This window comes from Ascaphus truei, chromosome 3 (assembly GCF_040206685.1).
Source record: "Ascaphus truei isolate aAscTru1 chromosome 3, aAscTru1.hap1, whole genome shotgun sequence".
Taxonomy (NCBI): Eukaryota; Metazoa; Chordata; class Amphibia; order Anura; family Ascaphidae; genus Ascaphus; species Ascaphus truei.
This window is the reverse complement of record NC_134485.1, coordinates 397491398-397635576: the sequence shown is the minus strand read 5'-3', so window position 1 is coordinate 397635576 and position 144179 is coordinate 397491398. Positions and strand designations below refer to the sequence as shown.

The window sequence follows — 144179 nt, the reverse complement described above, 5'->3', positions numbered from 1 at the left end:
CGAGCCAGGGTGCAGGGGGGAGAGCGAGCCGGGAACCTGGAGGGAGGGAGAGCGAGCCGGATACCGGAGGGAGGGAGAGTGAGCCGGGTACCGGAGGGAGGGAGAGCGAGCCGGGTACCGGAGGGAGAGCGAGCCAGATACCGGAGTGAGGGAGAGCAAGCTGGGTACCAGAGGGAGAGCGAGCCGGGTAGCGGAGGGAGGGAGAGCCGGGTACCGGAGGGAGGGAGAGCCAGAGGGAGGGCCAGAGTGTTAGGGGAGGGAAAGCCCTGGAGAGCCAAAGCCCCACCCCCCGCATCCTCCACCAATCCCCTGCGGGCCCGGCATGTTCAGCCCTGGTATGCTGAAAATACTTACCGGCCGGGCTGCCACATACTCCTCCTTGCTGCCGCCACCGCGCACTGCCCCCACGCGCCGCCCCCACGCACCGCCACAGAGTGCAGAGACATAAAAAGCAGGAGCCAAGAGAAAATCTGGGACATTTCCGGGACGGACCGGCAACCGGGACAGGACCGAAAAAAACGGGACTGTCCCGGCAAAACCGGGACAATTGGTCACCCTACTTCTGGCTCCGCTGCAGTCTGTGTGGAGAGATGTATTGGGAGTAAGGCCTGTCATATCTGGGACTGCCTTCGAGCTTTGCTGAAGCCCCCTATGTCTGGAGGCGCTGTCACCAAGAAGGAAAGAACCAGAGGAATCCCCAAAAATCTGCCCTGGTCCCCCACAACATCGCAGGGATTCTGTTTCTTTGTGTGCAATGAAATTAATGAATTGTAATGTGTACAGTACTGTGCTACTGTGTTAATTTCAGGTGTTTAAAAACCAGAATACTAAAATGCCATTTTCTGCACACGTCTGCACTCACGTCTTAAGGCGGTACGGTTGGAAGAAATCACCCCCCATCAATCATGGTATTCCGAGGTATACAACGCGTGAAGTGTTCGCATAACGGCCGCTGCATTTGTAGAACTACTATTAGTAAATATCAATTCTCAGTGTAATATCATTTATTACAACCATACTGTTAACAAAAACACATTTTGTTAACCAATATAATTAAAAATTCACAGTGTCAAATACATTTTTGGTTAATATATACTGTGGCAACCTAATTCTGTGCTAACAATATAAACAGACTTTATAGGATTTACGCCAGGTTCAACTTGGTGGATGATTTCGACGCATACTCAACTATTTTTATATTGTGCACAAATGCAAGTTTTTTTAGCACATACTATTTACATCTGTGAGTCATGCACATCCCATTTGTGTGCGCCAACATACTTTGCTATAAACATATTGAGGAATAAAAACGCTAAATTATTTATGATGTCTGTGCATCAATTTTACACCAAACATTTGCGACGCTTAGTACACAGGCCCCTCTGATTTCAATATTTATATATAATATATGATGGGAGATATCTTTATCAGGAACTGAATTTTGGTGCACTGCATTATTCCAGAGTTGTGTTTTTCAACCAGGGTTGCTAGGAGCCCTTGGGTTCCCTGCACATCCCTAAAAGGTTCCCTGTAATTTTCAGGTCATTTTAAAATTGTACCAAACACAGAATAATTTGCAATGCATCTGATCTCAGACTCTCTATTAGAGAGTGTTGGGGTTCCTTACAAAGCATCTGATCTTAGATGCGCTATTAGAGAGGATTGGGGTTCCTTACAGTGCATCTGATCTCAGACTCACTATTAGAGAGGATTGGGGTTCCTTACAAAGCATCTGATCTTAGACGCGCTATTAGAGAAGCTTGGGGTTCCTTACAAAGCATCTGATCTCAGACTCACTATTAGTGAGGGTTGGGGTTCCTCAGTATTTCACATAGGGTTCCTTAACCAAAAGAAGGTTGGGGACCACTGTTCCAGAGGTTAATGCTATTTAAGCAATGCTCATGCAGGCCACAAATTATGATACATCAGGTCGTCACTGAATAATAACATGAAATTAACCTGAATAATTAATGACACAATATTTCTCCCACCCTGTATGCCTGGGCAGATGCCACTGTGGATAACAGGAGACATTACTTGTTAACTCTTTTTCTGCCATTCAAGTCAGTGGGCTGCAACGTGTCTTCCAGCTCTAGGTATCTTATGGCAGAAGACTGCTTACAATGTTATTGTCCTCCCTCCCACATTGTACTGCACTGCGGAATATGTTGGTGCCATACAAAGTAAACATAGACTTATTTATCTATCCCAAGTAATGGCCAGAACAGCTCATGAAAGATGTGTATTTCTTTCCCATTTTGGGCAAGACAAGATGAAAAACAGTTTCTACAAACACACCGGCCTAACATTTATTCAACTACACACTTACTGTTAAGCATACATATTGCCCATCCTAGTCTTATCTACTGTAAATTACAGCTACAGTAAAGCATGAGAAGGATGGGTTGAGATTACGGGCATGTTATAAATAGCTTCATTCTAACTCCACCCTTGCAGACACAGTACTGTACATGTAGCAAAATATGCTATTTTACCATACTGTGCTCATTTGCTTAAAACATAACATCTGTAGCCTTTGAAACGTAAATGTTTTCTAAACTATAAAATAAGAATTCTCCACATGTACATTTGTCTATAAAATAATGAAACACAGGTATAGGGCTTTCCTTTCTACGCTTTGATTATTCTGTATTTGTGTGTCATAATACATAAATATAAACACATGAATACAGCATTCTATCCAAAGTAACACAGATTTTATTGTGAAATGTCCATACAAAGATAACAAAAGATAAGAAAAATAGCATTAATGACTAAGCATAAAACTTATCAGATCAACAACCCAAAGGCTTAACACTACTATACAACACATTGATGCTTAAATGTGTGTTCCTCTCATATCTGTCCATTAGCAATTACATTTATTTACAGGTTTACAAAAATGACAAAATAATGAAGTTTAAAATATACTTATGCATGAAATCACTATATTTAAGTATTATACACTTCAAAATCATACAGTAAGTCATGAGTATTGGACTTAAAGGTCAACTTAATGACACCACAAAATAAAATCTGTACAACAAGTTGCATTTGTCACCACCCCACCAGCATCCCTGCATCCTTACAGACAGCTTGCACTTACTTTGATAAAAATGCTGAATAAAGCATACTGCGATCAACACTGCAGATGCTTTGGCGTCTCTCCAGTCTCTGAGAATCTTCATGAGAAAGAAGAATTCTGATCATTCATCCCAGGATTCCTTATGTCTGGTGTAGTAGCAGAGCATGGTGAAGATGATGCATTTAAATCCGTATGCATGGACAGGAAGAATGGAACCAGCCATCCAGCTCCTGAAAACCTTCTATATAAACACAACACTTGCAGTGCACATTACCTTTGCCTTCCAGCGCTTTATATTTGAGGCTCTGGTTCAACCAGTTTTCATAGGCACATCCCTCTAGAAGAAACAGAAAGAGCCATCCGTGCTGGTTACAGCACATGCTCTGATATTGATTGATGATTTCATTGGCTGAAGTACACCGAGATCTAGAAACAGCTGAATAGATGCCAGTAGTGAGGTCTGAGGAAGTAGTTAATGGATTTAGACAGGGTTTACAGCAATTACAGGAGGATGGTGCCTTGAAGTAGAGTAGACAGTAAAACAAACAGTCAGGTATTCCAGAAGACACAAGACCATTAATGTGTCTTCTGTAATATCAGTGTTCCTAATTTAGGTTTCACCTATATCTTACAACCTTTTCCCACATCTGTTTGTACCTGCATTTCCTACAACCTCTTTTCTCATGTATATTCTGTATTGTTTACATGATGTATATCTGTAAATCCTTATGCTGCTATTGAAGTTGGTGTTAGCTGTACAACACAGTAGTTGAGATGTAAGACTTAAATATACAAAGGTATTACATTATTTTACAACATTATCTTGGTCAAACATATCCTGATTTTTTAACTGACCCAACTGTATTTGGGCAAATGTCACTACTGAAGAAATATACTGCACATGTTTCATAATAAAATTACTGTGAGTGTCTGCAAATGATTTACATAATGGCCATAGAAACGGTTATATGTTAGTGTGTACATATAAATAATATTTGTTGTGTGCGTATGTAGATAATGGATAGGTAATCATAAGTAACACATTGTTAAAGGCTGGTAAAGAATGATAGGGTTAGGAACTTTGTCTTAATTACGTTGACATACAAAGTGCAGGGCTGAGGGTAAGAGGCCGACACCAAGGAAAAGGGAGTATGAAAAGAAGGGGAAGGATGCTGCATTTTGAGTGTACTGCTAGCAAAGGAGTCTGGGAAGTGTCTGATATCTAAAGGCAAAACTCATCTGGGATTAATTAATCAGCCTCCTGCAGAGAGGGAAATGAAAATCCAGGATGGTTGCTACACACGCACACAACAAATACGGGCTATGCCTTCCACAAGATCAAGATCGATTGATCAATTGATCTCTCTCTCTCTCTCTCTGAAATAGGCACAGTAGTTAGAATGAATACAAGGATTTATTTAACACATCAATGTTTCAGTCCTATGCATATTCTATTGAGAATGGTCCTGGATTAGGAGTGAGACATTGATGTGTTAAATAACTTCCTTTAATCATTCTAAGTACGTGTGAGTGGCTATCTCAACTTTATATTGATTATCAATTCTCTATCAGTGCACCCAGGCAAGTTACTGGATTGTTACTTGAGTGTTGCCTTATATATGCTATATATATATATATATATATATATATATATATATATATATATATATATATATATGTATGTATGTATGTATGTATGTATGTATGTATGTATGTATGTATGTATGTATATATATATATATATGTATATGTATATGTATATGTATATGTATATATATATATATATATATATATATATATGTATACGTATATATATACATACACACACACACACGTTGATAAATCACCCAAAAATCTACTCGCCGAAACAAAAAATCTACTCGCCACCTAGTCCCACCCCCAATCCCGCCCTGCTTGGGCGACCATGAGGAGGTCGCCACGGGGTCAAATCCAGTCGCCACGGGCCTGTAGGTGAATGGATTTGTCGAAAACTGTATATATATATATATATATATATATATATATATATATATATATATATATTTATATAGGCAATACGATACCGCATCAAGATGAAATATCAGAGGTAGCACTCCAAATGGTAATCAAAATATTGTATTGAATCAACAAGACATCATTCCAACGTTTCGGTCCACAAACGGGACCTTTATCAAGGGGACCTTGATAAAGGTCCCGTTTGTGGACCGAAACGTTGGAATGATGTCTTGTTGATTCAATACAATATTTTGATTACCATTTGGAGTGCTGCCTCTGATATTTCATCTTGATGCGGTATCGTATTGCCTAAATTATTTTATAGGATTTGCACCCAGTATTTTGTTGATTCAGACGGAGTGCTTCTGGTTCTTTCAAACTGCTATATAGATATATAGCGTATAGGGCTATATATATATATATATAGCGTATATAAGGCTATATATATATATACATATATATAGATCAAGGTAGATAGATAGATAGATGTATGCACTGTTCTTTATAAATGCAGGGTATCTGATCTCTGCACTAGAAGACCTCTGTCATTTCTACCTTTGTAAAAGCAGGGTTATATTTTAGCTAGTTGACACTTCTTTACTACTCACAACACTGTTGATTATCATTGTTGAGGTTACCACGACTTAGAAGACAATTGCCCTGGAAACATACTGTACAAATGCTAAAATTTGCATGAACTAGATAATTGCCCAGGAAACATACAAATGCTAAAATATCGATACACTACTAAAATGAAACAATGGTAGCTCCAGGCAAACACACAATAGGATAAGATGGTGATTCTCTCATTCCTCTCCTCGTGTAACCTATTCACACCTGAATGACCAAGGAAGTAATAAACATTATTATTATTATTATGAAATAGCTTCATAAGGTCAAAATGTAGAGTAGACTCACTTTTATCCCACGTAGAATACACTCGGATATCAGACTGAAGAAGAGGGTTTAGATATGTGAGGAGGACAGTTTAGATCATGGCTTTTCAACAAGTTCTCCAGAGGGGCCAAATCAGAAAATATAATGTCATTTTAGATACATTTAAAGACTTAAAGATTGCCATATTTCTCCATTTTGCAAGCATTTATAAGATCGGACCAGTATATATGTATATTCCCTTATCTTACAGGTGAGTTTCAGAGTCCAAAACTGCACGTATGAAATTAACAGGAGCAGAGAGGCTCATGGGACGCATTTAGCTCAGGGGTCGTTAGCTGAAAAGCCCTGGTTTATATATATGAAAATTAGTCTTGAAAGCACTTTGATCAATTGAACATGCCACAAGTGGGAAAGAATCTTCTAATCCACCAACTTTTCTTAATGGTTTGATTTAGGATCCAAAGGTTACATCAGATATACAAGTGAAATAATGGTGATATCAAAAATGGCACTCAAACCAAACAAAGTGCAAATTTTTAAATAAGTGTAAACCTGTTCACTCCCCCCCCCCCCTCTGGGAGATCCACTGCTGTTACTGTTGTAACGGGTTTCCCCCCCCCCCCCCAATCGCAGATACAGTGTGGGGGTGCAGGAAACATATAGTGTTACTCAGTGTTGTGCATTACCTGTTGGCTCACAGGAGGGCTGAGCTTCCGCCACGGGGAACCTGGGGCAATTATACTAGGGGTATTCACTTACGATGCAGCGCCTCCACCTGCGATGGCTCCCACCAGAGGGGGAGTGGTTCCTCGCAGGACAAACACAATAATTACATAGACAGCATGTATATTAACTAATGACTTTACTAACATGCATAACAACTCATCACATTCATAATGGGAGGGGGGTCTCCAGGACCTGATGGGGCCCAGGGCTACACTGTTACTAATGTTAGTGTGGTACTGAGGCATACTTGCTGTTTCAGGAGAGCTGAGTATAGCCACAATGATAAGGGGCAACAGGACAGGCTTTTGGGTGGTCTCTGGGTTCTTGCTCATTGGTTCAGCGCCTCCAGCTGGGATGGGCTCCTGGGAAGCAGGATGTCAGCCCCCACCACAACACTCCTTTCCCCTCCTGCCCAGGAAATGACGCCCAAGCAGAGGTATAGTGAACAGACAGATTTATTGGACATGCTGCAGCAGCTCTTTGCACAGCACAGTTGTTAAGATCCAACGTCCCAGGATTTCAGGATGGTGCTGCCCTGATAGTATGGGGCCTTGAGTCTTGGTGGTCCTTAAAGGGGTACAATCCAGCTGGAGGCCCTTCCTAAGGCAACCGCCTACGGATCAGCGAAGCAGAGGATCCGGGAGATTGCGGTGCGGGACCACGTAGCGGATCCATGGAGTCCATTACTTGTTGACCTGGTCTGGACTGAGATCAAGGGGGGGTATTAGTCACGTGGAACAACGGCCAAACTCACTGTGGGTAGCGCTATCCCACACATGCTCTTTGGGGAGGGACTTGTCTGTGGACACCAAGGGGTTAAGTGCCCAGGTACTCCAGTACTTTGAGGGTTCCACCCGGCAGGTGTTACTGTGTGGGTGCGGCCTTGCAGGGCCTTGTTATTCCTGTGTTGTGGATTACATGTCAGTAAATAATGTTGATATATACCCGTGTGTAATTACTGTGTGTATTGGTTCCTGTGAGGGGCTCCTCCCACTATGCTGGGATCCCTCACAGGTGGAGGCGTTGCACTGAGGTGAACAAACGATACCCCAGGATCCCAGTAGCAGAGGCTCAGGCCTTCTGGTAGCCAAACAGGTGACGGCAGTAGCGTTGTCTCTTTAGTCAGGGGGAAAGAAAAGCTACAATATATTTTAATTTATTAGAGTAATGTCTAGCTAATAGTGTTGAGCTTACTAGCATATACAAGGGACCTTGTGTCCCATTGCAATCCTCTACCTTTCTGAATAAAAGAAAGGTTAATAGTTACCTCTGCTGATAGGATTAGTGCATCAGAGCCACTAGTGATCCTCCATATACTATCTTGGGACCCAGGTTCATTCTCCTGAGTTGATTTGTTGCTACAATTTACCATCTAAATATATGAGCACGCATTTACATCTCCGCCCTATACCATCAGAACAGGGATACAATCTAGCCCTGCGATATGTATCAACATAATTACTAACGGCAGCTAGGTAATCAATTGAGATATTTTGTGTATCTGTATATATTCAGGACTCATACCTATTTTTGACATAGAGTCAGTGTACCAGAGATATTATTGATCCTACTGTTAGATACAGGATCACACAGGCTAGTAGTTTTGTACATACTCACAGAGGTCTACTAATTTTGTTTAAAGTTTAGACGGGTATATTTATTACCATACCCAGTTCTAAACGCACAGTCTACCTCAAACGATTTTCGCTCACACTATCGTTTTTACGAGTTTTCTCTTAAAGTTTTCTCACTTCATCTATTGCACTTGGATGCCTATTATTTTATATATTATTCGAAATAAAGTTTTTTTAAATTCAGTCATAACACATATATACTGTGCTGCCGGGACCCACATATCCAGTGCTGGATTCTAAGCCAATAGTATACATATATTGTGGTTCGCCAAGATTACTATGGATGGATTCAAACTGGATTGTTTACACTTACTTTGATGTGCATTTACCCATCAGTGACTACTCACATGCTTTGTTCAGCTCTGTTGTTGGGAGGTTTCCTCCACCTGTTTCTACAAAACTGTATCTACTGTATCTTTGAATTAATGTGGTCCCAATATTTATTTCACAAAAAAACTTCTGGTTTCTGATAAATCAAAAAACTCTGCCACACTAACATAGGTCATCCCTATAAGCGTACAGCCATCATTACAAGACTGCAGTGAGCAGTGCACAGGACAATCCAAGGGGAGATTACTAAAAAAAAAAACACTGCTGGAGTAAAAACACACACATCTTGTGTAAGAAATAGCCGTAATCTCAGAACCAGATTTACAAAACCTTAATCGACTCTCCAAATATATCAGTGTTTGAAAATCTCCAGTAAGGTGCTGTATCTACACAGAACGTACTAGTACGCTACCATTTTTCTTTTTTTCACAAAGTACATCTATATACTGTATATAAGTCTCAAATAATGTTTGCGTGTGTATGTCTGGTGGACAGCTCAGGAGCCAGGCAGGGAGAAGAGACACACACGCACACACTCCTCACACCGTGACCACGTGCGCCTCTGACCAACACACACACACACACACACCACCCTCTCTGTGGCCGTCACTCTCCCCCGTCAGCCGGACAGGCCCCGCACCTTCCCCCCTCCCGGTGGCCGTCACTCTCCCCCCTCAGCCGGACAGGCCCCGCACCTTCCCTGCTGCACGTTTCCCGGTGGCTCGCGCTCACAGGTGCAGAGAGGGGGCGCGTGAGCAGCGCTCCATGGACGGGAGGAGGGAGAGCAGAGAAGGGCTAGGCACGCGACAATCGGAGGAGCGCGGGAGAGAGGAGCGGTGCTGTGACTCCTGTAACACGGGAGGGGGCTTTGTGTGTGTGTGTGGGGGGGGGGGGGGGGGAGAGGGGACAGTGTGTGTGGGACACAGTGTGTGTGTGGGGGGGAGGGGGGGACAGTGTGGGGGGGGACAGTGTGTGTGGGAGGGACACAGTGTGTGTGTGGTGGCGGGGGACACAGTGTGTGTGTGGGGGGACAGTGTGTGTGTGTGTGTGGGGGGGGGACAGTGTGTGTGGGAGGGACAGTTTGTGTGGGGGGGGACAGTGTGTGTGTGGAGGGACAGTGTGTGTGGGGGGGACAGTGTGTGTGTGTGGGGGGGCAGTGTGTGTGTGGGGGGGACAGTGTGTGTGTGGGGGGGCAGTGTGTGTGTGGGGGGGGACAGTGTGTGTGTGTGTGTGGGGGGGGGGAGGCACAGTGTGTGTGTGGGGGACGACGACAGTGTGTGTGTGGGGGGGAGGGGGACAGTGTGTGTGGGAGGGACACAGTGTGTGTGGTGGCAGGGACACAGTGTTTGTGTGGGGGGACAGTGTGTGTGTGTGGGGGGGGACAGTGTGTGTGGGAGGGACAGTGTGTGTGGGGGGGGACAGTGTGTGTGTGGGGGGACAGTGTGTGTGTGGGGGGGACAGTGTGTGTGTGGGGGGGACAGTGTGTGTGTGGGGGGGACAGTGTGTGTGTGTGTGGGGGGGGGGCAGTGTGTGTGTGGGGGGGCGGTGTGTGTGTGTGTGTGTGGGGGGGGCACAGTGTGTGTGTGGGGGGGGGCACAGTGTGTGTGTGGGGGAGGCACAGTGTGTGTGTGGGGGACGACGACAGTGTGTGTGTGGAACACTGTAGAGGGGGGGAAGGAGCTGCGCAGGGGAGGGGGAACACAAACAGAGAGGGGGGAGCGGAGAAACAGACAGGGGGAGTGGATAGAGAGGGGGGAGTGGGAAATTGTACTCCCGGGCAACAACGGGTCTCTCAGCTAGTTGTCAATGAAACAAACAACATTGCACCACAAATAAACATTCAGAATCTTAAAACAAGAACAGGTTAAATAAAAGGCGTACGTAGAATGGAAAATTCTCCAACTTTTACACTTCTGCACTAAAAATAATGTAATGGACCTATGGAATATATACATTGTCGATAGCTGATGAACAGGTACTATAGGATTGTTTGTTTTTATGTGTTATGGGACACCAAGTGGTATAACTTGTTGATGTACAGTAGGAAGTTAAATACACAGATTCCCAACAAGCTCTGAGAAACCCCAGCCATTACCACATAATATATATATGCATATAAGTGTCAAAAGGAGTGCTAGTGGGCGTGGCTAAATGTATACAACAAAAAACAAAAATGCCCAAAGCTACTTCCATTGTGACAAAAATACACAGTGCAATACTATATATATATCTCTTGTAAAAAGGGTCATTTAGTTTAACCCGCATGACCGAAAGCAGGTCCTAACACTCACATGGGTTAAAATTCTTATTTACCTGTATAATTAAACTACTACTAAGGGTTAAACTAAGTGACACTTTTTACAAGAGATATATAGGTATTGCACTGCGTATTTTTGTCACAATGGAAGTAGCTTTGGGCATATCAGATGCTGCTACCTTCTCTAGACCCAACCCTGGTCCTTCCCTAGGTTTAACCCAATCCAAAGCCTTCTAGTGAATGGGCCCCTGGTACTTGGTGTTGACTGCAACTCTGACCATGTGAACTGTTCCTGTGTTGTATTTATTTTTTAAATAAAGAACCCCCCAAGAAAGTGGTCTGTGTATGTGTCGATTAAAATAACTGCAGATGGAGAAAGTCCAGTTACATGGCTCATTTACATTAAGTTAGTCATGGGGGCCTGTGCCTTAAAAATATGTATGTACAGTACTAACTACATAGAGTTTATATATAAAAAATAAATAGAATTATTTATACTTAATACAGTTTAAAACAGGTAACTCTATGCCATCTTTAGCTACTAGTCTGCCCTACTCCTGTCAGGAAGCCCTGGTAAAACCAGACCTACCAGTAGTCAATATTGGTTAGCTCCACTCACTGGTGCTGCACTTGAGTGACAGGGGGAGGCGGTGACATCAGGTCTGAGCATGTCCAATCATGGGACAGACCTGATGCCCTCTTCCTTGGTGGTGCCGCCCCAAATTTAGCAGTGCCTCTACCCCTTGAGAGAGGCAGGTCACACAGCCAGGAGCCTGACTATTATGCTTTCTATGGTCCTCTTCCCTCCGGGGAAGGTGAGTGTGGACCATACCTCTGCCTCTGCTAGAGGGGCAGGGAAGAGCTGGGACTGCTGCGGGTGCCCTTGGCCTGTAGTGAAGGTCCAGGGACCATCCTTCAGTGGGTAGCTGAGAGTGAGACAGCATTGGGCAGAAGATTGCCGTGTACTGCTGTTAGTGTACAGAAAATAAACCGTTCCTGTTATTATACCTCCAGCCTGGTGTGTGATCTTTCTGGAGGGAGATGTCATAGGTTCTACCGTGGGAGATCACCTTCAGTTCCCTGGAGCCTACGGCAGATGGAGGCATTGCACTGCTAGATATATGTATGAACCCCAGAATCCTAGTCCTGTGTCCCCACAACCATCAGTGGACGACTCAGCCCTCCTGTTACCAGCAGGTATCATGCACCACATGTCCAGTAATGGTAGAATCTACCAGGGGGTGGGGGAACCACCGTTACATCTAAAAAAAAAGCAACAATATTAAAACGTTCCTATATTTTCTAAAATGTCTAAGTATGGAAGTATGTCATGTAAAGTTACTCTATATTGCTGAATACCGTCACATTTCAACTTTTGGCGGTGAACCAAAATGCTGATATAGTATAAGGCTGGAGAGTATAACCTTGTGAAATAAAACTACCCAGCTTGTGAATCAGAGCCAAAGATTCAATTAGAACTCAGGATTTTAGAATCCAGAGGGAGCTGGAGAAGTTAGTGATACAGGGAATAAAAATTTTAAGTAGATGTTAATGGTTTACCCAGCACAACTCATATAAATGCAGAAAACATCCATCATTTTTAATAATTTTAATTGCCCATCAATGTGTCCAAATGCAGAAAACAAAATATTTATTCTCATTTATTACACTTCATTGGGTCAATGAAAAAAAATGGTGATTATATCACTGTTCTTTATATACCCCCCAGACTTATATTGATTTTTCTAAGACAAAATAAATGTATCAACACAAAGAAAATGTTTGCTTTGGTGCAAACCACCAATATCTGCTTTTGGCTATGTCAAATATAAATATAAAGAAAGAGCTTCTTTGTTTGCCTGAGTAGTTAAAACAACCCTGGACACTAGTTAACATTAAATAATTATGCGCAGTGTCACAAAATTTGATATGTCCTATTATATAATATGAATTATATGTGTGCCATGTAACTCTTCTGTGATAGACCACGTTTCCCTGAACACCAGATTTGGAACCACGCACTGGCAGGTATCATGTGGTCCCTGACCTTGGGAAAATGCTGTGTTCATTCCATTATTTTGTTGTAGGTCTTTTCAAAGTACAGTGGCAGCAGACAATCGAATTCGCAGTCCACGTTTTCTTGTTCTTTCCACAATTTCTGTGTGCTCTAAGAAGACACATGGGGGAGTATATACATTTCCCCATTGAGATGACAGCATGGCGGGAGCTGAAACAAGGTTTCTATAGGATAGTTGGTTTCCCAGATGTGATGGGTGCAATAGACTGCACGCATGTAGCATTAACGCCACATAGATGGCGAGAACATGAATACCTCAAACAAATGCATTTCCATTCCCTCAATGTGCTGGGGGTATGTGATGCTATCTTGTCCACTCTGAATGTGTTTGCCAGCTCTCCTGGCTCCTGCCACAAAGCCCATGTCCCGTATCACTTATCCCTTGCTCACCATTTCAAGTCAGATATGGAGATGGATGACTGATGGTTGTGTAAATATTAGAATTATGAATGACTTCATAAGGGAAAGGTATTTGTGGCATAGTTTTCTGGCCATTTTTCTCCAACTTTTGCTGCTCACACTTTGAGAAACTTTTAAAAACGTTTGCTATCTTTTTGCCGGTCCCTTATTAAAGTCATGTGACCTACTCTCTATAAATATAGCTGTGGGGGAGGACATGACTTAAAGTCACAGTGATGGGTAACCACGCTCCCTGGTATCTTGCCATCAGAGTACCCCAACACTGGTGGAAAGGGGAAGGATTCAGGGAACTTTGTTTCTCCCTGGCAATGGCCTCAGGGAAAGTCTCCCCCCTTCCCCGCACAGTCTATGTGCTAGGTGCCCAGGGGCTCCTCAGAGTGCATGGTGAGGTTTACCCCTGGCTCTGTCTTAATCTCAGCAGCGCCTCAAATGTAACAGTGTTTCACCCACCCAATCGCAGATAGGGGCCATGTCAGGCACAGGCGGCGCAAGAGAAGGCAGCGGAACTTCCGGACGTCGTCCTGGAAGAAGAGATCCCGCATGGGGATCCATCTCAAGATGGCGGAGTTTCCGGTTCCGGTGATGACATCACTTCCGGCGGAGGTAGCGGAACGACCGGAGAGATGACAACGATGCCTCGGCGATCGGGCAGTGCTTCCCGATCACCTGTGACAACGAAGAGCTGGCAGGCTGTGAGGAGAGTCGAGAAGGGTGAGGCGCAGCCAGCGGAGAGTCCTCGCAGTGATCCTGGACACTATAGGGAGAGAGAGCGGGTCGGAACCCCGCGGATACCCATTGCCCGTCCATATGCCCAACCCCATGCCCTAGATAAAGCCCCTGTCCCAGTCACCTTTTCCCGTGGGTCCTTGTCCAGTTTGGGAATGTCGGGAGGGTCCCAGGGAACCTATGAGGAATGGACTGGGGAGAGACTGGCGAGTTTTACGTCCGATGATGGGTCGGTGGGTGGAGGCTATTCAGGGGAGGCATCCATGTCTAGTTGGAGGCCTAGCGTGGCTATCGTGAAGTTAGAGGAAAGGCCAAAGCGTGTGGGGTGGCCTAAGTCCCGATCTACTCGGACATCGGGGGTGTCTTCCTGGGGAGACACAGAGGAGGGAGACTCCCTAGAATCAGAGCCCGAGAAGGTTAGGGAGACCCGGTGGTGGGCCCCATTATTTGAGGGTTATGTGGGATGGATGGACCGCACTCGGTTTCTACTAATCAGGGAGGATGTAGTAGATTACAGGTGGGCTAAGGGAGAATTTATGGCAGAGAAGCGGAAAGGGAGATGCAGGAGCGGTGGTTTCAGATCTGCCACGGCAATATAGAGCCCATGGGTCCCAGTATATTGACAGATCCCGTGGACCCAGATGAGCCCCTGTCATGGGTGTTGCCAGGAAGGGCAGGGAATGCTAATTTTACTCAGTGCAGCCGGGCTGAGAGGGCTATTACCGCCAAGTACAAGTATTCCCATGGCTTGGAATATCCCTACGTTCCGGAACCCCTCATGCAGGAGATCGAGGACAATAGGGACAGGTGGTTGCGAAAGACCATAGAAGAGTATATGGTAAATAAGGGGGGTGCTATTAAAGGCAGCAAAGCTGAGGAAAGGATAGCACACCTTATGCGGGTGTGGAGTATAGGCAGGAATGTCTATAAGCATAAAGTGGTGTATCGACCTGAAAGGGGGTTGCCACGTGATTACAGTGTGACAGTCCTGGACATGGGGGGTCGGGAAGTTAAGAAACCCGATCCTCGTCACTATTATTAGGGGGAACAGGATGGCTGTTGCGTAAGTTAGTGGCTGCTGGTCAGGGCTTGCTTGATGCAATGTTTTGTGAATCTGTCAATGTTGTGACTAATTATGTATGTCATTCATTTTACAGTGCTTTCTGAAGAAAGGTACTTCAAATTTAGGTCCCAGCCGGGCCGGTGGGATTCACCAGGGGGAGAATGTAACCTTGCTGTAAAATGGACTACAGTCATCTCTCCTGCTGACAGTAAGGCCTGGTAAGTTATGGGCATGCCAGCAGTAATTATGGAGGTTTGCCCTCGCACCCTGGTGAGGTGCCCTATGTATGGATGGGAGTGGCCACATACTCTGAATCCATAATTAGTGATGTCAGAGTTGTGCCTGCCTCCAGAGGATACATAAGGCACAGCATGGCTCAAAAGTGAGAGTTCAGTAGAGTTGGTTGTGGATGTTGAAGCAAGGAGCAAGTCTGAGTACAGACTTGGGAGGAGGCGGCTCACTAGACTGTGACCAGGGACCTGGCACAGGGAATATCTCCCTGAGGGGAGATAGGGAATCCACCAGATTGGGAAGAGATACCTTTCAAAGGGAAGTGCGGTGAGCATGAACGGCTGAGCACAACCGCTGTGAGGGGCAGCTGGCCCACCTCACCTCAATAAAGATGATCTTGTTCAATCATGCCCTCGTGTGTAAGTGTGGAGTGATTACACAGAGGGGTGCACCACAGAGGAGTTCCTCACCAGGGCCATCCACAAGCGTACGCTGGGATCCTGATGAGGTGGAGGCGCTGCACTGGATATAGGTAGGACTCAAGTACACTACCTCAGCTACCTGTCTGGGTTGGCAATCCCCACACAACATCATGCGGGAGACTCAGGAGTCCTGTTGCCAACAGGTGCACCACCAGACACTACACTGTAATGGGGACTGGTTAGACCACAGGGGCCAATGTGAGATTGGGTGGGTCAGGCTAGGCCAAAAAATCAGTTACATATATATTTTACAGTGTTCGACAAACCTATACATTTGCTCGCCCCGGGCGAGTGGATTTAACCCCCGGGCGAGTAAATATTGGCCCAAGCAGCATACGTTTGGTACTAGGTGGCGAGTAGATTTATTTGTGTAGCGAGTAGATTTTTTGGTGATTTGTCAACCACTATATATATATATATATATATATATATATATATATATATATATATAGCAAATGGAAATGTAACTGTATGCTCATTTGCATGTCTTAGGCAGGTCTGCAACCCCGCCTTTCACCATTATCACCCAGCACACAGCACTTCCACTGCAGCAAGGGATTCTGGGAAATTACATGCAAATGAGCATATATATATAACACCAATATACAAATAAATGTTAAAGGATTACATAGACATGCATAAATAAAAACATGAAATCTTAATCTCAAAATCAGCACATTGCATAATAAAATTAAACCAGCAGCACATTGCATCTTAAAATTAAACCAGCAGCACTTTAAAAAAGAAATTATATCTCCTCTCCCAGCAAAGCAGCACCTAGACAAATATATATCAAATGTCAAACAATTGCATTTCAGTGTGTACTGTACATGATGCAATTAATCTGTGCATCATGTAACACTATGCAAAATCAATGTTCAAAATAAAATAAACTATGAACAACAACATACAATGCCATACACAAAATCAAATACAAACTAAGCAAGTAAACATAAATAAATTTACCATCAATCAATGAATCAATTTCCAAAATCAATTACAATACAATACAAATCAATTATATAATTCACTATTCAATTCCTAAATCCAAACCATTGAGAAAAAGATTCAACTTCAAAGTAACCACCATCATACAAATCGAACTATCAAAAATAAGCCATTATTAAAAAGCAAGCCCCTGAAATAAACTATAGTAAAATCATGATATACTACAAGTAAATAAATATCAATTACATGACACACAACAATTCCTAACCAAAGCTTCCAAATACATGTTAAAAACATAATTAAACATTTGCAATACAATCATTTATTATCCCTGTATGTTTACCAAATATAGCTAAACATTACATACAGGGGCAATAAATGAGCATAAAAAACAATGACATTACATAAAAAAATACATTACAATACAGCCATTCAGTGTCCCTGTATTTATGTATGTATGTATGTACTGTATATCCATAGGGACATACATAAAGTCAGGGGCATTAAATGGACATAAAAAAAAAACACATGAATAAAAAATCAAAAAAACTTGTAAAAGTAAAATAATATATATTTTTCTTTACTTACCATTAGATGGCCGACACAGCGAAATCAAGCGTAAGCACTTGAACCAATCCACAGGTAACCATAAAATAATAAACCCTTACAATCCAACTGTGTCTTCTTTCTTCTATTTGTAATCCATTTCTTCAAAGGGGGTCTTCATCTGTATTCTTCTTTCTTCTTCCGGTCTCTTCCGGGGTCTTCTTCTCTTCTAGTGCCACGCCCTGGTCCTCTTCTTCCTTGAGAAGGTTCTTCCTCCTCGGCGACTGGCTTCAAAATGAGACGACATAGCTTTTATAGGCCTATGACGTCACATTTTCGTCAAATGGTTCACACGGCCCTGATTGGGCCATGTAAACCATGTGATTTAATAAAAAATAAAATGATGACGTCATTTAAAGGGAATGAAGCCAGCCAATAAGAATGGCTCAGCTTCATTTGCCTATAAGATGACATCATCAAAACAAAGATGGCCGGCGACACATGTTACGGTAGCCAATCAGAGCGTGGGAACGAAATCCCAACTCTGATTGGCTCTAGTAGACCATGTGACAGAGGCTTTGCTTCAGCCAATCAGAGTTGGGATATCGTTCCCACGCGCTGATTGGCTACCGTACCATGTGTCGCCGGCCATCTTTGTTTTGATGACGTCATCTTAAAGGCAAATGAAGCTCAGCCATTCTTATTGGCTGGCTTCATTCCCTTTAAATGACGTCATCATCATTTTTTTTTATTTACTAAATCACAAGGTTTTCACGGCCCAATCAGGGCCATGTGAACCATTTGACGAAAATGTGACGTCATAGGCCTATAAAAGCCTATGTCATCTCATTTTGAAGCCAGTCGCCGAGGAGAAAGGACCTCCTCGAGGAAGAAGAGGACCAGGGCGTGGTGCTTGAAGAGAAGAAGACCCCGGAATCCGGAATTATTAACTGCTAAAGTGATTAAGAGGTTAACTGGCATTTGAAAATATTTGCAATGTTTTTTTTTGCCAACGGAGCCCGTTTCATGACCGGACTGCCCATCTCATTGCCAGGGGGTAAGTAGAACTCTATTTATTTACTTTATTTACGCTGTTTTATGTGTTTAATAATGGGCAAATCATCTATTATCCATAACTGGATAATAGTTATTTTGCACATTACTGTACTGTATGTGTTTGGGGGGGGGGGTTTATTTATTTCAATGTGTAGGACAGGTTTATTTTTTTTACATACAGGGTTGGTTCCTTTTGTCTGCGGGGACCTCTGGAGACCACCTGAGGTCTCCTCGGATTTCCCACGGGTACAAGGCTGCCGGGTCCACGGGGGACACCTGCAGGGAAGAACCGGTGGCCCCATATCTGTGGGGGCACCGCAGACCCCCAGACCTCTGTGGGAACCACCCGAGGACCCTCAGACACCTGTGGGGCTGACCCGTGGCCCCCAGACACCCGTGGGCCTACGCGTGGAGACCCCATTTGGGGCCCACAGTGACTGACCCACGGAGACCACCTGGTGGACCACGGCACCTGGCGGGGACCACCCATAGGCCTCAAGACCCTGTGTGAAACCCTTTGCTGGGCCACTGTGGGGCCTGTAGACACCCGTCAGGACGACCGGGGACTCCCGTGGGCTTAGGTTATTAACCCTGTATATAAAAGAATAAATCAGGTATTTATGGGGGGGGGGGGCACATGGGGTGGGTTATGTATTGTTTATTAAATATAGTGATGTTTATTGTGGTTAATGGGGGTGGGGGAAGTGGGTATTGTCCCCAAGCCAGGGTGGGTAGGCCTCCCTGTGGGTAGTGGGTGGTTAGGCCTCACGGGCTGGGTAGTGGGGGAGGGTGTATAGGCCTCCCGAGTTGTGGGTGAGGGTGGGTTAACCCCTTAATGACTTTAGCGGTTAATGACCGCTAAGGTGATTAAGGGGTTAGGGGACATTATATTGGCTATTTTGATTCTTGGGTATGTTTTGCAGCATCGGAGGGACATGGGCAGGATGAAGATGAGGATAAAGACGGCCTTCATCGTGAGTGCCTGGAAAAGGTAAGTGTAATATGTATTTACTGTATTTATTGTGATTAATGGATTTAAAATGGGCAAATGCATTATTATCCATATGTGGTGAATAGCAATTTTGCCCATTCCTGTATTGTATGTGTTAGGGCGCAGGGGGAGGGGGGTGTATTTAGTTAGAAATATTGATTATTTTTTTGAAGCACACCATTGGTACCGCAGGCCTGCGGGGACCCACGGACGCCCGCGGGGACCCAGGAACGCCCGCGGGGATCACCCGTGGGGTCAGCCAGGGACACCTGCCGGCCTGTTGTATGGATTGTGTGCCTGCAAAAATGTAAACAAAGTCATTTTTCTAAGTCCTGATCCTTTTGCGCCTGCCTTGGGCTGGCGTGTTTTTTTCGGTGCATTTTTAAAGAACGATCTCGTAGCGTAGCTTAGAGAATCGCGTAGAAGGGCAGAAATCAGCATATTTAAAGTGTTTTGTGGGACTTAGAAAAATTTCTGGAAAAAAGCCAGTTTAAGAGCGTAAAGTGCCTGTTAGCTCTGCTCTGTGAATCACGCTGAGCACAATATCACGTTCTAAAAGCACTTTGCGCTCTTAAAGCCACTTAACGGAGCTTAGTGCATAGCCCCTACGTATGCATGTTATTTATGTGTAGTTTATGGTTATTTATTTGATTATTGATGTGTTATGTTGTAGAACAAAACCCCACTCTCGAATTGGAGGCATATGAGTAAGTCAAGGGAGGCCCTGAGGCCTTAGCTGAAGGGGTAGCAAGTATGCTGCCAAGGGGGTGAGGGAAGGACAAGGATAGGTTGCGTTTGGTGTGAGTAAGTGGGTGGGGTGGATATATAGGAGGGGGCCAGAGGGTGCTTCTACCTCTTCATCATCCAGACAAATAAGAAGCTCCCCGTCCCCCACCCCTCCCTGTTTTGAGAATGGGATGATTTCAAGTTTGCTTGTTGTAGTGTGGCAGTAAAGTGTTAGATGGGTTGGGGACCCGGTTAAAGTTTTCTCTATATAAGGTATGAGATACTGTTGAATTGTTGGTTTTAGGGAAGGCGGTGTCATGTCTGGTTTGGGCAGCCGCTATGGTGGTGACCTTTCAGTGGTAGTGTGTGTGTTTTGGACCAAGTGACCTGGGTGTCTGTTGGTATATAGAAACAAGCTGGGAATATCTCTTGGGCTTTATGTTGTTGTGGGCTGAGCAACTTAGATGGGTACCCACTAGTTTGGGTTACATTTTTTATTTATAAATAAAGCTGTGACATACAGTATTTCTTCCAATATATTATATGATGTTATTGATGTGTTATTTATGTTATTATTGTTGTGTTACAGTATGTTAAAGAACAGAACCCCATCCCAAATTTGAGGCTGGGTATGTCATAAAAATGAGACCTTGCATCAGACAACTATTCTTCCTGCAGCATCTTCTCCCACAACCTGGTGGAAGTCGGGATTGAAAGACTGTACGACTGAATCCTGGACAAAATACAGCGGAGACATTTCTGAAGAAAATGGAACTGTGCCGTTAGTAATCATATCATTGGGCTTTTCCTTATTTGCCATTACATGGACTTAATGAATCCCTGCAGCTGAAAGTTTATTTTCAGAACCAGAAGGCTGAAAAAATACCTTGTTGATATCACTTATCATACTTGCATGCTACAAACCATGTATTTAGTGTACATTTCATGTCCATTTATTTGGTTCATGGGATTCTTGTGTTGACAATAGTGTATTTTGACAAGCAGCAGTCTCCACATTGTGCACCTTATAACTAACTCTGAAAAGCCATGGCAGTATCAGGAGCAAACATTACTTCAACAACAGTGCCGGACAGACCAGTTCATGGAACACCAAAGCGGGTATTGGTAGGCAGTGGTTGAAGTGTAATAGTATTATGGTATACAGATGTAGCCAGGTCCCCCTCGTGCACTCGCCCCCTCCTTTGTTCCCCCCCCTCGCGCACTCGCCTCCTCCTTCACCGTTGCGAGCGCGCGGTGTTGCTGTGCGGCCGGTTGTTAGGGAAGCGGGTCGGGCGGTTGCCGGGGACGCGAGCGGCGAGCAGGCCGGTTGCCGGGGACGCGATCGGGCCGTCGCTAAGGCCGCGATCGCGTTGCCACCGGCCCGGCGGCTAGCGGAGCAGGGCGCCGCCATGACAGTTAGCTCGCGCATGCGCAGGATGCCAGCTAGCGCGGGAGGCCCCAGATAGCTCGCGCATGCGCGAGGATAGACGGCCAGCCCCCAGGGTGCATAGGGGCAGAGACACCTGACGCCAGGGAGCCAATAGGGCTGAGGGATTTGCCCGGGAAAGGGGAGATACTTTTCGCGGGGTTTTGCAGTGACACAGGCAGTCAGGATCCGGACCAGCTAGGGGTAAGAGGTGGATGCAGCTGTCAGTGACCCTCTGCATTAGGCCAGCAGCCCCCAGGCCCCCAGTTAGGTCCTGAGCCACTTAATAGCTTGTGGAGTATAGGGACAGGCCCTAGATAGGGACACTGACCCATTTATTGGTAGCTTAGTCAGGGACACAGTGCTAAAGCCGTGCGGCCCTGCGAGGTGGGTTCTGGGCTCAGAACACTATCAAAGACCCTGGGACTAAGGTGATATTATCCGCTCTGGAATTCACCCAACGCGGTGTGGAGGACAACGTCGGATCGGGCGGCACTCCGGTGATATCGCGGTACCCGTGGCTGGAGCCCGGGCAGGTAACCTGCAACTCACGTGCACCAACCAGGCCTATCATCAGACATAGTGGCTGCGCAGTCACACATACATATGCAGACATTGGTATATGATTTTTGGAGTGCAAGACATTTGGGTGGGGGTTACTGGACACAGGGTGGGGTCACTCTGCGGGAGGTTAGCGTCCGCCGTGACGCCTAGAGGTGGTAGCGTCCGCCGTGACGCCTAGAGGTGGTAGCGTCCGCCGTGACGCCTAGAGGTGGTAGCGTCCGCCGTGACGCCTAGAGTGGTTAGCGTCCGCTGTGGCGCATGTGTTGAGATGTAATGTGATAAGTTGCTGCATGTAGTAAAGTCAATAGTTATATAGAGCTGTCTGTGTGGTCATTGTGTATTGTCCTGCGAGGAACTACTCCCCCTCTGGTGGGAGCCATCGCAGGTGGAGGCGCTGCATCATTAGTATTGTAATACATTGCCCCCGGTTCCCTTAGCGGATGCTCAGCCTTCTGTGAGCCAACAGGTATTGCACCACGCACCCCCTTGGTAACATTGCATGTTCCCTCCACGCACGCGGTATATGCGATTGGGTGGGGTGATATGACCGTTACACAGTATATGGAGTATGACTACTTTATTTACATACACACAACCATACAGTGCAACTTTTTTATTTACACACCTACTCGTCCAAAGAACTTTGCCCCACTTTTTAATACGTGTCGACCTTTTAACAATCAGACCCAGAACGGCAGCTTTTTTTTAAGCCACATTGACAATTGTAGGTAGTTAATTGAGCGATGGCCTTTTATCTTAATGCTTTGCCATCGTTAATTGATTTGAGTCCGTAGTAACATGATTGATATAGTCATTTTTTTTTGTGTACGATGATTGTACACAGAGGAAGAGAATAAAGAAAGAGATAACACAAATCAGAATATACTGTAAGTACTGGGCATTTTTTGCTCAGGCGACATGGTGATGAAAATAAATGAATATAAAGCAACTTTCTGTAAATGAATTATTTTCTGCCTAAGCTCTTGTTAGTTTTGGTAAAGGGCCAGGCAACCAGTGCCAGGACGATTTAAGAATTTCCTGAATGTCATGTTGATCTCATTTGTGAACGGGTTATAGACTGCCCTCCAACAAAGGCCTCTTATCCTGTTTGCTCCTCTTTTCACGGACACTCTGGCACAACAAAGGACAGAAAAGCACATCTTTAGTGGCGGCCCGAACACAAAGTTGCAGCTTCTAAATACCATGGTTTGTATATACTTTAAGAGTATAATCCTTGAATCTGTATTATTCAAACCAACAGCACTGTCTTAATGTAATAATAATTTCATGGCTTTATAGAAACATTTTCTACCATTTGAAAGCTACTATTCTTTGAATCTATTATCATGCTGGACATGTCAGGGTGAGTTTAGGTGAATGCAAATAAAGTTTTTTTTCACAAGGAAATCCATGTTTAAACCGTTTCAAATGTCTTTTGAGCTTTATTTCACATTATATGAATATGAGCAGATTGTTCTTTTATTTATCTGCATAACCTGCTCAATATTGACACAAACATACACACATTGTGTTAGTTTAACCTCTGCACCACTTGCCACAGATAAATAATACTCTTGACATCACTCAGAACAAAAATCTTTAGAGGTGCACCACAGAAAGTAATGACAGGGGATGCGGTGGGGTGTCTAGTCTCACTTGTTGAAGTGAAACTTCTATGCTGGCACCTACCAAATGAAAATTTCCCTTGGAGTAAATTGACTTGTTGGAGACGGAAGTGCACTCCCGGATGTGATGTCACTGCTGGCAGAAGAGGCTGTTATGGCAGCTGGCGCGGATTCGGAGGCCTCCCACGCTTGGTGCTCATGCACAGTAGGCGCTATTCAGTCATGCCTGCGCAGTAGCCCCTGCACCATGTGCACGCACCACAGACGCTACACACACACACACACACACACACACAGACATACACACAGACACACAGACACAGACATACACACACACACAGAGACACATACACACAGAGACGCACACGCACATACACACAGAGACACACACAGAGACACACACAGAGACACGCACACACAGAGATGCACAGACACACACACAGAGACGCCTGCGCAGTAGCTACCAGCACACACAGACGCACACAGAGACACACAGACAAGCATACACACGCACGGACGCACATACACACACAGAGGCACAGAGAGAGATACACACACAAAGACACACACACAGACATACGCGCACACACAGAGAGACACACACACAGAGACGCACACACACAGAGACGCACACACAGAGACGCACACAGGCACACACACACACACACGCACACAGAGACACATGCACACACAAAGACACACAAACACACACAGACAACCTGCGCAGTAGCCGCCGGCTCACACACAGATTGCGCATTAGCTGCGGCACACACACACACAGATACAGAGAGATGCACGCAGACATACACACGGACACCGACACACACATACAGAGACGCACAGAGACACACACAGAGACACACACACACACATACATACACACACACAGAGACACACAGGCACAGAGACACACACACACAGAGACACACATGCAGACCTAGAGATGCAAACACACACACAGACACACACACACAGGCATACACACACAGTGACGCACGCACAGAGAGACACACAGAGACGCCTCAAAAGTAGCCGCCGGCACACACACACACACAGAGACACACACACAGAGAGACACACACACAGAGAGACACACACACACACACACCGAAACACACACACACCAAGACGCACACACACACAACACACAGACACACACAGTCACACACACATACATGCACACACACACAAACACACACAGGCACACAGAGAGACACACACAGAGGCCCGTCGCCGTGGGACAGTGATAGAGGCCTGCATCTGAGAGAGAGTCAGGGCCCGGCCGGGAGTGGATAGGCAGTCGAGCCTGGCCAGAGGTCGGGCCCAAATTGCGCCTCTGGCCCCCCACCGCCACCGGGCCTGGGACACCTCTACCTTCTGTCACTGCCTGTCGGCGACCCTGACTATACATATAGAAGTAGAAAAAGGTAAAACGGGGTGTGTGCGCCGTACACGCGTTCTAAGTCAAACTTCTTTGCGTTTTGGCACTGAAATTGTGTTTTGATTTTTAATTAAAAACATCACCATCACAAATACAATTTCTGCGACAAAATAGTGACAAAACACAAAGAAGTTTCACTTAAAATGTGCGTGCTTGGCCCACACACACTTTTCTGTCCTATCTCACCACAACATGATTATGTGAAGATGACATGATACAGTATGTGAATTTCTCTCTTTTATTCCCAGTTTGCTAGGGGTTCAAAGGGTTAATTATTAGAATGTATGGAATCCACTATGTAGTAACAAAGGAGAGAGTATGAGTAGGTGGTATGATACCTTTTATTGAACCAACAAGTAATTGATATATTTGAAGCTTTGGAACCAGTTAGGGTCCATAATCGGGTCCTACTCCCTCTCCCTCTTTTGAAACTACATGGAAGAAAGGACCAACATAGCTTCCCACCCTTCTTTGCCTGGAATCTGTTATGATAGTTTTCTTTGTACATAAATACCAAAACAAACTAAATTCATATTTTCACTGTACAAAGCTCAAAACAGCACTTGTTGATATTCAACACAAAATATTTTTTCTTCTTACGGCTATCAGAATCTGGGGGATATTCTCGAGTCCGACCATCATGGTTTTACCTTCTGGAACTGGTCTGTTTAGTAAATATTTTTTTTTGGCCTGGAATGCTTGGGCTGAAAGTGAATAGGACAACTAAAAATGTCACTTCTGAAAAGCTGCTAAATATGGACACTTTTTTTTTTAACGCTCTTAAGGAACACATATGGGGTCAATTATATGGGTGCTCCATAACAACTGTCCTTAATAATTGGCTTCTCCAGCATTAACGGTTTTGGTGGCACTTTTTTCTTTAAAAAAATGTTGGGACAGAAAACTTACAATATCAGTTGGGGCATTCCCAGATGAACGAAGTTATATTCTGGAATACCCTACTGTTTAGTTAAGGTAACAAAATATATACTTCAAGAATTACTGCACCTTCCCCCTCCTTGTATCATATACAATCTGAAGCCACATAATGCACATTGCAGTTCGGTTATGGGTATTCTAATCTCCAGTAATCTTTAGTGTTTGACTCTAAATGAAAGAATGTTAGTCATTTAAGTTATTTCAGTTAAAGAATGTTAGTTATTTAGAATTTACAGGTTAATAAATCTCTTGGGGATTTGCTCTGGATGACACTTCTGGTATATCTGGAACACACACACATTCCCAGCAAGCTCAAACCCCAACACCCACCTCATCATATATAAACAGTTGAACCCCGTTATAACGTGGTGCTCGGGTACACATAATGAGACCGCATTATAAACGGGATCACGAAATGGCTGCCGCGTGAGGACTTATCCGGCATCTGCTGCTCTCTCCTCTCTGCAGCTCTCTCCTTTCTCCCTGCTTCATTAGACTGCGTCCACGTGCACGGCGCACATCTCCAGGGTTTTTTTTTTTATAGCATTCAATGCTTTACTGCCTTTCAGTACTAAAATTATTAGTGTAGTAGCCTTGCGGACCAAACCTCGGGTTACGCGACAATCATGCGAGGGTGTTCTGGTGGGGTTGAGGAGGCTTCGTTGGTGCCATCTGCTCCCTCGGCTTTTTGTGCTGGGCAGGGATAGGGGGATGCCGCAGATCCTGCTCATTCACGCGGGAGGGAAAGGTTTGGCAGCGGTTCGGCCAGTTGACCTAATAGAGTCCATTAAGAAGGACTTGGTACAGTTGTTTGCTCGTCAAGCGGTACAGGTAATATGGTCGGACATTGTTTTTTGGCAGGCCCGGTGGGGTGCTAGGGTGCCGCGCACAGTAGACAGGGCACAGAAGAAGGTGAATTTGGCAGTAGGCAAGTTCATGGCGCAGTATGGGGGCTGGGAAATCAGGCATCCGGATTTCGATTCTAACTCAGGGGGTTTACTCAGGGCGGATGGGGTCCACATGTCAGATATTGGGTTAGACCTGTTTAACAACAGTTTGCAGGAGGGTTTGGAGAGGGCATTGGCGTGGTGTAATGCCTGTATGCCCGCAGACCTGGCCAGTCCCCAGTACTGAGGTGGGAAGGGTTTTACCACACACCCACAGCTGTGAGGGCGTGCCCGGAGTGTGGTATGGCGTTGCCGGGCCTGTAGAGAGATGGTTAGTTATACTTGGAATGCCTTTGGGATTCAGAGTAAGGATAGTGATGTCCGTGTGCCAGAGTCCAGGGGTACAGAGAGCAGGATCGTAATGTTCGTAAGCCAGAGTCCAGGGATAACAGAAGTCAGCAAAGTCGTAAGCAGGGTTCAAGGGCAGTAGAGAGCAGGGTAATCCAGTACAAGCAGAGGTCAAGCCAGGGAAATCCAGGGGTAAGCAGGAACAGAAGCTGGAAAACACAGGAGAGCCAAGCATAGGACTGCACACACAGAGGTTACAAAGAACTATGCAGAGCAATGAGAGAGAGGGCAGACAGGGGTTATAAAGGAGGGAACACCAATGGGAGAGAGAGAAAGAGGAGAGGGTGAAGTGGAAGACAGCAGGGATAGGTGAGGAGGAGAAGAGGAGGAGACAGGTGAGCCAGTGAGGGAGATAGCCTGTAGAGTGTGAGAGGAGGAGCCAGGGGTCTGGGAAAGCCTACAAGAGGAGCGTGTGCGCGCGCCCTCTGTAAGGTTAGAGTGCGTGCGCACAGGCTGCGTCATGAGGCACACAGAGTGCCACGCCACAGGGGCGCCTGCCGAGGGAGGAGGAAGGCCAGGAGGAGAGACTGCAGGGTGTAAGGGAACCGGAACGGGAGCCGAGAGGGGCCATGAGCGGGGAGCACTGCAACGGGGAATGGGAGACCGAGAAGGCATGCGTGTCTTGCGGGGAGCGCGCGCAGACGCCGGGAGCGCGTCAGAGGCTGCCGCAGAGGAACAGATGCAGGAGGAGGAAGGGAGAATAGCAGGCGAAGGCAAGGAAGGGATATGAGAGGCAGGAAGGAGCAGAGCGCCAGGGACACATGGAGAGGAAGGAATCCCCTGAACCGTCACAGTATTCCCACCTTGAGGATCGATCTCCGGATGATCCAGCCATGGTTTCTGGGGAAATTTCAGATGTTACTGCCGGAGAAGTTTGGGAGCATGGATGTGACGTGCTGGAACCCATGAACGCTCCACTGGGCCATACCCCTTGCAGTGGACGAGGAACTGGAGCTTGTTTCTTGACCAACGAGAGTCGATTAAAGAATGAATTTCGTACTCCTGTTGTCCTAAGGTAGTCACTGGGTTGTGTTTACGGGAAGGATCCAGGAAGTGCGAGCTCTGGATAAAAGGCTTGAGTAGGGACACATGAAATACGTAAGGGATCCGCATGGTGGGAGGCAGTGCTAGACGGTAGGCAACTGGATTGATTTTTTCGGTTATCTTGAAAGGGCCCAGAAATCTTGGGGCCAACTTTGGAGATGGAGTTTTGAGCCTGATGTTCTTTGAGGACAACCACTCTCTGTCACCTGGTTAAATGAAGGACCTGGTTGACGACGTCGATCTGCTTTAATCTTTTGTTTAGTCTGTAGGGACTTAAGGATCCTTCTCCAAAAATTCTGAAGGGTTGTAACATGGGAGTCTGCTGTGGGAACGCCAGAAAGGGGGACTAGAGGGGAAGACTACTATGGTGAAAACCAAAATTGATGAAAAAAGGAGTCTCTTGTGTAGACTCATTCTTAAGAGAGTTGATAGCAAATTCGGCCCACGGTAACAGGTCCACCCAGTTGTCTTGTAACTCAGAGACGAAGCATCTGAGATACTGCTCTAGTGTTTGATTCATCCTTTCAGTCTGACCATTGGTCTGAGGGTGGTATCCGGAAGAAAAAAGAAGAGAAATTCCGACTCTCTGGGAAAACGCTCGCCAAAACTTAGAGATGAATTTAGACCATCTGTCAGAGACAATTGAAATGGGGACACCATGTAATCTGAAAATTTCCTTGGAAAAAATATCGGCCAAAGTAGCAGAATTAGGAAGACCCTTGAGGGGAATAAAGTGTGAGTGTTTAGAAAATCTGTCTACCACGACAAGAATGGTATTCATTCCTTTGGAATTGGGAAGTTTGGCAATAAAATTTATAGATATGTGTTTCCAGGATTGTTCCGGGATGGGAAGAGGCATGAGAAGGCCAGAAGGTTTGTGATGGGCAGCTTTACTCTGGGCACAAACCGGACAAGCACTAGTGAAATAAAAAATGTCTTTGTTCATCTTTGGCCACCACAATGTCCGTTTAATAAGATCTGCTGTCCTCTTAAAGCCTGGATGCCCGGCTGATCTAGAAGAATGTCCCCAAAGTAAAATCTTGAAGGGTTTTAACATGGGAATGTCCCCAAAGTAAATTCTGAAGGGTTGTAACATGGGAGTCTGCTGCTGGAACGCCAGAAGGGGGGACTAGAGGGGAAGACTACTATGGTGAAAACCGAAATTGATGAAAAAAGGAGTGTCTTGTGTAGACTCATTCTTAAGAGAGTTGATAGCAAATTCGGCCCACGGTTACAGATCCACCCAGTTGTCTTGTGACTCAGAGACAAAGCATCTGAGATACTGCTCTAGTGTTTGATTCATCCTTTCAGTCTGACCATTGGTCTGAGGGTGGTATCCGGAAGAAAAAAGAAGAGAAATTCCGAGTCTCTGGGAAAACGCTCGCCAAAACTTAGAGATGAATTGAGACCCTCTGTCAGAGACAATTGAAATGGGGACACCATGTAATCTGAAAATTTCCTTGGAAAAAATATCGGCCAGTAGCAGAATTAGGAAGACCCTTGAGGGGAATAAAGTGTGAGTGTTTAGAAAATCTGTCTACCACGACAAGAATGGTATTCATTCCTTTGGAATTGGGAAGTTCGGCAATAAAATTTATAGATATGTGTTTCCAGGATTGTTCCGGGATGGGAAGAGGCATGAGAAGGCCAGAAGGTTTGTGATGGGCAGCTTTACTCTGGGCACAAACCGGACAAGCACTAGTGAAATAAAAAATGTCTTTGTTCATCTTTGGCCACCACAATGTCCGTTTAATAAGATCTGCTGTGTTCTTAAAGCCTGGATGCCCGGCTGATCTAGAAGAATGTCCCCAAAGTAAAATCTTGTGGCGAAACCGTGGAGCTGCGCATAAGCGTCCCTCTGGTACCTCGAACCTGCTGGGAATGTGAACCTGGGCTTTGTTGATTTCATCCAACACATCAAAATTATTGGCAGAGATTATGCACTTGGCAGGAAGAATGGGTTCTGTGGATTCATTAGATTCGTTCTCCATGGCGAACTGGCGAGAGAGAGCATCCGCTTTGATATTTTCGGTACCAGGAATATACGAAATGGTATAGTTAAAACGGGGGGAAAAAGTGATCAACGAGCCTGATGGGATCCTAACCGTCGAGCCCCCTCGATATACAGCAAATTTTTGTGGTCGGTGAAGATGGCAATAGGTTCTTTGGTGCCTTCTGAAAGATGCCTTCACTCCTGAAGAGCCAATTTAATGGCCAAAAGCTCACGATTTTCAACATCATAATTTCTTTCGGCAGACGAGAATTTCCGAGAAAAAAAACCACAGGGATGGAGTTTTTCTTGGGGAGAGGATCTCTGAGAAAGAACTGCAGCAGCTCCCACATCCGAAGCGTCAACCTCCAATGTGAAGGGAAGAGAGGTATCCGGGTGTCGTAGGATGGGTGCAGAAACTAAGGCTTTTTTGAGAAACTCGAATGCCTCAATGGCTTCAGGAGACCAAGACATGGGGTCGGCACACTTTTTGGTCAAGGCAGTGATGGGAACAGCAATGGAAGAAAAATTACGGATGAATTTCCTGTAATAATTGGCAAAGCCGAGAAAACGCTGTACGGCTTTGAGGGAATTTGGCAGCGCCCAGTCGAGAACAGACTTCAGTTTCTCTGGGTCCATAGAAAAACCTTGGTTAGAGATAATATAGCCTAGGAAGGCAGTAGAAGTCTGGTGGAACAAACATTTCTCCATCTTGGCGTATAGGCGGTTAGTACGGAGCCTAGACAGCTCCAGTTTGGTATGGTGAATGTGTTCATCTAAGTTTTTAGAAAAAATGAGAATGTCATCCAAGTAAACAATAACAAATGTTCCCAATACATCCCGGAAGATGTCGTTCATGAACTCTTGAAAGACGACAGGAGCATTGCATAAACCGAAGGGCATTACTAGATACTCATAATGTCCAGATCGTGTATTAAACGCGGTTTTCCATGCGTCCCCCTCTCTTATGCAAATGAGATTATAGGCCCCTCTTAAATCGAGCTTGGAGAAGATAGAGGCTCCCTGGAGATGATCGAACAGTTCAGAGATTAAGGGAAGGGGGTACCGATTCTTTACCATAATTTAGTTGAGTTTGCGAAAGTCGATACATGGCCTTAGCGATCCATCCTTCTTCTTCACGAAGAAGAAGCCTGCCCCAGCAGGGGAGGTAGAATTGCGGATGAATCCTTTCTCCAAGTTTTCTTGGATGTAAGACATCATGGCCTTAGTTTCAGGAACGGACAAAGGGTAAGACTTCGACTTCGGGAGGATGGTCCCTGGAATTAAATCGATAGGACAATCGTACGGACGATGGGGAGGACGAACCTCAGCTTGTACCTTGTTGAACACATCCAGGAACTCATGATACACGGTCGGAAGAATCGAGAGATTGGAAGGAACGTAATCCAGGCCGGCAAGCACCGCAACAGGAGGAGCCGTGGAAGCAGACTCAGTGGAAGAAGGCCACTGGATAGGCATGGTGCCAGTCCAATCAATGCGCGGATTGTGGAGTTGAAGCCAAGGCAATCTAAAATAAGTTGAACAGTAGGAGAATGGAAGATATCAAAAACTATTACCTCTTTTTGACCATCGGCCAAGGTCAGCGTGAGAGGAATGGACTCCCAGATGATAAATGCTGGCTGGAGTGGGTGACCGTCAATGGCCTCGAAACCAATAGGTGCTTTTCTCTTAACCATAGGAATTTGGTTCTCGGAGGCGAAGGTTTGATCCAGGAAGTTACCGCCAGATCCAGAGTCGATGAAAGCCTTTACTTCCAGACAGGGCCCTCCAGAGTAACAGGAAGCATAAACTTCTTCGGGAGATCCTCAGGGAGAGAGGGGCAAGAAGAAACAGTACCCAGTAGAAGCCCCTCTACCTTTACTGGGTGTTCCCGTTTTCCCGGCTTAAGGGAACAGTTCTGGAGGCAATGTTCCGAAGAACCACAGTAGAAACAGAGTCCCTTCTGACGGCGACGCATTCTCTCCGCGGCCCGAAGTTGTTGGCTACCGATTTGCATCGGCTCTGGGGCGTCCGATGCCAGGAGAGGCGAAGAGGGTGACCTGTGAGAGACAACAGGGGAAGAAAGAGAACGGGAACAGTGTCTCTCATGCCGTCGTTCATTGGGTGTTCTGGTCCATGCGCACACTGAGTGTAATCAGCTCCTCCAGGGAGGAAGGCCGGGCATGGGTAGCAAGATCATCTTCAAGGTGTCAGAGAGACCGTGGCAGTATGCCATTCCATTGAGTCTCAACGGCGAGGGTACGGATCTCGATCGTGTACTTGGCAGCAGATCTTCGAGCCTGTGAAATATGAAAGAGAGAGAATGCGGCCGTCTCCTGTCGTGCGGAGTGTCAAACACTTGCTGGAATTCATGCCTAAACTTAGGGTAATCTTGGGTTAGTCTTATGTTCCCAGAGGGGAGAGGCCCAAGCGAGGGCGTCACCGGTGAGCAAGGCATAAATGTATGCCACCTTAGAGCAGCCGGTAGGAAGCTGAGAGGGAGACATTTCGAATTGCACCTCGCATTGGTTTAGGACCCCGCGGCAAGCGAGGGGGTCCCCATCATACCGGTTGGGCGGTGGAATACGGGGTCCAGCATTACCATGGGTCATAGCAGCAGGAGGTGACAGAGCCACTGGAGTTTCCTGGACAGGGAGGTTAGCCAGTTGCTGGCAAATAGTGATCAGCTGGTTGCTCACAAGTTGTAAATGCTCCAAAGTAACAGCTGTACCCACCTCAGGGGGGTCTGCATTTGTTTGGCTCTGCATAATGTAACGCCTGTATGCCCGCAGACCTGGCCAGTCCCCAGTACTGAGGTGGGAAGGGTTTTACCACGCACCCACAGCAGTGAGGGCATGCCTGGAGTGTGGTATGGCGTTGCCGGGCCTTTAGAGAGATGGTTAGTTATACTTGCAACGCCTTTGGGATTCAGAGTAAGGATAGTGATGTTCGTGTGCCAGAGTCCAGGGATACAGAGAGCAGGATCGTAATGTTCGTAAGCCAGAGTCCAGGGATAACAGAAGTCAGCAAAGTCGTGTCCGTAAGCAGGGTTCAAGGGCAGTAGAGAGCAGGATAATCCAGTACAAGCAGAGGTCAAGCCAGGGAAATCCAGGGGTAAACAGGAGCAGGAGCAGAAGCTGGAAAACACAGGAGAGCCAAGCATAGGACTGCACACACAGAGGTTACAAAGAACTATGCAGAGCAATGAGAGAGAGGACAGACAGGGGTTATAAAGGAGGGAACACCAATGGGAGAGAGAAGAGGAGCAGAGGGTGAAGTGGAAGACAGCAGGGATAGGTGAGGAGGAGAAGAGGAGGAGACAGGTGAGCCAGTGAGGAGATAGCCTATAGAGTGTGAGAGGAGGAGCCAGGGGTCTGGGAAAGCCTACAAGAGGAGCGTGTGCGCGCGCCCTCTGTAAGGTTAGAGTGCGTGCGCACAGGCTGCGTCACGAGGTGCGTGGAGCGCCGCACCGTGGGGGCGCCTACCGAGAGAGGAGGAAGGACAGGAAGAGAGACTGCAAGAGGTAAGGGGACCGGAATGGGAGCCGAGGGGGGCCGTGAGTGGGGAGCACCGCAACGGGGAACGGGAGACCGAGAAGGCATGCGTGTCTTGCGGGGAGCGCGCGCAGACGCCGGGAGCACGTCAGAGGCTGCCGCAGAGGAACAGATGTGGGAGGAGGAAGGGAGAATAGCAAGGGAAGGAAAGGAAGGGATATGAGAGGCAGGAAGGAGCGGAGCGCCAGGTACACATGGAGGGGAAGGAATCCCCTGAACCATCACACTTGGTTGGCGGTACGGGCCTAGTTTAAGGGGGGTTAAATAGGCCCGTCGGTGGCGGCTATAGGGGGGTAGGTGCTTGTTCTTGCCAGACTGGGAGCTGGGCCATTTGAGCCCGGGGAGAAGTGGGCAAGGACAGTTATCTATGACCTCGAGAGCCCGCTCATGTAGGGGACACGAGGTCAGTGGTCCGAGGGCCAGCTGACCGTCCCTTCCCCCCCTGTCAAAGGAGCACTCTGGCAGGGAGTGGTATTTACCCCTCTTAGGTATTAAGGTATAAATAAATAGCCGCGGCCATTTACCTCCACTTCCCATTTCCTATCTTTATTCATATGTTACATGTGGGTACAGGGCGGGGGGAGAGGGAAACTACCTGGCAGCCTTCCTAGTCAAGGTTTATCAAATCAAGTGTCCAGAAATAACAGCGTAAATGATCTGACCATACCTTCAACGATCCAGAAATAGAAGGGGCACTATGTAGTCATAAAGGACTCACTTTAAAAGGGCAGCATCCTGACGTGATCCCCTGTGTCCTCAAAGGTGACACCGTCGTTTTTTGCACACTCAGGAGTTTACTGTTCCAGCTTAATTTACCTTTGGACTGTTCCTGTGTATTCTGGCTACAAGTCTACTTCAGTGGGTCATTAACCTTGTAGCACCATAATTTGCCAGTTATACTCCTTAACCATCACTGTGTTTACAGGCACTCCTGTATGAGATTTGTGCTTCCCACTTTACCTGTATTTTGCTCGGAGAACTAGCAGTAGCTCTTTATATATCTTTGGTATTCCACTGTTTCATTTAGCTTTGAGATCTAGTGTCAGTGTGTCACTGTGTATTTCAGGGACCTAGTCACAGGGTAAGGGAAGTACCAGGTGACTTCGGTCTACCTGGGAACAGGCCAGAAGAAGGGGTCTGTACCCCGAAACGTTAAGTTGCCCCCCTTGCCCTGCACTTTTTATTTCCCATGTTTTTTTCTTCCTCTCCTTCCCTCTCTTTCCTTCCCCATCCCTGTCTTTGTCCCTGTTCCCTTATACACACGTTGTCCCTTTGTTGCTGTTTCACGTTATATGCATCGTACATGTATAATTAAATTTGATTTTTGGCTGATCCTTTATTAGTTCATTTTTCCTTGGTGTGCTGGGAACATTTATGTTCTATTGATTGTTTGAGAGGAACGAGGGTCCTCTCTGTTCCCGTCTGCACCCGTTATTGCTACACAGACTTTCTTAGTGTGTGCTGTCTGTACTTACTTTGTGAAAAAACAATATGTTTAACAGTATCAACAGAAAACTCTACCCCTCCTTTCCTCTCACATCTGAATGAAGCTACACGTCGAGGGAATACAGCCAAACACCTCCCATGCTGCAAGTTGTTGTTGGAAAGAGAAGAAAAGTGTTATAGAAGAACAGGTGGTCTACCAGCAGGACAGATCCAGCAGTTCTGGAATTTAACGTGACCCAATTTATATCAACTGGGCATTCGCTTGAAAAATGCAAAGCTTTTCTAATTGCAGGACTTTCCAGCATATATAACATGCTTCCTACAATTCACATAGACTAGAAACAAAACTTTCTCGTGACGCTGGCTGAAAATGGCTCTAAATGTTCCGGGTTTGATTGCGGTGATCATCTTTTATTCAATTACCTTAGCAACTGGCCTTTGGGCTGCTTGGAAAGCCAAAAAGAGTGAGAAGAACAAAACGCAAACAGAGATTGCTATAGTTGGAGGTAGAAACTTGAATATATTTGTTGGATTGTTCACCACTACTGGTAAGGTACTTTGTTTTTTAAAAAAAAAAATACTTATTCAGAAAAGGAATTTAGATTTCTACCAAAAGTGCAGCTTGCTTACTTAGTAACTAAATGATGAAAATGTTATAAGGAAGGTTGCATTTATTCATTAGGATTTTAAATGTGTTTCTTCCCATGGAAACTGATCAAGTGGCTTCCACTCTTGACACCAAATGATCTTGTTACTAAAATGAATGATAATAATTCTGATAATATATGCATGATACAGGATTCAATGACCGATCAGAAAAGATTGGTAGTCTCCCCACCGTCTCCTAAATTACATTTTGAGTTTCTTTTGACATTTCTCATCTATTTATCACAGGATCACAATGAGGAAATAGTCATCTTGATTGCTGATCAATTATGTAAATAATTAAAATGTGTTGCCAGCTTTTTGAGGAAACGCTCCTACTCAAACCCAGAGTCATTTTGGCACAAGGGCAAAACTGGAATAATGCTTATATAACTTCTGTTATGTTTCTCAATCTAGTTATGGGCTTCTATTCTTCAACTAATATATTCAGATTAAAGGCATAAAAACGAAATTGATCTTTGAAAGTCACCCCACGTATCTTTCAGAAGCGCGTGTATGAGCGGGTTACCATAGAGATGTATATAAGTATATCTTTATTTATATAGCGTCTTTACAAAAGAGACAATACAAGGAATTATAATACAATAAGTGCAACAAGCAAAATCAGACAATAGGAAAGGAAATCAATCTAAGCTACTAAAATACTGTAAAGATAACAGGGTATATATATATTTGACTTACACATTAAGATCTGTAAATAGGAGTTAAAGGTGCTAGATCAATAGATTCGCCAGATAAATCAGAAATCTCTGTCATATCAATAGGCCATTGGTGTAGTCCTGTATGTTTAATCTAAAAGTTGTTTTAAAATGGGGCACACATAAATATTGAAATCTATATTTGATAGTTTAACCTGGTTGACTGTGTGTTTTACTGCCCTTGTATCGGCCTTATCTCTCACTGTGCTTTTCCTAATTGACCATCATAATATAGAATGAGTGTCCAGAAATTGACTTATTTTTGTCGCAGGCAAACAGGGTTTACAAAGAATCGCCCTCCCCTCACCCCCTGTGTTATAAGTGGGGAAAAAACAACACATTGCCAGAAAGGTTTTAAAACAACTCGTGCCTTCCTTATTTTTTAGGTGTCAAACACATATGTTTAACCCATTGAACCTAGGTAGCATTCTGCCATTACTGCAATCACTGCCAACACTGGTCCTAATTGTGAATAGAAGTATAGAAAAGATCGGGGCACTCACATGCTATCCACGGATTGACTGAAGAAAACAAAACCAATAGGTTAACCAGGTGTTCCGGAACTGAAAAAATGCTAATTTTCTGTGATTGGTGTTTTTCAGCAGCACTGGGGTTTTGGGCTATATATATGTACTCTGCACTGCATTCATTGCACCACCTTGAGAAAGGTCCCACTGGGGGACCGAAACGTCGGTTTATGTGTCTTTTTCAATACAAAAACTTGTGATCAAACTTACCAGAGTGCTGTCTCCTGATCTCGTGCTTCAAACGGTATTGTATGGTATATATATATATATATATATATATATATATATATATATATATATATATATATATATATATATATATATATATATATATATATATATATATATATATATATATATATATATATATATATAACACACACACTTAATGATCAAGAAACCACCTCAGACACAGCTGATTCCAGTATAATAGTGTAATTACATTTTAATCAATTAAAAAATTTAAAAATAAGTATAAAAGTAACACATAATGAGATCAAATAATAAAAAACATTATAAGACAATTATTCCTGATTGCCATAACAAAAATATAATTCTCATACTGAATCCAAGAACCTTAAGTCCATTGATATGATTTGTATAGCTGGCAATCAGTAAGTCAGTCTAAGTTGAATGCACCAATATATAATTGTATGTTTACACTAATATGCAAATAGAATAATGGATATGTTGAAAAATCATGATCCATCAATTCACCAAACACAGAGCATAAAGAACCCAGTATGTGTTGCAAAAGATGAAGCATAATCATAAGTGCTACAAAATGTTACATTGAAACACAAAACATGCATCGGTTAAGACATTGGGGGTTATGCACAAAGCAGTGATAAGTGTTTTTAAGTGAGATAAATACCTTTATTTCTCAATATTGCGTGCAGCGCGATTCACAAAGCAGTGATACCACTGCAGAATCGCGCTTAAAAGGCTTTTTATCATCAAAACATTGCTCCATAAATTGTGCCAAAAAGCATTTATCTCACTTAAAAACACTTATCACTGCTTTGTGCATAACCCCCTGTGAGCGCCAAAAGGAACATTCACCATCAACATTTCCTAAGTGTCCAATGTAGATAAATCTACATCGTAGTAGCATGAATGGAAATTTCAAATATTCATCCAAAACATAGGTACAGATATGTAGCATAAACATTCCAGATTCAAATATATAAATCTTGAAATAAGGATACTTTGGATTTTTTTTATGTGTTGATGGTTATATATAAACCAGCAGTGGAACACAATAACTACTTATAAAATCTCATGTAAACCAAACTTAAAGATGGATTATTATATAAAATAAAACAGCCCAGATCCCAGTCTGAGTTGAGACCATCGGGTTGAAGCGTTCCCAGCGTAAATATCCAGAATGCTTCTCTTTGATTCAATAATCTGGTTCTATTCCCTCCTCTATTAGGAATGGGAATATGTTCCAATGCTATACATCTTGTTGGAGAATTAATTTTACGTGCTCCAAGACACGTATTTTGGGCAATCTTGTAGTTAATCCCACATATTGTTTGTGGCAACCCACAGATAAGGAGATAAACCACATTGTTTGTCTGGCATGTAATACAAGATTTAATGATATATTTATGTCTTTTCCTTATTTTCAACGTTAATGTTTTCTGAATAGAAGGGCAGATTGTACAGTGTCCACATTTATGTGAACCTTGAAGTTAAGGAAAAAATCCCCTATTTTTCATTTTCCTATTACTTTGAAACAGACTAGGTGATATATAATTACCTATGGTTTGAGATTTAGAAAATACTATTTTGGGGTCAAAGGATACAATATTGCATAGACGAGGATCTAAACATAGAACTGGCCAGTGTTTTCTAATAATAGCAGATATGGCCGTAGCCTGACTGCTATATTGAGTGATGAAGTAAGGCACTTCATGGGCAGCACTATGTGAAACCTTAGTCTCCTTATCAGATTTGGTATTAGTCATTGAAATGAGATCAGTCCTATTCATTGACAGCGTGCACTCAAATGCTTCCTCTAAGTCACAACTCTTGTAACCCCTCTCTAAAAACGTTTTTTTTTTACGATCAATATGGAGCCGCAGAAATTGTATAGTTTACTGTAAAATGTTAAATTGTAAAGTATTTTGCATTTGAGAAGTGGTACTCAATGCCATATGAGCATATTCCATACAGGGAATGAACTTGCTAGCTGAGATCTCTGCAAAACATAGAACAGTACAAAAAAACAAATACATACTTGTCATATATCTTGTTCAGCTCTTTAATGCATGTATTCACTTCTAAATAAGTACATATGTAGGATGGACCATCGCTTCCCTCGATAACACACCATATCCCAAAATAACTCAGAATATCACAGTGTTTACAGTACATACCCTGTACTGTAGGCTTCAATAGCAATGTTGGCACAGAATATCCAACATATCCCAACAGAGAGATGTTCTAGGAGCCATATTGATCCTGTAGAAATGTAGATTTGTTGTATGTCCTGATACCTTTTAAAGAACCAACATTGGGGTTCTTCATAGATTAAATGATGGTGTCCAAAGCTTTTGAAACTTGGTAGGTTTCTTCTTCAAGAGGCAGTACCTTAAAAACACAACCTATGAAAAATCAATATCAGAGAGAGTAATAATAAAGCCAGCTACAGGTGCAGTCACGAGTATTCCAACACTTACCTTGGAAAATCTGGGGCAATCTCCCAGTAATGCTGCAACATTTCTGCAACATTTCTGCAGGCAGACAAATGGCTCATCTGATTAGCACAGCGGGCTCCATGTCAGTCTCATTCAAACTGACCAGGGATCCCTGCGGTGTTAATCCGATGGCCATTAGTATTTCTGCAGAAATGTCAGAGAAATGTTGCAGCATTACTGGGAGAATGCCCCAGATTTTTCAAAGCAATGTTCGGATACTCATAGCTGCATCTGTACATGTAAGGTAGAAAAGCCGTCTGTGTAGCTCTAAGGTAAACAGCCCAGTGGCTATGAGCCAAATAATGTCTGGATGGAGAGTATAAGGAGTGGATAAAAGGGGAGAGAGAGTTGGTGAGATGCACTGCTAGCAATTGTGGTGCGTTGAGATGCCCAGTTGCAAAAGTACAGTGTAATGGGATCGGTGTGGAGTAGCCTGTTACTCACAATCAGTGCCATCCTTCACTGCTCTCTATCCCGGTGTCATGTGTCCATGAGAAGATGGTGACATCACTCCCCGGCGCGGGCCGATCCAAGGAACAATAGAAAAAATAGTAGATCGATGCGGCAACCACTCAAAGGGACTGGGACTCGCCAGAAATGGATTAAAAACAGGAAAAATTTATTGAACTACATAAAGGGAGCACTCAGGACAAAAGAAAATGGGGAAACCTCCTCCCACGCGTTTTGGGCATAGACTGCCCCTTCTCAAGATTAGTTCCCTGCGAGTCTTCGTTAGTTCCCTGTGTGTGTAGATTAGTTCCAAGTGAGTCTTCGTTGGTTCCCTTTGTGTGTAGATTAGTTCCCTGTGTATCTACATTAGTTCCCTATTAGCGCCCTCTCTTATACGTACATCTTTCCAAACAATCCTCATGTGATTGGTGCAGACTATTTCTTCCTTTTGTCTTCTTAGCAACATGGGTCGGAGGCGCATACATCAACGGAATAGCAGAAATAGTGTATCTTCCGTCCAGAGGACTAGCTTGGGTTCATGCCCCTTTAGGATTCGCAGCAACGTTTATTATTGGTAAGCAGAACTTGTACCCTTCTATCACTATTTATGAGAAATACATATCATTGCTTTGTGTTCCTTTAATAGTGGTTCAAGACAGAATAAATGCTTAACATCACCAACCAATGGGGTGCAAAACGAATCATTGTCAAAGCAGCATTAGAAGTAAAACGCTAATTGAAAAAAGAAAAAATTAAAAAAAACATTCTTTCAAACTGATAATGAACATCCTGCATTGTACTAATGTACTGATTTATTTTCAACCCAGAGAGCCGGTTCTTATTAAAACATGACTTATGGTAAAACATTTTATAAATAAATAAATGATAGCAGCAATTTCACATAAATCATTGCTCTGCCTTCTATGTTGAATTTGTGAAATGTCCATTCCCACTGACAGTAATAACCAATAATATAGCATTTTCACTGGGTTGTATAGATGTTTAAAGTTAGTTAGACATTAGTGACAGAGTAGCTGCAATTACTGTCAGTGCATTAATAGTGTTATCATTGGCTTGTGTTCTAAGGAGAAGAAAATATAGAAAGTGTAGTCATACACCGTGTATTTATTGCAGCATGTTGATTTCCAATGAGCATTCAAGAATAAATTGCCGTTTTAATGGCAAATTATATCACATAACCAGAAGACTCTGTTACAAAAGGTCTTGAATGGATAACATTTTAAAAGCATTTCAAATTGTCAATTTCTACTGTACAATGTAAATTAAAATGCACATTTCCAATGATAGTATTGTAAGAGGTATCAAGAACAGAAATAGAATGATCAGGAACAAAACATTCAGGCAAAAGGAAGACCAATGTCCTGGTACCAAACCAAAGTGAAGAAGAATATACTGTACTGTGCACTGCTAACAAATACCCTGAGAGACAAGTGTCCAAAAATAATATGAGTTTAAGAGCTGCCAATAATTATTTCATATCAGTCCTTTTATCTAGCAACAGGACAGCCAAATGTGTTACGTCATTGGGAACACAGCTCAACTCCGTTATAACGCGATCCGTTACAACGCGAATCCGCTTATAACGCGATGCAAGGGTGGCGCCCAATTTTTGCATTTATGGATACTTTACAGCACGATTATTGATATCTTAAATACTTTATTGTACAATACACACAATTGTACATTATTTCTAATACGATCCGCTTATAGCACGATGTGATTCTTTGGACCCCAAACACAGCGTTATAAGGGGGTTGAGCTGTACTTGTTGCTGCGTCTGTAAGAGATGAAAAAAAGTCAGTGCACTGCCTGTAATAAATGCAGGAGGCTAATGGTAGCAAAAACAACCTTTTAATAAATAAAAGGATCAAACATCAGCCCTGGGTCATCCAGAAAACGCTCACCTACGCGCACGGCCCGAAACGCGTAGGTGAGCGTTTTCTGGATGACCCAGGGGTGATGTTTGATCCTTTTATTTATTAAAAGGTTGTTTTTGCTACCATTAGCCTCCTCCATTTATTACAGACAGTGCACTGCCTTTTTTTCATCTGTTCATCTTCCCCTGCTTGGTGAATTGCACGCTGTTCAGGATACCTGATGGGACTGCTCCTCTGGAACTAAAAGTGAGTTTTTTCTTACATACTATGCCTAGTTATTATGGTTGGGACAATCTTTGTACTGTTATTGTGCTGGTTAGCACTAGGTACTAGTCCCTTGCCCTATTAGGGTATGTTTCCATTTCTCACCATCATTTTGGAGTTTTCCCTACGGAATAATTATTACAATATTATTGGGACTCATATGCTTTGATGCACCGGTTACCGACTTTTTGCGTCTATAAGAGAACTTCTCTGCATCAGACAACATGTAATGAATACGTGCAACTGATAGGTATCCACGGCGCAAACTAGGTGAATAGTGACCCAGGGCAATGTCTACAGTGTCCACAGTATTAGCGCAAAAGCGCCGTACGGCAACCAGGGAGGCACAGAGTGAACCCCCCCCCCCCACATGCTGCAGCTGCCCCCAGAAACTCAGTCGCTTAATGTATTTACTTATTATTGTTTTATTTTATTGTATTTTATATTGTGTAAAGGTTCTGTTTCTCTTAATTAACACTGTATGTGCATGTATCTTTAATGAGCTTTGAGCTGTACCTCTATTGATTGGTGCAGCAATATGACACCTTATTTCTGATTGGGCGTTTGATGTATAAAAGTGTACACTTCCCCAGTTGCATTTACTCCCTGAAGAAGTAACTGTGTGTTACGAAACGCGTTGGAGTGTGTTTCAGCTCATTTCTTAACTATATTTTATAGTTTATTATCTTTTATCCACCCCTCCCTGTCCCTTGTGTCAGTCATCCCTGCCTGATTCACTCTGTGCCTCCCTGGTTGCCGTACGGCGCTTTGCGCTAATACTGTGGACACTGTAGACATTGCCCTGGGCTCTGCACTGAAAGAGCAACCAGTGACGTCATCAGCGGACGTCCCGCGAGGCGCAACGGCGTGCTGTCGGCGTGTAGCAGTGGAAGGCAACAGCAGAGCAGACTGCACTTGTTCTTGGGACTTGTGTGTATAGCCACACTGCGGATTTAACATCTCAGCATCCAGGAACGGAGTGAGTGCCCTCCACGGATCCAGAGGACCCCCCTACCTGGTCGGATGATCGTTGGTCTCCGGTTCCTCTCCTGATAGTGGATGAAGCCTGACGAGTCCAGCTGTTCCCCTGTATGGTAACCCCACTTATCAAATGCTTGATTTTATACACTTTGATGTACGCAGAACTTATTATCTTCTAGTAAAATTAACTTTTTAAACTGTATTTCACTATGTGCGTTGTGCGCCTTGTCTTTTCTCTGTTTCTCTAGTCCCAGGGGTGTCGAGCCACCCCCCAAGAAAGGCTGCAGACGCAATATTTGTGAATTTACACCTACAAGGTCATCACTATTGTTTATTATACTCTGTATTCACAATTGTGTATTCTATCATATTATCACGTTATTAGCTGCGCACTATCACTCTTTTTTTATACTAGCCCATGCTCCACCTGGGAGTGTGAGAGTCAAGGAGAGATTCTTAGGGCCTCAAGCTCCAGAGGTTGGCTCCAGGGACCACAGAAGCAGAGTGTGCTGTATGATGCCAGTGTGCTGTATGATGCCAGTGTGCTGTATGATGCCAGTGTGCTGTATGATGCCAGTGTGCTGTATGATGCCAGTGTGCTGTATGATGCCAGTGTGCTGTATGATGCCAGTGTGCTGTATGATGCCAGTGTGCTGTATGATGCCAGTGTGCTGTATGATGCCAGTGTGCTGTATGATGCCAGTGTGCTGTATGATGCCAGTGTGCTGTATGATGCCAGTGTGCTGTATGATGCCAGTGTGCTGTATGATGTCAGTGTGCTGTATGATGCCAGTGTGCTGTATGATGTCAGTGTGCTGTATGATGCCAGTGTGCTGTATGATGCCAGTGTGCTGTATGATGTCAGTGTGCTGTATGATGCCAGTGTGCTGTATGATGCCAGTGTGCTGTATGATGCCAGTGTGCTGTATGATGCCAGTGTGCTGTATGATGTCAGTGTGCTGTATGATGCCAGTGTGCTGTATGATGCCAGTGTGCTGTATGATGCCAGTGTGCTGTATGATGTCAGTGTGCTGTATGATGCCAGTGTGCTGTATGATGCCAGTGTGCTGTATGATGCCAGTGTGCTGTATGATGCCAGTGTGCTGTATGATGCCAGTGTGCTGTATGATGCCAGTGTGCTGTATGATGTCAGTGTGCTGTATGCGATGCTGTACAGAATACAGACCCAAGTTATGTTTTACTCCTGCCTGAGGCTGCAGTCTTTCAGGAGAGGGAAAGAGGTTTTCTGGCAGGGACTGCAGCTATCTCTGATAGGCCCTGTTGGAATAGAGACACTGCACCAAAGATGAGAGCTACAGATCGAAAAGCCCGTCCGGCGGACACTCAGTATCCTGTAAGCCTAACAGGTAAGCAGCACTACACCGGTAACCAGAACGATATCTCTCTTGGGGTGGGGGGAAAGGGGTTACACTTCTATATCAGTAAATTTTGTTAATATTTTTTTCGCAGTCTGATTGTACTGTACAGCAGAATCTGCACCTTATACTGTAAATATATGATCATAACATTAGGAATAATGAACTTTGCCTTATTACCTCTGAAGGAGAGCCGCAAGACAATACCTGTCAACTAATGGCAAGGTGTCAGGTAAATCTGGTCCAAGTTACCACTAATCATTCTGGGATTTGTGCATCATAGTATATGATGAGAGATAAAGGACTACAATTCCCAGAATGCTTAGATGTTTGAGTTCCTAAACTAAGATTAACTCAAATTCTGAATGACTGGAGTAAGATGTTTCTGAGATATCTGCTAGCGCCCTTGCTAACACAGTGAAGCTCGTAATGGCTAGATTTGGGAGGGAAATGAAGGAGCTCTCTTCAGTGTCTTGCATTGTCTAATAGCAGATAATCGGAAGGTCCCACTGTTTAGGGTTTGTTTGTGTTGCCCTTCACGCATTACATGTTGTCTGATGCGGAGAAGTTCTATTGTTATACAGAAGCAGCAACAAGTATCCCCTATGACGCAACACATTTGGCTGTCCTGTCGCTAGATAAAAGGACTGATATGGAATAATTATTGGCAGCTCTTATTCTCTTATATTATTTTTGGACACTTGTCTCTCAGGGTAATTTTTAGCAGTGCACAGTACAGTATATTCTTCTGATCATTCACTTTGGTTTGGTACCAGGACATTGGTCTGCCTTTTGCCCGAATGTTTAGTTCCTGATCATTCTATTTCTTTGTCATGGTCTTGCATTGAGGGGTTTGTTTCAGGAAGAAAGTACAACAATGATACCTCATATTCCTAAAAAACAAAAAACCTTCAAATAAAGAAGCAGAGTTGGCTAGAATGCTTCGCAAGGATGATGTTGAAGGTCAAGCAGAGCCTTCTGGAGCCATTGTCACAGCCTTTTGCTTCTCCTTTCCTACACTACAGTGTTGCAGCTAATTTTGGGATTTGGTTGCCAGATGTGGTCCTAGCACTATGGGGCAGATTCATCAAATTCTGCAATTGACTTGAATAGCAGTAATTGCCAGATTGGGTGCGTTACCCCACATCGGAGCTTGATTAATCCTGGGTTATGCCTTCACGTAGTGTTCTGGTGTTGAAAGCAGAATGAGACAGTTAAGTACGTGTACAATGTTAATTGCATTATTATAATAGAATATACATGCCACTCATTTGCTATAAACTATATTTTATTCAAGCAATACTTTAACACATACATTTAGAGGGTAATTTGGAGTATCAGTTCCTTATATTCATTTAAATAAAAAAATATATGACAAGCTGAAATGCCTCAAATCAGGCATGTTAACACTATGTTAGCAAGTGTGATTGCCTCACGTGTGGCTGTCATGATTGTTGACACAGTACAGATGTAGACAGACTTAGTTTTCTCGGAGCCACATAAAAGGCAAAACGCTGCGGTTCTGGGGAAAGTAAAAGAAGTGGCTGCTTTCTGAATGGGACCCTCCACAGAGAGATTTCCCACTGCTTGGTGATGCCACGGTCAGGATTCCACAGTTTCCCAGGGAAGCGGGTCCAGTGAGTCTGGCTACATCTCTACAACGTGGCAAGTGGATCATCAGGAAGCGCATACTATGTGGGAACACATAAAAAGAAAAATGCTTTTGGTGCAGTATTGTGCAAACAGTGATGGAGTAAAGTTGCTAGCACAGAATGTGTACACAGAATACTCACAAACGTGAGGTAGGATGAAGGCACATAAAGGTATCTTTAAGAGCTGGTGTCAATCTGTGGAGTATGGTGTTGCCAGAATACTGTGGTTCCCAGCTGACCTTTAGGGCAGGAAAACCCTGGACATAGCGTAGACCGTAAAACAATTTAATAAACGAAGTAGTTATAATCCAATCTACTCACATGTTGCAAGATTAAAAACAGCATTTTAGATCTCAATGATCTCTGCAAATATCGCTCGATGCTGCCACCGGATGGGGCCTCTCTCTCTGGTCTCCCTCCTTCTCTGCTGTGCGTGTCACGAGTGCGTGTCAGCAACCGGAAGTGACGTCATCGGCATCCAAGGGTTCCGGTGGGTAGAGACAGCGTCACTCTACGCGTTTCACCTTACTTGGCGTCCTCAGGAGTGACGTTGTGAGAGGTATAACTGATATATATACACCCTCCAATTAGTTGTTAATTGATTTACTGGGAGATACTGGTAGACAATTATCTCTAGGATTACAATTGCCTAGATAGCTGCTCTGGTGTATAGCAGGGGTAATTGGGCACACAGTCTTGCAGGGCAGTCAGTAAGACTTAACCACTAAATGCCTGTCCATTGATGTATTGGACATATATATTCTGCAGACAGTGATTGCCCAACGGCACCCGCTATATCAAACATGTAGATGTGTTGCTTGCATATAAATAGAGCCATATTATTAAACACCAGAGTATGTAAGGGATAGCTAAATCACTTATAGATGCATAAACATTTACATATATCTGATCTCCAAATACATCCTAACTAAATAATCTGATTTATCCTACTGATACAAAATCTAATGTACAAAATAGCATGATGATATATATATTGTACAAAATAGCATGATGATATATATTGTTAGCCTAAGCTGGCATCAGAATGAGGGTAATAAGTTGCCACATGTAATGGGCAATCTTAAAGGCAGATACATACAATTTATTATTCCTCTGTATCATACATATGCAGAGTTCAAAAAGTGTTAAAACTAATCTATAGTGATCTCATGCTCTAACTAAATAGAAATTAATAAAATACAGTATAAAATGTCGTGGGGGGAATAGAAACGAAAAGTTATTGCAGGAAACATAAGAATATAAAACTTATAAAAATTCTTATCAAAGTCATATAAAAATCTTATAAAAACTTATAAAAAAGGTTTAATGTCAAATTCTAAGTTAAGGCCCGAGGGGGACATAGTACTGAGTTCAAACATCCAGAAGGATTCTCTCTTTAAAAGAGCTGAATGTCTGTTGCCACCCCTCCAATGTGGCATAACCTGTTCTATGGCCTTAAAAGTTAACCCTATTGGGTCCGAGTTGTGCATTAACAAGAAATGATTGGAAACACTATGAGTAGTGAGTTTTTTCCTAATGTTTCCAATATGTTCTAGTATGCGTGTCTTCAAAGGACGAATTGTTTTTCCAATGTATTGAAGACCGCAACTGCACTCAATGAGATATATTACAAAATGTGACCTGCAATTGAGATGCTGTTTTATATTGTACATTTTCTTGGTAGCATAGGACGTGAAACTGTTGGTAACTTTAGAACTAAAATTACAAGCTGTACACATTTTACAGCCGTAAAAACCTTGTGTCGGATTCAGCCAGCCAGAATGATTAGCAATGTTTTTTTCCCTGAGGGCGCTAGGGGCCACAATGTTTTTAATGTTCGGGGCTTTCCTATAAATCATTTTCACTTTGTCCGGTAGATGTTTCCCAATGATTGGATCATTTTTTAATATGGACCAATGTGAATTGATAATGTTATTGACTTTAAATGCGTCCTTGTTGTATTGTGTGATAAATGGCACGTGAATGCTCGTACAGGGGTGATCTTTTGGTTTGGGTACTAACATGGATTCTCTTGGTGTATTGGCAGTTCTTTCTAAAGCACTGTAGATGACATCCTCTCTATATTTTCTTTCTCTGAACTTCCTCGACAGGACCACCGATTGTTCCTGAAATACATTGTTATCAGAACAATTGCGCTTCAAACGTCTATATTGCCCATATGGGATGTTGGTAATCCATCTATTTAGATGGCAGCTTGACCGTAAGATATAGTTGTTTGCGTCAACATCCTTAAAATAATTTTTTGTTTTAATGGTGTTGTTTTCTAGATAAATGGTGAGGTCGAGGAAGTTCACCGAGGAGACACTGGAAATGGAGGTAAATTTTAGATTAAAATCATTATTATCTAGATTTTTGAGGAATGTATCTAGATCTCCCTGTGGACCCTTCCACACGAAGAGGATGTCATCTATATATCTGCGCCATGTGACCAAATTTGCGCCCAGACCCGCCCATGACCATATGTATTGATCTTCCCACATGGCTATGAGGAGGTTCGCGTAGCTGGGCGCAAATTTGGTCCCCATGGCGGTTCCACATAATTGGAGGAAAAATTCATCGCAGAACCAGAAGAAGTTCCTACTGAGGACAAATTCAATGCATTTAATTAGAAATTCTATTTGAATAGTGGGAATATTTCCCTCTTTTTCCAAAAACAGCTTAGCGGCTCTGCACCCATCTCCATGTCTGATGGATGTGTACAGAGCCGTCACGTCTGTAGTGACCAATATGAAGTTCTTTTCCCATTGGATATCCCTCAGCAGTAGGATCACATCGGTGGTATCTTTCAAATAAGATTTTTGTTTTTTTACAATCTCTTGTAGATAGTGATCTATGTATTCCGATAAATTTGCTGTTAGGGATCCTATACCAGAGATTATTGGTCTCCCTGGGGGTTGCATAAGGTTCTTATGGATCTTTGGTAGGAAATAGAAGACGGGGAACATCGGATCCTGTACATTAAGAAACACGAATTCCTGTTTCTTAATTTACAGGATCCAATGTTCCCCGTCTTCTATTTCCTACCAAAGATCCATAAGAACCTTATGCAACCCCCAGGGAGACCAATAATCATTCTGATAACAATGTTTTTCAGGAACAATCGGTGGTCCTGTCGAGGAAGTTCAGAGAAAGGAAATATAGAGAGGATGTCAACCACAGTGCTTTAGAAAGAACTGCCAATACACCAAGAGAATCCATGTTAGTACCCAAACCAAAAGATCACCCCTTTACGAGCATTCACGTGCCATTTATCACACAATACAACAAGGACGCATTTAAAGTCAATAACATTATCAATTCACATTGGTCCATATTAAAAAATGATCCAATCATTGGGAAACATCTACCGGACAAAGTGAAAATGATTTATAGGAAAGCCCCGAACATTAAAAACATTGTGGCCCCTAGCGCCCTCAGGGAAAAAAACATTGCTAATCATTCTGGCTGGCTGAATCCGACACAAGGTTTTTACGGCTGTAAAATGTGTACAGCTTGTAATTTTAGTTCTAAAGTTACCAACAGTTTCACGTCCTATGCTACCAAGAAAATGTACAATATAAAACAGCATCTCAATTGCAGGTCACATTTTGTAATATATCTCATTGAGTGCAGTTGCGGTCTTCAATACATTGGAAAAACAATTCGTCCTTTGAAGACACGCATACTAGAACATATTGGAAACATTAGGAAAAAACTCACTACTCATAGTGTTTCCAATCATTTCTTGTTAATGCACAACTCGGACCCAATAGGGTTAACTTTTAAGGCCATAGAACAGGTTATGCCACATTGGAGGGGTGGCAACAGACATTCAGCTCTTTTAAAGAGAGAATCCTTCTGGATGTTTGAACTCAGTACTATGTCCCCCTCGGGCCTTAACTTAGAATTTGACATTAAACCTTTTTTATAAGTTTTTATAAGATTTTTATATGACTTTGATAAGAATTTTTATAAGTTTTATATTCTTATGTTTCCTGCAATAACTTTTCGTTTCTATTCCCCCCACGACATTTTATACTGTATTTTATTAATTTCTATTTAGTTAGAGCATGAGATCACTATAGATTAGTTTTAACACTTTTTGAACTCTGCATATGTATGATACAGAGGAATAATAAATTGTATGTATCTGCCTTTAAGATTGCCCATTACATGTGGCAACTTATTACCCCCATTCTGATGCCAGCTTAGGCTAGCAATATATATCATCATGCTATTTTGTACAATATATATATCATCATGCTATTTTGTACATTAGATTTTGTATCAGTAGGATAAATCAGATTATTTAGTTAGGATGTATTTGGAGATCAGATATATGTAAATGTTTATGCATCTATAAGTGATTTAGCTATCCCTTACATACTCTGGTGTTTAATAATATGGCTCTATTTATATGCAAGCAACACATCTACATGTTTGATATAGCGGGTGCCGTTGGGCAATCACTGTCTGCAGAATATATATGTCCAATACATCAATGGACAGGCATTTAGTGGTTAAGTCTTACTGACTGCCCTGCAAGACTGTGTGCCCAATTACCCCTGCTATACACCAGAGCAGCCATCTAGGCAATTGTAATCCTAGAGATAATTGTCTACCAGTATCTCCCAGTAAATCAATTAACAACTAATTGGAGGGTGTATATATATCAGTTATACCTCTCACAACGTCACTCCTGAGGACGCCAAGTAAGGTGAAACGCGTAGAGTGACGCTGTCTCTACCCACCGGAACCCTTGGATGCCGATGACGTCACTTCCGGTTGCTGACACGCACTCGTGACACGCACAGCAGAGAAGGAGGGAGACCAGAGAGAGAGGCCCCATCCGGTGGCAGCATCGAGCGATATTTGCAGAGATCATTGAGATCTAAAATGCTGTTTTTAATCTTGCAACATGTGAGTAGATTGGATTATAACTACTTCGTTTATTAAATTGTTTTACGGTCTACGCTATGTCCAGTGTTTTCCTGCCCTAAAGGTCAGCTGGGAACCACAGTATTCTGGCAACACCATACTCCACAGATTGACACCAGCTCTTAAAGATACCTTTATGTGCCTTCATCCTACCTCACGTTTGTGAGTATTCTGTGTACACATTCTGTGCTAGCAACTTTACTCCATCACTGTTTGCACAATACTGCACCAAAAGCATTTTTCTTTTTATGTGTTCCCACATAGTATGCGCTTCCTGATGATCCACTTGCCACTTTCTATGAGGATTGAGAAAGAAATCCTACACCAGGTCACAACTGCAATCAACCATTGTGTTTGTCTAAGTATCACCATTATCACTATTATATTGATTATATCACTGTTATTGTAAATGTATATGAGCGCCAAATTTGGTTAAACATTCCACACACACTACATCTCTACAACGTCTGATTTGCTGTCCGAGGGACCAGCGGTGCATTCTTGTGCAATGTGTTGTTGGCCCCTCTCTCAGCAAATGGGTTACATTATTTCAACTTGAGATATCCCAAATAAACTAGACAAGTGTGAAATGAAGGGATTATAGAAGTGATTCCCAACAGGGGGGACGGGAAGCCCATAGGGGTTTGTGAGATGTCTCAAAGTTGTTTGACCCCAAAAATAGGTCATGGCGAATCCCAGGCAGTATAGAGGGTTTCTGAGCCTGTGTGGGAACTGTGCACTTACAGATGCAGCCACCAGTATTAGATCACTTGCCTTGGAAAATCTGGGGCAACCTAACCTCATTGTAAATGCCTCAACATTTATGTGAGATTCCTAATGGCCCATCGGATTAACACAGCAGGGGGTCCCTGCAGTCCCATTCAAACTGAATGGGACTGCAGGGACCCCTGCTGTGTTCATATGATGGGCCATTAGGAATCTCACAGAAATGTTGAGGCATTTACTGTGAGATGCCTTAGTTTTTACCCAGGCAAGTGATCGGATACTGGTGGCTGCATCTGTAGTAAGACCCCACAATGATTTGCATTCACAGTAGCAGGGCATTGTGTGGCGTGACTTTGGAAGCTCCTGCAGTAATTGACAGCTATTCCACCCATGCTGTCTGCATACACTAGGGTGCAGTTTAGAGCCTTATTAAGCATGTGTTCTCCGCACGTGTTCAGTACAATATATTGCCTGGGATTGGTCAAACAGTTTGTTAGCAACATTCTTTTTTATTAGGGATTCACTGAACAAATATTTTCTAGCATGGGGTGCTCAATGTAAAGCAGGTTGGGGACCGCTGGCTTAGATCATTTGGTTTGTAAAGAATTTGAGTTTTTAAGCTTAATTTGTAAGAAGTATTTTAGGTCACGTTTTACAGCTGCTTTGTAGCGAACCTCTTGCAGTTTCATTAAAGTTTTATTTGCGAAAATGTTATACTAGTTGAGATTCTCACGAAAGTTGCAATTTAGACAATGTGTGGATATTACAGGGCAGGCCAGAAATGGAGAGAGATTTTTAATGTCCAGCGAATTTTGGCAAATATTGACATAATATCAAATTTTTGCAAGAGGTGAACAAAAGAGAATAACAGTTTAATTCAGTCAAAAACAAATTAAATATATGACCCGCCCAATCCCCCCCCCATTTATATATATATATATATATATATATATATATATATATATATAAAGAAAAAACAAACAAATTGGAGAAGCGCTTAAGTATACTATACTAAATATATAACTTATAAAATTAGCTGTGTTGGATAGAGTATGGCAATAGGCTATACGACCTATAAATCCCTAAAGGCGAATATAGCAGCTATATAAAATAGACATATAAGTATTACTGAAAACATATATATAAAAAAAATATATATAAAAAATATTGGACAATTAAAAAATATATGTAATAAAAAATTAAAAAAATATATATATATATGACCAGTCCACAAATATGAGTCCATGAATGTAATTAGTCCCTGGAGATTTGCAGCCCGAATATATGGATCACCAAATCCCATAGATATCTGAAAAAACAAGAAAAAAAAAAGAAAAAACAGGCGCACTCCTAGTGTAATAAAGTACAAAAAATATTTTATAGGACTAAAACCATATAAAAAGCGCACTCACAAACAGAGCATATAATCAAGCATTTATGAGATATATTCAATCGCCATAGACTGCAGGGTTCCACGCCAGCCGTACCTTAGGTGCCTCCTTTGCTGTAACCGATCACTCTTCAAGAGGATGATGCCATCACTCAGCGTCTCGTTGAAGGCTCCCTCCGGCAACAACACTCTCCGCTGGCAATAGCCAACATGAAAAACTGCACACACCGCAGCTAGGGGGGAATCGGCAATCCAAAAGCAGTCCCCAATAATCACACAGGTAGTCTCTCTGCTCGTGAGTACTAGCTAGCGTGCGCGCTACTTTAGGAAACGCCCTTCGCGTTTCGTCACTAATGACTTCGTCAGGGGATGATTCTGTTGGTCACTGTGGTACATTTATATTCAGACAGACGTTGTGATTAACCAATAAGAGTGTTGAGAGGATTCCCTACATCACACGTAGTTTAACCCTATCTCATTGCCGGACAGCAGTGTTAGCCATTCTATAGCATAAAGAAGAATTGTTTACTATGTAAATAAAATATTATATTGAAACATTACGAACAATATATACAATATAATATAAACACTACAAACTTAGTATTTAGAGCGATACAATATACATCAGTATACCAACGACCAACTCGCTAGGATAGACAAAAGATGTATATATATACAATCACTTTAATAATGATAACAACATAGCAGATAATCATTAAATCTCCAACGAGATAGCAATAAACGTGATTTCTTGACTAATAGGAAAAAAACCTGAGTTATATTAACAGAACATTTTCATATACAATTAAATCCCAAAAACAATGGGATCATGAATCAGAGGAACAGAAGGGAAGAAACAAGGACAGAAGAGATGGACGGGTCCACAACCCTATATCAATATTGGCATTTCTATATTGAATGCATATGTATATGCACATATACTTTTTATATTACCATGAATTTATTTATATGTGTATCAAAAATGAAAAAAAATTTTTATATAAAAAAATATATAATAGAAAATAAATGTACCACTGTGACCAATAGAATCATCCCGTGACGAAGTCATTAGTGATGAAACGCGTAGGGTGTTTCCTAAAGTAGCGAGCACGCTAGCTAGTACTGACGAGCAGAGAGACTACCTGTGTGATTATTGGGGACTGCTTTTGGATTGCCGATTCCCCCCTAGCTGCGGTGTGTGCAGTTTTTCATGTTGGCTATTGCCAGCGGAGAGTGTTGTTGCCGGAGGGAACCTTCAACGAGACGCTGAGTGATGACATCATCCTCTTGAAGAGTAATCGGTTACAGCAGAGGAGGCACCTAAGGAACGGCTGGCGTGGAACCCTGCAGACTATGGCGATTGAGTATATCTCATAAATGCTTGATTATATGCTCTGTTTGTGAGTGCGCTTTTTATATGGTTTTAGTCCTATAAAATATTTTTTGTACTTTATTACACTAGGAGTGCGCCTGTTTTTTTCTTGTTTTTTCATATATATGTAATGGGTATTCCCCCCCCAATCGCAGATATAGTGTGGGGTGCAAGGGAACATACGATGTTACCATAGGTGTGGTGCATTACCTGTTGGTTCACAGGAGGGCTGAGCTTCCGCCACGGGGAACCTGGGGCAATACAATACTAGGGACAACCACTTACTCGATACAGCGCCTCCACCTGCGATGGCTCCCACCAGAGGGGGAGTGGTTCCTCGCAGGACAATCAATAATAACATACACGGTGAGGTATAATAACTAAGGACTTTACTAACATGCAAACAATGTATCACGGCAATACCACAATATAACCTGTGTCCCTCACTAGAGGAGAAACCTACTGCGTCGCGCAGGATGCTTCCCCAACACCAGGTGATCCCACCCAGTGTCCAAAGAACCCCACCCAATGTCCCGCACTCTTGGAGAGAACGTGGGTGACTGCGCAGTCACAGTTACACTAAGGGCCCGTTGGTGCACTTATGACTGTATGGTACCTGCCGAGCACTCCGGTACTCGGATCAGCAACTGGCTTCGCAAAGGGTCAGACGTGTGATAAATCCGTCTGATCCTCCAACCGAATTCCTTTGTACGCGGACCGCCAGGGCGGTCTCACTCTGGAATAGTCTCTGCGGACCCCAACGTGGGTCCGAACCGCTTCACAGGAACCGCAGCGTCCGCTGAGTCCCTAACTAACACTTGGCTCTAACGTGACAGGAACCCTAACCTAGGGCCTGTCCCTGTAGCACTAAATGACACGCTCTATGCTATAGGCCGTCCCTATAGCACAGCAACCTGAAGTGGCTTTGGGGAAACTCCTAGGGGCCTACCGGGGTTAAAGACCTGTCCCACTCCCCTAACTACCCTAGTCCCCTCAGCCTCACTAACACCTAACAAGTCCCAGTGCCTACAGCAGCAAGCTGTAGCTCACTGGATGCTGCAGCCCACGTGCTGCGCAACAAGGTGCCTGCCTGTCACACCTCACAGCACTAACTCGCAGCACGTGACTCTGACAAGGCAGCACTCTACACTAAGGGCAGCGTCCCTATCTTGGGCCTCCCTAAGCATTTACCCACTAAACTAGTGGGGAGTTGGGGCCTACCTTGGGTGTAGGTACCTATATGGGGCAGGAGCTGCACTCGCTCCCCGCACCCTTCCTTCCCTCACAGCTCCCTAACTCCAACTCTCTGTAACCTTTCTTTCCCAGCTCCCACTAATGTAAGTGGCAGGGTCCCTAACCTGAGGGCTGTCCCTGGCAACACTCACCTTACTGGGGAGCTGAGCTATCTTGGGCCCTGGGGGTGCTGGCCTAGTACAGGGAGTCCCTGACTCCTGTACCCTACCTCCTTCCCTGGGCTGCTCCGGTCTCTGACTGCCCACGCAGCTGCAAGCCCGCGAAACTGTATCCACTTGTCTCTCAGACTCTTGGCCCTCATTGGCCACACTGTAGCACCTGGTGTGCTTGGCCCTAAGCCTCATGGGAATTGTAGTCCCGTGGAGGCTGTACTTACATTGGGGCCGCGTGCGCACCTTCCCTGCGCCTGCACTAACCCCTAATGGCCACCACAACATCTCCCTCTCTATCCCTACTCTCGCGCGACTCTCCTGGCCTGTTCCTACACTAGCGCGATGTCTACCTGACTCGCGGGGCTCCCTGGCGCATGCGCGATCACTGCGCATGCGCGAGTGGCTGAGTAATGGCGGCGCCCTCTTCGCCGGCCGCCGGGACCTTAGAGACGCGACCGCGGCCTTAGCGACGGCCCGATCGCGTCCCCGGCAACCGGCCCCCTCACGGAGAAGAGGCGCTGCTCCCTCCTCAGCCCCACCCTCCGGAATGGCCGTCGGATCTGCCGCTGGTCTCCGGCAGTACCCGACATCGGTCCTGGCCATGGAGGCTCCCTGGGAGGTCGCAGGGGGCCAAGGGTGACCTGGCTACATATATATAATATATATATATATATATATATAATTTATATAACACTCTTATCCAGGACGCTGTACATTAGTTAGTAAAACAATCGTGTGATTATATATGGAAATTTCATGCGATGAGCATAGAGCAATTTTTAAGATGTCTTTGTGGTGGGCAGGGGTGGGCACCTTATGTTTAGGTTATGGTTAGATGCATTGAGAGCTTGGTTGGTGGGCAAGTGTTGTGGTCAGGTCTCTGGATTTAGTCTGGTTGATGGCATTCTGAGGAGTTCGACAGTGGGGACAGTGGAGGTAATTGGATCAGTGAGGTGGCTGACTTTGGAGGTTTTGGAGGGACGTTAAGAAAGTCTAGGAAGAGCTAAGAGTAGGGAAGATCATGGACGTTGGGGAGGGTGGGATGAGGGAGAGGTTGGGATAGAAGGAGGTTAACGGGGGATCATGAAATGTGATGGAGAAGAGATGAGTTTTGAGTTGACTTCTGAAGATAGTTAGGCAGGGGGAAGATTGGATGTGGTGGGGGAGCTTGTTCCAGTGGAAGGGGGAAAGTAAGTCAAATGATCAGATTCAAGAAGAGACTCAGGAGGTTGGGGAGGGGGGGAAGTTAGGGTTGTGGCAGTCAGGGAGCGCAGAGGATGGGTAGAGGTATAGCAAGAGATGAGTGCTGCAAAGTAAGGGGAAGCAAGTCCATGAAGAGATTTGTATACCAGGGTGAGACATTTGAATAGAGAATGTTGTTGGATGGGTAGCCAGAGGAGTTGAGAGAGGAGAGCAGTGGCGTGGGCAAAGCAGAGGAGATTGAGAAGTGTTCGGGCTGCAGCATTTTGTATTTGCTGCAGGAGTATAGAAGATGAGAGGGGGTGACTAAGGAGGAGGGAGTTACAGTAGTCGAGACAGGTGAAGAAACGGGATGGGAAGCAATAGTCCCAGGAGCTAAAATGTGCTATTTCAGATGCTTACCACTGAAGCTAGCATTGGTACCAATCCCCTTCAAGGGAAATGGAGGTTTAAATCTCCCGTGTCACATGGACCAATAGAAAGCCGCAACGTCATCTGTCACTGCTTCCTTCCTATTGACCTGTGAGATGTGGGGAATTTAAACACAAGAATGGCACCGTTCCGGGAAAGTATCTCAGGAACAAAGGAGTCCCCCCCGGAGCTAAAATGAAAGCAGTTCAGCTCCAGGGACACTCTGCTTCATATCTACTTATAAGAAATGGGGGTTGGGGTGGGGGGGGGGGGCACAGGGGGGGAATTGCTCTTTTAAGTACATGAGAACCCCCTTTGTTAGGTTTTTTTTTAATGTGTTGCAAGCCTCTCTTGCAGTGAAGACGTTAAGGACATCTTCTTGTTTAAGCTTTCAGTAAAACCTAAATTACATTTCAAATTGTTACCTTATGATGTGAATTCACCACAAAAAGGTCAAGTATTTCTGTTATTATTATACCGAGAGGGAACAGAGTGTGCTTGTTTTCTCTGCAAACTCCTCTGCTCTCATGCTGTGCCGCTGGAATCGCGAGGCATTCCGCTACCACACACTGGTAGGAACACTTAAGAAAGCTGAAATCATTAGGCTTCAATTAGTGAAGCTCCGTGACGGAAATGGGCTTCATGTTTAGCTGCCAAATAAATGAAGTGCAGCTTTTATACACCTACATTTTCCAGCGGAAGTGCCCACAACTAATGGGATTCAACTTCTTAAAGATTCAGATCACAAATAGAACTTTAGTCCACCAATCACAAGAAAATGAAGGATACGTAGTCCAAGCTGAAGACACTTTTCTAGAAAGGAAATATGTGAAGAAAGAATACTTTCTGTCTTCTGTTGGTATATAAAGGCTATAGATATAGTAATGCTCATTTGCTCATTTGCTCATTTGCCTGTCATTTCCCAGAATCCCTTGCTGCAGTGGAAGCACTATATGCTAAGAGATTATGGAGAAAAGCAGGGTTGCAGACGTGTCTGAGACATGTGAATGTGCTCACAAGTGGTATTTTTATTTGCTATTGTAGCCAGGGCTTCCCTTGACCCTTACCTCGACTGCAGCGGGTGACATGGGGGGAGGGGGGTTGTGAGCCAGCGATGGGTTCGCCGGAGGCTCTGACATCTCCTGGTAAAGGGCGCTGCCATGTTGGAAGTGCGTGCGCACGCGCGGAGGTTCGCACATGCGCAGAGGGAGCCCGGCAGCCATTACCCCCTAGCGCATGCGCAGTACATTAGGCGCACGAGGCGGCTATAGGGAAAGTGCTCCGCGGGGACTACAACCCCCAGCAGCCACTGGGGCTGCCTAACACAACCCCCAGCAGCCAATGGGGCTGCAGCAATTCCCTGCGGTCAGATAGATACATTTGGCGTGTCTAGGACCACGCCAGTCGGAGCTGGGACGCCATCAGGGTAGGGTGTATGTGTGCAGGAGTCTGTGACTCCTGCACTAGGCCAGATACCCCCTTATGCCCCAGCTAGGCCCCAACCCCCCTGTCTAGCTTGTGGTTGCTGCAGGGACCGGACCATGGATAGGGACACTGCCCCGGTAGAGTTGAAAGTGAGGGACACAGTCAGGACGCGGCTGCATCCTGATTATAGGTTGTCTGGGACCAGACACCTATAACAAATAGACTATCTTCATGGTGGGACACTCCAATCGGATACCCCCCACGCGGAGAAGGACTCATCGCGGGCGACTTCATCGCTGGATCACTGGATTCCATTGTCGGCACGCCCGGGTGCTGGAGCACCTGGCAGGTACCTAACTACACCAAGTGCACCAACCTTACACCTATTCTAGTAGGCAGCACTGTCTCACACATTGGGGTGGTGGGACTCTGAGGACACGGTGTTCGGAACACGGTGGGGGGCTATGGCCGTGCGAGGCCTGGAGGGTAGCTGTACCTTATTAGCGTTCATTAGTAACGGTTGTGATATATCTGATATAAGTGTTGTTAGTAAAAGCTGTTATTCCATACTGTGTGTGATTATTGGTTCCTGTGAAGGGCTCCTCCCACTACGCTGGGATCCCTCGCAGATGGAAGCGCTGCACCGAGACGTTAATTATATCACCCCAGGCTCTCCGTGGCGGTGGCTTAGGCCCTCTGTGAGCCAACAGGTAACGGCAGCACCGATAGCCTTCTTGTTTAGGGGGAAACAGGGCTACACTATATATAGAACAACCTAATATCTGATTGCAATCACTAAAATCATATACTGTATGATTGATTACTTTTTCTACTAAAGATACGAAAGATCAATATTTTTACAATGCTCTTAAAGCTGCAGTTCATTCCCATTCAATACAGTATGTGCATCAATACAATCAACACACTGACAAGTGATTAGCTAAATTGCCAATCAATCGGCGAAGATTCGGCTCGGAGGTCAATAAGTGCTGCAGAAAAGGACCCATGATGCAAAGTTCTGTGTGAAAGATCCTGTGACCAAGCAGTCACTAGATACAATTGGTGCACTGCTAGAGAGAGGGCAGGGCTCAAATGCCAGAGGCTGTCTCAGAAAAGGAAGGGGATGTGACTTTGTAAATGGTTGCCATAGAAACAAAAATGCTTGTTTTTTTTATTTTAAATGCAACAAGTATTTTCTCATAGTACAGAACTGATTTATTTAAAAAAACACACATGCAGGATATTGCTTGAACTGCAGCTTTAATGCAGGATGTGCTACATAAGTAGCAAGATGCCTTTGAAAGAAAATGGTGCTAACATCATCGATATTATGAATTGCTGTCATTTTACCAAGCAGATATCTGAGGTTATCTAGTCTGCAAACATAAACCATGCAGAGTCAAGCATGGACCGTATTCATTAAACTGTAATAATTATTTATTTATATAATGTTTTACCAGGAAGTAATATATTGAGAGTTACCTTTTGTTTTCAAGTATGTCCTGGGCATAGAGTTAAGATGACAAATAATACATGGTTACAAATACATAGTTTCATAAGAGAACATATGACATTGCATGCACAGTTAGAGATGATATATACTATAGGTGTATGTAACAGTTACAGACCAGATTAAAATGTGAGACTGCTTCAGTTTTAAAAGAACTTAGACTGGTGGCGGCTGTGAAAGTCTCCGGCAGATTGATCCAGTTGGAACCATGGTATTTCTGTGTGAAATTGATGTTTTTGCATGAAAATGCAGCTTGTCGTATACATTAAACCCTTATTACATGACAGAACAGGTTTTTTTTTTCCCACAATGGCACTGAATGGGCAACCTAAAAAAAAAGATACGTAACACAAAATACAAAACATCACACTGACATAAAAACAAGCATTTGCCAAAAAATGCTTGTCACTGTGATTATCTATACCCATAAAGGGGAATAGATAAGCACATTGCCAGACAATGGGCAACCTAAAAAAATACGCAATTAAATTAAAGCCAATCAATGTATTTCTTACATTTGCTATGTTCACCCTCTGAATCCTACTCGGGCACCATCTCTTGACTCACGACGCAATGCTCCTCAAACAGCCGATGCACAGAAGTCCACGATCATATGTTGATTGAAGAGATGTCTCCAGTAAGTTATTTCCTTCTTTCTTCTTTCTTTTCTTCTGTCTCTCTGCTGTATAATCCAAAAGGGTCCGGAAATGTTGCCCCATCACCTTCTTGGCTTCAAAGGAGATGGGACAGGCCTTGAACAAGGCCTGTGATGTAACATTTGAGTGTCAAATGGTACACTGACAATCCGATTGTCTGGTGTACCATGTGACAGGTTCATTTTTAAAAAAAAGTATGTGACGTCATCAAAACGGAAGGAAGCCAGCCAAGCAGGTAGTGTATGCTTCCCTCCCTTTAAGATGATGTCACTTCAGCAAAACAAACAAACAAAATGGCAGCCATCACATGGTCACCAACCAATGGGATTGTTGTACATACCATGTGATGCCTTTCCTTGTGATGTCATCAAAAAGGGAGGTAAAATAGCCAATCAGGTAGCATGCCTCCCTCCCTTTTTGATGTCACAGCACTCCAAAAAAGGAAATGCATGTTATGTACATCAATCTGGTTGGTTCGTGACCATGTGATGGCTGCCATTTTGTTTTTTGCTGAAATGACGGGAGGGAATCATATACTACCCGATTGGCTGGCTTCCGTCCTTTTTGATGATGTCACAGCCATAAAAAAAGAGTACCTCTCACATGGTACACCAGCCAATCAGATTGGGGGTGTACCATTTGACACTCAAATGTGATGTCACAGACCTTATATAAGGCCTGTCCCGTCTCATTTGAAGCCAAGAAGATGTCGGCCCCTTTGGATTACAAAGAAGAGAAGCAAGACGAAAAGAAAGAAGGAAAGAAAAGAAAGAAAAAAAGAACTTACTGGAGACGTCTCTTCAATTAACAGAGTATCATGGACTTCTTCACATCGGCTGTTTGAGGTGCATTGAGTCGTGGGTCAATTGATAGTGCTGGAGTAGGATTCGGAGGGTGAAGAAAACAAAAGTAAGAAACGCATTTATTTTATTGTGTTTTCATTTTAAGTTTGCCCATTGACTGCCAATGTGCTTATCTATGCCTCTTTCTGTGTACTGATAATCACAGTGACAAGCAATGCATTTTTTGGCAAATGTATGTTTTTATTTAATTGTTATGTGTTGTATTTTTGGTTATGTCTTTTTTTAGGTTGCCCATTCATTGTCATTGTGGAAATCCATGCCCATATTCTGGGCATGGTTTACCACAGTCACAATCAATGGCTTTATTGTGGAATGCTTGTTTTTATTTAAATGTCATGTGTTTTATTTTGTGGCCTTTTTTTTATCTTGCCCATTCATTGTCATTGTGGCAATGGTTTACCACTGTGACAATCAATGGGTAGAGGGGGTGGGGGATCAGGGTAGTTGCCCCAGGGAGGGTTGTTAGGCCTCCCAGGTGGGTAGCGGGGGAGGGGGGTTAACACCTTAATTACTATAGCGGTTACTAATCACTAAGTGATTAAGGGGTTACTGGCCAGTAGTTCGTTTTTTTATTGTAATATAGCTGCCCGCAGAGGATGGTGATGAGGATGAGGGATGCCTTCATCCTGGCAGGGGTAAGTAGAACTTTAGTTTACTTTATGCTGTCTGGCTAATGTTGTATTTTTAATAGGCAAATGCGCTCTTATCCAGATCTGGATAATAGGAATTTTGCCCATTACTGTACTGTACTGCACCGACACACTTTATTCGAGCAAATACCCAGTATGTACCTGGCAGATACCTGGAATGTGCCGCTCCTCACCTCTGACAAGCCCCGTTGCGTTTGCCTTCCCAGCCTGGGTTTATGCCTTGCTGACGGGCGGCTGATCTGTTAAATGATAATGATTAGGATTTTATAGGCTGCAATGCTTCGCGTGTCTACCAGATGGCATAAATTCATGAGTTGTAATGCAGTATATATATATATACTGTGCAGTATTGCAGCCAGCGGGAATAAAATGCTTCAATCCCTGCCTGGAAAATACCTCAATGCACTCGGGCAGAAAACAGTCACAAACCTCAATACACCCGGGTATACCCGAATTCATGGGACTAGCCGAGCTCGAATAAAGTGTGTCGCCAGTGTATGAGTTAGGGGGGGAGATAGAGGGGTGGGGGGGGGGAGTTGTATTGATTATCACTGTACCATCTTTGGCAAATAGCACTTTTACCCTTTCTGGTGTGGTGTTGTTGGTACAGGAGGTGGGTGAAGGTGGTAGTTGCCCTATGATTGTGTTTAGGCCTTGCGGTAGGGTAGCGTGACGGGTTAACCCCATTCATTACCATAACGGTTGTAACCATTAAGGTAATGAAGGGGTTAACTAATACTGCCACTCTCCCGCAAGGCCTAAACACCCACCCTGGGGCAACTACCACCTTCAGCCACCCCCTGTACCAACAACAAAGCTGTGCCTGCTATTTAACCTCTTCATTACTGTACCGGTAAGCTGCAAAGGTAATGAAACTGCCTGTAATTATATTTTTATTACATAGGATTGCATCCGGGGGTCTCCGGAGCTGAAATAAATATGCTGGTCAACTCTGCAGGCTCCCGGGGATCCCAAGAGATGTGCAAGACCCCCAGATACCCCTGGAGACCAGTGGGGACCCCCAAATACCCCTGAGAATCCACATTGACCCCTGGAGACCCCCAGTACCAATCATATGCAGTAAAAATAAAAGAAACTCCTTGTTATGCAAAGGGTGATCTTAAACCCAGGGAGGAGCGGCCACCAACCTCCAAACAACTGATACCAGTTGAAAATTACAATCAATGAACACACAGTCCCTGCAAGCTCTAACACCAGAACCCACCACATCATATACAGTATATATATTTGTGTCAAAAGGAGTGCTACTGAGCGTGGCCAAATGTATATAAATATACCCAATGCTACTGTACATCCAATGGGACAAAAGATCACCCCTCCCCACTTTTTAAGTAACAGGTTTTTCCATGTACCTGTGCAGGACAGATCTATTGAGACCATTCTCCCACCACTGCAGAGGTAAATGAGAATTTTCGCAGGTAGTGTTAGGATCGGCATACTGGTCACGCCATGATGTGGCTGCAGGGTTATAACTTTTTGGCCAAGAGTTTAACTTATTCATGAGAATACTAACATTGAAGTATTTAACGATGTATTTTGTCACATTGGATGTAGCATTGGGTATTTTTTGTCTTTTGTTGTATACATTTGGCCAAGATCAGTAGCACTCCTTTTGACACAAATATATATATATATATGATGTGGTGGGTTCTAGGGTTAGAGCGTGCAGGGAATGTGTGTTCAAAAAATCTTCCCTGTCAAAAGATAGATTCACAATCACAACATATTAAATAATGGCTTGAATGGATATGCATATGTATCTATAGGGGTCATACGCAAACACTAAAAACATTTCCAAAACTTTAGCGCATTTTTTAAATTTGGCTGGCATTTACTAAATGTTCCCCATACATTTGTAGACCACATTTTTCTATGTGTGCCAACAGCGCTATAATTGAATACACATAAATAAAAAGTATGTGTTTTATGGAAATGTGGTGACCGTCCCTGGCACAAAATGAAAGTAAGTATTGGGCAAGATGTTTTGCTTGTTAACACCTGCTCTGCTTTGCAATGCATTGCACGCTCCTAGGGCAGCAAGCAGTTAAGATAGGTGTCTGGACTACTTCTTTTTATATATCTGGTGCTCTACAAAGCAGAGCAAACGTCTCCAGTCTCTCCAACTTCATTTACCCTAAGGATGGTAAACCAAGTCTTCCTAAAACCAGGACAAGCTTGAAAAACAAATAGTGAGGAAGAAGACAGCTGGTTGTTCTTTATTATTATGAAACTTGGAAGCTGTGGTTGTACTGTATCTTTCATTGCTTTCTAGAAAAAAGAGATTAGTGGTGTGGAAGAAACGAGGCTTCACCTTTGTTTTAGGAGAACAGTCTGCCAGAGAATATATTTATTCAAGAAGCTACAGGGGGAGAGTGGGAACAGCATCCTAAGCTGTCCCTCTGCAAAAGTTCTCTACACGCAGACAGAAGATTTCAGTGTTTTGTATCGTTTCACACATCTAGAAGGCGGGCATTTCAATAATAAGCAGAAACCAGTAGAAAAAGCCTTATGATTATGTAACCCTGCTTTCCCCCCCTCCCCCAGACTCTACGGTGGTGTCTAGGGTGCATGGGGGCAGATTACATGCGGTGTGGCGCATACCTGTGAGGAACAGGAGGGCCTGAGCTTCCCGTGATGTTGTGGGGGAGCCAGGACGGGCTTCTGGGGTGGTAGCCTCCATGATCTCTTAGTGGTGCAGTGCCCCCATCTTCTATACTCCCAGGAATATGGGACAGGACCGGTATAGAAGAACCCCTTGGGTCCCAGGGTAGTTTCCAAGTCACACACAGTCTTTGATAATAACGAATAGTCTCTTTTATTGACAGAGCAGCAATATCCCAACGATAGGGGCTTCCAGCAGCCGCAACAACAATAGCCAGGACGGGTTATTACGCCACTCGCCTTCCACCCATATAATTCCTCCTCTCCTTCCCTCCAAGTCACTCCTCCGGCAGGATGGTCTGGGCTAGGGCTTCAATACCCCGTGGCCCACCCCCGAGGTTATCCTCGCGGTGGGGCTTGAATTCTTCCCATCACCCCTGGCAGTGGGGTGAGGGCATTGGTCCACCAAGACTATAATGCTATCAGCTCTACTATAGGAAGCTGGTCTCTCCTCTCTCTCAGCTCCTGCACTCTGCGCAGGGGAGACCGCGGTCTCCTCCAACTCCTCGGACCGATCCGCAGGATTCTGGTACTCACGGCATACTAACGGACTTGCCTACTCCCGGCATAACTAGAACTCAACAACTACTCAGGAGTCGACTGCTAAATATAGAGCTAGCCCCGCCCTTCGTGATGTCAGCAGAACCTCCCTTCTTGCTCATGCCTGCAGCAGAGTCCAGGCCTGCGTCCACCACTCAGGAAAGGGCTATGAAGGGGGGAAACCCATGATGATTACTGGTGCCTGATCTTAACAGGACTTACCACAGTAGAAGGAAGATAGGTATAGCCTGTGCTGTTTACAGGGGGCCACACTCTCCCTATGGTGGAATCCAATGGTCCCCACTTGGACCTATCTTTAGCAGAACCATCCTGCGGCGAACCACCTGGGAAACAGCACACATAACATTGTCATAATACATGGCATAATGAGGTGGTTTTAATGCAAGTACACCCGGGTACTCCCGACATGGAGAACCCTACAGATAGTGCCTTGGGTCAGGCTTTCTTACCCGCCGTCCATTATGATCAGTGACGGTCACAGTGAACGACTGAACCGGCCCATGCTCAGGCCTGTATGTAACACTGTGCATGTAAATACACCTACCGATGCTCCATATGCGTACTAGCTCACTAATCTTATCCTCATTGTGATACCCTCCCTGACCGAACTTGGTCCGAAGATACTCCTGGACTGCCTCCCTAAGCCAACTGTCTCGGTTATCTTCAATTTCTCTCATGATGGGCTCAGGCACATAGGGATACTCATACCCGTGTGACTGCCGGTATCTAGCGACTATGGCCCGGTCAGCTCGACTTAGCTGGGTGAATGTGCGGTGCCCTGCCCTGCTCGGCAGTACCCAAAATACAAGCTCCTCTGGAGCTACCTCATCGTACAATATACTGGGGCCTCGAGGTACAATACGTTTCTGTTCTATCTCCCTAAACCGGTGATCTAACTCAGGGGTGAGCAAACTTTTTATGCCGAGCCCCCCTTTTCATCCATGAAATTTCTCGGGCCCCCCCTGCCTGATGTAATCAAAATCACATGACGTCAGCGCACGTGAGCTGGTTCAGCCATTGAGGGCGAACCAGCTTTGTAACGCCCCCGCCACGCGTCTACAAAAAAAGTATTTATAGCACAAATTACATAACTTAAAAATAAATATTATAATATTTGTCTAATAGCGTTCCCATTTCTGCTGTATTATTAATCTCTCTCTTCCCGCCACATTAGAACACCTCAGGACCTCTCTAACCTCTTCCAGTCTCTCCCTGTATTTCTCACTCCCCCTCCAGTCCCTCTCTATTCCTCCCCTCAGTGTCTCCCCCTCCCCCCCCCACTCTCTTTCCCTCCCCCCAGTGTGTGTCTCTTTCTCCCTCCCCCCATTGTCTCTCACTCTCTCCCCTCTTCCAGTCTCACACTCCTCTTCCAGTCTCTCCAACTCCCTGTATTTCTCACTCCCCCTCCAGTCCCTCTCTATCCCTCCCCTCAGTGTCTCCCCCCACTCTCTTTCCCTCCCCCTGTGTGTCTCTCTCTCTTTCTCCCTCCCCCTAGTGTCCCCCTCCCTCCATTGTCTCTCACTCTCCTTCCAGCCATTGCCTCTCCCTCCCCCCAGTGTCTCTCTTGCACTCTCCAACCAGCTATTGTTTCTCCCTCCACCCGGTGTCTCTCTCACACTCTCCCTCCAGCCATTGTGTGTCTCTCTCCCTCCTGCCAGTGTCTCCCTCCCTCCCACCAATGTCTCTCTCATCCCCATCCCCATGTAGCTCTTTCAGCCCCCCCTCCCCATGTCACACTCACTCTCACCCCCCTCCCCATCTCACACTCTCACCCCCCTCATGTCACTCACACCCTCCCCATGCCTCAGTCTCACACTCACTCCCCCATGTCCCAGTCTCACCCCCCATGTCCAAGTCTCACTCCCCCCCATGTCCCAGTCTCACTCCCCCCCATGTCCCAGTCTCACTCCCCCCCATGTCCCAGTCTCACTCCCCCCCATGTCCCAGTCTCACTCCCCCCCATGTCCCAGTCTCACTCCCCCATGTCCCAGTCTCACTCCCCCATGTCCCAGTCTCACTCCCCCATGTCCCAGTCTCACACCCCATGTGCCAGTCTCACTCCCCCATGTGCCAGTCTCACTCCCCCATGTGCCAGTCTCACTCACCCCCTCTCCCCATGTCACACGCTTATGCAGGAAGCAACGAGATGCTGCTGTGTACTGTAGCACAGCGCAGCACAGCGCCACCTAATGGCCAAAAGAAAAATTGCAGCTGCAGACGGCTTTTTTCCCTCTGCTCCTGGCAAAATCGCCGCTGCTTCCTGCGCCCCCCCTAAACAATCTTGCGCCCCCCCAGGGGGGTGCGCCCCCCAGTTTGCGCACCGCTGATCTAACTCATCCTCCATCTCCTGCGGAGTGAAAGAACCAGCCGCCCACCAATGATCCACTACATCGTTCTTAATTAACAAGAACCGTGTACGGTCCATCCCCTCGTGGTATCCGGTGAACAAAGGCGCCCACCATTTGTCGCGGTGTTCGTACTCTGCGGCCTTACTAGTGCGTTCTACATCAGACTCTACCTGTGATGATACACCGGACGTACCCGCATCAGTAGATCGTGAGCAATCTCTCCTTCGCTTGGCATTGTAATACCTAGTGTGGTTCATTTTATGCACTACTTTACTGGTAGACCCAGCCTCCACTGGAGTGTGAGACCCACGGGCTCTCCCTCTAGCTGCAGGAGAAAACGGCACAGGGTTAGGTACAGGTATAACACTCAAATATGGTATCTACCCATCGGACCCTTCTTCACTCAACTCCCAGTCCCGCAAGTCCTTGGAGTATTTGGGGTATTTACATAACTTATCCCTGGTAGGTCCCGGTGGCACCACTCATGACGGGGCAGGGGCAGTGGCCGGGGCAGTGGAGCTAGGGGCTGGGGCTGGGGGAACGTCCAGGGCATTGTCCAGCAAGCGGGTGACACCACGCCAAAGGAATCGGTGCTTAGAGGCACTCCCCGCCCTGCTCATGGAGTCTCGGGAGGGGCCTCGACTCCGTAGGGCAGCCAGGGCAATGGCGGCGTCTGTGCTCCGAGAGGAGAACACTCCTCCAGGACTTTTCTTCTTCCCGGTGGAACCGGAACCGCTGTCGTCAGGATCGCCTGCAGAATCTCCATCCGCTCTGGGGTCACGCACCGGACGTGCGTCAAGGACCTTCGGGGGCGGTGGCGGAGCATCCGGTACACGGTCGAACAAGTAGGCCTCAAGCCTCTCTTTCTCGTTTGCCGGGATTGTGGTCTACGCCTGGCGGTAGTAAGGGGGTGCTTTTTGATGACATCAGGCTCCTCTAGGATCGTCTCGGTCTCCGTCGCACTGGGAGTCACCACAGCGGTGGGACTCTTACGGGCCTCCGGCCGCACCAGCGCTCACCGTCGGATGGTCTACAGACTTGTTTGCTCTCTCTTGATGCCTTTGGGGTGGTTCACCGGTAGGCACATCGCCACCGATGTCATGCCGATCTCATCTTCCGACGAAATCACAATCGGTTCCTCCGCTAGGGAGTCACCTGGTTCTTCGGCGATACAACCAGTGGGTATAGGTACAAAGTGTTCTCGCTCTGGTACCTTCACTGTGGTCGCGCTCTTCTCAGTTGCCCGTTCACTCAGTTTAATAGCGGGCGGAGCCTTGGTTCCTCCCGATATGGTATAACGGGGACCCAGGGCAGTCTTTTCTTGGCCTTCCGCTATCTCCGTCAAGGTTCCTGGAGAGGCACCCCGTGGGGTTCCGATCAAAGGCCATGGCTCGGTCGGCCAAAGATAAAATGCGCCACATTGAGGGCATCGGGCCCTGGTGCTTGGTACCGCGCCCAGTTTCCCGCAGTGGACGCACAAACACCGAACGTATTCGTGCTCAGCTACCTCCACTACCAGTAGGTCTCCTGGTAATTGGTAGATGGAAGTATTCATCTCGGACATGGTTCGCTCAGAGTGAGAACAGCTCAGCATTCCAGCTCCTGGCTCCTCGATTGTCAGACAAAAGTGAAGCTCTTCGCTCAGGCTTCCGGCCCCTCCCTTCGCTGGGGAGGACTCTCCTGATTGGCTCTCCTGGTGCCCCCTCCCTCTGGTGGAATCCAGAGGTGGGATCTTTTCTTCTTCAGCGTGACATGGCCGGGCTTTCTGACCATTCACGACACAGGTGGGTGGGCTTTCGGCTTTCATGCCGCTCCGCTCCCCTTGCAAAGAATCCGGGTTTGGCGCCAAATTATTACACATGTCCCACCACATTCTCCTAATAGTCTCTGTGCACAACGCACGTACTTGCTCCAGGCTTGGCGGGAACTGCCATTTTAGATCAATGTCCTTGCTCCGCGGAGCACATGTAGGGATGGACGCCATCTTGGATGAGTTTTCCAAATGCCCATGTGCCCTAACCTCAGTGTCTAACGGGTATCTCGTACTTAAACACTGACTGACTGCAAACTGTGTGCTCTGCATTCTGTTTCTCACTGATTTGGGGTGGCTTGTACCCCAGGCTCAGTGGAACTCCTCTCCTCTATGCACTGTACTCGATGTTTACCATGCAAGTGTTCTGTGGTGCGTGTGTGTGGGTGATAGCTATGGTACCTCTTTTCAAGGTACTGGGCGTCTCCTGCTTTTGGCCACTCATAGCGCGGGCCCTGGGCCATGGTCCCTGGACTGGTTAACAGGCTGACCCCCCCAGTTGCCTCACGCTACCTGCCTCAAGGGACTCGGTCAGCCTTCCTATGCCACATCCTATGGGCGCCCATCCTTCTCCAACACTTGATCAGATAGTGCATTTCGCTCTGCCCGTTCCGCCTTGCTATAAGCCGGTCCTGTTCTGACATATCTCTCAGCAGCGCCTCCATATGTAACCCTGCTCCCCCCCCCCAAGACTCTACGGTGGTGTCTAGGTTGCATGGGGGCAGATTACATGCGGTGTGGTGCGTACCTGTGAGGAACAGGAGGGCCTGAGCTTCCCGCGATGTTGTGGGGGAGCCAGGACCGGGCTTCTGGGGTGGTAGCCTCCATGATCTCTTAGTGGTGCAGCGCGTCCATCTTCTGTACTCCCAGAAATATGGGACAGGACTGGTATAGAAGAACCCCTTGGGTCCCAGGGTAGTACTTTCCAAGTCACACACAGTCTTTGATAATAACGAATAGTCTCTTTTATTGACAGAGCAGCAATATCCCAACGATAGGGGCTTCCAGCAGCCGCAACAACAATAGCCAGGACGGGTTATTACGCCACTCGCCTTCCACCCGTATAATTCCCCCTCTCCTTCCCTCCAAGTCACTCCTCCGGCAGGATGGTCTGGGCTAGGGCTTCAATACCCCATGGCCCACCCCCGAGGTTATCCTCACGGTGGGGCTTGAATTCTTCCCATCACCCCTGGCAGTGGGATGAGGGCATTGGTCCACCAAGACTATAATGTTATCAGCTCTACTATAGGAAGCTGGTCTCTCCTCTCTCTCTCTCTCGGCTCCTGCACTCTGCGCAGGGGAGACCGCGGTCTCCTCCAACTCCTCGGACCGATCCGCAGGATTCTGGTACTCACGGCATACTAACGGACTTGCCTACTCCCGGCATAACTAGAACTCAACAACTACTCAGGAGTCGGCTGCTAAATATAGAGCTAGCCCCGCCCTTCGTGATGTAAGCAGAACCTCCCCTCTTGCTCACGCCTGCAGCAGAGTCCAGGCCTGCGTCTACCACTCAGGATAGGGCTATGAAGGGGGGAAACCCATGATGATTACTGGTGCCTGATCTTAACAGGACTTACCACAGTAGAAGGAAGATAGGTATAGCCTGTGCTGTTTAGAAGGGGCTACAGTTAGATAAGAAGAAACTAGTTATACCAAGTTCAGAGAATATCAGACTCTGAAAGTAGGTGAAAGCATATTTCTTTATCACATACACAAATTCAGAACAACATGCTTTACCCATCATACATTGCAGTAACCGATCAAGGGCCTGAGGCCTTATTCTACAGCAGCCATTTATTTCACGTGAGAAATAACAAGTGAATGCAACTTTCTCTGTGTACAGTACTCCCAAGAATAATTGTGTGCAGACAATTATCTGATAGTATACATAAAGAATCCATTTGCTGGCCCATAAAAGGTATCACAATGAAGTGTGAATGAGGTGCTACATTTTGCCCAAGTAAATAATGATTTTTGCATGCAGAATCATCTTGTGTCTTTAGGTGAATCTGGACTTAAACGTTGCGATATTTTTCAGGTGCAGTCTTTTTTGTGAAGCCAATGAGGTCTAAAAATTATGTGACAATGATGGATCCTCTCCAAGAAACCTTTGGAGATACTATGGGGAGTATTCTCTTTATTCCATCACTGCTGGGTGATATATTTTGGTTTGCATCTATTCTCGCATCTTTAGGTAAGTAAAATATGGGACACATTACTGGAGATATTAATGTCACATTTTGGGTTACAGTAAGAAAGCGCCAGTAACCTCACCTACTATACCAGGGGGGAGCAAACTGTTTTCCCTGTGCCCCCCTGATGGCAGTCACCTCACCCCCACGCCGCCCCTCACCCCCACTTACCTCGGCTCTGGCGTCATGACATCAGATTGCCATAGCAAAGTGACGTCACATGACCTCGCTGCGTCATTTGACGATGCGTTGCCATGGCGACGCGTGTAGAGCCAAGGTAAGTAAAAATTTACAGAGGCCCTGCAGCTCCCCCGGCACTTAATTTAAGTGCCTTCGGGAAGCGTGCGGGGCCTCTGTAAACCCTGCGCCCCCCCGCAGGCAGATTCGCACCCCCTGGGGGTCGCGCCCCCCAGTTTGCGCAACGCTGCACTATAGTATGCATATCCACTATCTTCTTCCTTTTAGATTGTGATATTCTCTAAATGTATTGTTATTGTCTTTCTTATTCCCATTGATATTGAGGCAAGAGCAGGGGAAAATGTCTATAATGGCCACTTAGACATGATTCCTACACATGTTGAGTGACCAAGGTAGATATTTATATTGCAGGAAGAGAATGCTTACTGTTGTGGATTGGGTAAAGACCATCATTACAGCTTTGATCTTTGGTCACACTGATTATGCAGTCCAGTGAATGTCTAATGGTCAGTGTCAAAAACCTACTTCCTCTCCTTGTAAGTGACACAATCTATGGGGATCAGGGTTATGCCAGCCCCTGCAAAAGAGAACATGTTCTATCATACTGTTCAATGCGTCTGTAATGTTTATTAACTTTGCATAGTGTACTGTCAGTGAGATAATAAAATATACTGATATCTATTGGAGTTCAAGAAATAGATCACAACATAAACCATTGCAATAACAATTGTATATATTTTTGTATTTGTTGTGTGGTACTGCACCAATAAACAGATATAAAGATCATAGCAAGGTTCTATAATGTTTTAAGAACAGTACATGTGTGTACTTATTAGAGGTGGTGCTATCTGGGATAATGTGTTACATTTCAAAAGAAAGAAGACAGTACTATGAACCTGTGTAGATATGGGATACTTTGGCTTTCTCCTTTGTTTGAGTAAGATGTCACATCATGTTCACTTGCATAGATTATTGTCGTAAATTACACTCTCTCTGGAGTTCCCTACCACACACTATCAGACTCTCCCCAAGCATTCAGTTATTTAAAAACCACCCAGAAAACTCACCTTTTCAAGGAAGCCTATCTAGCACACCCTTACACTCTCCCCCCCCCCCAATGCTATTGGTACCAGCTGTGCGGCTAGACCAATCTCCACCTTAACAACCCCAACATCCACAGCCCCAGACTGTTAATGGGACCAGCTGTGCGGCTGGACCATACTCCACCCTAAAACACCCCTTTAGGGAAGTGGGAATACACATTAGGGGACATGGTCTTCTTCCTAGAGTATATCCTATAATATACATGTTTACTAATATTTATTCTAATATAGATCTCACAATGTCCCCTGCGCTGCTCATAGCATTTTGCAGACACTATAAATATCTGGTCACAAGAAGAGTGGATATTGAGATTTGAACTGGTTCTCCAACCTCCAAAGCAGTTACTTTACCACTGATATACTCATTCAGACCCAGGTGTTACTGTATATAAAATGTGATTTTATACAAATGATATGTTAGAGAATTATATGAGGGGGAGCTCCAGACTAAGCTCGTGTGAAATGGTTAAATAATAACAGGGTTACTGTCTTGTACTATAAAACCTTTTTGCACATAATTAAGAACCGAATAATGTATTTTTTGTACAGGAGCCACTGTGAGTATTATTTTGGATGTGAAAGGCTATTTATCCATCATTATATCTGGTTGTACAGTTATACTGTATACCTTGCTTGGTGGTCTGTATTCAGTCGCCTACACAGATGTGATTCAACTTCTTTTTATGATTGTCAGTCTGGTAAGTCATATTTTATTTCCTCTGGCTTTGTGAAGGCAAATTAGCAAAAATAACAAAAATCATGCAATGTAATAATGTACAGATGTTGCAGGCTTCATTGTTCCCCAGAAAACAAAACATATGCAGTGAGAATGCAGAATATCTCATAGTTATCATAGGATATAATGTAGTGTTGGTACAGAAGGTCACAATATATCCCACCATATACCCCCAAAAGAGAACAATAAAGCCTGCTACAGCCATATTTATCATATTTAGGTGCACAGCAGCGAGTAACTTCACTAGTGGAGATGTTTGAAAAACAGTTTGCAATACCAAGAGATTGAAGTACTGTACAATGGAACAAAGGGGTACAGTGCTAGGAAGTACTGCCCTGTTTTTCTGAACCTGGTCACGTATGAAGGCCATACATGACCTATAAGCGTGTGTATACTACCTATAGATATTTCTACCATCTTAGTCCAAAGCTCAAATGTTAACAACCTGCAGCTTATCTGTTTCCTGTACGAGAACTCTGCCTGCAGCAGCACAAACGTAGCTTGCGTTTTAGGTACTTCCTCTGAGGTAACATTAAACAAAGCCCCTGTATTATGACTTAAATAGTATCTCTTTTCAATTGTTTTCTGAGTCCCTCTCATCTACAGTATCTCTCACTCCGTGTGCCATTATAGGCAAAGTTGAATTAGAATATCATTGCGCCCCGTCTTTCCAGACAAAGTTTTATGTAAAGCCTGGTTCATGACTCAGTAGGGAAAAGGAAACTGTTGACACAGAACGTAGCAGAGAACTTTTTGATATTTTTTGATGGTCTTATAAATAATAAACTAATATTTTTTCTTTTTTTAAACATAGTGGGTTTGTGTACCATTTGCTCTTCTAAATTCAGCAACTGAAAACATTGCTTACACTGCTGTTCATGAATTATATCAAGGCCCTTGGATTGGTAAAATACAGACAGAGTACATTGCAAGATGGCTGGATGATCTAGCCTACCTGGTGAGTTATTATACATGTCTAACTGTGGTATTTACAAAATAAAACAACTATTGCTTCAATTTACTTTACAATGAACAGTCTTAACTTACAATAGTTACCCATATCTATTTGTAACCTTTTTTTTGTGTCCTAATAACCCTATCAGCATAATGTTCTATTGATATGTGAAATAATACAAATTACTCAAGAAACTTTCAGTGTTACTTGTGGTCAATCAATGAAACAGTATATTGATTTTTCTTTGGGCAGACATCTCTTCTAACACAGTCATATCATACTAACCTTCTCTCTTTCCTATATACCTCACTTAAAGGCAAAGTTAATGAATTTGGAATACATAGTCAAGATATGATTACCTCAGCGGGTATAGTTTCTTGTTGAGAGTGTAATGCTAGCGTTGTGTCATTTCAGAGTCTCGGAGGCATTGCATGGCAAACATATTTTCAAAGAGTACTTGCTGCTTCGTCTTCCAAGCAAGCAATGATCACTTCGTACCTCTCAGGGATTCTTTGCGCTGTGATGGGTATCCCGTCCATTCTAATTGGCGCCGTTGCAGCCTCCACAGGTAACTACGCGGCAATCCTATCACTTGCTTTTTCCGCAATGGAATTATTATTTGGGTAGATCCTTAAAGTTTCCTAACTCAACCCTATTCTTTCCATTATTATTTAAGACTGGAACCAGACTAGCTATGGCTTGCCCACACCAAATGAGAGAAGCGAGTGGAACATGATATTGCCCATAGTTCTGCAGTATCTGTGCCCTACCATTGTGTCTGTTGCTGGTTTAGGAGCCATTGCAGCAGCTGTTATGTCCTCTGCAGATTCTTCACTTTTGTCGGCCAGCTCTATGTTTGCGTACAACATATACAAAAAGTTGCTAAGGAAAAGGGTGAGCTGTTTATTTATATATTCTTTTTAAGAACTGTTGTTTGATAGTCAATTTTAGGGGTCATAGGTCAAAGTTTCCCAGCTGCAAAAATAGGGCAAAAGTGAAGCAAACATACGCACCAGATTTATTCCAGAACACGGCTCCCATGGGATACATGGATTTGTTTTTGCTTTGATATATATGGTTCCATTGTTTTCTCTTCAGGTTTGCTGCTGGGAAACTTTGATAAAAAGCTCCCTATGTTTATGGTATTCTGCGCCTATTATGTTTGTGTAGACAATGAAAAGTAAGGTAGAAGTGATCCCTTTAATAGCTAACCCGTGATTAATAAGAGCGCTATCTTTCAGGGCCACCAAGGGGCCTCCAGGCAGATTTTCTTTACAAATTAAGCTGAAAATAGAAAGACGTATGTATACAAGAAGGACACCCAGGAAAGTCTGGGTATACAGATGTAAATGAGTGTGATGTACAAAGTAACATGGAAATGCCAAACAGCAAATGGAAATTGATCAGCAATTATGGACTGGGTGTGAGGTGTCTGAGCAGAGGGCTAGTGTAGGATGGGCTTTTCCTTTTTGCATTTAGTCAGGAAGAAGATCTTGCTGAACAGTTCAGCCAGATTCTCCCGCAGCTTAACTTGTGTGCACATGAAAATGTACATTAGTGTGCACACAGCTAAAAGGTATCGTGGGGCTTTCCCCTGTGCTGGTGTTTATATTGAAACTGTAGTGCCGACGAGTATTCTCAAACAAATCTGGGGCAATCACCAACAAGACCCAGGTACATGCTGGGTACATGCCGGGTACATGCTGGGTACATGCTGCAACATTTCAGTGACATTTCTGTAGACAGACTAATGGCCCATCTGATTAACAGCGGGGGTCCCTGGCAGTCCCATTCAAACTGAATGGGGGGGGTCCCTGCTGTGTTCATCCGATGGGCCATTAGTCTCTGCAGAAATGTCACTGAAATGTTGCAGCATGTAACCCAGCATGTACCTGGATCTTGTTGGTAATGGCCCCAGATTTTCCAAGGCAAGTTTTAGAATACTCGTCGGCGCACCTGTATGTATACCTGTATGTGTAGCACCCTTTATACAACTATGACCTGCGCCATAGAGCATGTTATGTTTTCTTTCCATTTCATTGCACAGGCCTCGGACAGAGAAGTTCTCTGCATCATGCGCCTTTCCATGGTGCTGCTTGGATCTGCGGGAATGGGGCTGGCTTTCCTGTCACACTCTGTGTACGACCTGTGGTTTCTGAGTGGAGAGCTGGTATATGCGCTGTTATTCCCTCAGCTTTGCTGTGCCCTTTTTATCCCCGGCACCAACGCCTACGGCTCAGCCGCCAGTTTCTTATTTGGCTTCATCCTGAGGCTCCTGGGAGGGGAAAGCTCCCTAAAGATCCCGCCTGCTCTTCATTACCCAGGGTGCATCCTTGTAGACGACGTGTATGTGCAGCTTTTTCCATTCAAAACATTCACAATGCTGGTTAGCTTGATTACCCTCGTTGTAATCTCATATCTGGCACAGCTTTTGTTCATGAAAAATATTTTGCCAATGCAATGGGATGTGTGCAATGTATTTAGAAAAGAAACCTCTCGTGCACCACAATGGGAATTGGAAGAACAGGTAGGTCTGCAACAAAGTTAAACACATGGAAACTCTGTAGCTGTGAATACTAAGGCCCATATGCACTGAAAGGTGCTAAGCTTTAGCACATCTTAACTCCCATTCATTTAAATGGGAGTTGGGGCGTGCACAGGTGTTGCACACTTTAGTGCAGGATTGGCCAACTCCAGTCCATGGCGACTAACAGGTTAGTTTTTCAGGAAATCCCTGCTTCAGCACAGGTGGCCCAATCAGTGGCTCAGTCAAAGACTGAGACACTGATTGAGCCACCTGTGCTGAAGCAGGGATATCCTTAAACCCTGACGTGTTGGTGGCCCTTTAGAACTGGAGTTGGCTACCCCTGCTTTAGTGGGTATGGGCCTAAGGACCTAACTTAGTAAGTGCTGCTATTTTGGATAAAAAATAAATAAAAAAAATCAGTCATGGAAAATTTACAATATCACCAAGTTACCACCCGGGGTCTAATTACTAAATTCTCTGGCTACAAAAGTAGGTCAAAAACAATGCAAAAAACAGAGCCATATTCATCCAAGAAAAGGAATCCCATTGAAAGCAATGGGAGTTTTTCCTTGGACAAATCTGGTTCAATTCTTCTGCACAGACTTTGCTCCAGTTTTGCCCGGAGATTTTAGTTACAGTAATATCCCCCATAGTTCCAAAAGTCATTGTATGCAACGATACGAGGTGGTGAGAAGTGCACTGTTCAGTCTGTCATGTGAAATATGTTTGCTGACTGTGCAGTAATTGTAGGGGAGATCATGTACATTACAAGTCATTACTGTCATGACTAAATGGCCAGTCCAACATAGGAATACATAATGAATAGTTGTATACTACCAAAATACTCCACTGTGAAGCCTATAGAAACATTGAATTTTTTTTAAATATTGTGTGTCATTGTGTATTGAAATAAATTCAAGTAACTTTATAATTAGGGTGACCAGATTTTCAAAATGAAAAACCGGGACACATTAAAAAATTATTTATAAAACAAATTACATCACGTGACGCACCCAGTTGCCATGACAACGAGGCACTGACGTCAGGCGGTGACATGTTGCCATGACAATGTGGCATCACGTGATGCCTCTGCGCCATAATACGTCCCGTTGTCATGTCAACTTGATGTCATGGAGTGTCTCATTGTTATGGCAATGTGCATTACGTGACGTCGGGCAGCCATGTTGATGGAATTTGGAGGGGAGGATACAGCCACACACAGACACACAGACAGTGACACAGTGACACACAAACACAGTGACAGTGACACACACACTGACAGTGAGACACACACACAGTGACACACACACAGTGACACACACAGTGACAGTGACACACACACACACACAGTGACAGTGACACACACACAAACACTCACACACACACACACACACACAGTGACAGTGACACACACAGTGACAGTAATACACACACACAGTGACACACAGTGACAGTGATACACACACACAGTGACACACACAGACAGTGACACACACAGAGTGACACACACACACACACACACACACACATAGACAGTGACACACACAGTGACAGTGACACACACACAGTGACAGAGACACACACACCATGACACACAGCGACACACACACACACACACACACACACACACACACACACACACACACACACACACACACACACACACACACACACACACACACACACACACACACACACACACACACACACACACACACAGACAGCGACACACAGACAGTAACACACACACACACCCACACAGACAATGACACACACACACAGACACACACAGTGACACACACACAGACAGTGACACACACACAGACAGTGACACACACACAGACAGTGACACACACAGACAGTGACACACACACACACACACATAGACAGCTACACATAGTGACACACACACACATACAGTGACACACAGTGACAGTGACACAGTCACACAGTCACACAGACAGACAGTGACATACACACACCCAGTGACACACACACAATAAGCCCACCTCTGCAAACACACACATAAAAATAAGGTCTCTCCCCCCTTGGGTTGGGTAAGGTGCCTGGGAGGGGGATATAAGGGCGCAAGTGGGCTGCTGGAGCAGCATAGGTAGCCAGTGCAGATGAGGGACTGGCAGGTCCGCGGAAATTAAAGGGAGGGCCCGGCATTACTGGAGGAGAGACGGGAGGGGGGCATTGCTGAAGGAAGGGGAGGCCCAGCTTGCAGCATCTCGTCAAAACTCCGCCCACCCCGCATCCTCCAATCACAGCCGGCATTCTCCTGCTATCTCCGTGCCCCCCCCCCCCCTTTCGACCCCTTGGGAGAGCAGCCAGCATCCTCCGCTCCCCGAAGCCCCAAAAATCGGGACCCCAAGTAAAAACCGGGACAATTTGAGAATTATTTGGAAACCGGGACAGCACATGAAAAACCGGGACAGCACATGAAAAACCGGGACTGTCCCGGCTAAACCGGGACGTATGGTCACCCTATTTATAATCAAACATGCAAAATTAAATAGGAATATAATACTATTGTATATACATGGTATTCAATTTTGCATGTTTGATGATGAAGTTAGTTTAATTTATTTCAATAAATTCTGAATACTTTCTGGATTTATCATATACAGTATTTTCAATGAGAATAGGGTAACAAAGGCACAGAGTATTTTCCCACAAGTAATGGTCCTTATGAACAAAGATTGCCCAGTCAAAGTATATAATGAATATCCATGCAGAGGAATTATAGAAAATATTCTATAGTCAAATAAACCAGCATACACATAATGTAGACAAAAGAAAAGATGGTCCCTTTGGGGTCAAAACGTTGTGGTTCTGGTGATGTATTGTCTACATTTTTGTGTGTGCTGGTTCATTTGACTATGAGTTTTTTTTATTTTTATCAATAGGTCCTTTGCATGAAAATCCTTTATATGGAATGCCCTATAATATGTTCTGACATAACCAACGTCTCAAAATGTCTTAGGTGGGCGAATGTTTCATTGCACGTCTCATGTCTGGACTTAGTAAATAGTGAATGCAATAAACCACATGATGAGAAAAATATGCCATTTTTTATTCCCTTAATTTTTATTTTCCTCAGTAACTGGTCCTGTAATGTCATTACATTTCAAAATAGCTGATTTACATGCAATAATATTACGCTGTATGCAAGGTATACTGTGCACATTGCACATTGTTTAGACAGATCCTAAGTCCATGCACTGGGATAACAGCTTCATAAAGTTTATTCCGAAAACTGATTACTGCGGTTTAATAAACCTATTCCCCTTTTCCATTTGAACACTTTTCTATTTTTTTTATACAAAATGCAAAACAAAATGTAACAATTGATGTCATACTGTAAATTGCGCTAGAAAAAAAAGGTAAATGGTATAAATATATACAGTATATATGGTATGAAGTATAAAGTTCTTCATGTCGATAAGAGGGGCACATCTGAAAACGTTTAAACTTTTGTAAATCTTTCTAAGATTGAAATACTAATGTAATTTGTGTGCTTAGTGAGTTCCAATGGAAGTGTTCGGCTATTATAAAACAACATTTAAACAATACATTTAAAATACAATATCACATATTGCATGGACTCAATAGAAAGTAGGTGGTATTTCTTGTAATAAACGTTCAGTTGTACCCACATTTTAACATTTGTGTGGGAAAATGTGTATTTTCAGTGATTGTAAATAAATATATCTTTTTTTGAAAAAATGTTTGCAGATACTCTTTATTTAAAGGCTGAATATGAGGCTCAAGAGGTTATTCCCAGAAGATATTCTAGAGTACTGTATGTGCATTGCTGATACTGTAATTGCCAGCAATGGCCAGATTGGCCTCCCCCAAATTACAGTATGATCTTCATGATCTCACTTCATTATCACATCCCCACCCTTCTCCCAACCTCCTCACGCTGTCTGTCCCATAGTTCAATTCCCAGCTAATTTTTGATTTCACAAGATTCCTCTGTAGCTCCCTTTCCAAAATGACAGACGTCTGGCATAACACAGCATTTGCAGAGGTCCAGATTTACTAAACAGTTCTTAACGCACCTAAGGCGTAGTTCAATTTAATAAACACGGGCTTAAATATCTATGTCAGTATGGGCTGTACATCAGGTGCTAATAATTGTTGTTCTCCTGAGTATTGCTTTGATGAAAGGGTATAAAATTCCTGATAGCGTGTAAGCATGATTGTCCATCTCCAATGATAAAAGGTACTGTCTCTGTATAGCCAGGAAATGGTTAAACTTCGTGGGCAGTAGGGCAACCAAAGGGTGAATCTTTTACTAAGTGTGTTTTTAAGTCCTGCCTTGCTCTGGAAGTGAGAAGGTTAGGGTTAAGGTTTTGCATTGCATAATTTGCAGGCCCAGGTAAGCAAGTAATTAAGGAGACCGTTCTGTAACCAATTTATACCAACACATGGAGACTGTGATGGCAGATACATTAGATATCTTCAAAAAAAAAAGGCTGGACATCTTTTTAGAAAGGAAAGATATACAGGGATATACCAATTTGATTGTAAGCTCTTTGGGGCAGGGACTCCTTTTCCTAATGTTACTTTTCTATCTGAAGCACTTATTCCTATGATGTGTTATTTGTATTTTTTGTTATTATATTATTATGTCCTGTGTATTACTGCTGTGAAGCGCTAAGTACGATAATGGCGCTATATAAATAACGATATACATAATAAAGTGGTCCCCAGTGGTCGCTGCGGCGCGCGCTACAGTGTGCGTGCCGCACACCAGATACACAGCGCTATCAGGCAGGACCCAGTAGCTTTTTGTGTGGGCGCTCACTTATCGCGATGGCGCGTGTGCTTGCAGGGAAGACAAGAATTTTGTCTTCCCGTGCTGCGACGCGATCACGTGGTTGGCGGGCAGCCAATGGAAGGGCAGGTATGCCCCATCATGGCCATGCCCCACACAACCCCCCAGGAATCCCATCGCTCCCCTACAGACAGCAGATCGCGTCTATTATCTGTGCACGCGCCGCTGGGTCGCCAGGTGCGTGCAGCAGTAAACACTGGGGCCGTAGCCTTAGACTCCTTACATTTAAGGCTGCGATCCCAGTAATTACTACAGCGCACGTCTCAGCGTGCGCTGTGCGATTAAACTCCGCCCCCCCCAGTACCTCTGGGCCCAGTTGCTGCCCTGACGTGCAATTTCCTCCTGCTCTGCACGACAGCTTTTCAGGGAGGCAGGGGAAATTGAGTTTACTCCTAGCGATGGAGGCGCAAATCCCTGACCATGCCCCCTCCCATCGCAAGCTCCCTCTCTCCCCTCAGACCGCAGATCACGGTTAGCGCTGTGCACGCGCCGTCCCCTCCCCCCCCCACTGGGCGCGCATGTCACAGTCATGACTGGGACCGCAGCCATAGGCCTTAAATTAATCCTGGTGTGGTTGCGTAATTGGGGTTTGGTGTAAGAATTTCAGGGGTGTGTATGCTCACTTTAGTGCCCTGCGGTGAGCTGAGTAAGGCTGCGGCCACGCTGCCGCTGAGCTCGCTCATGCTTGAGAGCGGTGACGTCACCAATTCTCCAAGCATGAGCGCCGGGTGTCCTGCAATAATTTTAGAGCAGGAGCGGGGGGCATGGCTATTAAGGGAGGGGGCATGTCATTGTCTGGATCGGGGCTGCGTGTCTCTGAGTGTCTGTGTGTGTGTATGTGTGGGTGTGTCAATCCATTCTCTCCTTTCCCCCCTTCCCTCCATTCTCTCCCTCCCCCCTCCCCTCCATTCTCTCTCTCCCTCCCCTCTTCCCTCCATTCTCTCCCTCCCCCCTCCCCTCCATTCTCTCTCTCCCTCCCCCCTCCCCTCCATTCCCTCCCTCCTCCCCATTCCCTCCATTCTCTCCCTCCCCCCTTCATGCTTTCCCTCCCCCCTCCATTCTCTCCCTCCCCCCTCCATTCTCTCCCTCCCCCTCACCTCCATTATCTTCTTTCCCCTCTTCCCTCCATTTTCTCCCTCCCCCCTTACATTCTCTCCCTCCCCTCCATTCTCTCCATTCCCCCTTCCCTCCATTCTATCCATCGCCCTCCCTCTATTCTCTCCTTCCCCATTCCCTCCATTCTCTCCCTCCCTTTCCCCTCCATTCTCTCCTTTCCCCCTTCCCTCCTCTCCCCCCTTCCCTCCTCTCTCCTCCCCTTCCCTCTATCCCCCTTCCCTCCTCTCTCCCCCTTCCCTCCTCTCTCCCCCCTTCCCTCCTCTCTCCTCTTCCCTCCTCTCTCTCCCCCTTCCCTCCTTTCTCTCCTTCCCCCCTTTCTCCACTGTCTCCTCCTTTGCACCCCTCTCCTCCCCCTGCTCCCCCCTCCTCCCCTGCTCCCCCCGCTCACCCCCCCTGCTTCCCTCCTTCCACCTCTCTCCACTCCCCCCTTCCACCTCTCTCCGCTGCCCCCTTTCACCTCTCTCCGCTCCCCCCTTCCACCTCTCTCCGCTCCCCCTTCCACTTTTGTCGCTCTCCCTCTTCCACCTCTTTTCACTCCTTCCCCCTTCCACCTCTCTCCGCTCCCCCTCCACCTCTCTCCGCTCCCCCTTTCCACCTCTCTCCGCTCAGCCCCCCCCTTTCACCTCTTTCCACTCAGCCCCATCCCCCACCCCTTCCACCTCTCTCCGCTCAGCCTATACTGCCTCTCTCTCCCTATTGGTCAGAGCAGGGTCATGTGACTGCGCTACGAAGTCAAAATGAACTGTCTCCCCAAGCACCAAGCTTGGGAGAGTGTACGTGCCCGCGCACGAGCGTGCGTGTGCCGCGTGAGTGGGGTTGTTAAGATAAAGTTTAAAGAAGGTAAACTCGTCAAGCGCCGCGCACCCAGCGCTAGTGTGGACGCAGCCTGACATTCGTGCGGCCAGTTTGTTATCCCCTTTCACACACATAAACACGTCCACATGGATGAGCATGTACAGTATGTGACAAGTACTTTTAAATAGACCTCTGCACACTGATTTGATAGTATTGAAGTTAGACTAATTAGATTTTGATAGTTAGGCATTCACATACAGTACAAACTGTCCACTAGATGGACGAAGAGGGGACGGTGCACAGCTGACAATGAACGAAGGGCTGGAGAGCTAAAATAGGTGAAAAAGTTTCATTAAAACGTAGACAAAACGGAGAACCAGAAAGAACCCCTCTAACGCGTTTCGCATTTTATTTCATTACCTTTCTCCTGTTTGATTATAAAGTGCTATAGATTTTATGGCACTGATTTCAGACTTGTTCTAACCTCCATTTCCACTAGATGGGGCTTTAGATCTCTCTAAAATCTCAATACTACCAATGCAAACTGTAACTAATTGCAATGACACAGCTCTCCTCAGCATTCTGCATTTGCTGTACCGAGTATACATGACAGTGTATTTATGTCAGAGTGAAACGGAAAGATTTCTGACACATTCAATTAATTTAGATCTATCTAACATTTGCTTGAATGAAATTCCTAGCCTACTGCACATTATCATATTTATGGTATAAAAGCTGCATTGGCACATCAAAAGGGTTACAACATAATGAACAAGTACCAAAATAACCAATGTAAAAGCAAATTGCAATAGTTAAAATTTAGTTACATAGTTACATAGTAGATGAGGTTGAAAAAAGACATACGGTACGTCCAACCTTTTTTTTTTTAAAGATATCTATTGTATCTGCCATCACAGTCTCCATGGGTAATGAGTTCCACATTTTAACTGCCCTTACTGTAAAGAACCCTTTCCTTTGTTGCTGGTGAAATCTTCTTTCCTTCAACCTTAAGGCATGACCCTGTATCGTTTGTCTGCCCTTGGGATGAATAGTTCTTTTGAAAGCTCCTTGTATTGTCCCAGAATATATTTGTATATAGTTATCATATCCCCTCTTAGACGCTTCTTTTCTAATGTAAAAAAATCTAATTTAGCTAGCCTCTCCTCATAAATCAGATTATCCATCTCCTTTATTAATTTTGTGGCTCTTATCTGCCATTTTTCTAGTTCTATAATATAAATATATAAAGAAAAATTGATCCCTAAAAGAAATCATGAAACAGCACTCAGATATGATAAGCAAAAAATTGTGTTGGGAACATGGTATACACAAACACACGTTTCAGTCCAACAGGAGGACCTTCTTCACGGAGGTGATTTCTTTTAGGGATCAATTTTTTGTTGTGATATTTCTATGTGACAAACACCAGGACATATTTACTCTACTGGAGTGCCAACTGCCTCCCCTATTGTTATATATATATCTCAGCTCCGGAGACTCCTGGCATGAATCTGATGCAGGACAAATGCATTTTTTTTCTCTAAGTCCTCTCTCGCCTCCTTCTCTGCAAGTTCTCACCAGCCTCACGCCAACTTTTCCTGGCGTGAGGATTTTGGGAGAAATTTGCCATTGTAGAGCCACGATTAGTCTCAATAAACTAATCGAGGCTACTAGAATTGAATGAGTTTCAGAATCTGCAGAAAAGTGGATTATTGCTGCTCACCCGGCGATTTGTTTCGGACAGCTGAAAAAATTGGCAATTCATGCCTTTATCGCCCACCTATCGAGGCTTACAGAATAGCAATAGGCATTTTGAGTGAAAAGGCCTTGATAAGTGTGTTATGAAGGCTTATAGACTAGGCCCCAATGTCTAACTTAATGCCTCATGAAGTGCCAACGTGTATTCAAAGCTCACAACTGCCTATGGTCTACTGTCTAGCGGTTGTAACCGCTAAAGTAATGAAGGGGTTAATCCCTCCCGCAACCCTCCTGGTAGGCCTAAACACCCGCCCCAGGGCAGCTACCACCACCACCCCATACCCACAAATGGGCAGAAGCACTAGTGGCCAAATGGCTAATAGCGCTTTTGCCAATTTGTGATGCAAAAAAAAAATACACAATAAAATAAAATGAACATTAAAATATGATACAAAACAAAATACTAGCCAATACACCCATTGACTACCATTGTGGTTACCTATGTCCTCAATGGGAGCACATATAACCACATTGCACATGAATGGGCACCCTACTACCCACCCCTTCTACCCCCCCCCTCTCCCAAAACACACAGTGTTTTATTTTGTGGATTTTTTTAAATTGTTGCCCATTCATCACCATTGTGGTAATCCTTGAGATAATTAAGGGGGTGCTCTCACTGCGCGTCTCTTCCAGACTGGTGCAGCCCGGTAGGACTAACACAGTGGCAGTCCCATTCAGAAGTAGGGACCCCCCCCCCCCCGCTGTGTTAATCCTCATGGGCCATTCCCCCCCCCCCCCGTCCTTCTATGCACTTTGTTGTGAGCTTGCCACTTTTGGTCTGCGGTTCACTAGCACATGTGTTGTGGCAGGTTGTAGATACAACTGGTTGCATCTGTAACTGAAATGCAAGTACATAATAAAATACAAGAAATCAGTGAAAAACATTGGGTTGATAAAGCCCAGTTTAGGTTTTATTGAATCATTGATAAAAGTGATATTTTATTTGTTGAATCATTTACAAACACACATTTGCCAACAAGTGCACAATACCATTGTATATCCTACTTAGACTATCACAAGATCTATTTGTAGTGAATGTTTAAGGGTCATAATCCAGTGTGTGGTTACTTGCCATGTCAGGGTCATTGTGACTCACCATACTGTGTACCTGGATCTATCAGGTAACAAGCATCATAAAGGACACTCTAATGTTGCCTTGCATTAACAGCTCACTAATTGGAGCAAGCTATTCTACAGTCGTCTATTTCTCTAGCTAGGCAGGCGGTCATAATGATACTTTTGCTTCCACTCCACTTATGCATTGGGACACAGATTTCTAAGTATAAGTAAAGTCTATAAGAGGAAGATGTACATTCAATCAGTGGCTTTGTAGCAAATCTTCTCAATCTTGCTCAGTTGTTTTTTTTAAATCACGTTGAATTTGATTTTTGTCTTGAAGATTAGGCAACACCAGTCTGAAAGAAAACAGGAGGGGAAAAAATGCAGTGCTCTCTCTATTAAACTGCAATTAATATATTCATGAATACTGCAACTACAGTATATATGTGGTGCTTGGACATAAAAGAAGGGGCAGAAAACTTAGCATGGGGCCATCGGCTCCAATTAAGGCTCTGGGGGGAATGAGAGGGAGATCTGTTGGCAGCCTGCTTTCCACCATCTCCCCCTCTGCACACAGCCCAGGAAAAAGGTGGAGGGAGCAAGATTATTTCACAAACAACATTGAGTTAAAGCTGCAGTTCAAGCAATATCCTGCATGTGTGTTTTTTTTTAAATAAATAAGTTCTGTAGTAAGAAAAATACTTTTAGTATTTTCTGTTTTAAAAAACAACAACTTTGAAAGACCAATTTTCTTGTATTCTATTTTAACACACATGTTTGTTCCTATAGCAACCATTTACATTCCCCAGATCTAAATGTAGCCCCCTGTAAACAGCATAGGCTATACCTATCTTCCTTCTACTGTGGTAAGTCCTGTTAAGACCAGGCGCCAGTAGTAATCATGGGTTTTCCCCCTTCATGCCCTACCTTGCGTGATAGATGCAGGCCTCGGACTCTGCTACAGGCGTGAGCAGAGGTGAGGTCTTGCTGACATCATAAGAGGTGGGACAGAGACTATTTAGCAGCCAGTTCCTGTAAGTGACAGTCTGTCTGTTCTCACTCGGCTCTGGAGCGGGTCTGTCCAAGGAGTTGGAGTGATAGACCAAGCTCCGTCCTGGGAGCTAGCCAGAGAAAGAGCTGGGCCATTACATTTGGAGAGCGAGCCAAGTTCAGGTGGGACCAATGCCCCTCACCCCGAGGTGAGGGTGATGGGGAGGATTCATCCCCCGCCCAGAGGATATCCTCTGCGGTGGGCAGTGGGGTATTGAGGCCCCAGCACAGTCCATCCTGACGGAGAGCATATTTGGAGGGAAGGAGAGGAGGAAAGGACTGTACCGAGGGGAGAGTCTTGAGTGCGGAAGAGCTTGCTGTTGTTGTTGTAGCTTCAGGCTGCTGCTATTGTCGGGCATGGCTAAGAACAATAAAGAGAGACTTTATCTTTTAACCACAAAGACTGTTGTGTGATTCTGGAGTATCCACCCTGGGACCAGGGTTCACTCTTCATACAGGTCCTATCCCACATCCCTGGGAGTATAGAGGATGGAGGCGCTGCACCACCACTAGAAGAATGGAGGCTAATACCCCAGAAGCCTGGTCCTGTTGTCCCCCATACCATCACGGGAGACTCAGGCCCTCCTGTTCCACGCAGGTACGCACCACTAAGTACATGTAATCCGCCCTCACACAGACGGAGAACGAATTGACCAGCAGCTATGCAGTTCTTTAGGTAAGTAGAGATTGCTCACATGAAACTATTGAAATTAAAAAAACCTAAAAATAAATAAATAAAAACACGGAAGCTTGAACTGCAGCTTTAAAATGAGCTGCCAAAGTTAATAAATTGTTTCCTAAAATATCGTGGTGCACCACATTTCCACAAAGATTTTTAAAAAAAAGAAGCATCGTGCATCATTGTCTTGCTGTTTCAGTTTTTCACTGTTATACAAGGATGGAAATGCCCCGGGAAAAGTAGTGCTATTACACTGTACCTAATTTCATTATCATTATATTGTCAGAATATTGGGGCAAAATTTGATGCTCAAAAACAAAGAGGAGAAAAAGATGTTCAAATAACAATGTAATAGTAGGTCTGTAAATAAAAGACTGTATACTGTATATTACCTGTATTCCTCCCTTTATGAAGTATGCTGCTGGTAAAAGGATTGGCCTTACATACAGTATATGGAAAACAAAGAACAGATCCTGCGTTCCTATCAATTTGGGCTAAAATACACTAGTGACATGTTTACATTTAGAACCTAAGTCTGTGTGACAAAGGAATCATTTGGTTGCATCTTTTGATCAAAACATGATTCAAGCCGCCAACCTCGTCAGGGTAGACTCCGTTTCGCAGGTACCTACACTGAATATATGTAATTTCTTATCGTCCTGTGGACTAAACTTTGTGAAATATGTGAAAGTGCCCTGAAGGGGTTAAATAAATGAAGCGTATACTTGTGTGATCTAGTGCAATTAAAAGCTGGCCCAAGACAGTATCAGAGTTCCCTTATTATACAGGTGAACTGTTGGCGCACAAATACCCTAGTGTGAAATATTAAAACTTACATCTCTTCTTTCTGTCAGCCATAGACACTGACCTGCTCTTCAGTGGAGGGTGAAGTGCAGACTGACAATGAGGTGTATAATACCTTTATGCTAATTGGAGAATTGGTAGGGGCTCTGTCCTGAAGGGAGGAGCCATACACCTCCAAGGAACTTCTCAGTAAAGCAGAAACCAGACGAGTCAAAAACCTAACCCTATGACGCAGTGTATCAATAACATTATAATATAATGCCCCTATGGAGTAGACAGCAAGGAAAATAATTGGCATAACATTTGTGGAAAGTTGCATTGCATTAACTGTAACAGCCATTAGAAGGAATGAGATGAAAAAGAAGTGTCCCCCACCACAGCACATACACACTAGGCAGTCAAGGTTAACGCTGGGACTTAACGTTACTTTAGGTAGGTCATGCCTAAGCTTGCATCACTCACATCCCTACAATAGAGCTTATAAAGGGTCTGGATGGGTGTAGCAGCACATCCTACCTTTTAAATTGCAGGTCCTATTATACACCTGAGAATGACCAGTCTATTGAGCCACTTGTCCCACCATTAGAGCGGTGAAGAGAACGTTTACACAGCTAGCGTAGGACCTGCAGAAAATGTGTTACCGTTACGTGGCTGCAGGCTTATAATGCTTTGGCCAAAGAATTGAACTAAATGACCCTTACATATGAGAAGAAAAAAGATAATATTTGTCTATATAATTTGTCAGATTGGATTTGGCATTGGGGGCTTTGTTTTTGCCTTAACACCACCGTTAGGTATGATTCACCTTCTATAGAGTTATTGCCAGAGTTTTTTCCCTCTTCTTTCCTCTCTTTTTTTTTTTTTTAAACTTTGGTGTTAAACTAATGTCATGGTCAGGATGGGAGCAACACACTAAAGGATTAAAGAATCAGACGCATGGAACCCCCGCGGCTCCATCGCGCCAGACGCTGTCTCAGGTGCCACAGACTTTTGCTTGTTCATCCACGATGCTAAGGACAGCAAATCTTACTACAGTTGTACGTAGGCAAAACACAGATAAGTGACCAAAGAGGGTCACTAGAAGTCCCTATAAATTGCACTCATTATTAAATATAATCTAATATACATGACGTCACTCGAGGTTCCGGTATCGAGTGTAGCGTGCGGCGATTCTCTCCTCGGCAGTCTATAGGAGCAGTGCAGGTTGCGGACGGCAGTTTGTGCGGTATTTGATACCCTGTATTTATGTAAGTGTGATTTTAACGTTTTTTCTTGAGCTATTAAATCCTGTACGATATCACACTAGTATTGTTTAATTTCCACCCCCTCCCACTCTTGAACCTGTGGGAGTGTTGGAGTGAAAAATCGACACTGAGTGAGGGAGATTCCAGCAGACCAGACCACGTGGGATCCGTGAGATGATCTGAAGGAAAGGGACGGATGTCACAGATTCTCTCAACTGAATGTTGCTAGCCCATATCCTGTAAGTAGGATTCTAGGATTTTAGATAGGGGGACAATTGAATAAACACACTACGCAATTGGTGTGCCCTGTTGTCTTTTCTGTTATTTCAGAAACAGCTGAACATCATTCATAAGGACTACAACTCCCCCGTCTGAAATATCACTATCAAGACCATCAACCTGCCTAAGGAAGCCTATACTAGAGACTGCCTTGTTGGTTCACGGTATTTTTGGACTTTATTCACAGCGCCAGGAACGATTAATTTGTGTATTAACTATTCCCTACATTTACTAAGCCAGGGGTCTTTCAGTCAAAGTACTTTATGGGTCAGCACTGTAAAGCCCTGTTTTAGCTATTTAAATAGGTTGGGGATTCAATACTGACCCTCCTTTTTCTCAAGCATGTACCACAGAAGAATCCAAAAAGTCCATTGATGACTTGAATGAGGCACAAAACAGCTTCAATGGCACCAATGCCCAGGAGAATGGAAAAGAGGACAATGTTCCACAGCACTATGTTTTTAGGTTTCTTGCAAATGCTCCAGGTATCCTTCTTGAATAAATAGCTCTCACTAAAGGGAGTAAAAATACAACAGGTAGGGCATTAATTTGTATAATATGTAATTAGATAAACTTGTACTGAAAGTGTGTGCATTACAGAATGATTTCACAAGACTCATGTCAAACCGCAAAACAAATGAGAAATCAAAAGCTACTGTATGTATGAAGGCAAACATGTGTTATATTTCTGTTAACGTAACCCTTTCACTGCCGGAAGAGTGGCAGCACCTCAGTGCCACCATTCGCCTGGGATCACAATTACATGATCATTTGGAGCAGCAATCATTGGCCAAAGGCAGTCCCCTGATGATGTAAATCAACGTGGAGGAGGCTCTACTTCTGTGTTTAGTTCTCCAATGGACCACCGGTAAATACAATCTCCCTCTAGAAAATGAGGAAATATAGCTCCTGACATGCCATCCTTTATGACGTACAAGGAGAATGCTAAGGCAGCTCAATGGTACCCGTAAATGTTGTGATTAAGTGCCTCTTATTATCAATGTATGAACATTGCCCCCAATTTGCAACCCTTACATCTGCTTGCAGCTTTGATGGGATCAGTGGTGGAAAGCTCGCTGCCAAACTACTGTTTAAAAATAGATTTATAGTGTAAGTTTCTTACATTTAATATACCTGTTATGTTTAAAATGTCTCTCTCAGATATCACTATTCTTTTGCACTTAAAAATTGTTGCACTGGCTTAAGAGGATCTTCTGTAAGTCCACATGAAAATAAAGGCTTCAAGCACGATCGTGAAAACGTTTACTTTGGCCAAAGTGAGAAATCAGAGAGAGAGAGGTGCTAGATCAAGAGATCACGAGATTCTGAAGGGGGAAGGTGGGAGATTCAGGGGAAATGGGAGAAATTACTGCTTCACAGAAAGGTTTGGTTTCATGGGATAACCTCCCAACAGATGTGTTGGAGAATGCAGTGAGGGAATTAATAAATGCTTGGGCCAGACATAAAGCTATCCTATATATGAAATTAAGCAAACTTACTCTTCGGTCTCATTTCTGAAAGGGTATACATATACTCCATCACCTGTGTCACATAAAGGTCCAGAAGCCAAACCCATTGCAGAGATGACCACACAGTATGCTCCACCAAGAGCCCCCAATGCAGCCAGAAGGACAGTTAGGATCATCTGAAGACATACAAATACAAGACAGGCGAACACTTAAAGAATCTGATCTCAGTGGAAATACAGTACAAAGCAGTGTTTACCATGTACACCACCCAACTTCTGCTAACGAAAATGGTAAAACCTTTCTATTTATGATAAAATACAGCTAATACTCAACAGCATTATGTTATTCTTGTATTGTTCTGTATAGCATAACATAAGTTGATGTTAACAATTTCAGTGCTAGTGGGGAAGCAATATACTGTATTGTGTTAAGGAATACTAGTGTGTAAGACTCTGGGCTCCGTGTAAGACTTACTTCTTCCTTCTGGCTTTTCCTGTCTAACAAAACAATTGTATATCATTTTAATTTGTTTAACTGTAAAGTATTGTGATGCCCCCTTAAGCAGAGGTCTGCTTATACTCAAAAAAATTAATGATGATGATGATGTCAAGAGATAAGGCAACCACACATAAAATAAATACTGGAATCTTGGTGTCTTCATCAGTAAACAATTATTGGCCCACATTTTTAGAGTCATTTTGTTTCTCAATATCAGTTTACTGGCATTATTACTATTAATGTGAATAGTTCATTAGCAACAGCTTTTTTGCATACACAGCATATATCAACAAATGATATGGAAGTAGTTATATAAATTGGAGCTGTAGAAGAAGTTAAAGTAGGAGTTGGGGCACATACTGTAATGGGATGAATTTTAACTTCCCTCAATGCCCTTTTACATCAATTTATTATCCCCAAATCAAGATATCAGCTCTTAATTTAATGTTCAACTACCCGTCTTAAAAAAAGTGCATTATACATACAAATGGGACTTCCCTATACAGGTCCACTAAAGGATGAAATACTAAGTTACTAAGTGTATGTACAGTAGGAGAATTTTATTGTAATGGCTCAGTGAATAAAGACACTGACTGGCACTGAGTTTGATGCAGAGAAACGTGGTTCAATTCCCGGTGTCGGCTCCTTGTGAAATTGGGCAAGTCACTTTATTTCCTGTGCCTCAGGGACCAAAAACATAGATTGTAAACTCCACGGGACAAGGACCAGCGGATCAGCTCTAACCGCGGATCTGCGTTAATGTTCTGTATGGAATTGGCAGTTTCCAAAAAGGTGAAATGTATTGGGTCACATAAGAAATACCCACCAGGATGCCCGTAGGGGCCTAAACTAATCATTTTAATACCGATTAAGAACCCAAAGCAACAAGGGGTCCGGGTCCCACACCTATGTAGAGCAACTAAGTCAATGTACCTCCATTTGACTGTTGAGTGGGCACTATTGGAAGAACCGTAAAGTCCCAGCCCCATCCTCAATCATCATAACTCTTTCCAATTCCTCCATGTCTGAGGTGTCCTATTTTTGTCTTCGTTTTGGTATTATGCTGCATTACATTTTTAATTTTTTTAGTTCTTCATCCTGCCTCCAGTTCTCACTTTTTGCTGTGCTCCTTCACCTCTCCTGTTTGTTCTTATCATAACTCTGCCCAGCTGATCAAAATGTAACCCCATTCTTCATAACCCCGCCACCACACTCTATGACACTGCATGTCACAGACCCCAGCCCCGCCAGACCCTGGAACCCATGCTTCAGATGTGAGGAGGGGTCTCATTCAAATGTAACATTTTAGAATCCTTTTTAAGAGTTTATAATGGCAATGTTTCTCAACATTGTAACCTGAAGTTTTGAATTGATTGATCATTCCCTCATAAAGCATCACACAAGGAGGAGGTGTGAATACTGAATACAGGCAGTCCTCGGTTATCCAACGGAATCCGTTCTGGAAGTAGCGTTGGATAGTGAAACCGTTGTACAGTGAGTCCCATGTTAATCAGTGGCGGCGAGCGTTGGATACCGCATACCGGCGTCAAAAAACGGCCCATAGGGTTGCATTGTAAAGCGTTGGATATGCCATTCGCTGTAAAGTGAAACATTGGATAACGAGGACTACCTGTATTTCTATTCAGGTTATCACTGGGATGGAAGAAATCCCCCCCCCCCCCAACTTTAGCCCCCATTATTTTATTGTAATGGATAACAAAGGACATTTTCCATAAATTATTTAGAAACACTTTTACTTGCCAGATTATTTTCAAAACAGACATTAATTACCTAGTTTCAGCCTATTTAACACGTTTGAAAAGTGGTACTGCATCTTGACTTGAAATAAGGAAATATTTTATGGTGACTTTACGCTGAATAGATGTTTTCTTGGTAACTGGAAACATTTAAACAAAACAAGTGTATGCTTAAAGAGATTTTTGTTTTTCTTACCCCACATCTATTTGCACAGCATCCTTCTCCACCTGCACCCAGCATCATAAAGGCTGGAAGGAAAACCTGCACATGAACACATGTGGATTATATCATCACGCATAACATGGTGAGCAGAATTCTGTATACGAGTACAACTTAAAGCACAGTGCTGGAGGGGCAGTCCAACAAAGGATTAGCATGGTGAATATGCCTAGGAGTTACAATTGATTGGTGGAGAGGGAATAGAGAAAGACAGGAATTAGAACAGCAGGGCCACATTCTGGGCAGACTAATGGCCAATGCATGAAGAGATATCAACCCAACAATCTCTGCTCTGATAGAAAAGTATGGCAACATGTTATTGTATCAATGTCCCTTCCATGGAAAGGACTGCATTGATACCTATGTGTTACCCTACTTTACACCATACCGAATAGCAGCCAAAGAGAGAGAAGATATAGAGATTTGTGGGGTTCAATATGTTTTTAAGTGTGAGAATAGGCTTTTATTGTACATGATTACAGGATGTCTTATCCAGTGTAAATAGATTGATTAACCCTAGAAAAGCAAGTTATGCAATGGATTGCAAAGCAAATGCATATCTATGTTGCAGAGCAGTATGTTACAGCCCAATAATGGCACAAATGACCACATTAAACCCCCTCCGTGTTTGAATGGCTACACTCTCTTTGATAAATGACTGTTTTTATGCTTTGGACCAGGGGGTCATTGACTAAAGTCTGATGGCTGCAAAAATGCGATGGAAAACACATAGAAACACAGTATCAATTTACTAAGTAAATATAAACCACGTGGCCAGATGCACTAAGCTCCGTTATTTAACCTAAATTAACATCAACCTAAATTAACGTTAGCTTATTCGTACCCGCTATCCACTAAAGACATTTACCCAGCGTACCCCAATGTTAACCCAGTGCTGCTCCTTGCATTAACATATGGTTGCGTGTTTCCGACTGTTAGTGCTAATGATATGCCAAAGAGATGTTCCCCAAACATCACACATGCACTGAAAGCCATTCAGGTTAACACAGGGATTTAACTATTTTACATTTTGAGGTCTTACCTAAATGTGGCGATATTCACATCTAGAGACAGAGAGAGCAATATGTAGAGCACAAAAAGGGGCACATGTGAGATACCAGGAATAAATGTTAATTTAAAGCAGCAGTCCAAGCTGCTGTTTTTTATTTAATTTTTTCCCCTTTAATTTGTGCATCGATACAATCCGCACAATGATAAGTAATTCGCTAAGTTGCTGATCGATCTGTTCTCCTGTGATCGATCGGCGAAGATATGGCTCAGGGGTTCACTAAATGGCTGTCAGTGCAGCATAAGAGGAGCAAAGATGCAAAGTTCTGTTGGGAAGATCATGTGACCAGGCAATCACTAGATACAATTGGTGCACTACAAGAGAGAGGGCAGGGCTGAAAATGGCGTGTGCCAGTGCCTGCATGAGAAGAGGAAGGGGATGTGACTTTGTAAAGGGTTGCCATATAAACAAAAAATGCTCGTTACATTATAATATATTAAAAAAAGTCTTTCAGGGTGGTTTAAAAAAATGCTACAAGTATTTTCTCGTAGTACATACCTGATTTATTTGAAAAAAAAAACACACATGTACAATATTGCTTGGTCTGCAGCTTTAAGTAATTTAAATACACTTTACATATCTAAATTCTCCCTCTCCCTCCCTCTTTCGATGGGAGTAACGCCACCAATAGATAAGATAGGTGTTACGAGAGCATGCTATTTTATGCTAAAGCAAGGCAGTGCTAATCTAACCTGATGTTAAGTCTATATTAATGAGCGAAACATGGCTTTTGCTTTTGGATATAATTACCTTTGTGGATATGCATTAAAATCAGGGGAAATAACTTACTTATTTAGGTAATCGGACCTTATTTGCCTGATTTCATGTAGCTTAGTGCATCTGCGCATAGAATGGGTAGAATGTATTCACAGATTATATCAATAGTTAAAACATAATAAGATAAGCATTCCATTGTCTGTAGCAGAGGGAAAAATAAACGCCATTACCTTCTTGTGCTCATATAATCCGATCTGTAAACTATCTTGTCAATGTAAATTAGTGATGCTATGTAATTAAAACATTATATTAGCAATCTCCCAGGTGTTTTTGGAGGGGGAGGATTGCATTTTTCTGCACCTTAGAGCTGAACCCAAGTTCTCCGAGCTCGTGCTCCCACATTGTCTTTTTAAATGTACCAGTGAATTTAGAAAATAATCAAAGGTGACCTTAGGGTCACCCAATAGAAAACTGAGATGACATTTGGTATCCTAATGTTTTTTTTTTCAACTTTTTATTTTCATCCTTTTCCAAGCATACAGCAGTGTGAAGACATTTTTTGGCCCATATTAGCTGAAGTTACCACATTACTTACTGATTCTTATACACCTAAAACATCGACTCAGGGGGGGAGGGTAGTGACACATTGGGGGAGACACATGTGGGAAGGGGGGTAACACGGCAGGGGGGCAGAGGTAGGGTAGGGGGGATGGGTAGGGGGGGTTGACCCGTATTCCACATCTTCTTGCATCTCTGTGGGGCGTTCAGCTCGTACTGTGCAACCCTGTGTTGGGCGGTTCCTTCCACGTCACCTCGCTGGTCTGTATCTGGGGCTCGTACCCACTACACTGTCTTCCGGAACGCGTCGAAGGAGAACTCACCTTCCATTATTACAGCCAAATGGTGGCATTGCTCACCCCTATAATGTCAGTCTGTGCCAGCCAGGGGAACCAGACTTTTTGAAAATTTGCTCCAGTGTCGTTGATCAAACTTGTCAATTTCTCCATCTGGCAAACGAACCAAATTCTGTTCCGAATCTTTTCTAACGATGGGGTTGTATTTTGCTTCCACAATGCTGCCGTCTCAGATCTCACCGCCGTCGCAAAATGAGCGACCAATTTGTTTCCTGCTCTCGACAGGCCCTCTAGTGGCCGATTTAGGAGAAATAGCCAAGGATCTAGAGGAATTTCGAGGCCCAAGATCCTCTCCAGCCAACTCTGAACTTGTTCCCACATTGTGCGCAGTCGAGGGCAAGACCACAGCATGTGCAGCAGGTCTCCGGGCTCTCTGCATTGTCTAGGGCACAAGGGGGAGTAACCCGTGACAAATTTTGATAACCTAACTGGAGTGAGATACCACCTCATCAACACCTTATATGAGTTCTCCTTCAACGTCGTACAAATCGATGTTTTTGCTGTCGCCTCGAGTATGTCTGTCCAGTCTTCGTCCTCTAAAGTCTCCCCTAAGTCTCTCTCCCAGTGGGTCATGTAGTCAAGACGTATGTTGGGGCCGGCCCCAGGATTGACTACCTCTCTGTACAGCTGAGACGTAAGTCCCGAAGTATTGTGCCCACGTGCACAGAGTGATTCGAAATTCACACTTTAGGACGGTTCTTGTATTTGGTGTAAAATGCCCGAATCTGGAGGTATCTAAAAAATTCTGTGTTGGGGATGCCTTTGTCGGCCTGAATTTGCGTGAATGTTTGAATAGTGCTTATGCCTTCCAGATCCCTCAACCTCCCGTACCCTCTCTGCTTCCAGAGTACAAAGTGTCCCTCATCCAGCCCCGGAGCAAAATCAGGGTTGCCGAATAGTGGTGTCATCAGCGAGTACCGCTTGGTTAAGGCGCATTTAAATTTAGTGGCTTCCCAAACCGAGAATGAGTTAGTCATTGAGGATAGCGGTCTCGAGATTTTCTTTAGCCTAAATTTTGGATACCAAATCAGGTTCTGAATGTCCAATGGGGCACACAGCTCGCTCTCCAGCTCGACCCATCTGCGCCGCTCTGTAATACGAGAACAAGCAAGGTACCGCCAGTCCGCCTGCTGTTTTGGGTTTTATCAGTGTTGTTGCTGGTATCCTAGCTTTCCTATTGTTCCAGATAAATTTAAAGATCTGAGCCTGCAGGTCTCTTATATCCGCTCTATCTATGGGTATGGGGAGTGTCTGGAAAAGGTATAAGAGTCTGGGCAGAAGGTTCATCTTAACGCTATAAATTCTTCCAATCCAGGAGATACCGAATGTCGCCCATTCCTTCAGCTCCCTTCTCAAGGATTGTAAGAGTTTGGGGTAGTTTGCCTTATATAGTGATTTGACCTCCTTTGTGAGATTAACTCCCAGATATTTAATCATCTTGGGTTGCCAATTCAAATTGAAGTTAATCTCTATTAGTTTTTCGGTAGTTTTAGGGAGGTTCAGGTTCAGCGCCTCCGATTTTGATTGGTTGATCTTAAACCCTGAAACCGAATTGAATTTATCCAGGAGGTCAAAGAGGTTGGGTAGGGAGACTAGGGGCTTTGACAATGTCAGGATAACATCATCCGCGTATAACGCGGTTTTGTACTCCTGAGATTGTATTTGGATTCCTGTGATATCTTTATTACTGCGAATATGGTTTGCAAGTGGTTCTATGCGTAGGGCAAACAACAGTGGCAAAAGTGGGCAGCCCTGTCTTGTACCACTTTTAATTTGCAGCGAGTCTGACGGGTACCCCTGATGGACTACCCGCGCTGTTGGATTTGTGTACAGCGCTTTGATTGCCCATGTTACCGTGTCCCCCATTCCAAATGCTGCAAGCGTGGCATCCAGGTAGGGCCACTCAATTCTGTCAAAGGCTTTTTCTTTAAGCTTACAATCATACCCGGGATCTTGTTGGCATTTATATAGTCTATACATAGTATCAATTATCCTTCTAGTGTTATCGTCCGCTTGCCTACCTGCGATGAAGCCAACTTGGTCTGGGTGAATCAGCCTAGGCAGAATCGAACTCAATCAATTGGCCAGTAATTTGGAGTAAATTTTAATATCTAAGTTAATCAAAGATATTGGCCGATAGCTTGGACAAATGGTGGGATCTTTGCCCTGCTTATGAATCACTGAGATGGACGCCTGCAACATCATGTCTGAGAAGGAGCCCCCTGCTAGAATATGGTTGAACATCCTTAGCAAGTGCGGGGACAGGATTCCTATGTATTTTTTATAGTACAAGTTAGAAAATCCATCTGGGCCTGGAGCTTTAGCAGGTTTAAGGTTAGCAACTACTTCTTGTAGTTCCTCCACTGTAAACTCCCTACCAAGGAACTCCCGCTCCAACCTTGTTAGTTTTGGTAGTTCCGCCTTGGCTAAAAATTCCCCTAAGGCCTTGCTTGTTTATCGTTGTGTCAACGGGGGGGGGGGGAGACACTAACAAATACATACCAGGAAGACAACACAACATATAGTATAGACATTGCCATAGACATGATCATAAACAACATAGTCAACAACTGTTTTGAGCTCATGCTAGACCTTGCAGGTCCGAGCTCATATGCCCGGGGACCCCGTGCCCTTGCATCCAACGCACAGTTCCTCCACGCAAGGTTCCAGTTCTGTAGGAGGTCCACATTTCCTGGGACTTTCCCCACTGACCTAGATGTTCCCTGGTTCAGTGCGGTCTAGGCCCATGCCTACTGCCAGGAGAGCGGGGCAACCGCCCAACCCCCTGCGCTATGGATCATTATATTGTTCCAAACTAAATACTCCTATAATGTATGCCATTGCATGATCCTTACACCCAGCTATCCTGGAAAACCCTATTTTGTAGCTGTATGTCCTGCTCCCAAACTTAGAACCTTATGTGTGTTAACTTAACCTACTGCGCTAACCATTTGCGATTCTATTTGACAATCTTTCCCCTTTTTCATTCTGTTTCTCATTCCGCTTTCTTTCCCCCCCCCTTCCCCCCTCCTTGTGATTATCAACCCTCCTATGTTCCCCCGGATCCATACCTCTTCCTCCCCCTACTCCTTACAGCTCGCCTAACCCTCGCTCCCCCCGTTCTCCCCCCCTCCCCTTCAGTTCTCCCTCTATCCTCTGCTATCCCCTCTTGCCGTCGCCCTCTCTTCCCTTATTCTCCGATGCTCCCCTCTTACCTATTTACCCCTTCACTTCTATCCGCGCTCCGCCTGCTGATTATAGTGCCTGGTGCTCGGTGCCGTATCTTTGACCGAGCTTCATGCTTCCTCCCTTCGATCCGCTCTCCCGGGTCCCCCCCTCCCCCTTGCGAGAGGTCAGGTCTCTCGGCCGAGGAATGCGCGTACCTCTGCCTCGAGACCTTACCATTCCCCGACTCCACTTCCGGGTCGATCCACCGGCTACGTCATTTCCGGTGTTCCGGCCCCTGACTCTGACGTCATATCCACTCGTCATCGGATCGGGTAAGTGAGACCTCTTTCTTCCTCCTCTCCTCCTGTGAGTCCATCTCTCTGCATCCGCCCTTACCGCCCCCTTGACTCCGCAGCAGACCATTCGCGCCTTTTGCATGGGCGCCATGATAGCCCGCGAAAAGTCTCAGCTTCTTCTTCGGCACCACGATGGTTCCTCAGGCAGGTTAAGGAGGCGTCATCTTTTGTACACTGTCAGTTTTTAAACCAGGCATTTTCTTGCTTTTCCCTGAGGTCGATTTACATGGAGACAGCGCAGCAATATCACTTTAAACAGTGGTAACAGGATTTAAACTTGAACTTTTGCCTGCACCCCTCTCCCGTGGCATCCCCGGGGGCAACGCGCCACCCCGACCCATCCGGAGCACTCGGAATACCAGTACGGGGGCATCAATCAAGCAGACTCTCCAACTCAGGGTTTATTTTTATTCTTGGCTTTCTTGCTCTCGGCAGCTCTGTTCACTTTTGACCAGGATGTCTCTGCCGACGGGCGCTGCTCTGTTGGCGGCGGGAGCGTGACTTTGACTACCAAGGTTTTTAGGAGCGCTGCCCCTTCTTCCAGATGCCGCAGGCTGTGAGCCTTACCATCTTTAATGACGAGGAGCCCAAAGGGGAAGACCCACCTGTAGTGTATGCCCCTATCTCTCAGCACCTTTGTTAGGGGATGTAGGGCACGTCTTTTATTAAGTGTAGTGGGGGATATGTCCTGATAGACAGACAGTTTCACGCCATCAAATTGAAGTGTAGGGGATGCCCTAGTGATTTTACATATCTCCTCTTTTATTTTGAAGTAGTGTATGCACATGATGACATCTCTCGGGGGGTTGTTGGGAAGAGGCTTCGCCCGCAAGGCACGATGGCATCTGTCCAGCTGGAGCTCTGAAGGGGATTTATCTGGCAGCAGGGACTCCATTCACCTCCTCACGAAGTCCTCGACGTCCAGAACCTCCTCAGGTACAGTATGCCTCTCAACCTGATATTATTTATTCTATCTCGATTTTCTCCATCTTCCTGTTTCTCTTCTAGTTCCAACAACCTTTGTTTTATATGGGCAAGTTCTTGTCCTGTGTGCTGGTGACACTCCATAGAAATGTCCATTTGCTGCTCCAAATCGTGGGTGCGTTCCCCTATCCCCTGGATATCTTTGCACAGCCCATCCATTTCATGCCGGAAAAAATATTTTATTTCTTTTAGAAATTGTGTCATGTCCTTCTGGAGGACAGGCTGCATCTCCGCGTCTTCATCTGGGTCTCCCCGTCCTTGCGTGGAGTCCGTATCGGAACTCCCGCCTGCTGACATGGCCGTCTCGTCCCTGGTCCTTGCCTGCTCTGTGTGCCAAAAATAAGATTGCAGATCTAGGGACTTTCTCTTGGTGCTTTTTGTCGTGGCCCGGGTTGTTGGCATAGCCGCCACTTTAGAGCTTCGTCGGGTATAGTTTGTGCCGTGTTAGGACGGGTGTTAGTGGTATTTATTTATTTAATTGTGCAGGGGATCGGCGGAGCCTTCAAATTAAGCCGCCATCTCCCGATCCGTCACACATGCGCCTCCGGTATCCTAATGTTTTTATGGACAAGAAATATTATTGTAACGATTTAAAAGTATTTTTTTCCTGTAAACCTGGGGTTTCCACTATCCAAAGGTACTTTGATTAAACTCCAATGGACCCCCTGGGGCAGAGAGAAATGACACAATGAAAACAATTTAAAACAATACTAGTAGTATGGGTTTTCTGCTCCAAGTGGTAAAACAAATGAAATGGATATATTCCACATGATGTTCTAGAAGAAGCAGGTGCCAGAAGGCGTAGTAATGAATCACAGTATTGCCAACCTAATTCAGGATCTCACTGAGATTCTAGTCCAGACATGTCCACTCTCCATAGAAATGACGGACTATGTGAAGCCGAAAGCATTGGAATTAGTGATGAAAATGAATGACAAGATTGGAATCTCATGATAACATGCAGTCAAGTTGGCAATACTGGAATCTCCCTCCTTAACAGAAAAAAGGGTTTAGATGTATGTAGCCAGATCCCCCCTTGGCTCCCTTACCTCGTTGCGGCTGCGGGGATCGCATTATCGATAGCCGCGCATGCGCAGAAGACAGCTTGTGCATGTGCAGAGCATTCATACGTCCTGCGGCCATGTTAGAAGGTGCGCATGCACAGAGGAACCAGAGAGAGCGGCGACCATCTTCTACATAGCTCCACAAGGGAACTACACTCCCCAGAGTTATTTGGGGCATAAAACCCATGTGGGCAGTGTTGACCAATAGGATTCCCCGTATCCTCTGTAGAGAGGATAGATATACATTTGGCGCACTTAGAGCGCGAGGGGAAATTGGAGCCAGGACAGAGAAGGGGAAGGTAGGGTCTGGGTGTCAGTGGCACCCAGACTAGGCCAGAGTACCCCTTAGGTCTCAGATAGGCCCCACTCATGTTCAGCTTGTGTTTGCTACAGGAAAAGCACATAGTCAGGGACGTTTCCACAGTAGTTGCTAGTAAGTGAGGATTGGCATCAGCGAAGACGGTGAGTGGTGAATTGTGGCCAGACCACCTTTGTTAAGAGATAGGCTATGTAGGGGAAGATGTGAAATATAGTATAATAGACAGCTACTCACATGGCCATGTGTGAGTAAAAATCTCAACACAGTTTTCTTTAGACAGCTAGGCACCTGGTGTCTCTCCTCCGTGGCATGTATATGGAATACCCTCTGTATCTTGATGGTGAGCCTGCACCTCTCCCGTGACCCGGTTAGGATGACAGTCATAGGCAATGTGTAAGAAAAAGGTTTGTCTATGACTGTCATCCTAACCAGGTCATGGGAGAGGTGCAGGCTCACCATCAAGATAGAGAGGGTATTCCATATACATGCCACGGAGGAGAGACACCAGGTACCTAGCTGTCTAAAGAAAACTGTGTTGAGATTCTTACTCACACATGGCCGTGTGAGTAGCTGTCTATTATACTATATTTCACATCTTCCCCTACATAGCCTATGTCTTGTGTATATATGTGTGTTTAGATTGATTTAGCCATATATACATGGTATTAATTATTGTTTTATATATCATTTGCATATACATGATATCTCCTTGTGCTGACCACAAAAACTCCAATTCCACTGCCCAATAAGGATCCAGGGAAGGTCCTCAATCTGGTCGAGCAGCAAACCAACAGAGGGGCCAGTATATCAACTATTATTTCTGGTTTTATCTCTTGCTCTATTGTATTTAGATATTGGTCCATTCCACTAGTAGTGTGGATAATATATACATTTTGGGAGCGCCACAGTTACTTTTTTATATCACCTTTGTTAAGAGACTCTTAAAGGTGAGACCCTCCTACCGGAGTTAACCCCACGCAGAGGCAAGCGCCTTCGCGGACGACAACGTCGCTGGATCAGCGGATCCCTGTTGCTAGTCGGCCGCACCAGGTACTGGAGTACCCGGCAGTTACCTCAGCAACGTGCACCAACAGATCACGGGGTAGCGCCTCTCCATACACTTTTGGGTGGGCCCAGACATTGGGAGAGGGACATCAGGGTATTAGTGCCTAGCACCCAATGTATTTTGGGGACACTCACTGGTGGTACTGGGTTGGGTGTGCATTGCACTGTGGGGTATTGGTTGTTATATTATATGTGCGTTCAGTAAAAGTTGATATTATATACCTGTGTGAGTATTACTATTTGCATTGTTCCTGTGAGGGGCTTATCCTACTACGACGGGATCCCTCACAGGTGGAGGCGCTGCACCAAGGCGAACACACGATCACCTCAGGCACCCAGTGGCGGAGGCTTAGGCCTTCTGTTAGCCAACAGGTAACGGCAGTACCGGTAGTCCCTTCTAGTCACGGGGGAACAAAGGCTACATGTAGTATACACCCTCTTCCCAAAGTTGCAACTACATGCGTCAGTGGTTTCGCGGGTAGAGATGGGCAAACTTTTTGCCAAAGTTTGAATCCGCTGCACAAATGGTGTTCCTTTGCGAGTTTGACTTTTCCCAAATTTGTCTGAGTTCGAAAAAAGTCACCTTTATAATTCGTTTTTTTTTATAAACATTTGATTATGGGAAAATTCGACTAAGCAATGGTGAAATTTTTAATTAAAGCGAAGCGTAAACCATAAAAAGACTCTTAATAGTGTTAGCGCAGAATGAAGTTGCTATGTATCAACCTAAAAATGTATTATACAGTATGCAGCATGGAGGTTTCATTATATAGGTTAAAATACATATATAATAAATATATATATATATTATTATTTTTGCAGTATGGCTATTGTAAATAATATTAAACTAATAATTGATATTTACTAATACTAGTTATAAAGAAAAAATACTGAGAATTCTGTTTTCAATTAAATTGTATCAATCAGGTATTCAATGCCAGGGATGTGTCAAAAATTATTTAAAACAAGTTAAGCGTCAAATGTACAGATGGAGCCAACGTTATTGCAACCCATGGTGCACTGCAGCGGGACATACACAAAGGGCAGCGGGAGACGCGCTCATCATTGTGAAACAGTTGTGCGTGAAAAAGGGGGCGGGGCTATAGCACTATTTCACCCACGAGAGCGCACTAAAGGTTGCAAAATAGTTTGCTACATCTGTATGAAGTCTCCATACATACAGCAGGATGCACATTTTTTAAAGGTTTGTGTAACATTTTAGCACTGACATCTTACACCCACATTTATAAATAATATAACATAGGCCCTTATATCGGTAGCACAATCATTTCATTCTAGATTTGTGTAGCTCCACTCGTCCACAAGTACATTTATTTCTATTTTAAGACAGCATTAAAAAAAATGAAGTATTCTATCTTTTATATGCAATAAATGAATAATTGCCATAGTTTGAAAGATATGCCCAAAACATAACTGTGCATTTAGTAGAGGTTATGGTAAAGAATTTTGGGCCGTATTTACTAAATGGTGCAATTCCCTAAGATACCGCAAGGCTGCGGTAGACACCTTTTGGTCCATTCAAATAAATAAGTATGTAAGGCAGTAAGGTATCTCGCAGGAAGGTGCCTAATGATGAAACACACACACACATATATATACATACATAAATACATACATTTACAGTCTTCGACAAATGCGGTCGCCTTGTCGCCCGTGGCATCCACATTTTACCCCGTGGCGAGGTGTTTCGGTGGTGTGCTGTGGCGGGATGCTGCGGTGGCATTTTACTCCTTCTCCAGCTGCACTTAAAATGGCCGTGCGGGAAGTGACCAAAAATGGCCGCTGGAGTGAGATGGCCGCCCGAGATTATAGCCGGGAGTGTAGCTGGAGGCGAGTCTGGGTCTGCGAGGCTACAAAATGGCCGACGCAGGCCCGTGAGCAAGGTGCACTGAGGCGGTGCAACCACTCCGCCTGTGCTGCTGTACTCGCGGACCTGCCTCTTCCCGGAGTCCCGCTTAATCCGGGTCACGGGAGCCCAGAGGAAGCGCGCCGGCTGGCGCAACCTGATGAGGGGGAGGCTAGGGGAGAGCACTGCCGGTGCGGGGGAGGCGGTGAAACTACTCCGCCTGTGCTGAAGCTGACGGAGCTACTGGGGTTGCCGGTGCTCGCACACCTGCCTCTCCCCGGCGTCCCGCTTGATCCGGGTCACGTGAGCCCCGAGGAAGCATGCCGGCTGGCGGGACTTGATGAGGGGGAGGCTAGTGGAGTGCGCTGTCGGTGCGAGGGAGGCGGTGCAACTACTCCGCCTGTGCTGAGGCTGACGGAGCTGCTGGGGTTGCCGGTGCTCGCGGACATGCCTTTTCCCCGGAGTCATGATTGCTGGTGATCCGGGTCATGTGAGCCCCGAGGAAGCGCACCGGCTGGCAGGACCTGATCCGGAGGATGGGGAGGCCAGTGATGAGCACTGCCAGAGCGCCCGAAGTAAGTGCAGCGATTTTCATAAAGGAGCCACATGACCCCCGCGCACCCTCCTCCCTCTCTGGGAGCTGTTAGGCAGCAGACACATACCTGTCACTTACCCACCTAGTCACCCACCCAGTCAATCACCCAAACAGGCAGTCACCCACACAGGCAGTCACCCACCCAGACAGTCACCCACCGAGTCAGTCAGTCAGTCACCCAGTCAGTCATTCAGTCACCCACCCAGGCAGTCACCCACCCAGGCAGTCACCCACCCAGGCAGTCACCCACCCAGTCAGTTAGTCAGTCAGTCAGTCACCCAGTAAGTCAGTCAGTCACCCAGTCAGTCAGTCAGCCAGTCACCCAGTCAGTCAGTCACCCAGTCAGTCACCCAGTCAGTCAGTAGGTCACCCAGTCACCCAATCAGTCACCCAGTCAGTCACCCAGTCAGTCACCCACCCAGTCACCCACCCAGTCACCCACCCACCCAGACTAGTCACAAACCCACCCAGACTAGTCACACACACAATTCTTATTAGGAATTTATTCAATTTTTTTAAAGTGGGGCGGGGCTAGGTGGTGATGGGCGGGACTACGTGGTGAGGGGCGGGGCTAGGTGGCGTAGATTTTTTGGTTCGGCGAGTAGATTTTTGGGTGATTTGTCAACCACTATATATTCTATATGTATATATTCGCTATACAGGTATGGTTTCTTTGCTGTGTGTGCAAAATATGCAGGCTGCATTTTGGAAACAAGTAGAACTTTTGTGAAAGATGCAGAATATTCAGGCAATTTTAACCATAGAGGCTCATATAGTTATTGGTTGAAATCAATCTATTAACTCAATTGTTTACTTGTTACTAGAACACTATAGCGCGCTTTTAAGATTCTCACAAAGTTTATAGTGTGTAATGTGTACAGATTTGCTCTAAACAAAGAAATAAAAATATATTTAGCTATGTACAGTAGAAAACCTCCTCAATGTTTTGTGATTTAATTGGGACATAATACAACACAATACATTGTATAATAACACATAGCTGTGAAAAGAGGAATTGAAGAAGCGCCAGTATTTAGAATCTGTAAAATGTTCATTGAGTTCTGCTCACTCAGTAATAATGTACAGGATATTGGTTTGCCATGGCTAAAGTTTTGAGAATGGTTTTTTGAAGGAGTATCAAAGTACTAGAGAGAAGCAGTGGGGTAAGTCAGAAAACAATACACTACAATTTCTCTGTTCTCTATGTAAAAGAAGTATAGATTGGCTCAGTAATACTTTATAGTGCATTGTGTTCATTTTGAAAGATACTGTACTGTAAACATAAATTGCATTTGTGGTTTTATTTTTTTACAATGTATGAAAACATATATTTTATCAATGTAAAAAAAAAAAACGATATAAAAAGTCATTTGTAATCTTGATAAATTGCAATTCCGTGAGTTTCCTCAAAAAGAATTAACTTACGAGAACCATATAATTCTGTAGAGAATGCACAATATATATATTGTTTCTTACCAACAATCCAGCTCCAATGATGCCATGAAAAAACCACACAAAATCAGTAATCTCGTCTATATTTAAAATCTCTCCATTTGGAAAAAACAAAAGTAGATTTGAAATGATGGCACATATTGCGAGGGGGAAGAGAAGCACCCCAATAAATCTTGCACATTTCCCTGTGCACATTGTCCAGTGAAACTGCAAAACCAAAGAGGAAACAAAGAAGAAGGCATTAAAAGAAAAGGATTTGTAAAACATGGATACAATTTCTTTCAGATGTATGGGATAGGGATAGTCTAATAGTAATATTCAACACCAACACCGCCATTGAATGATATGGAAACGCTGCAATACTCTTATCCCTGCAGTACACAGCACTTATCTACATAGAACGGCATTCAGAAACCTGCTTATGGTTTCAAGTTTCAATAAAGAATCTGGTTGATCTTCCTTCTCCTACTGAACACCCCACTTCTGGAACAATTTACTGGAGTGTCTCAAAACCACCACCTTTCTAAGTTCTGAGTTATAATTTATATATCAATTATGTTATCTGGGGAAACTATGAAGACTGCTACATATGTACTGTATGCAACAACAATGTTCCTGAAGGCTTCATATTGGTGTGCAGTCTATGTTGTGAGGTAAACAGGTAAACAATGCCAATAAGTACCCAGTTGAGAGTGATGCTACAGCTGCAGCGGCCGTTATTCTAAAACTTCACGGCACCGATTTTGTGTGCTCTGCTGTACACCACGCAGCATGAACGCGGCTAATCGCCCCAGGCACCTGCGCTTATCGTGATTGCTTTGTTGAATTTCATGGATTCTGTTTCTTTGGGTGCAATGAAATGAATGAATTGCAATGTGTACAGTACTGTGCTACTGTGTCAATTTCAGGTGTTTAAAAAACAGAACTCTAAAATGCCATTTTCTGCACTCGCGTCTTAAGTCGGAAAGGTTGGAAAACATCACGCACCATGACAGGGGTATTCCGAGCGGTGCACCCGGCAAAGTTTTAGAACAACGGCCGGAGCAGCTGTAGGGCATAAGCATTTTCCTGGAGTATAAGTAAGTTGAACATTATGATTTTATTTATTAGAGACTGGTGGACCATTCTCTTCTAAACTTTCATGGAGCGAGGTTCCCAACACTAGAATAATTCTAAACTGAAATCACTTTCTGCTGCATGGACAGTTAAAAATAGCTAGACATAGAACAAGGGCACATGTCCTAAAGTGAACTAGCATGGCTGGTCATGGGAATCAGTGACAGGGAGTGTTATTGTAAATGTTAGGTTATTTTTAGGCATATATATACCACGGGTATGAGGGGGAGGGAAAAGGGAAAGTAGTAGGGAACCCCTGCTCAGCTAATAGTGTATAGTTAGTAATGTAGATACGGTGCTCTTCCCCCTGTAACACAGCTTACCAGTGCAGCTCGGCAGCTCAACTGCTGCTGAATTTCACTGCGCACAATCAGTTAGAGCTACTATGCTATATATACTTTCTCCCGTGGCCAGGGGGTAGTATTATTAGTATCCAAAACGGAGACTGTAGCCCTCATCACTCAGGACTTATAGTCATCTGATGCTGTCACATCATGAGACCGATATATGGGGTCTAATTAGAAGTAGCAATGTACTATCATTAGTATAGTCTTAGATTGCCACTCAGAGAGCATTTCAGTATACCACAACGGTTGACCACTATGATTTCAATGATATAGAACACAAACTATACCTTAGGAGAGCTACTTAGGGGACTGTAACATTACTATTTAAACCACAGTTCCAAGCTCCTATAGGAAATTAACCCTTTATTTTTGCTCCCTTTTTACTAATTTCATTGCACCATTTATTTTAATTATATGTATTCTAATAAAGATTATTTTTAATATTGACATTCATCATTACTGATGCTTGAGTGCTAACTTAAACTGAGTACTTTCTTTCTTTGGTATATCTATTTTTAGGCATAGGCATCATACTAACCCTGTTCATGCTACAGAGCTCAGGTACGCTGTGCTCACTGGTCCCTCTGGCTAATGAAGGCTTGAATTGGCTATTTGGTCTAGTATCATTTGGTATGATTGTACGTTTCTGAAGCACATAGCGGCAGCAGAGCAGCATCAGAGGAGGACGATGTCAGGTAGCAATGGGAGAAGAAGTTCGAGGGAGTGGAGCAGGGCAGCAGAGGAGGACAACGAGGAGGAGCGTGCCCTGTTGGTCCGACCCAGAAGTCTTCAATGAACACTTCCGTGTCTGCTGCTGCTACAATGGCCTCCCTGGCCATTCTGCTCTGTTCCCGTGATCTTCAGTCCTCTTCTCCCTCGCCAACCACCTTCCTCCTCTACTGCCCTGCTTCACCTTAGACCACCAAAGCCAGGTATGCATTGTTAAGGGGGTGAGAGGTGGAGGATAGGGTGAGAGAGGAAGAGGTGGGGGGTGAGAGGAAGAGGAGAAGGAAGTAGTGAGAGGAGAAGGAGGTGGGTTAGAGAGGAAGAGGAGAAGGATGGGGTGAGAGAGAAAGAGGAGAATGAGGGTTAAGAGAGGAGAAGGGGGGATTGAGGAAGCGGTGAGAGAGGAGAAGGAGGGGGAGAAGGAGGATGAGGAGAAGGAGGGGGGTGAGATGAGAAGGAGGAGGTAAGAGGAGGAGTTGAGAGAGGAAGGGGAGAAGGGGGGTTGAGAGAGGAGGAAGGGTGATTGAAGAGAAGGAGGAAGGGTGATTGAGGTGGAGTGGGTAGAGGAGATGGACTGGGGTGAGAGAGGTGGAGGAGAAGGATGGGGTGAGAGGGGGGGGGGGCGCAGGGCTGAAGGTTTGATGAGGCTGCCGAATACCCTTGCACTGTTTGTACAGTTTATTAAATCCTAATTTGCTCCAAGGCTTTTGTGTCTTAAAAGAACACATGTGGAATTAGGAGGCCCATGTTAAATATGGTAAGAAACCTGCTATTACTATATATGTTGCTAATTGGGATTGCAATTTTTATTAATAGGATTATCATTATCTTCATTTAATTGTATGGTGTCAACATACTCCACCACTCAGTACAATGGCTAAGAAGGAAATAATGACAATACAACATAAATATATTACATTATTCATTCACTAGGCAAAACAAGATGGTGGAATAAAATGAGGTTTCTTTGGGTAAACCCGTGTACACACAATGAAATACAAAATACAGACAGAATACACTTACTGGGGATCTGGGGTTGAAAATTAGCCTAGGTGCAGGGCGCCTGCTTCAGCAAAGGCTTACCCTGTCCGCTCCACATTACTGGAATAAACCTGGAACAAGTAACATTATTCCTCAGAACTTGTCCTCAGCTAGGCTAGGCTTCTCTGGCACTTCAATGCCTAGTGCTTTGCTATTGCGAGCAAAACACCTGGGAAAACCTGCCTGCGCGTCACTGGACCAAGTTCAAAGGTTACCTGTAAGTCTGGAAGACTGAGAGAGAGCTCTGATTGGGGCAGTTCCTTACATAGACTTCGGTGTCCTATGTCTAACATGGTACAGGGACTAGCAGCCAATCAGAGCGTGAGAACATTTCCCACCAACCAATCAGAGTGGGGGCTCATCTGGCTGCTGAGGAGGGGCGTGCCAAGCCAGCTTGAAAAAACAGGTGGGCGGGAAATATGAATTAGCCAATGGGAAACGCACCCACAAGCAGCAACTTCCCCCAGCTAATTCATATCCCATCTGCTGGGCAGGCCCCACCAGAGTCCGATCCTCTGCTTATCAATCTTTTGATCCATGCTTCTTCTCTTCAAGATTTCTAGAGCACGTCTCCCACGTGACCTAACCCACGGATCTCAAGCCAACAGACCAGCTAATGCCTTCTGGCTATTGTCTAGATTTTTTTTTGTTTTGTTTATTATTTTAGGTTAGCGGAGAACGTGTTTCCGAGACTATCATAGCAGAATTGTAGTACCATCCACCCCTGGGATGTCTGTTTGTGCTAACCACATAGTCCAGACTTTTAGAAATGTAGCGCCAGTATCATTAACCAAACTTGTTAATTTTTCCATCTGGCATACAAACCAAATTATGTTGGGATTTCAGCTTGCTTCCATAATGCTGTGATCACACACCTCGTTGCTGTTGCGAAATGCGCTATTAGTTTGCCCTGTGATCTGGGATCCCCTCTATTGACAGAACACAAAACCCCAGCAAGCTCTTTTTGGGAACTCCTGAACCCCCACAAAATATATGTATGTATTTAAGTGTCAAAATGGAGTGCTATTGAGTGTGGCATATGTATACAACAGACGACAGAGAAGCCCAATGCTACATCCAACATGACAGAAATACACATTTGCGAACGGGTGTCTGTCTTGTCGTGGCTCGCAAGCTTACAACGCTTTGGCCAAAGGGTAAAACTAAATGACCCTTTTTCAAGAGAATATATAAGTATTTTACTGTGTATTTCTGTCATGTTGGATGTAGCATTGGGCTTCTCTGTCGCCTGTTGTATACATCTGCCACGCTCAATAGCACTCCATTTTGACACTTAAATACATACATATATTTTGTGGGGGCTCAGAGGTTCCCAAAAAGAGCTTGCTGGGGTATTGCGTTCTGTTAACCTATTCTCAGCTGTCTCAGCTGTTGGAGGTTAGTGGCTCCTCCTTCCCAGGTTTTAAGCCCGCCCCTCCCCACTTCCCAAGTTAGTAGCTCCTTTCATTCTACTGGATATAGATCCAATGTGATCTTTCTCCCTCCTAATAGAGGTAAATGAGAATTTTAATCCTAATCGAGGTATATTAGTATTTTATCTGGTAGTGTTAGGACTTGTGAACGGGTGTCTGCCTTGTCGTGGCTCGCAAGGTTACAACGCTTTGGCCAAAGGGTTAAACTAAATGACCCTTTTTCAAGAGAATATATAAGTATTTTACTGTGTATTTCTGTCATGTTGGATGTAGCATTGGGCTTCTCTGTCGTCTGTTGATCCCCTCTATTGGTCTGTTTAGAAGGAACAGCCAGGGGTCCAATGGGATTGTGAGGCCCAAAATCTTCTGAAGCCAATCTTTAATTTGCTCCCATATGGGAAGTACCCGAGGGCAGGACCACAGCATGTGTAAGAGATCTGCCTCACCTCCACATTGTCTAGGACACAATGGGGAGTATCCTGGAACAAATTTAGATAATTTCACCGGGGAGAGATAACACCTCATTAAAACTTTATACGTGTTCTCCCTTAACGTCGTACATATCGAGCTCTTTGCTGTGCCTGTAACTATTGCTGTCCAGTCTTCATCTTCTAGAGTCTCCCCTAGATCTTGTTCCCACTGTGTCATGTAATTCAGTTTTTCTGCGTATGCTACTCCCGAATAGACCAATCCTCCGTATAGTTGAGAGATGAGCCCCATTGTTTCTGTTTTTAATATACAGAGTATCTCAAAATGTGTCAATTGGGGGTGTGACAAACAATACACTTTTTAACCCTAGTTTCTCCCTAATATCCACTGTAGCTCGTGTTCCTCTCCCCCCCCCCCCCCCTGGGTGATTACACTGCTGCTACATGGAGTGTGGTGCATACCTGCTGGCTCACAGTAGATCTGAGTCTCCCACATGATGGTTGGGGATGTCAGAACAAGCTTCTGAGGTATAAACTGATTCGTACTCACGGTGACAGCACCTCCATCTCTTGCAGACCCCAGGGCTGAGCGGTGAAATCCCTGCAAGAGAACTTCTTTACTCTTCTCCCTGATAGATTTCAGTCTCAGGCACGAAGGTATGGTAAACAACTTGAACACTTTATTAGCACACTTCAATGGTACAGCAACAGCAGAGCTTAGGGCCTTCACCCTCAGGATGTCTCTGGACCTTCACTCCTAGCCAAGGGCACCAGAAGCAGTCCTAGCTCTTCCCTTACTCCCTGGTGGAGTAAGGGGAATAGTCTCCCACCGTTCCCCTAAGGGAGGGTCACAGATTGGCAGAGCCCTGCACAATTGTTACGGGTAGACCAGCCTCTCTCAAGGTAGAGGCAACTGACTATATCAAGGAAGTGCAGCTCATTAAGTACAGGCAAAGCAAGAACCACCCCGTGCCCCTGATTGGACACAAGGCCTGGTTGCACCATGTTCTCTGTGACTCACTGAGGCTGCATAGAGGTGGGGAAACCCCATGATTACTCCTGGCTGTCTGCTTTTTCTACGGCTTACTGCCAGGAGGAGGGCAGACTGGTAGCCCAAAATGTGCCAGGGCTACACCACCCTTAATCTCCTGATCCCAAAGTCCCTATCTTGCAGCTATTTCATAACAGGGATCCTAACTATACCTGGCATCCCTAGCTTACATTCCTGCAGGGGACTGTAAAATGGGAACAGAAATACAGGAGAATATATTAGGCTACACTACTAGACAAGAAGGGTGGGTACCCCCCAAGGGGTATGTGTGTACCCCTCACAAACACCAAGGAGGGTCAAAGAATTATATTCAGATGTGATCAAAACTCCACTACAATAGGTGATAAAGGGGTGGGGCTGACTGGGAGTGGATAATGTATTGGACAAAGTAGAGAGAGCTCCCCATTGTGTCGCGCTGGAGAAACATCCCTAGACAAGCTTAAAAAGTAATTTTATTAACACATTAAATTAAAATATACATGTAGTGGAGAAAGCAAAAACATGAACCAAAAGAAAATATTAAAATAAATTAAAAAGAAGGAGAGACGTCAGGGTGCTTGATCTGCACGTTGAATATTGGTTACGAAATCAGCTACTAATTTTATCATAAATCACAATTATACTATTGAATTCATTGTGATAATAGCTGATTTTGTGAAAATCCTTGAAGCGTCAGACAACAAATTGATCCTAAATGTAACGTGAAACCCTCTCACATAAAGAGGTCACGTATGTGGGAGTGCTTTATTCTATTGTGAATGACTAAATCTTTAGATAAGATAATATGTCGGCGTATTGTGTTGCACTCTATCAAAAAATATCAAAAATTGTACTGGTTCAGTAATTGTGAACCTATAAATCTGTGGTATAATTGTGTAATTGTATACAGTTTGTTAGTGTTGCCAGGTATATCACAGGCTCCCCGTTTGCTTTGTTAAAATAACAACTTTATCCGAGGGACACAAATTATCCGGACTTCTGCTCCCCAAATTGGGCAAGAGGAACAGGTACAGGGATAGAGAGGCTGTATACCTATGTTTGTGTTGTGTGTAGGATGATTGGTATGCTGTGGACTTATACTCTTAGTGGTGTTGATCAGATGTAGACTCTGACTAAGTAATATATGTCCACACCCCTATACACAAAAGTATATCACCAGACTGACAGGTGCAAGAGATATTGAGCCTGTAGGTCTGTTCTGATGAACACTATAGCAAACACTATCTAAACACCCCTGTAATTAGAGTGTAGTCTTAGGTCAAATGACTCCTAAAGCTCCATACTATAATAGCACAGAATAGTACATAATCTATATTGTGGTGATATTCAAATATAACTGAAATAGTATCAAATAGATTATTTGGGTTTTGCTGTCTGGGTGGAGAACCTGAATAAGTTTTAAGGTATAAATCTTTAAGATCACATAAATAATGTAAACAAACCCTATCACTCATTTTTGTCCAATCAAAACACTAGCTGGTGATCACATGTTTAAAACTAACCAATTGGATTATAACACAGTTGCAATGGATAGCAAGGTGTCATTATGACGCTTCGGCCGAATAGACAATCAGAAATGAGCATTCTTTGGAAGTCATAGTGACCAGAACACACTGGTGTATGCTAGTCTATTAACGTTCTTGACGAATCACAAACCTTGCTGGCGATCATGTGTTCAGAACTAACCAACCAGATTACACATCACAGCTGCAAGTGATTATGACGCGGCGGCCCAACAGACCAATCAGGTGTTAGCATCACTCGGTATCCTTAGTGACCAGAATATACAAAAACCCAGCAGAATCACTCACAAACCACCCCCCACCCCCCGGTGAAGCCTATCAGGTGAAACATATCTAGGGTATGCCCTGCGTTACTCCCTGGTGCGCAGGCTAATCAGAGACTTCGGGTGATCCTCTGATCCAATGTTATAATATTGCAAGCTGCGATGTTTTTGGTTTAATTACTATATGTCATCTCTTGCAATTGGGATAATACATCTTTATACAATATTTGTTTTGTATTTTATAACTATTAGATATGGTCTTATGTTCATCATTATTATTATTATCACATTATTTTCTGGGTCCTGCGAGCTTAGCTCTGATCCATGTGTGGAAAAAGCAAGCTGCGATGATCTTTAAATATCATTTTTTGGCCATCTCTTGTAAATGGTTTTTTAAGTGTAAGGGGGTCACTCCCGGTATCCTTGATTTTCCTTTGCCCCCTGTCTTACCCCTGTGGCAGTGGGGGAAGGGGACGGCAACTTCTCCCGGTGGGCGCCGCCATCTTGGTTGTGACGCGAGGTTCGCGCAATGCACAGAGGTTGGCAAGGGTAGCGTGGCCATTACAAGTGTGCAGGAGCTCTGGGAAGTTGCGCAGGCGCAGTTAAGCGTAGCGGCGGCCATTACAGCTTCGCACAGGCGCAGGAGAGATCGCGCACGCGGTTCCCATAGGAAAGAGGTCCTGAGTGGACTACATCTCCCAGCAGCCTCTGGGGAATGCCCTATAATCCCTGTCACATGCAGTCAGACAGCCACTAAGGCTGACAGATTCTCATGCTGCAAAGAAGATACAATGTTGTGTGCAGACAGGGATTGTTCAGTTAGGCTGAGGACTCAGAGGGGGAAAGAAGGGGGGCAGAGAGCTGAGAGCTTCTGCTCTAGGCCAGAAATCCCCCGGCTAGAGTTGAAGTCCTGACTCCCCACTAGTGAGGGTGGGTGTTCACAGGGACAGGCCCTTAGGTAAGGACCCTGTGCCCCTTCAGCTGTGTGCTAGGTAGGGACCTAGTGACAGATCCTGTGCAGTTCCTTAGTGCAGGGACCAGTGATAGTGTTGCTGCATGTTCCTGAAAACTGTGTTGCTGATACAGAGACTGCCCTTGTGGTGGGACGTTCGGCTGGACCCCATCCACGCGGAGGTACAGATCAGCGCTGGACCAAGCGGCGCTGGTAGATCCTTTGCGAAGACACCCAGGTGTAGAGACACCTGGGCAGGTATTTACAACCTTCCACACGTGCACCAACTTTAACTTGCTCCTCACATGTGACAGGCCTGTTCACACACTTGGGTGGGCTTGGAGTCTTTGGACACGAGGTTGGGAAAGGGGTGTGTAACAGGGGACTTATACCTGTTCACAAATGTGCCTCTAATCCAGCAGTGTGGTGGTTAACTGCTGGTAGGCAATTAACTAACACCGCCTGCCTGATTAGATTGCTTAGAAAAGTCTGTCTTTTGAGACAGGAAGTGAGACTCCTTAGCTCACACCTGAGCTGAACTTTCGAGACAGAGCAGCGATTCCTTAGTCCACAATGGGGCTGAACCAAGGAAGGGCAGATGTCTTGAGCGACAAGCTGACCACAAGACAAAGGGGACAAGATTCTAAACTTGGAGCCTGACATTTTCTGTGCACACAAGGGTGCGGTTCCAGGAGAGCAGAGAAGCTTCCCCTACAGCAGCCCAGCTAGCAGGTAAGACTTTTTCGTATAAGACTATTATCTATGTCTGTGTATTGATAAATGTCTCCATGATTTGGGGCTGGTAAATAGCTTAGCTAACCAACCCAGTCAGAGAGGGCTGAGCTACATGTATAGATAGGGAGCAACAACCGTGTATGAGCTCCAAGAGTAAAGGTAATTGGTGCCAAGCAGGGCAACATCAATAATAAATAAATAATAAACGGAGTTGACACCGGGATAAAAGGTAACGGGTTAAAGGACTGCAATGATGAAGCAAAGCCTCGGTAACGGGTAAAGCAAGAGAGGGCTATTATGATAGGGAAACGAGGTACTCACTCAGTCCCTAGCCCTGGCCAGATCCTGCCCGGTGTGGAGTCCACGCGACTCACAGGAGATAACCGCTCTGCTCTCCCTCCTTCCCTCCTGGCCCTTTAAACTTCAAAGGCCACCTCTCATCCCAAATTAAAGGGATACACACCCAGGCAGGAAACTTACACTGCACTGAAACCTACAAAACCACAGATGGACTCTTTTCCCCAATCCCAAGAGGAGAGAGAGAGAGAGACTGCTGAAGCAGGTAAACCTTATTTGCCTATCACAAAGTGTAATATGGTCATTGAAATAGGGGTTTTGCCTTCCAGCCATAGTCAGGGTTCAAGAAGTGAGTCAGCCCTTAAAAGGGATAGGTGTTTGTTGTTGTTTTCAAAAGTTTCGCTGAAGCAGTGAATACAGATGGTGACCCACGAGCGATACTGATTTTGCAAATAAAGGTTGCCACACCGCATAGGACTACCAGCTGTGAATGGAGTATATGCAGAAAATTGTGAAAATTGATGTAAGACTGTGCTGAAGCAGGGGAATTTTTAGCAAACAAATGCTGAGTGTAAAATTGCCCTACAGGGGGAAAAGGGATTGCTGAACTGTGTAAAAGGTATTCCAAAGCCAATTGCTGAGTGTTGAGTTACTCTGCCGGTAGTAAAAGAAATATTCCACTGCAAAGAATGTTTTTTTTTTCCTGCAAGTAAAAAATAAATAAAAAATTGTCTGCCTATGTATCTTGGGAGAGTGAATGCCATAATACCCAAAGATGGGACTGAAAATTACTGAGCTCAAGCAGAAAACCAAATTCTATTGCTGAAGCTGAGGGATTGCACATAGCAAGTAAATGGTTTAAAGCAAATGCCTTTGCTGAAGCCAGAAAATGGGCAGCTAGCAAGCACTGTATTTATAGAAATAGAACCGTGGGAATTTAAAATGGCCACCCAGCTGAAGTCAAATACAGACTCTGTAAAAATAGGGAAGAAAATGTGTTCCTGGTGTAAAGAACCCCACCACACAGAGCAGTGTCCCTTCAGGCCTTATTCAGACGACGAGAGGGAATGCATGCACATGAATGCTAATGTTGTAAAACTTACTAAAGGAAAGAAAAAGTCTACAGAGAGGCCTGTGAGAGCTACGACCTCTACAAGCAAAATATGCCCACCTGTAGGACTAGAACTGTTGGGGGTTCTAGCAAATACAGTGACAACAGCTGCAATAGCGCCTCCTGAGGTCAAGAACAAAAATATACCTGATAGCCCCAAAATGGAGGACAAAATACAGCATTCCTGTAATGAACCCTACCCCACAGAAGAGTTGCCCTTCCAGTCCGATGAGGAGGAAGACATCTCTTATGGGGAACCCAAACCGAGTCACACCCACAAAACGCCCCAAGAATGGTGGGGGTGCCTGAACTCGGTACGAACCGAAAAGACCGCTCCCTATGTTGACGAAAATGATCGGCAGGAGAAAGAGCGGGAGCAGTGGATCAACAAATATTTCCGTCAGCTATTACAGTTGCAAGAAAAGCCAGGTGGATCCAGTGACACTGCTAAAATTTCAAATGAAGATGGAGACCCCAGTATCCCTGAGGGGACGGTGTCATCCAAAACAAAAAGGCGAAAAAAGAAAAAGAAAAGCGGTTCTTCACTTACCGTGGAAGGAACAGACACATCTGCAGATTTTGCAGAGGAAAATGGGGTCCGAAATGCCCTGCAGCCTAGAGAAAATGGAGAAGTCGTCCCGCGGATGACCGAATATCCAGAGGGCCCATGGCAGAAGTCGTGGACCCCAAAGAAGTGTCTGTCCGGTGCTAATAGTGAAAAAACCTCAACCAACCATCCCAGGGAAGTGGAGCCGGAACCGGTGAGTGACGATCCCTTAACCAGCCCTGGGGATGCCCTGAAGGTTGCCAGGCGTGACTGTGATCGGCAACGGGAAAATAACGTGAAGCTACAGAAAGATGTGCTCACAATGTACTCTTTGGCCAGGACAGAATTGGACGATCTCAAGACTGAGCTAGATACTGCAAACTCTACTATTACCGCCATGGATGAAAAGCAGAGCCAATCTGATAAAATGATGGCTAAGCTGAAGCGGAAGTATGAGGATGCACTGAAGCAGATGACAGTCTTCCAGCAAGAGATGCACACTCTTCACATAGAGCTGAATGCCTCACAACAGGAGGTCAACAGTGTCCGGACAGAGGTAGACGTATCTCAGAAGGAGGTTCATACACTCCGCAGAGCACTGGATGCCTCACATCATGAGATCAACAGCTGCCGCACAGAACTGGAAGTCTCCAGAAAGGAACTTCACAGTCTCACTGAGGAGCTGGACATTTCAAGGAAAACTATCCTACATCTTAACTTAGATCTCAAAGTCTCTCAGAAGGAGCTTCAGAACCTAAACCTGGAGAGGGAAGTCTCACGCCAGGAGACAGCCCGCCTCCAAGCAGATGTGCAAAAATGGAAGGTGGACTGCAAGGAGGCCCTGAATAGTACAGACACTGAAAAAAGAGAAAATTTAAGATTGAAAAAGGAAAATTCTGAGTTGACAGAACACGTCAAGGGAAAGAATGAAAAGCTGCACGTGCTTAAAGAAATAAATAAGCTTTTGAAAGATGAAAAGTTTGAAGCAGAGCACCGACTGCAGAACCAACTGCAAGGTCTGTGTACACACCTCCAGTATGCTGAGGAGAAGCAGCAAACGCTGCAGGAAGAAAAGCTGCAGGCTGCTAAAGAGGTACAAGCGCTGCAGGAACGTCTGAATACCCAGTACGTCCCCACAGAGCAGTATGAGGAGCTAAAGGCCACGCTGCATGTCTTCAGAGCATCATTGGAGGCGGAGCTTTGATACCAGGTGACTCTGTATGAGAGGGAGCATGAGAAGGCTCAGAAACTGGAGCAAGAGCTGGAGAGAGAGAGAGACTGTTCCATTCCCTTGAGTCAGTACACCAAGGAGAAAACAGACGCAGCGGCAACCTTAACGACAAAAATGACAGAGCTCCAGAATATGAAGGAGACACTGATACAGACTCAGAAAAAGCAAAGTGCGCAGATAGATTCCCTGAGAAGAGACTTGCAAGATGCACTCAAACAGGTTGAGACTCTGCAGACCAGTAACTTACAGAGTCCTCCAATACGGAAAAAGGTATTGGCTCTGCCCAAGCACCGGTATCCCACAGTAACTAATACCCGTGAGGACAAGGGTACAGTGAGAGTTGGGGACTCCACGCACCTTCAAAACAAGGTTATGAAGTTTGAACCACCTAAGAAAGCACTAGCCAAACCTACAGCTGCCCAACAGGCAACAAACAGAGGTAGGAGTGCAGAATCAAAGCCAGAAGAATCCTTAGCTGAGAAAGCTGAAAAGATAGAACGTTCTCTGGAAAGGGAGGTGGAGGTGCAACTCAGTCCCAAAGAAGCTGAACTGGCGACTCCGTTGTGTGGGGGAGGTGCAGAAAGACCGCTTCAGGAGCGGAAAACTCGAAGGGCTAGTCCTAACTGCTCTACAACTGTTGCCATACAGTTTGTCTACAAAAAGAGGAGTGCCCGACGCAACGCAAATCTCATGACCGCACACTCGGTAAAAAGATTTTACTTGGAAAAAGTCCTCCTCGAGCGACTGAGGAGTGCTGATCTCAAGCACCTTTGGGAGGAGACAAAAATAAACTGGAGAAAGGGCTCCAATCCCAGCGGGACAGAGGGTTCTCTTCCTCCATCCACTCTCATTCAAGTCACAGAAAGATCTCGAATGAGAGTGGAAGGATGGGCTTTGGCCGTGGTAAGCCCGAGCTTCCCACAAACAGGGGAGGTACTGCACCGACACACTTTATTCGAGCAAATACCCAGTATGTACCTGGCAGATACCTGGAATGCGCCGCTCCTCACCTCTGACAAGCCCCGTTGCGTTTGCCTTCCCAGCCTGGGTTCATGCCTGGCTGACGGGCGGCTGATCTGTTAAATGATAATGATTAGGATTTAATAGGCAGCAATGCTTCGTGTGTCTACCAGATGGCATAAATTCATGAATTGTAATGCAGTATATATATATATACTGTGCAGTATTGCAGCCAGCGGGAATAAAATGCTTCAATCCCTGCCTGGAAAATACCTCAATGCACTCGGGCAGAAAACAGTCACAAACCTCAATACACCCGGGTATACCCGAATTCGTGGGACTAGCCGAGCTCGAATAAAGTGTGTCGCCAGTGTATGTAACAGGGGACTTATCCCTGTTAACAAATGTGCCTCTAATCCAGCAGTGTGGTGGTTAACTGCTGGTAGGCAATTAACTAACACCGCCTGCCTGATTAGATTGCTTAGAAAAGCCTGTCTTTTGAGACAGGAAGTGAGACTCCTTAGCTCACACCTGAGCTGAACTTTGGAGACAGAGCAGCGATTCCTTAGTCCACAATGGGGCTAAACTAAGGAAGGGCAGATGTCTTGAGCGACAAGCTGACCACAAGACAAAGGGGACAAGATTCTAAACTTGGAGCCTGACATTTTCTGTGCACACAAGGGTGCGGTTCCAGGAGAGCAGAGAAGCTTCCCCTACAGCAGCCCAGCTAACAGATAAGACTTTTTCGTATAAGACTATTATCTATGTCTGTGTATTGATAAATGTCTCCATGATTTGGGTCTGGTAAATAGCTTAGCTAACCAACCCAGTCAGAGAGGGCTGAGCTACATGTATAGATAGTCTCCAAAGCAGAGATAGGGTTTTTTGGTTGGCTCACTATTTCGCTTATGTTGATTTTTTTTTTGCTGTTTAAAGCGACAGGCACAATAAAGACTTTTTATAATTTCACCTTACAGCAGTCTCCATTGTGTACCTCTGCACATGTCCTCCTACAGGGTGTAAAGGTATAGCCCAGTTAGGGGCTAAAGAGGTTATAGCCCAGTTAGGGGCAAGGTTATAGTTGCCAGCTAGTGGCAGAGGGTGGTACATATATACTGTTGTGTATTGCTGATGTATGTGTTATGTTACATTCTGCATATAGTAAAGACCGTTGCTATTTTACATCTAGTGTATGTGTTCATTTGTATGTGTCCTGCGAGGAACAACTCCCGCTCTGCTGGGAGCCATCGCAGGTGGAGGCACTGCACCATATAGTAGTAGTAAGAGTAATTCATCCCAGGTTCCCCGTGGCGGACGCTCAGCCCTCCTGGTTGCCAAACAGGTACAGCACCACACTGATAAGTAGTCAGATACACCTACCCACCTCAATCTCACTTAGGGTGGGGGTAAGAGGGCTACATAAGTATTTTTTAAATCATTTTATTAACACCCTATTGTAGACATTAATTCATTTTTCATGTATTATAGGTTCTTTTTTGTTTTTTCTGTGTATTTATGTATATGGTCTCTGATTGGAAGGTTGATGTATTTGTTGAGACGATGCTCCTCATTGGTGGATTGGTTATCCTATTGAGGTACTTAAACATCCCTATGAGAGCTCATGACTATTCCCTGAAGAAGTGGCATATGACACGAAACGCGTAGGTGACGTCATCACGCAGCGTCGCATGTCCGTGACGACGGTTGTTTGCGCTGCTGCTTAGCCCAGATACACCACGAGGATACCACACGGGAGGTCTTTGAGTGCTCAGGTCTGTTTCTTACTATCCTGGCAGCCTTAGCACTCCCTTTGCCTTTGTTCCATCTAGGGGTATTTCCTGTGTGGCTTTGAGCAATTCCATCTCAATCCCTTGTGTGCATGGGCTACTTTTGACCTTCGTGGTCTATATCTATATGAAGTGTCATTTGGCCTCCATTTTAATACAATCTATTGTGGTTATTTGTCATTTTATTTTATGATTAAAATTTATGTACTAATTTTGTTTTTTTTTCTGGTTTCCTTCCATGCGCACCTATTTTTGTGTATTATGTGCTGAGTGTGCCCCGCTGATCACGGGATATGGGGAGCTGCAGGGAGGACTTGAGAGCCGAGGGAGAACATTTGGAGGGACAGCGCGCTCAAATCCCTATATATTTTACTACTAGACGTTTTTGAATTGACTTCCATATTTGAATATCATCACAATATAGATGATGTACTATTCTGTACTATTACAGTATTACTTTTTAGTATGGAGCTTTAGAAGTCATTTGACCTAAGACTACACTCTAATTACAGGGGTGTTTTGATAGTGTTTGCTAAAGTGTTCACCAGAACAGACCTACACATTTCACCTGGTGAAATGGGAAATATATTGCATATATTTTGGTCATGCCCTAAAATCCAGACAACATGGAGAGAAGTATTTGCCCTTATAGAAAGTATCATGGGGATCACTGTTCCATGTGACCCTCTTTATATACTACTAGGAAAACCAGCGACCAACCAAAACAAAAAGGAAGCCAAAGTTATCGCCAAAATTTTGAACGCTACTAGATGCACAATCGCCAAGAACTGGAAACAAGCTGCCCCCCAATCTTTAAACCAAACAAACAATAAAATATGACATAATTTATATGGAAAAACTTTCAGCATATCTGAATGGCTCCACCACTGAATTCGTGGAGTTTTGGGCCCCTTGGTTTCGCAATGCAGGTATATCCACATATCTAGATTAAAATATTCTGAATGTTGTGATTTATGCTGTGTTAAAAATGCTATTCACTATGCTATATATGTACACATGCTGCCCCCTTCCCCCTTCCCTTAACCCTCCCCCAAATGTGATATTACCAACTATCTGTATCAATGTACCCCTCTCCCCCCTTTTTTCTTTTATGTACCGTTTCCCCATAAACTTTGAAAGCTATTCAATAAAAATGCAATATTTCGTAGTATAAAGAATGTACCTTTTGTCGTCAAATGTCCACGTGTGAGAAAATTTGTACATTTATATTTTCTTCAGCTCCGTTTAATTCAAATCTTATCTCATAATTATGGGCCTTCCTCAATATCTCTTTAAACTAACTATCCTGCCATAATTATCCCGTCAAAAGGGAAAAAGTCGGTATCCATGGTATTCCTGTGCACACAATAGTTTACTAACAGTTTTATCACAAAGGAGGTTCGGTAAAGAAGACCATTAAAACAATCCAAAGCATTTCGTTACTATGGAGACATCCAGGGACGGAATCGGATGTTTGGTCGCGGACGTCCGGCCACAACCATGTCTCCACCAGAGTTTGGCCACAGAAGGTCCCTTCCTTGCAGCTGCTCCGCCACTGGACACAGAGTTGCCAGCCAACTTAATTTGAGGGTTAATTTAGTGGTTAGGTGGTTAGGTGTTTTGCAGTAAGGATTTAGGTTTTTAGGGCAAGGAGATTAGGGTAAAAGGTTTTAGAGTTAGGGATGAATCTTTTTAGGGTAAGGGATTAGAGAAAGGGTTTAGGGTAAGGGGTTTTAGAGTTAGGGATTAATCTTTTAGGGTAAGGGATTAGGGTAAGGGTTTAGAGTAAGGGGTTTTAGAGTTAGGGATTAATCTTTTAGGGTAAGGGATTAGGGTAAGGGTTTAGAGTAAGGGGTTTTAGAGTTAGGGATTAATCTTTTAGGGTAAGGGATTAGGGTAAGGGTTTAGAGTAAGGGGTTTTAGAGTTAGGGATTAATCTTTTAGGGTAAGGGATTAGGGTAGGGGATTAGGGTAAGGGGTTTTAGAGTCAGGGATTCATTTTTTAGGGTAAGGGATTAGGGTAGGGGATTAGGGTAAAGGTGCAAAAATTATTTTGTGGCACTTATTAAAAAACCAAAGTAACATGCATACATTTCTGCAATATGTGGGATATAATGAGAGATTCGCAGTATAAGTATCAATTCCCATCCATATATAAGCAGACCCTAGTGTTAACTGAATAATTGATTGCCTCCCTAAAAATTTAGAAATATCAATATACAGTATTTTGAGATATATGTTTAGGATATGAGGAAATCAAGCAATGCTATTTAATATTTTTTTGTTTAAAAAAAGAACACATTTAAAAACATAGGTATAACACTTGCAAAAATATTCCTTATAAGTCTCTAGTGAAATTGTAGAGAATTCCAAACACACGCGGGAGAGTTTCAGCTCTGCAGTATGTCTATGGAGCTCTTTAACTCTCAGCCACTGGTTGAATTGCCGCGATGTTTGTACGATGTTTAGGCTATTACTGAATGAATGTCAGCTGTTGTTAATATCTAGTTTCAGCTCTGCAGTACAGTATGTCTCTGGAGCTTTTTTGCTCTCAGCTGCTGATTAAATTGCCTTGATGTTTCAGCGATATTCAGGCAATTGGTGTATGTGGGTGCGCTTTTGTAAATGCCCATATATTGTAGTGATGAAGTCATTTCTTTATCCACTTATTCCTACAAAGCCATGTGTAACACAGAGACGGGAAATCTTACCCACGCCTAGTCCGTCAATTTAATACACTGCGGGGAGTCCTAGCGTCTCAGCTTTTTTGCTATTCAAGCCTTGGTGTCTAGCAGCTCATGTTAGGACTCATTCCTCCGCTTTAAATGAGAAGAAGGTATTTTTTTTTCTCTGTGTGGCTTTGTGGCTCATGTGCTATTCCCCTATTCTCCTGTCCCTATGGAATACATTCAGTTCAGGTTGAACCCTTGTGGCTACCGTACTTTTCCAATCTAGAGCGGAGACTGTCAAAGAAACGAAGAAACAGCTGAGAATCTGGGACGTCACCACTTCTCCCGCTGATTGCTGCTGCCGAGCCCAAAGTGAATGAGGTTTCCTCTCTTGAACTGGATGTATTCCCCGGGAACAGGCGAATAGAGGAGCCCAGGATTCCTGATGAAGCTGTGCGTTACAGTCAAACTAGTAGAGTCTCACAGCTAAACAGGGACTCAGGGAGCTGTTTTTTAAAGCATGTTTCCCTATTCCAGAGCTCTGGAGTTTGTTAAGCAAGATCGCATGATCAACAGTATCAAAAGCCTTTGCAAAATCAAGGAATATTGCACCAGGGAGTTGTCCCCATTCCATTCCACACTGGATTTCATTGCAAACTTTTAGCAGGGTAGTTACGGTGGAATGTTTGGGGCGAAAACCAGATTGGAATTGGCTATGGAAATTTGTCTTGGTATAGTAATCGCTTTATTGGGAGTTGACACATTTTTCCACGAATTTGGATAGAATTGGGAGAAGGGAGATTGGCCTGTAGTTTGAGACAGTGTTTTTGACCACATTTTTGAAGGTTGGGACAACTCTGGCAGTTTTCCAGGTCTTAGGGATATGGCCTGCAGACAGGATAGAGTTGACTATGGATGCAATTGGTTTGGCAATTGCTGGGGCACCAAGTATTTGGAACCTAGATTGCAGTAAGTCAGTTCCACATTGGCTGCTTAATTTTAATTTGAGGAGCGCTTGTGTAATCTCCTCTTCAGATACTGGGCCAAATTGAAAATTGTGGGCAGTGTTGGGAGGGGGTGGGGCTATATCGGTACTCCCAGGATGAGATTCAGGTTTGTGGTTTGGGTTGCGTTTCGCTAATAAGTTAGTAGCACACCCCACAAAGTAATCATTGATTGCATTTGCAATGTCAGTGGGGTTTATCAGAGTAATATCCCCCTTAGTGATATTACTTCGTTCTTGATGGTTAGAAGGCTGTAATCTGTTTTTTGATAATTTATTTCAAATGAGACCATGTTATGATCACTGTTACCCAAATGTTCCAGGACTTGAATATTTGTTATTACTTCTACATTGTTTCTCAAAGAGGTAGTTAACAAGGTATATTCTAAATAATATTATTCAATGCTGGCATAATCTATAAACACATATGTACAGTATATATAAATAATAATTAGATTTCACATGGAGGATCTGCGGCAGTGCAAATCCCAGTATACTGTATATCAGAGTTTGTGAGTCATGATGGGATATTCCTACACAAATAATAAGCTGAGCTAATTAAAAAGTCGGGTCCTGTCACTTTCAATGTGAGCTTTATTACCATTTCACGGTTGCCAAATGTAGTACGTGACACATGAGAACTTTAGTTAAATTTTAGAGCAGTATAAATAATAGAACTAGCAACTCTTACTCTTATTTACTCATTCAAATGTCTCTAAAACGTTTGTGCAATAAGGGGGAAACCTAGTTGGTTTGCAGCCTGCGTATATCATTACTGAGTGGTATTTGCCTAGAGCTGCCTGTTTGAAACAGGCTGTATACAGTACATTCTTCTTTTCTGAGAGATATGATTTCTGGTATTGAACCCTCAATGTCCCCACTCAACATGTTTCCATTTCCAGTTTTTTAATGTTACCCCAAAATTGTAGATTTGTTGCGGGTTGAGATACTTTCTAAGGGAACCAACAAGTGTGCATACTGTATGAAGAATAGACCTGTGAGGTTTAAAAGCTCTGTACACTGTAGTAACTACGAAGAACACTCTTGTTGTTCAATGAAAATGTATCACAACTTACAACAAAGCAACAATTTGTCAGGACCAACACAGCTACAATAGCATAAAAGAACTGTCAACTATGACTACTTAAGTGGCATCTCACATTTACATTTCAATACCATGCTGGTCCATTTCTAATCATGAAGAAAAAATGCAATAAAATGGAAATTCACATTTAAAGTTACTCTATATAACTGGGAGGTGCCATAGTGGAAGATACCTGGAGAATTGGAAAGGTGCAAAATATATCAAGGTGCAATAATTCATATCTTTACTTTGAACGTGTTAATACCGCACCTACTTTATATTATCCCCAACAAAATATTTAGCTAATATCTCATCTACTTACCTGGCAGTTCAGGTCTCACGATGCAGCTCAGAAGCCCAAAAGATGAATAATGACAATGAACACCAGATTTATAGTATTAGACAACTTCCTTGTACAACATTGATTCAGAGGCAAGTGTCTCTTAGGTACTGTACCAGCCTCAAGCAGCACAGATTTTGGAAAGAACCCTGAACTTTCTATGGAGCTTTGCAGGTATGTCAACTCCTAACCCGTGTTATTGATTATTCAGGTAATGAATGCAGCCTTGTTCCCTTGGTCAGTGTTCCCAGTTTTATTGATTAACTCTGCAGTGATGTCATTTTTGAATAACTGTGTGGGGAGCCAAATGAACTGTTTTTCCGTGCCTTTGATTAGTAATTTTGCATCATAGAATGTCCCCCAGGTTTCAGAAGAGGTGTCAACATTTCAACACTGAACTGCATCAAATTTACAAAACACAATTAATTAGCTCCGAAAGTATGAAGCTACTGCAGGGAAAAAGGTGTTGAATTTTTATTTATTTTTAAACCCCGTTGCAGACAGAGGTGCTTGCAATGCTTTGTATGCCTACTTTTCCCCATGATGCTCCATATTTCAAAAGTGAAAAAGATTTTTATACAGTAGAGGCAACGTTTATTCTAACATTTGCCGTAAACTAGCCGGGTTACATTCTGGGTATGTGCTGGGTATGTGCTGGGTATGTTCTGGGCTAGTTTGTGGCACGTTTAAGGCATTTCTGCATTGACTAACGACCCATAGGATTAACACAGCAGGGATCCCTGGCAGTCCAATTCAGTTTGAATGGGACTGCCAGGGACTCCCGCTGTTAATCTGATAGGCCATTAATCAATGCAGAAATGCTGGGGCTAGTTTAAGGAAAGTTTAAGGCATGTATTCAGAATGTACCTGGGTGTTTCCTGGGTTTTTTGGGGAATTGCCACTGGTTTTTGTTCGAATAAGAGTTGCCTCTACTGTACGTGAGAATGCTGTAGAGTAGAGATGGGGGAACCGCTCCAAATCAGTTTCCCAGAATTTCCCAGGTTAACCATTCAAAATCCATTCCGCGAGGTAAAATTAGTATGCGGATTGTACCAACTGCAATCCATTAAATGAAAGAGGAGAGACAGCAAGATTGAGACACACACACACAGTTACACAGACACAACAAAGAACACACACACTTTATTCTTCTACTTTTGTAAAATATTATTTTCTGTTAGGATTTTAATTTGTTCCATTTGTTATTTTTAAAAATACACTGAGCAGTGGCAGTCAGGGCAGGAGGGGCTCTGCTCTGAGACTGAGGAGGTCATCACCAACATCTGTTTTTGGCTCAGTTGTCAGTGTGGGCAGAAGAGCTTTAGCAGCTGTTGATGTACCAGTGACTGTTCATAAGGTATGCAAAGTACAGGGCCTGCTTCAACCCTGGTTTAAAGCGTGCCCGAGGAACTATCTGCTCATGTGCCTTTTCAGCCTGTGTCAGGAGAACAGGTTGTTGTGTAAAGTAGCCCTGTTTTAGAGAAATCAGTTTGTAGCGTTGATTTGTTTTGTTTGGGGGACTCTTTGTTTGAAACTCCAATGTTAGGGTCAGTTTTGTCCCCTGCTTTTTCCCCGTTATCATTATTGACCCCACCTGACAAAGACTGTTGAGGCTTCCAGCACACAAGGCTTGTGTGAGGAGCAGATGGATCCGGATGTGTTGTGTGCGCTTGTAGGACTTGCTGGTGTCAGGGTTACAAGAGCAGGGTCTAGTTTTAATCTGGTGTGAACCACTATAACAAGTTTTGAAACAGTAGCCCTGGATCTCGTTTCAGCTAAACCACCTGACTCTGCTATATCCAGTTTTTATTTATTGAATTGTGGTGTTTAGGTTCTTGTGTTCGATTATTGTTGAATTTTGGCCTTCATTCTTTCTGATTAGGGTTACCATTGAGTGCTATAGTGGCTTATCATGCCCATATTATATGGGTATGATGTACCACTATGCCAATCAATGGGTACCTGGTGGGTATAGTGGGTTCAGGGTGGGTGGTTAGGCCTCCTGAAGAAGTCGTCGTACCGACGAAACGCGTTGAATCATTGTTCATCCATTGCACATTCGTGACGTGGAGTCCTGGCAGCCGGAGATCTCTCTACACAGCCTTTCCACCCTCAACTCCACTCAGCCGGAAGTGACGTGGATGTGAGCCGAGACGCGGAAGTGAGCCTCACAGTGTGTGCACCGGCGAATAGGTGGATTAACAGTCTGGATTTCGTACCATAAATTGCCTATATGTACTGAATGTGAGTGCACATCTATATGCTTTTATTGTTATGGTAATACATTTTGAGATATACTACGCAATTAGTATTTTTTCATTATTTCCTGGGTATACCAACCACGAATGGAAAGAAAAGATTAACAAAGGGGTTTATGCATGTGGAGTTCCTGTTCCATTGCTCCATTCAGAGAGAGGAGTGTCTCTGTACTGCTTTAATGAAAAGGAGGAAAGTGTGAGTGGAATATCTTTCACTTATATAGTATCCATGCGGGTTGAAATTGTACTACACCATGCTATTTCTGTTATTTTCTTTCATGACGGTGACGTGAATGCTGGTGCTCCCCTGAACTTTTGAAGAATTTTGGGATCCAACAGACTAAGAGAACAGTCTTTGAAAGGGGTTTTGAGCAGCTTTTCAATTAGCAACTCACACTGGGTGGTGGATTTGATTAATCAAAATATATTCACTAATTGATCACAGTTCACAATTTATATTTTTATGTCACTTTATTATATTATATATTTTACATTTATTATTATTATAGGACACTATTCAATTAAGTAAGCGCCGTTACAATTAATTGTTTTGGGTACCAGGGGAAGGGGGTTAACCCCTTAATTACTATAGCAGTTATTAACTGCTACGGTGATTAAGGGATTACGGGCCCTTAGATTCAATTTCTTTATGTATTCTTGCTGGCATCGGAGGACATGGCCCTGCAGTATGCTGACGAGGATGCCCTTCATGATGGCAGGGGTGTAGAACGATTTTTATGCTGCTTGGCTACTGTTTGATTTAATAATGGGCAAATAAGCTATTATCCATATCTGGATAATAGTTATTTTTCCCATTACTGTATGTAAGAAGTGTAACCAGAGTGCTCCTATTTGTCTGTGCTCTACTACTTTTGCATATACCTGTACTGTATGTGTTTGGTGGGGTGGAGAGGTGTATTTATTGAAATGTATACCATATTTATTTTTTTTACAACAGGATTGGTACTGCAGGACCTGCGAAGACAACCCGTGGACCCCCGGACACACACGGGGACCCCCTCAGGACCCCCGGACACCCACTGGGACCATCCGAGGGCCCCGATACTCCCATGAGCACCACCCGAGGGCCCAAGACACCACAGACACACCGTGTGGGGCCACTGGACACCCGCGGGGAACACTTGGAAGCCCACAGACACTTGTGGGGACCACCCAAGGGCCCACAGACACACGTGGGGACCACCTGAGGACCTCCAGACACCCGTGGGGACACTCGGGGACACTCGCCTGCCTCTGTGTTGAATCCTGCGTTAAAATAAATAAATAATTGTTTTATGTGGGGGTACAGAGGGTGGGTTGTGTATTGTTGGTTATTACATATTGTAATATTTATTTGGGGCAGAGGGGATAAATGCAGGGCCATGTACCCGCTTCAATCGCCCCCTCTGCCCTCAATAAAGCTGCTATTGTGCTTTAACCCCTTCATTGCCTTAGTGGCTATCCGCTAAGGTAATGAAGCTGCTTTAATATAATTTTTATTATTAGTGTATGGGAGCAGGGGTTCTCCTGAGCTGAACCGCATTGATTTCAGCCTCGGGGATCCCCTGCTTCCCGAGATACGAGTCCCGTTATGGGGTGCCGATATCTCCTATACATTGAAATGTCCCACGTCACGTGACCGTGGGAATCAAATGCATAGGAGATACCGGCACCCCATAACAGGGCCTGTATCTCGGGAAGCAGGTGGTCCCTGAAACTCAAATCAACACGTTTCTGCTCTGGAGACCCCCCTGCTCATCTACACTAGTAATACATTTTTAATTAAAAAACATTAATTTCGGGCGAGATTTACGCAGGCAGAGGCAGCTCTCTCTCTGCAGCAGAAATCACTCGCCTAGTGAGCCCTTTTCAGAGGGTCGATCATCTCGTCACTGGGTACTCGCCATTTTTGCAAATGTTTTATCACTGGTATTCGGGCCTTTCTGCATACCTTGATAGCAATGCTGTAAAAAATGGCGATTTAAAAACCCTGGAGCTTATCCTATCGGAGCTTAGTGCATAGGCCCCAAAATGTAAATGGGAGTCTGGCTCTGAGAGACTTTTTGTCGGACTCGGATCTTCCTCCTGTAGGTTGAGCAGAGAGGAGAGGGAAGGGCTACAACAAGATTTCACTTTAGAAGAATTAATACAAGTAATTAAGGAACTGAAACCATCCAAAGCACCAGGCCCTGATGGATGTTGTAATTTTGTTCTTTAAAAAATGTATAGACTTGCTAGCCCCCCACCTTCTACGCATGTTCAATGCTGTGCAGACGGGGGCTTAATTCCCAGAGCAGATGCTTCAAGCGACTATTTAATTAATTTACAAACAAGATCAGGACCCAACAGACTGCAAAAACTATAGACAAATCGCATTCGATATCAAAATATACTCTAAAATGCTGGCTAATAGACTAAGCCATTTCCTGCCTAGACTTATCCACCCTGACCAAGTGGGATTTATTAAGGGTAGGCAGGCGGCAGATAATACCAGATGAATCATTGATCTGATTGAGATAGCTAATACAAAAAAGATCCAAATAATGGGGTTGACTCTGGACGCCGAAAAAGCTTTTGACAAATTGATTGGCCATATCTTAATGCTACACATGGACTGTTCGGTTTTTGGGGGTAGAATATTAAAAGCAATCGAGGCACTGTATTCCAAACCAGCAGCAAGAGTAACACATCAGGGCTTTACAGCTGATATTTTCCAAATTAAGAGTGGCACAAGACAGGGCTACCCACTCTCACCGTTGCTATTCGCATTAAGCATGGAGCCACTAGCAGCTCAAATTCGGAAGAATCCAGACAGAACAGGAATCCAAATTAACGAACAAGAACATAGGTGGCTTTATATACGTTTGATATTATTCTGACGTTATCAAGACCCCTCAACTCTCTGCCCAACTTGTTCAGTCTTCTGGGGAAATTCAATAAGATATCTGGGCTCAAATTGAATCAATCAAAATCTGAAGCTCTAAAAATAAATTTACTCAAGGAAATAGAAAAATTGATAGATATAAATTTCAACTTTAAATGGCAGTCCCACGCCCTTAAATATTTGGGAGTTCAGATTACGAATAATTATAAATCCCTTTCATGAGAAAACTATCCCAAATTATCCGAACCCTGAGAAGAGACATTCAAACTTGGTTCAAATATAATATCTTGTGGATAGGCAAGATCTATTGTATTAAAATTAACTTACTTCCCCACATCCTGTACTTATTTCAAACTCTTCCAGTACCAGTGGTGGGGAAAGATATACTTTCAATGCAATCCCTAATAACAAAATTAATTTGGAATTATAAAAGACCAAAAGTGAAGAGGAAGATCCTACAGAGACCAACATTAGCAGGGGGACTAGAGGTACCTTGCTTGTTATCGTAATACAAAGCAGCCCAATTATGTCAAATTGCACAGTGGCATGGTGATCCTGCTCTTAAATGTTGGGTGGCAGTGCAGAGGGATATGTGTGCCCCTCTTGAGCTTCATGACCTAATTTGGCTACCCAAAAGGACCCAAAAGGACCCATAAGTCCAGCGCGAGAACCACTCTCCTCAATGACCAGCTCATTAGCCATTTGGGAGGCTTCTCAATTGCTCACTGACTACCAAACACTCTTTAATGACCCCCTTATTGGACATCCCTGACTTTGCTCCGGGTCTGAATAGTAAGGATTTTTCGATTTGGATACAAAAAGGGTTTTTAAGACTCAAAGATCTAGAGGGTAGAATCAATATTAAAACATTTGAACAAATTAAGTCAGACAAAGACATCCCCAATTCTGAATTTTTTAGATACCTCCAGATTAGGGCATTCTACAACAAATTTCTGCCCCATCCCACATTGACAAATTTCGAAAAGCTCTGTATTTTGGAAACACACACTAGGGCAATAACCTCTCAAATGTACAAAGAAGTGACCTGTTCGGGATCGGAGTATTCCAGAAGCTACAGTACTGTATACTGTATGTCCCATTGGGAGTCAGACTTGGGAGAAGTACAGTTGTAGATGAGGAAGAATGGGATGAGATTTTTTTTGGCAGTGGCAAAGAGTTTTATTTGCACGACATTAAAGGAGAACACATATAAAGTTTTAATGAGATGGTACCTCACCCCACTAAAATTATCAACATTTATTCCGGGTTACTCACCATTGTACCCTAAACAATGTGAAGAAAGAGTGGATCTGCTACATATGCTGTGGTCTTGCCCTCAGGTTGTGCCCCTGTGGGAGCACATTATAGATTGGTTACAGAGGATCTTGGGCCTCACCATTCCCATAGACCCGTGACTTTTCCTAGGGATTGGATGAACAAAGTTGGAAATATAGCGCACAGCCAGGAGAGTGGGTCAAAAATAGTATAAAAAATACAGCTTTATTGGTCCATTTAAAAATGGAGGTGTAACAGCCCATCTTACATGTTTCGTGTAAATACCTGTAGCACTTTGTCAATTAAGTGCTATTTGCAAGAAACATGTAGGAGGGCTGTTACACCTCCGTTTTTAAATGGACTAATAAATCTGTATTTTTTATACTATTTTTGACCCACTCTCCTGGCTGTGCACTATATTTCCAACTTTGTTCATCTTCCCCCTGCTATTAGTAGCACGCTTTGCCAAAGACACAGGATGGAGGCATTTTAGATATATGAGTATATTTACATTTATCAACTCATGTGGTTCAATAGTGGTTCTGGGACTATCCCAATGAGGTTTTGAGGAGTGGGTTTCTCTCTCCCTTCATGGTTATTTTGTCTATTTTAAGAACTCCACACCAACTGGGAGTTGTTTTGTGACTCACCATTTATTATCACTAGCCCCATATCCTGTGCCTTTGATTATTTCTGACTATTTTGAAAATATATTACATGGATTCGGCGCTAGACCGCGTACTCCACTAATTTGTTCTATACAGCTCATAAATTAGCTGCTCATTTTGCAACAGCAACGAGATGCGAGATCGCAGCATTATAGAAGCAAATTGAAATTCCTTCTATTACTACAATTCTAAATAGAATTTGGTTTGTCTGCCAGATGGAGAAATTAACCAGTTTACTTAATGACACTGGTGCTAAATTCAAAAAAGTTTGGCTACCGTGGCTGGCTCAAACAGATATCCCAGGGGTGAATGGTGCCACAGTTCTGCTTTGATTGAAATAAACGCATTCTCCTTTGACTAAGGGAATCACAGTTTCAAAGACATTGAAGATTAAGAGAGTAAAATGCGATCCTAGTGACGGAGATAGGAGATTGAGACCACACAGGAGAGGATAAGGCACTGGATGGATAAATTGTGATGACAAAAGATGGATTACCTGGACCAAAGAGATAAAAGAGAACCTCCGACCCCCCCTTCCTCCCTCCTTTCTAGACCCCCTTCCTCACTCCTTTCTAGCCCTCCTTTCCCCCTCCTTTCTACCCCCCATCGGGGATTTTAATTTGTTGTGGTTATTTGTCAATATTTGTTGATTTTGGAAAAATTAGATGTTATGTTATATGTTTAATATGTGCAAACGCAATAAAACTTTAAGTTACAAAAAAACAAACAATGTATTTAAATTACCAATGTCGTGTTACGTTATTAATCATGGTTACTATTACTATTCAAAGTAAAGCTGTGTTAATGACATTGGATTCCTAACAATCACATCCAGCATAAACATAATATTGGGGCCTATGCAGGAAACGGCACAAATGGCCATTCGCCAGCGGTTCAAACTCGGCATGTTTTGGCGTGTTGCCCTCGCAGTATGCAGGAATGGCCGAATACCTGCGAGAGCAACACGCCAAGTTGCCAGTGGCGAGATAGTCTGCCTGGCGATAACCTGGCGAGATCAGCCTGCAGCAGAGAGATCCGCCACTCTCTCTGCGCAAATATCGGCAAAAAACAAACAAATTTTTAATACATTTTTATTCATAGTGTAGATGTGCAGGGGGTCTCCGGAACTGAACCGCATTGGTTTCAGGTCCGGGGACCCCCTGCTTCCCGAGATACAGGCCCCTTTATGAGGTGCCGGAAACCCTGTGCATTTAAATGTCCCGATCACGTGACCGCGAAATGTAAACAAAGCAGAGGGATACCGGCACCCCATAAAGGGGTCTGTATCTCAGGAAGCAGGGGGTCCCCGGACCTAAAACCATTGCGGTTCAGCTCCAGAGACCCCCTGCACATCTACACTATGAGTAAAACAAAACACACATATCAATAAACAATAATTCATTACCGTAGCGGCTAGCCGCTATGGTAATGAAGCAGCATTAATGTATTTTTAATAATAGTGTGCGGGACCAGGGGGTCTTCTGAGCCAAAAATCAATGCGGTTCAGCTCAGGGGACCCCCTGTTCACTCACAATATTATTAAAAATACATTAATGCTGCTTCATTACCATAGCGGCTATCCGCTAACACAATGAAGGGGTTAAGGCATAGTAGCATGTTTATTGGGGACAATTGCCCCCAATAAACATTGTAATAATCAACATGCACCCTCTGTGCCCCCAACAACTCCTACACCCCCTAACATACAGTACATATATGTAATTTTTTGGATGCACAGCAATGATACTTTAGGAAGGCGTTGGCCCGCGGGTGCTCCCTGCAAGTGTCCCCGCTTGCCTGCAGTACCAATTCTGTGGCCCAAAAAATAATGTAAAAAACAGATAAATACATATTAATAAATACAACCCCCCCCCAAAAAAAAACATACAGTATAGTGATGGGCAAAATAACTATTATCCACATATTGATAATAGTGCATTTGCCCATTTAAAATACATGCATTACAATAAATAAAATGAATACATATTGCACTCACCCTTTTCCGGCTGCCACGATGAAGGCCATCCTCATCTTCATCACTGTCCATTCCCTCGGTGCTGAAAAACATACATAAGAATAAAAAGAGCCAATATAATGTCCCCTAACCCCTTAATTACCATAGCGGTCATTAACTGCGACCGTCATTAAGGGGTTCACCCACCCTCACCCACCACTGGTGAGGCCTAAACTACCCACCCCCATGAGGCCTAACCACCCTCAAACCAACCCACCAGGAGGCCTACCCTCCCTCCCTTGGGGACAATACCCCCTACCCACAATACCTACATTCAAAACAATACACAGACCACAATAAAGTTAAGAATAATTAATAAACAATACATAACCCACCCACCCCCTGTGTCCCCCCCCCCCATAAAGAAATAATTTATTCTTTTACATACAGGGTTAATACCCCAGGCCCATGGGAGTCCCCGGTGGCCCTGACGGTGTCCGTAAGCCTCACAGTAGCCGATCACAAGGTTTCAAACAGGGTCTGGAGGCCTACGGGTGGTCCCCGCCAGGCGCCGTGGTCCACCAGGTGGTCTCTGCGGGTCACCGTGGGCCACAATGGGGTCTCCACGGGTAGGCCCGCGGGTGTCTGGGAGGCCCCGGGTCAGACCTACAGGTGTCTGAGGGGCCTCGGGTGGTTCCCACAGGAGTCTGGGGGATCTCGGGTGGTCTCTACGGGTCCGCGGTGCCCCCACAGCACATGTGGGGCCACCGGTTCTTCCCCGCAGGTGTCCCCCGTGGACCCGGCAGTCGTTTACCCGTGAGAAGTCCGAGGAGACCTCAGGTGGTCTCCAGAGGTCCCCGTAGACCGAAGGAAACAACCCTGTATGTTAAAAAAATAAACCTGTCCTATACATTAAATAAAACAAATCTCCCCCCCCCCCCCCTCTAACACACATACAGTACTATAATGTGCAAAATAACTATTGTGTATGTTTTTCAGCACCCAAGGGAATGGACAGTGATGAAGATGGCCTTCATCGTGGCAGCCGGAAAAGGGCGAGTGCAATATGTATTCATTTTATTTATTGTGATGCATGTATTTTAAATGGGCAAATGCACTATTATCAATATCTGGATAATAGTTATTTTGCCCATTACTATACTGTATGTTTTTTTTGAGGGGGGGGGGTTGTATTTATTAATACGTATTTATGTGTTTTTTACATTATTTTTTGGGCCACAGAATTGGTACTGCAGGCAAGCGGGGAAACCTGCGGGGAGCACCCGAGGGCCACCGCCTTCCTAAAGTATCATTGCACCTATTGGAATGATTACAGTAATTTAAAATTAAATAGGATTTATTCTGAACGTTAGTTAAAATATAGGGCTTTAAAATAAATTATTAAACAAGGCAAAGTGAATCCAATAGGAGTCTGTGAACCCTGGATGCCAAACAATGTTAATGACAGTGTACAGTAGTAATAACAGCACTGTCTATAGTGATATCTGTGTGGGAGATAATCAACTATGAAAATTGAGGGGAGAATTAATACACGATAACATGTATAAAGTGCTGACAGCTAATGGGAGTGGTGATAAAAAAGTGAACTTGAACTGTAGACCTATGAACAGGATAGGTATAGCTGCTTATATCTGTTTTCACGTAACTGACCAATATTAGCAGTATATCTATTGCCTTTTGGCTGCAGACAGGCTCAAGTATAAACTAAATGTTGCACACGATTGCTAAGATTAACCTAAATGTTACTTGCTTGGTAGATACAGTGGATACAATGTCAATTACACCTTATAAAGTTCAGTGAATCCTTGTGAGAAGATCCCATGTGGATAATAGTTTTTTGGACCTTTACAGTACTGTATGTATTAGGGGGCGGGGGGGATGTGTGTTGTATATTGCTATGTTTATTGGGGGCAATTGTCCCCAATAGACATGCTAATGTGCCTTAACCCCTTCATTGCCTTAGCGGATAGCCGCTATGGTAATGAAGCTGCATTAATGTAAATTTTAATAATAGTGTGCAGGAGCAGGGGGTCCCCTGAGCTGAACCGATTTCTGCCTCAGAGACCCCCTGCTTCCCGAGTTACAGGCCCTGGTTTGGGGCATCGGTGCCAGTGTCGCCGCCATCTTTATAGAGCCCACGTCGCGTCTTGGACGCTATAAAGATGGCGGCGACACTGGCACCCGATGCCCCATACCGGGGCCTGTAACTCGGGAAGCAGGGGGTCTCTGAGGCAGAAATCAATGCGGTTCAGCCCAGGGGACCCCCTGCTCCTGCACACTATTATTTAAATTTACATTAATGTAGCTTCATTACCATAGCGGATAGCCGCTACGGTAATGAATTATTGTTTATTGTTATGTGTGTTTTAATACTAGTGTAGATGTGCAGGGGGTCTCCTGAGCTGAACCGCATTGGTTTCAGCCTCGGGGACCCCCTACTTCAGGAGATACAGGCCCCGTTATGGGGTGCCGGTATCCCCTGCAGAATTTAAATGTCCCGGTCACGTGACGCGGGAGCTTTAAAGTGCAGGGGATACCGGCACCCCATAACGGGGCCTATATCTCCTTAAGTAGGGGGTCCTCGGACCTGAAACCAATGCGGTTCAGGTCCTGAGACACCCTGCTCATGTACACTATTATTAAAATGTATTTATTTAGTGTACAATCGCCTGTAACAGTCTTGCATGGAGATACAGAATCTCCATGCAAATGTTATATGCGGCTTTTTTTTCTATCAGCTAGCGTACGTAAAGGTTAAGAACGCTAGTAGGGGGGAAAAAAGCATCACGTACGCTGTGGCTGTTTTGAGCTATTTTGAGCAGGTACGTTAAAAAATGGCCTCAAGGCCTTAGTGCATCGCGTCCCCGGCCTCACTTTTTAATGAACCTGCTTTTTTGCAAAATCAGAACGCAAAGCCATTGAGCTTGGTGCATAGCCCCCTAAATCTGTAAAACAAAGGAGATTTTTGGTTACATAATTTGATCAAATAATGATAAGTCTGCTAACCACACCAAGGTAAGTCTCAGTATCAGGTCCCTATGCTAAATGTATAGTAATGTAAAATAGTGGTGAATATTTATTTTCCCATTTGTTGGTGGAGAAGCGCTGGGATTCACTGTCTGTTTTATATATATATATATATATATATATATATATATATATATATATACATATATATATATATGTATATGTATATGTATATGTATATGTATATGTATATGTATATGTATATGTAACGGGTATTCCCCCCCCCCCCCATCGCAGATACAATGTGGGTGCAGAGAACATACGGTGTTACCAGGTGTGGTGCTTTACCTGTTAGGCTCGCAATAGGGCTGAGCTTCCGCTACGGGGAACCTGGGGCAATTATATTAAGACTAGGAGTACCCTTACTCGGTACAGCGCCTCCCCCTGCGATGGCTCCCACCAGAGGGGAGTAGGTCCTCGCAGGACAATACAATAATTACATACACGGCATGTATAATAACCAATACCTTTACTAACATGCAAACATATCACGTCAACAGGTGTCCCTCTCTGGAGGAGACACTAACTACTGCGTCGGGCAGGACGCTTACCCAACACCAGGTGATCCCACCCAGTGTCCATAACGATCCCCACCCAATGTCCCGCACTCTTGCAGAGAGATGAGATATGGGTGACTGCGCAGTCACTGTTACACTAAGGGCCCGTTGGTGCACGTAAGACTGTATATTACCTGCCGAATCAGCAACAACTTCGCAAAGGATCAGTCGTGTGATGACTCCTTCTGATCCCCCAACCGAACTCCTTGCACGATGACTGCCAGGGCGATCCCACCCTTGAAATAGTCTCTGTGGACCCCAACTTGGGTCCGAACCTCTTAGCAGGAACCGCAGCGTCCGCTGTGTCCCTATCTAATCTACCCTACTGTGATAGGATCCCTAACTTAGGGCCTGTCCCTATAGCACTACAAACTGGGGGTGAGAACCTATCTGGGACCTAAGGGGTTAATAGTCTGCCCCGCTCTCCTAAGTCTCCCCGGTTCTACTCTACCCCTGCAACTAACCTTCGCAGTCCTGACTAACTAATCACTAGCACTCGCAGCACTTGCAGTAATGCGCTGCAACCTACTCGCTGCCTGCCGCTAACGTGCTGCAGAAACCCTGTGCGTTCTTGTTAGACTTCACAGCACTGACAGCCGTGACTGACAAGACAGCACCTACACTCTCACTAAGGCAGCGTCCCTACCTTGGGCCATCCCTCAGCAATTACCCACTAACCTGGTGGGGAATTGGGGCCTACCTGGGGTGTGGGTACCTATCTGGGTGCAGGAGCTGCACTCACTCCCCGCATCCTTCCTTCCCTCACAGCTCCCCAGCTACAACTGCCTAACAGAAGTGACATGGGTCCCTAACCTAGGGCTGTCACTGGCAACACTCACTGTAATGGGGCACACAGAGCTATCTTGGGCCCTAGGGGTCGCTGGCCTAGTACAGGGAGTCACTGACTCCTGTACCCTACCTCCTTCCCTGGGCTGCTCCTGGCTCTGACTGCTTAGCGTTCTGCAAGCCCGTGAAATGTATCCTTTTGCTCCCTCTAGAGATCCTTGGCCCTCATTGGCCACACGGAGGCACCTGGTATGCTTGGCCTAAGCCTTATGGGAGTTGTAATCCCGTGGAGGCTGCAATTACATTGGGGCCATGTGCTCGCCTTCCCTGCGCCTACACAAATCCCTAATGGCCGTCGCAACCTCTCCCTCGCTGTCCCTACTCTCGCGCGACTTCTCCCTAACTCTGGCCTATCTTCTGCGCATGCGCGATCACTGCGCATGCGCGAGTCCCTCTCTAATGGCGGCGCCCTCTCTGCCCGGCTCAGAGAGTGCCGGGATCCCCGTGACGCACGTGCAGCCTTGCAACCGGCCGCACGCGTCCCCGGCAACCCTTGAGCCGG

The 144179-nt window shown here is 44.4% G+C and overlaps 3 protein-coding genes across 7 annotated transcripts in view; 1 reads left to right on the top strand and 2 right to left on the bottom strand.

Annotated features, from left to right (window-relative positions):
- The window catches only part of VSTM5 (V-set and transmembrane domain containing 5), a 38810-nt gene extending 35469 nt beyond the window's left edge, over positions 1–3341 (bottom strand). For all 3 annotated transcript variants that reach the window (XR_012800321.1, XM_075593450.1, XM_075593451.1), the window contains exon 1: positions 3107–3341. Coding sequence is in view for 2 of the 3 variants with exons in the window: in XM_075593450.1 (XP_075449565.1) it covers positions 3107–3188 (82 nt within the window). In the remaining variant the exon portion in view is untranslated. The remainder of the gene's footprint in view (positions 1–3106) is intronic.
- A 32253-nt stretch (positions 3342–35594) lies between these two features.
- On the top strand, positions 35595–81700 carry LOC142490343 (high affinity choline transporter 1-like). Of its 2 annotated transcripts, XM_075592508.1 has the most exons (8): positions 35597–36062; positions 41021–41134; positions 72721–72876; positions 74725–74873; positions 75726–75869; positions 76281–76434; positions 76543–76760; positions 77914–81700. In XM_075592508.1, exons 1-8 carry the CDS (start codon positions 35885–35887, stop codon positions 78412–78414), a joined length of 1614 nt encoding a protein of 537 aa, XP_075448623.1. In that variant the 5' UTR covers positions 35597–35884; the 3' UTR covers positions 78415–81700. The 2 variants fall into 2 exon arrangements, with proteins under 2 accessions (XP_075448624.1, XP_075448623.1); XM_075592509.1 differs by lacking the exon at positions 41021–41134 and having other exon boundaries at positions 35595–36062.
- A 6085-nt stretch (positions 81701–87785) lies between these two features.
- On the bottom strand, positions 87786–130353 carry LOC142490342 (transmembrane 4 L6 family member 1-like). Of its 2 annotated transcripts, none has more exons than XM_075592506.1 (6): positions 130170–130353; positions 109568–109750; positions 95950–96015; positions 93529–93674; positions 92355–92541; positions 87786–88329 (listed from the first exon to the last, which is right to left on the bottom strand). In XM_075592506.1, exons 2-6 carry the CDS (start codon positions 109736–109738, stop codon positions 88315–88317), a joined length of 585 nt encoding a protein of 194 aa, XP_075448621.1. In that variant the 5' UTR covers positions 109739–109750; positions 130170–130353; the 3' UTR covers positions 87786–88314. The 2 variants fall into 2 exon arrangements, with proteins under 2 accessions (XP_075448621.1, XP_075448622.1); XM_075592507.1 differs by lacking the exon at positions 130170–130353 and adding an exon at positions 110983–111019.
- Between the last annotated feature and the right edge of the window lie 13826 nt (positions 130354–144179).

Bases quoted from the DNA above. Each gene is read 5' to 3' on its own strand.
- LOC142490343 (XM_075592508.1), top strand. From the start codon at position 35,885: ATGGCTCTAAATGTTCCGGGTTTGATTGCGGTGATCATCTTTTATTCA. The intron at 41,135-72,720 runs GTAAGCAGAACT...GATATTTTTCAG, and splicing joins CGCAGCAACGTTTATTATTG to GTGCAGTCTTTTTTGTGAAG. The intron at 75,870-76,280 runs GTGAGTTATTAT...GTGTCATTTCAG, and splicing joins TGGATGATCTAGCCTACCTG to AGTCTCGGAGGCATTGCATG.
- LOC142490342 (XM_075592506.1), bottom strand. From the start codon at position 109,738: ATGTGCACAGGGAAATGTGCAAGATTTATTGGGGTGCTTCTCTTCCCC. The intron at 93,675-95,949 runs GTAAGAAAAACA...GTATGTCTTCAG, and splicing joins GCTGTGCAAATAGATGTGGG to ATGATCCTAACTGTCCTTCT. The intron at 92,542-93,528 runs GTAAGTTTGCTT...TACTCCCTTTAG, and splicing joins TTCAGAAATGAGACCGAAGA to TGAGAGCTATTTATTCAAGA.